Source organism: Thunnus maccoyii, chromosome 13 (assembly GCF_910596095.1).
Source record: "Thunnus maccoyii chromosome 13, fThuMac1.1, whole genome shotgun sequence".
Lineage (NCBI taxonomy): Eukaryota > Metazoa > Chordata > Actinopteri > Scombriformes > Scombridae > Thunnus > Thunnus maccoyii.
In genome coordinates, this window is record NC_056545.1 from 13355 (window position 1) to 157203 (window position 143849).

General features: G+C 42.8%; 9 protein-coding genes and 2 long non-coding RNA genes across 17 annotated transcripts in view; 6 read left to right on the top strand and 5 right to left on the bottom strand.

Annotated features, from left to right (window-relative positions):
* The first annotated feature begins 6796 nt into the window (after positions 1–6796).
* Positions 6797–12256, top strand: pwwp2a (PWWP domain containing 2A). Its single transcript, XM_042430425.1, has 2 exons — positions 6797–7641; positions 9813–12256. Exons 1-2 carry the CDS (start codon positions 6887–6889, stop codon positions 11752–11754), a joined length of 2697 nt encoding a protein of 898 aa, XP_042286359.1. The 5' UTR covers positions 6797–6886; the 3' UTR covers positions 11755–12256.
* Positions 12257–12430: 174 nt separating this feature from the next.
* On the top strand, positions 12431–14557 carry LOC121909762. Its single transcript, XR_006099511.1, has 2 exons — positions 12431–14298; positions 14396–14557. It is a non-coding gene; the product is annotated as an uncharacterized LOC121909762 (long non-coding RNA).
* A 7431-nt stretch (positions 14558–21988) lies between these two features.
* On the top strand, positions 21989–57062 carry slc23a1 (solute carrier family 23 member 1). Of its 3 annotated transcripts, XM_042430426.1 has the most exons (16): positions 22397–22426; positions 22550–22609; positions 29298–29471; positions 30096–30253; positions 31148–31236; positions 31504–31571; positions 31772–31953; positions 32111–32231; positions 32469–32625; positions 33000–33147; positions 34198–34303; positions 34544–34673; positions 35647–35790; positions 37414–37509; positions 44295–44557; positions 56624–57062. In XM_042430426.1, exons 2-16 carry the CDS (start codon positions 22592–22594, stop codon positions 56834–56836), a joined length of 2067 nt encoding a protein of 688 aa, XP_042286360.1. In that variant the 5' UTR covers positions 22397–22426; positions 22550–22591; the 3' UTR covers positions 56837–57062. The 3 variants fall into 3 exon arrangements, with proteins under 3 accessions (XP_042286361.1, XP_042286362.1, XP_042286360.1); XM_042430427.1 differs by lacking the exon at positions 56624–57062 and adding an exon at positions 46180–46487 and having other exon boundaries at positions 21989–22609; XM_042430428.1 differs by lacking the exon at positions 44295–44557 and having other exon boundaries at positions 21989–22609; positions 56624–56835.
* On the bottom strand, positions 46569–56671 carry prob1 (proline-rich basic protein 1). Its single transcript, XM_042430424.1, has 5 exons — positions 56565–56671; positions 52761–53181; positions 50541–50645; positions 49492–49699; positions 46569–49240 (listed from the first exon to the last, which is right to left on the bottom strand). Exons 2-5 carry the CDS (start codon positions 53130–53132, stop codon positions 47583–47585), a joined length of 2343 nt encoding a protein of 780 aa, XP_042286358.1. The 5' UTR covers positions 53133–53181; positions 56565–56671; the 3' UTR covers positions 46569–47582.
* Positions 57063–61026: 3964 nt separating the features above from the next.
* Positions 61027–72012, top strand: mat2b (methionine adenosyltransferase II, beta). 3 transcript variants are annotated; one of them, XM_042432176.1, is made up of 8 exons: positions 61285–61583; positions 65801–65995; positions 67276–67390; positions 67656–67808; positions 70092–70285; positions 70377–70490; positions 71499–71702; positions 71741–72012. In XM_042432176.1, exons 1-7 carry the CDS (start codon positions 61527–61529, stop codon positions 71670–71672), a joined length of 1002 nt encoding a protein of 333 aa, XP_042288110.1. In that variant the 5' UTR covers positions 61285–61526; the 3' UTR covers positions 71673–71702; positions 71741–72012. The 3 variants fall into 3 exon arrangements, with proteins under 3 accessions (XP_042288111.1, XP_042288110.1, XP_042288109.1); XM_042432177.1 differs by lacking the exon at positions 61285–61583 and adding an exon at positions 61027–61244 and having other exon boundaries at positions 71499–72012; XM_042432175.1 differs by having other exon boundaries at positions 61287–61583; positions 71499–72012.
* A 1464-nt stretch (positions 72013–73476) lies between these two features.
* On the bottom strand, positions 73477–91948 carry oatx (organic anion transporter X). The gene is made up of 15 exons (XM_042430172.1): positions 91809–91948; positions 90256–90420; positions 87492–87565; positions 87275–87404; positions 82378–82481; positions 82042–82196; positions 81114–81282; positions 80889–81012; positions 80685–80800; positions 76420–76474; positions 76174–76333; positions 75992–76100; positions 75746–75824; positions 74104–74231; positions 73477–73999 (listed from the first exon to the last, which is right to left on the bottom strand). Exons 1-15 carry the CDS (start codon positions 91833–91835, stop codon positions 73852–73854), a joined length of 1743 nt encoding a protein of 580 aa, XP_042286106.1. The 5' UTR covers positions 91836–91948; the 3' UTR covers positions 73477–73851.
* A 12754-nt stretch (positions 91949–104702) lies between these two features.
* zgc:110540 (deoxynucleoside kinase) lies at positions 104703–113759 on the bottom strand. Its single transcript, XM_042430774.1, has 8 exons — positions 113528–113759; positions 110176–110294; positions 110010–110093; positions 107522–107631; positions 107293–107440; positions 105287–105402; positions 104944–105043; positions 104703–104852 (listed from the first exon to the last, which is right to left on the bottom strand). Exons 1-8 carry the CDS (start codon positions 113610–113612, stop codon positions 104826–104828), a joined length of 789 nt encoding a protein of 262 aa, XP_042286708.1. The 5' UTR covers positions 113613–113759; the 3' UTR covers positions 104703–104825.
* Positions 113760–115526: 1767 nt separating this feature from the next.
* pfdn1 (prefoldin subunit 1) lies at positions 115527–121841 on the top strand. 2 transcript variants are annotated; one of them, XM_042430779.1, is made up of 4 exons: positions 115527–115633; positions 117103–117269; positions 118010–118094; positions 121700–121841. In XM_042430779.1, the coding sequence occupies exons 1-4, from the start codon at positions 115601–115603 to the stop codon at positions 121781–121783; spliced, it is 369 nt and encodes a 122-aa protein (XP_042286713.1). In that variant the 5' UTR covers positions 115527–115600; the 3' UTR covers positions 121784–121841. The 2 variants fall into 2 exon arrangements, with proteins under 2 accessions (XP_042286713.1, XP_042286714.1); XM_042430780.1 differs by lacking the exon at positions 115527–115633 and adding an exon at positions 115691–115840.
* Positions 121842–122221: 380 nt separating this feature from the next.
* Positions 122222–129927, bottom strand: ttc1 (tetratricopeptide repeat domain 1). The gene is made up of 7 exons (XM_042431644.1): positions 129841–129927; positions 129502–129562; positions 128199–128311; positions 124376–124412; positions 124140–124288; positions 122466–122520; positions 122222–122358 (listed from the first exon to the last, which is right to left on the bottom strand). The coding sequence occupies exons 1-7, from the start codon at positions 129925–129927 to the stop codon at positions 122222–122224; spliced, it is 639 nt and encodes a 212-aa protein (XP_042287578.1).
* Positions 129928–130371: 444 nt separating this feature from the next.
* Positions 130372–133070, bottom strand: LOC121909920. Its single transcript, XR_006099553.1, has 3 exons — positions 133056–133070; positions 132677–132961; positions 130372–130553 (listed from the first exon to the last, which is right to left on the bottom strand). It is a non-coding gene; the product is annotated as an uncharacterized LOC121909920 (long non-coding RNA).
* A 7464-nt stretch (positions 133071–140534) lies between these two features.
* Positions 140535–143849, top strand: part of LOC121909918 — a 5933-nt gene continuing 2618 nt past the window's right edge. Inside the window, exons 1-3 of one of the 2 annotated variants that reach the window (XM_042430776.1) lie at positions 140535–140735; positions 143027–143153; positions 143547–143843. In XM_042430776.1, the coding sequence (XP_042286710.1) occupies positions 143081–143153; positions 143547–143843 (370 nt within the window). In that variant the 5' untranslated portion in view covers positions 140535–140735; positions 143027–143080. Of the gene's footprint in view, positions 140736–141634; positions 141933–143026; positions 143154–143546; positions 143844–143849 lie in introns of those variants that run through there. The other variant, XM_042430775.1, reaches the window with a different exon arrangement.

Below are 143849 nucleotides of genomic sequence, written 5' to 3' on the forward strand. Positions count from 1 at the left end.
AACACTACCTAATTTCCCCTTCTCTCTCTCTCTTTTCTCCTCTCTTCCCTTTTTGGAGGGAGGAGGGGGAGGCAGAGCATCCAGCGTGGTCCGGCGGGGGAGGATGTAGTCAGGTCAGATGCTCCTCCCTAGCTCTGTCTCCTCCACCTTTCTATCTTGCTAAGACTCTATCCTAACCTAAGAACTTACCTAGTACTAACCTTAGATCCAGCCTGAATTCCAACCTTAGGTCTGACCCTAAGCCAAAGCTCAACCCCTACTCTAACCATCTTCCACCCTTATATCTTGCTGAAATGTTACCCTTAACTCAACACTTAATCTAACCCTAATCCTAACCCCCCAGCATCTCTCTGCCAGCCAGTTTAGAGAATCTGTTTATTTCTTTTCAGTTGTGCCTTTGCCTGAAGACCCAGAAAGGTCGAAACATTGTGCATATAGGCACATGTTATAGAAGTATAATAATTTAAGTTGATTTTTTATTTTTCATATTTTTTGTCCTTGTTTCATTTTATTTCATTTGCTTACAGCCCTGAGCCACAAGTTAGAAACTTAAGGCACAAGAGCTCTAGAGTTCGCTTCTCACAACTCTAGACAGCAGCACAGTCCACCCCTGTACTGACAATAAGACAGATACCAGTGCCTTACTTTTCCTGCAGTTACATAGATACACTTGGGTTTGATAGCAACAGTAGCAACCTCAGTTATTCTAAACTCAGTAATAGCCAGACAGCCTGCTATTAGTTGAGGAAAGCCTAAATTCTGATTCAGCTCAGACACAACTGTCCTACTTTGCAAGAACAATTGGATCAACTCCTTGGTAGTATTTTGTCAATAGGATCACTTTGCAAAACACTAGCTCAGGACACTTGATTAGGTACTTTCAGAAGTAGTCATACACATGTCCTCACCCACCACAAGTTTAGGACATAGTGCCAAACAAACAATGATACAGCCATTAGGACTTTGGGATTTTTGGAAATATGATGACATCCTTCTGCAGCTACACTTGCCTGAAAGACAAAATTGTAAAGTCTGCCAAGATCAGACTGAGTACTACATTGAGTAGTCAGTATTGTCATCAGATCCAATGAGTGAAACAACAAACACTCTTGGACACTCCAGAAATGGCTTTATCATTTTAGGTGCCACTCTCTCTGCATCTCACCTTAACAAAGTTATTCCACTAACATTCCTGTTCTCACTGACCCAAAGAGTAATGAGAAACCCAGGTTATGTTATTTAGGACTATGCCTTTGTTGTTGTCTATCATGCTTTTGTTTTGAAAATGACTGTTCTTGCTTAGCCAAGATAGATAGTGTTAACCACTGCCCAGATGTTACAAACTTGAATGAACTGACAAATGAACTCTTGAACTCAACCATGGACCATACAGTACATGTATGTTTGTGCTCCCAGGATCACACATCAGGTGCAATCCTAGGACCAAAGGGGGGATGTTGGGACTACATGTGGACCACAGTTTACCACATGTTTCAAGACTCCAAGAAACCTGAGCCCTGGGGGTTCACAACCAAAGTGTGAAGCTCCACCCATGGATCCAGGTCATCAAAACTAGAGATTCCCCTCTTATCTCTCTCTCTTTTCTCCACGAGCTGCAGCAGGAGCAGCTCCTTGCTCTCTTTCACACCTCCAGCAGCTGCTGGAGCAGCTCTCTGCTCTCTTGTGTGGCCTGCTCACAGCAGACACACACAGTCTTTACGGCAGAAGACGCGAGAGCCTGCCTAAGACTCAGAAACTAAGTTTCCTTGTGCCAGCAGCTAACACACAAGTCTGCTGGCCAGTTTAACAAGTACAGAAGCCGTGAAATGGAGTTAGCTTGCCGCTAACTCTACACCAAGGAGTGACCTGGGCCCTCTGCACGACTGGAGTGCTGTCTGCCCAGCAACGCCTGCATCTTTCAGCTTCAGAGCCAAAGCCTTCTCAGCCTGACTCACCCACGGATTCACCGGCTACAAAGCAGGACACCACAAAGCATCTCTTCCTTCATGGACTGGTAACAACTGGGCATAGCCTAGCAACACAGTGAAGCATAGTACGGCTAAGCAAGAATGTTTAACTCAAACAATGTACTGTACGTGTATTGATTTGGTTAAGGTTATTCATTGAACTGTTGTTGTGATGTCCTTGTTGCTTATAGTCAGGTTACTGCATAGCCACACCGCTAGGTTAATGTTAGCATGCTTAACACATGTTACATCCAGTAACTAGGCCTTGCATGCAACTAACCTCGTTTTAACCTGGCACCTTTAGCATACACCAATTGGCCTTGAATAGAGAACCACACAGTTAAGAGGTTAAAACCTAGTTTGGCAAACTTTGGTTCAGGCAGCACATGTGGTTCAAGACACCACATGGTCTGGCCTTTTATCCCTGTAGTTCCCTTTATCAGCCAACGTGTCGGCATGCCATGTGCTCAGTCACCAGGTGACTGCAGCCATCTTGCTATTGTCTTCCCTACACACTCACACACACACACACACACACACACACACACACTCTCACACTTGTATATAGATACACTTAGCTAGATTAGTATTGTGTGTTGCTTTTACCCTTTTGTTAAATAAATGCTTTTGGATATACCTGTTGTCTGTTTTAATGTTGCACAAGAATGAGTTTTGCCAACTTCTGCTCTGTAAAGAACTCCAAATCCTTCAACCTGAACTAGCTATTGATATGGTGATTTTGTTTATAGTTATTAAATTAATTATTAATCAAAGTCACAAATTCATAGATTAGTACACTTTGAGACTGAACTGGCTCTTTTTCCCCTGAGTCCAGGGTGGAGCCCCGTTATTATTAATTCTGATTAATGATTTTATTGATGTAGCCACGGCCCGACAGCTTTCACATTTCAGTTTATAAATAGTAACATAAAAATCACACAAAAATACACAAACATCACACAAAAATATGGAAAAATAATTCCAACTCATAATCATGAGTACAGCTCATGAATCCACCCCCCCCCCCATAACTGCTTCCAATGTGTACATCTGTACCATGTATTTTGTCTTTTTATGTTGTGTATTTCTATATTTCTATATGTGTTTTTATGACCCAGCTCTCAGGCCATGACAAAAAAATCAATCAATTATAGTTATTTTTAAAGAAATTGCAACAAAATAATAATGTAATGTGTGAAGTGATCAATCAGCAGATCAGTAGTGTTGGTGAGTGGATGTGTGAATGTGTAGTGTTGTAGGGTATAAACTAAAGACAAACGCAACAAAACCAAACAAGAGAAACATGTCGTACCAGGAGGAGAGCCAGCGATGAAATGAGAAACCAAGGAATGGAATGGCTGATCCTAAATGCATTCTGGATGGACTGGCCAGGTGCACTAATTGAGTCTCCGCCTACCTGGACCTGAAGGGAGAAACACAAATACACAGCAGCCCAGGGCAAGACACAAACCTGAGGGCAAAGCCAAAGCACCATCACAGCGTGTTATTTAGAGTGTTTCTGTTTTTGTAACCTGCCGAGGGACTATGGATGTAAATTAGCATGTTTACATCTTGTATTATATACTGATGTTCATTAATGAGCTCTGTCCCTATCAAATAAACAAATAAAATAAAATAAAGATAAATAAATAAAATATATATTCCACAAATATCTTAACAAAAAAGACTGGATAAGGAATTATTGCAACTCCTGGAAATAAATCTCACGAGAAATTACTTTAGAGTCAGTGGTGATATTTTCCTGCAGACTAAGGGCACTGCCGTGGCAACCTGCCTATGCAAACATATCATGGCAGGGTGGGAAACTGTGGCCCTTGCCTCTTGCCAAAAGAAGCCTCTACACCAGTGATAATTCAGACATCACCACATACAAAGGAAAAAACTTCAGACAGAGTCACAAATTGGACATTAAAGCATTTTTGAAAAAGACAAATATGCATACTCTTTTCTACAAAACCAGCTTCCACACAAAACACACTTATGCAAATCTCAGAAGATTTCACAGAATATGTTCACAACACAAGGAATTCATCACGGCCATGAAATTGTTGTTCTCTGCATTGAGGAGGAGAGGCTACTGTAGGTCTTCCCTTACAAAGTCCTTTAAAACCCCAAACCTCAATGGGACACAAAAATGTTACTTTTTGTGACAACAAATGTATCACCGTTGTACTGTGAGGAACCAAAATCATAAAAAACTACCGAGTTGTTGCAGCCGTCTGGAGAAACAGGAATCTGCAAGACTATTTGGTCAAGACCAAATTACAACCACTGCAGACCCCAAAACCCAAAGTTCATGGGGTATTGTTTCAGCACTGAATCTGGGTGTGAAATAAATAATAACAATATTTATCAGGGACGGGGTCCACACACCAAAAACTGTGTTTATTTGATCAGAATACCTGTGAACAACGAAGTGTGTAGTACGTAGAGAAAACAGCAAACATCATTGTCAGTTTTACACAGCATAGATACAATGTTTGAAAGAAGAAGGAGACCCACACTCCATTAGTTCAACAATTTCTGCAACATTGGTGGGACTCAGTTCAGGCAACTGTACTGCAATGTAAACTAAGGTGGACTCACCCACGATGGCAAAGAGCAGAGAACCTTTGAATCCATAGACTGTGACAGATGGTGCTGACCGGGACAGGAATGTTGATGGCCTCTGCATTCTGTGAAATTTTGATTTCCTAACCCTGTATATATATTTTATTATCATTATTACCTTGAAACTGATATGTTGTTAAGACATAACATGCATCCGGGTCGGACCACGATATCAGCTGGCGTATATATTTATAAAGAGACACTTATTTAAGAGTTTTTATAACCTTTATTGAACAAAATATCGACCATGATGACAGTGACATGGCTTCTGTTGTGACCCCTCAGATTTGAGCTTTCTGTACAGATGCAGTACCAGCAGTCGGCCGGCAGGTGTCACTATTTAAACAAACATGAAACCTGAACTCTTCAGACAGGATCATTTCTAACCTTTGGTGTATTATCAGATTATTTTGATTAAAAACAGCTTTATTAACACACACCATGTGATCCTAAAGTCTACCTGTCTGCTGACACCGGGTCGTAATACCAGATGTCCGTCTGTCCCACTGAGTTTTTAATTCTTCATGTAGAATAACAGAAGAAGAAGATTGACACAGCTGTGTGCTGGAGTCTGTTTGTTCAGATGAATGTTACCTGCAGATATTTAATTATTGTTCCTCCTGATGACTCTTCTTTCTACCTGCGATGAGAGGATGCAGGACTTCATCAGTTTATCACCACACAGTGTCACAGATAGACTACATCCTGTACACTCAAGTGTAACAGGGTCAACTGTGCAGCATATGTATTAGAATTACACAAAATCTGTAAATAGTTAAATCCTGATGTGCTATTCCTCCAGAGTCCACAGGTGGAACATTTAAGGCTCAGTTCATTGTACCCCTACGTTCACTGTTGTAGGTCCCCCCCCCCTATAAATGATGCCTTTACCTCCCCCCTTTTGTCGTCATACTTCATGGGAGAGGTAAGCGACGTCGTGCACTCCTTTCTGAAGTTTGTTTATCAGTTTGGACTCATTGTACAGTATGGTAACAAAGTTCTGTTATTTAATTTGTGTAGGAACTTGAGTTAGCGTCACAACTGACCGGAGGACGTTTTCTTTTCATTTACTTCTGTCAGTAGCCGGAGGAAGTGGTCGCCTCCAACGAAACTCTCGTCTGAGCCTTTTCCTTACGACACAATGCAAGAGTCAACCGGTTACACATGTACTGTTTGATATTGTACTATAGATCGAGAGAGTACTTTATTAATCCCAAACGGAAGTTGCAGTGATACAGTAGTCACTTACATACAAAACAGAAAATTCACTATTATACTACAAGATATACTCCATTCAAGTAAAAGTTCTGCATTCAGAAATACACTTCAGCACACAAATACTGGCAGTAAAATATACTTAAAGTATGAAAAGTTAAAGTTCTCATCATGCAGAGTGAGCTCTTGTGGAAGTTTATATTACATCATATTATTGGATTATGTTTTACTTTAATTTTGCAGCTGGATAGGGTTAGGGTTATCTTTCACAGTTTGTCATATTTTACTTTATATGTAACGTTATCTGTTAGATAAACATGCAGGTAAATGTACAATATTTCTCTCTGACATGCAGAAGTGCAGTGCTGCAGTAAATAAAGATCATATAAATAATAATCAATAAGTGTCTGATTGATACTCTGCTCTGATTGGCTGATGGTCACTGATTATCAATATGTGCTCTCATTTAGTATAAATAACAAATGACATCACATTAATACTATCTAATCCCACTACGATTCTTAAGGTCACAGATCAGAAGTCTTATTGATCACTAATCAATCCGTTCATCTGAGGGGATTCATAGTTATCAAAGGGTTTATTATTGTTTATTTGTGATTTCTCTTTCTATCTGATCAGGCCTTTCATATATTATTTATTATTATATATCAGGTTTTGGGTACACAGACAATAACTGTGATCAGATCAATTCATTTTGTTTTGGAGCTTCATGTCCAGCAGAGTGATAGTATAGTTATATGTTTCTGTTATCAGTTTGAGAAGCTCAATAATCAGCTAGTATATAATCAGATAGTACTTTAAATTTTTAGACCAGTAGTTTATTGATGTTTTTATTGATCACATATAATTTTATTGTGTGTCTTGTAAAGACGTAGCACCCTCTGGCGGCGGCCCGACGATTCATAGGCAGATAGAATCAGCCAATCAGAGGCGACGCTCAGCCTCGCATTATGTGAGTGACAGAGACTTCGACCAATAGCAGTGCGTCTGCGCAGCTGGCAGCGCTCAGTGAGGGCGGGGCGAGGCGCCGCTCGGCAGCACAGCGGAAGAAAATGGCGGCCGTGGCTGCAGAGCCAGGAGCTGCAGCTCCGACAACAACAACAACCGCGGCGACGGACGACGAGGGCCCCCCAGAACCGAGCCCGGTCGGCCCGGGACAGCCGGGAGCATCGCCGGAGAGCGACGGGACACGGGAGCGCGGCCCTGCTGCGGAGGTGGCTGTACCCCGTGAGGAGGACGGGGGGGACGGGGAGCAGCACCGCCATGTCAGGCCGGAGCTGCAGCCCGCGGCGGGAACAGACGAGCTGATCAATAACTTCCCGGGGGACCGGACCAGCACGGACCGGTTCTCTCCCGGGGTGCCGGGGGACCCAGAAGGCGGCGGGACTGTGTACCGTAGCATCCTGGCGGACCCGCAGCCCTCCGCCGTATTCCTACACTCCCTCCCGGCCGCCCCGCCCGTCCCAGAGGCCGGCCTGTCTCTGGCGGAACCGGCGGAACCGACGGACCGAGACCGGGGCTACACGGCTCTGGTCCAGCCGGAGCTGATGCCCGGTCCCGCGGAGGACGCCATGCCTGACGACCCGGACTCGGCGGGCTCAGAGGAGCCGCGGGAGTCCCCCCCCGGAGAGGGGGCCTCCCGGCCGGAGCCCGCAGGAACGGAACCCGGTCCCGCCTGTGTGCAGGATCTGAGTCTCGGGTCCGAGGTCCGGGTCTGCCTGGATCACGTCATTGATGACGCGCTGGTGGTGTCCTTCCGGCTGGGCGAGAAGGTGTTCTCAGGTGTGCTGATGGACGTCACCAGGAGGTATGACGTCACAGCGTTATAGATAATTGATCATAATAATTTGGTATTGATTATCACTGATCAGTATAACGTGATTATTGATGATAACTGATCAGTACAACATGATATTGATTATTATTGATCAGGGTTGTGTTCAGTGTCGCTGTGAGAAATGAAACAGCAGCCAAGTGTCCTATCAAACTTGTCAATTATATAACATACTGTACTTAAATTAACACGGTTTAAATAACTATATACCATACTGTACTTAAATAAACATGGTTTAAATAACTATATACCATACTGTACTTAAATAAACACGGTTTAAATAACTATATACCATACTGTACTTAAATAAACACAGTTTAAATAACTATATACCATACTGTACCTAAATAAACACGGTTTAAATAACTATATACCATACTGTACTTAAATAAACATGGTTTAAATAACTATATACCATACTGTACTTAAATAAACACAGTTTAAATAACTATATACCATACTGTACTTAAATAAACATGGTTTAAATAACTATATACCATACTGTACTTAAATAAACACGGTTTAAATAACTATATACCATACTGTACTTAAATAAACACAGTTTAAATAACTATATACCATACTGTACTTAAATAAACATGGTTTAAATAACTATATACCATACTGTACCTAAATAAACACGGTTTAAATAACTATATACCATACTGTACTTAAATAAACACGGTTTAAATAACTATATACCATACTGTACTTAAATAAACACGGTTTAAATAACTATATACCATACTGTACTTAAATAAACATGGTTTAAATAACTATATACCATACTGTACTTAAATAAACACGGTTTAAATAACTATATACCATACTGTACTTAAATAAACACGGTTTAAATAACTATATACCATACTGTACTTAAATAAACATGGTTTAAATAACTATATACCATACTGTACCTAAATAAACACAGTTTAAATGTATAGAAGAAACATACGGATCAATTCAAAACGCTGTGTTGAGTTTGACAGGTTTTATCTGCAGTATGATGCGTTCAAGTGTTTACTGATTCTGGGCAGAACTATTAAATAAACATATAATGACGTTTAGTAAACAGTTGATTCACAAATTCACTTAAACACATAAATACACAGAAAGTAAACATGTCTTCTTACTGTTCATATAGTTTTACTAACTTACTTCTCTGCGTTGCTTTAATGTCTGACATTAATAAGACGAAGACGACGTCCCTGCTGACTGTCGTCACTGCAGAAACTCAGATTCACGGAGCTGACATTGAACGCACCTCAGTGGCTGCTTGTTACAGGAGGAAAACGTCTTTAAATGCATCATATCGTCGTTATCTTGTAACTCTTTTCCCGACTTTATAATGAACTTGGATTATTCATTTGCACGTGACGAGTTCCATGAACACACATTTATATACATTGAATTGTTTGATGACAAAATACCGTCTGTATGGTTACCATGGTTACCTCTATCTGATCATTATAATATGATTTTTACACTGTTGAAGTTTAACGTCTCTTTTAAAGAAGAAGAAGTTTTTACTTTTATTCTGTTTGTTGGATAAAAACAACACGAAGCAAGAAAACTGGTTTATTATTTTATAGGTTTGTCATTAATAAAGATACATGGACTCATTTATTTATGACTCCTGCATTACTTATTATTGATAAATCAGCCCGTTGTTTTCTTGATTAATCAATTAATTGTTTGATGTGTAGATCAGAGTCCAGAGACACGTCTTCCAAATGTCTAAAGATATTCAGAGATATTCTAACCCTTTACTTTCATAAAAGACTAAATTTATTTGTTTTGGTTTTAGTCCTTTAACAGATTTACAGCTAAATTAACACGATTAGTGATAAACAGCCTCGTTTTTAACACCACTAACCCAGTTAACCCAGTTAACCCAGTCACACAGAACTAAATTAATATTTATTATTATAAATCCTGGAAACAGATTTCAGGTTCATGAAGGAGATTTTACAGGTTTGATTTTGACGTTTTCGTTACACTGAAGCCGTTTAGTTTTATTTTGAAGCTTTGATCCATTTCCTGGTGAATCAACTGGTGTATTTGAGTCTTTAAGGTTCTCATCAGTGTGTGTGTGTGTGTGTGTGTGTGTGTGTGTGTGTGTGTGTGTGTGTGTGTGTGTTCAGGTTCGGGCCGTACGGTATTCCCATCACAGTGTTTCCCAGACGGGACAACCGGAGTCTGCCTCAGATGTCTCTTCAGTCGGACGCCATCGACGACCCGTCCCTCAAACAGGAAGAGGTCACCATCGGCCCTCCCCCCCCTCCTCACCCTTGGATGTCCAAACCACCGCCGCTATTCCAGGAGGGGGCTCCGTACCCCCCTCCTCTGTTCATCAGGGACACCTACAACCAGGCCTTACCTCAGCCGCCGCCACGTAAGATCAAACGGCCAAAGCGGCGCTACCGCTGCGAGGAACCCACCTCCATCATGAACGCCATCAAGCTCCGCCCCCGCCAAGTGCTCTGTGACAAGTGCAAAGGTGTGGTAGCGTCAGGCGGGCACAGGGAGGCGCGGCGGGGCCCCGTGGATCTAAGGGGCGAGGAGGCGTCCCGGCGGCGGAGGCCAGCCGACGGACCGATCTCCTCTGAAGTCAAACGACTGAGGAGCGACGACAAGGGAGGGCGCGGCGCCGCCGACAGACGTGCGTCATCAGGGATACGCGTGTCATCGACATCATCTTCTTCTTCATCTCACCGTGTCCTGAGGGGCGTGGCTTCATCTTCATCCTCGTCGTCATCCTCATCCAGCCGCATGCGTCTGAAGCTGAACTCCAAGAAGGTTCTGGCCAAAGGTTCTGCGGTGGATCGCTCCAAAGCACGGCAGGTTCTGAAGAAGCTGGCGAGGAGCTCGCAGCCGCCGCCGCATCGCCGACCCAAAGACCAGAGCCAGAACCAGAACCAGAACCAGAGCCAGGGCCAGAGCCAAGACCGCACCAAGGCTGTAACCCGAGCCGCCGCCCTGCAGAACCACAACCAGAAGGTCCACTTCACCCGCCGCCTGCAGCACCTCAGTGCGGCGGCCGTCGGCTTGAACACGGCGCTTCCTCCCAGAATGCGCCTCAAACCTCAAAGGTATCGTACTGATGACAGCCAGGTGCCCTCCTCCTCCTCCTCCTCCTCCTCCTCTTCCTCTTCCTCCTCTTCCTCCCCGCCCAAACAGAGTGCTCGCACGTCGCCTCACAAACCTGCCTCAAGTCCCGCCTCCACATTAAACACAGCCCAAGCCACGCCCCTTCCCCCCGCCACAACTCCCCCCCCTCTCCTACCGCCTCCCCCCTCCTGTGCAGCCAGTGTTGCCATGGAAACTCAGGAGGTACAATCCGCTGAGGAGGAGGGGGCGGAGCAGGAGGGGGGAGGAGGTAACGAGCAGGTAGTGGCACCTCCTCCCCCCCCCTCCTCCTCCTCCTGCTCCTCCTCCCTGGACTCCTCCCACTCACAGTGCAGCTCAACAGAGACCTTTGACCCCCCCCCTCCCGGAGACCCGCTCTCCTCCTCCTCTCTCCCCGCCCCCCCGCCCTCCTCTTCCACCTCATTAGCACCTCTGTGTCCCTCCTCTTCCTCCCCTGTGACCCCTCCCCCCAGAGCCGACGGCGAGGAGCCTCAGGTCGGCCGCGATGAGGAGGAAGAGGAGGGAGGTGAACTGAAGAGGCGTCGTAAGTCTTCCACGTCCTCGTCCTCCTCCTCGTCTTCGTCGTCGTCCTCCGTCTTCTCCAAGTCGGTGTCGAAGTGTTCGCTTCCTGATGGTCGGACGGTGTGCGTCGGCGACATCGTCTGGGCGAAGATCTATGGCTTCCCCTGGTGGCCGGCGCGCGTGCTCGGCATCACGGTGGCGCGGCGCGGGGACACGGGGCTGGCGGTGCGGCAGGAGGCGCGTGTCTCCTGGTTCGGCTCGCCCACCACCTCCTTCCTGCCGCTCTCCCAGCTGTCGCCCTTCCTGGAGAGCTTCCAGTCGCGCTTCGACCGGAAGAGGAAGGGGCCGTACCGCCGCGCCATCGCCGAGGCCGCCAGCGCCGCCAAGCAGCTGACACCTGAAGTCCGGGCGCTGCTCACGCAGTTCGAGACGTAGCATCAGCTAACGCTACGCTTCCCTTCCTACCCCGCCCCCTACAGCTCGGCCACGCCCACTACAGGAAGGAGTCCGTCTGTCAGAGACTGATACAGACAGACGGACCACATTCACGTTTCTTTTTCCTGGAGGAGGCGGAGCTTCTGAGTTACCTGTCAGTGTTCAGCGCAGCAGGGGGCGGGGCTTCAGTTTCAGCAGGTGTTAGTCAGCGGCAGGTTTCGTCTCGTCCCGGCGTCCCAGCGTCTCTCTCAGTTCCTTAAAGGGTCAAACACCAAATTTACATCTCACAGGTTCACTGTCACTGTTATGATGTCATAGTGATGTCATCAGCCGTGGAAAGTTTCCCAGAAAGCAGGTTTAGTGAAAACTCTGAGTTTGTTCAATCTGAGACGAGAGACCATGGCAACTTAAACTCTGGGTGAGTTACCATGGTAACGGACTCTGCTGCCGGCAGCAGGTTAGCTTCACAGTTACCATGGTAACCGTGAAGCTAACCTGCTGCCGGCAGGTTTCTGAGTTTCTTACAGAGTTTGACGTCTCGGTTCGTTCGGTCGGGTCAGAGTTCTCTGGGTAAGTTACCATGGTAACTTAAACTCTGGGTAGGTTACCATGGTAACTTAAACTCTGGGTGAGTTACCATGGTAACTTAAACTCTGGGTCAGAGTTACCATGGTAACTTAAACTCTGGGTCAGAGTTACCATGGTAACTTAAACTCTGGGTCAGAGTTACCATGGTAACTTAAACTCTGGGTCAGAGTTACCATGGTAATGTAACCTCTGGGTCAGAGTCGGTATGGAAGCTCGTCCGTTAGTGGAGCTTTACTGTCAGAATCTGAATCCTGGTCGGATGTTAGTTTGTTTCTCAGGACTTTGTAAAGTTTTTATGTTTCAGTCGTTTCTTTGATCAGCGGTTCAAATATCAATCAGTGTGAATTGATCTTCAGCTCAGAATCAAAGCTCTTCACGTCCTTCTGTTATAACTCTGAGACTCTGTCAGTCTGTCAGAGCAGCTGCTGACCTCTGATCTTTATTACACATCATGTTTCATCTCAGTTTAAATTTAAATGATCAGAACGAAGCTTCAGACACGTCGGATCAATGAATAATGATCTCTGATCGGTCCACTGATGTAATATTGGAGATTATATGTTAATGTTTCTGAGTGAGCAGCATCACTGAATGATGTTGAGCTGAGATACAAACAGACGTCTGAACATTTAACATCTGCTGTATTTTAATAATCATCAATCACATTATTATTGATCAGCCTGTGAGCTACAGTCACGTCTCTGTGTCTTTGATCTATTTATGTTTTAAATCTTCAGCTGCTGCTTCCTGTGTTTCCTCCGTCAGATTCAAACTGAACACATATATTTAAATGTAATGTAGCTGCAGCCTGATACACAGATTCCACTTTATCATCAATAAGCAAATGTGAGTCTGATAAACGATCAATTCAGATTAATCTGATTAATTTCCCGCTCTGATTCAGGCTCTTTGTTTAAAGATAAATGTGCATCGTCTGCATACACATGCATTAATATCTCTGGAGGCTCTGCCTTTTATTAACCTGTTACCATGGTGACTCGTAGTATCAGAGCTCCATTGATCATTGATCAGCTGATCAGTCAGAGTTTGTTAAACCTGCTTTCTGAGAAACAGAAAACTTTAAAACATTAGCTGCTGGTGGAACTGGAGGCTCAAATGAAAGACACGTCTAGATGCATCATGGGAAATGTAGGATATAGTGGAGTCTTCTGGAGTCTTAATTACTGAATCTTTGATTTACACTAATCAATAATAAATCAACAAATAAAGATTCAGTCTTGTAAAAATAAAAGGATCCAGACGCCTTCTCGTTTTTGTGCTAAGCTAAGCTAAGCTAGCCAGGCAAACACGTGATTGATAATTGGTTGATTAGAATGATCAGTGTTCTGATTGGACGCTAGGACGAGTTTCAGTCCGACGTGATTGGCTGCGGCAGCATGTGAAACCCAAATGCTCACTTCCTGTTGGGTTGGGTCTGTCCAAACTGAGGCCAGGGGCCCAAACAGGGTCAAGATCTGAGTCAGTGCGGTCCGGGCTCTACGGGGGGTCCAGGCCGAAGAATTGATCTCCAATGGAAACGCACTACAGTTGCCATGGAAACAATGTTCCTACATATCAGGTCCCTGTAGTCTGGGATCAGGCCTTCATTCAGACTTTCTTTCAGTGTTTGATCGGTCACTCTGATCAGGTATTAAACATATTGATCACATATTGATCACATTCAGCCGTCGGTTTGATCGTTTCTGATCAGCTGACATCTGAATAAGGTTTCTCATCGTCTCGTGTTTTGATTGGTCGTTTTTAACGTGATAGATTCACAGCTGCTGGGTGTGGTCATGTGACTGTGTTAAGCCAATCGGAGCGAGTTTTCTTTATTCAGACTTTGAGACGTGTGAAGCTCAGAGATGTTTAGTGGTGACGGCGTTCCCGACGTCTCACTCGCTCCCTGTTTTCAGCCTCAGACCTCAGTCCATCAACAGCAGACAGGTGAGACAGGTGAGACACACTGACCTGACAGGACAGCTGCTCTGCTCCCATGATGATGATGATGATGATGATGATGAAGGTGTATTTTCCCTCTCTGCTGTTGTAGTTCTCGGCTGTCGGACTCTTTTTACCGTCTGTTTGCAGATCAGAGATTCTGAACTAAAACTGTTTGGACAAAATAACGGAAACACGGACAGAAGAAAAGAGTCGACCTGTGTACATGTTTTTTTTCTGATGTTTTAAATCTATTAATAAACTGTCAAACTTCTCTTTGAATCGTCGTCGTTGTCATTTGAACTTTTCCTTCTTCTTCTGTGGTGATTTTACTGGAGGACTGGTGGCGGTGCCTTGCTCAGCGGCACAGCGGCCGCAGGCCTCACGGTCAGATTTTCTCACCTGCAAACAGATGTTTGGTAAATGAGTCTCCAGAGCTGTTTTACCCAAAATATCAGCAACAACAACATAATAAAATCATGTTTCTGTGGAGTTTTACTTCTGACATTTGAAATAAAACATGTTGCTGATTTTAGGAAAAACACCTCTGATAACCAGAGTGGGAAAATACCAGCAGGTACTGACTAAATACTGCAAAACAATCAAGTCCTGAGAAAATATGAGCAAAGACTGTTTAAACATGGTCAGGTTCAGGGTAAATACTGGATAAATCCCAGAAGATGCTGGGTGGATACTGGGAAACTGCCTGTAAGTCGTGTTGAAACACTGGGAACAGCTATTGGCCTGTTAGAGGATCAATTAGAGGATCATTATTTAATTATTTAATCCTTTATTTAAACTGGAAGTCTCACTGAGATCAAGTCTTCTTCCAAAGAGACCTGAGAACAAGAACTAACATGAAGGGTTTAAACAGGCAGATTACAGGTTGGATTGCAAATACGTAAGCAAAGCAAAACTTTATGTATACATTTGATTCCAGGTGGAAGAACAGCGCTTCACAGAGCGAAGAGAAAACCAGTTAAAACCAGTAAAGAAAGTCAGAATAAAGTAATTAAGAGCAGTGACCTCGACTTCTTCGAAGCACCGCTGAAAGGTTTTCAGTTTAGTTTTAAAAGAGGACAGTGTTGGAGCAGCCTTTGGAGGACGATCTGTTTCAGACCTGAACCAGTTAGACCTGCAGAGTCTTACTGGTTCATCACTGGTCAGAGAGATACTGTGGAGTCAGACATTTACAGGAAGCCTCAGCGCAGGTTTCTATCAGCTCCTACGTCTTTCTTCTAGTTGAAACTGGAGCAGCTTCAGTCTGGAGAAGCTGCAGCTGGTCCAGATGCTTTTCTGGTTTTCCTGTGAGCAGCGTTACAGTCGTCCAGCCGACTGGAAACGAAAGCATGGACGAGTTCTTCAGCGTCCTCCTGAGATAAAAAGCTCCTTACCTTCACCATATTTCTTAAATGATAAAATCTGGTTTTAATTATGCTGCTAATGCGTCTCTGGAAAGTAAGACGACATCAAGGTGGTTCACGAATAATAAAAACCGAGATACGTCTTGGTCTACCACGTCTCTCCACCTAACCCTAACCCTCTCCACTATAAAGGGACAAACGCTGCACTTAGATCCAATAACACTAAAATAGAAACTCTACTGTTGTCACTATTTATCCTGAAGTCACTAATAACTTTGACTGAAGCTGTTTCTGGACTACAGTTAGCTTGAAAACCAGATCGGTAGAGTTCCTGTATTTTGTTGGTTTTTTTGGTCGATTAACTGCTTGTGGACGACTTTTTCACTAATTTTTCTTAGAAACGGGAGGTTAGAGATCGATCCGTAGTTATTAATAATAGAGCTTGTAAAGAGGTTTTTACAACCACAAATATCTTCAGATAAACAGTTAAAAGGACACGTGGGTCTGGGATCAGTGGAAGAAGTTAAGACTCGGAACCAACGGTCCCAAACTTTGCTACAGGAGGAGCGCAAGGGATTATGGGAATATTTGCCCTAATAGTCATCATTTTGTTGTGAAAGGAGGCTGTAAAAGTGCAGCGGTTTAAATAAGTGAAACTAGTGAGTGAGTGTAACTTTGTTTGCAGCAGAGTGTTTGAACCAGATGTTTGAACCAGATGTTATAAGTTCTGTATTGAACCAGAGAGCGGCGGGAACGAGCCGGCCTTATAAACACAAACACACACTGATGCTCACTGGACAATAACAGCAGGATGAAGGACAGATAGTGAATAAAGTTTGGTGTTGTGTCTTTAATAAAATCATTATTAAAGACAGTGAAACACAAGCAGGTCTGAGTGAGTCCTGGTCCCAGTCTTTGTGGATTTAATGATGGTTTGATTATCACAATTTAATTCATGTTACTTATTAAATAATTTATATCTGTTAGAAAATGACAAACAATCGTAGAGCAGGAAACATGACGGTGACCCCTGACCCCTGACCCCTGACCCGGTGAGGATTTATCTTATTCAGAGTTCAGGAGCAGCGTTCTGACCGCTCGGTGTCTTCCTGACCTTGAAACCTGCTTCGAGTGTTTGTGTGGTGTTTTAGTGACCAGCAGAGCGCACCGTGCTCAGGTGGGAGGTTCATTCACAGGAAGCAGCCAGATGTTTCTAACATCAGTCTGCTGCTTTGGTGGTTTCACCAACAAGAGCAAACTACTGCCTGCAAATATAGATAGATAGTAAAATAGTAGATTAATGAAATATAAATAAGTTATTTCAGTGAAACACTCCGATCACAATCAGCACAGAAAATAACATTTAATGTAGTTAAAGCAGGAAAGTCAGTGAATCGATCTGCAGTGATCAATAAATGACTGTGAGTGATTCTGACAGAATCTGTTTCTACTGCAGGACTGACATGTTGGTGAATCTGCAGCCTCTGAGAAGCCGTTCATTAAACCAGCAGACTGCAGCTCGTTATAACTTAACATTCTGTCTTTTTATGATTAACACGTCGGGTTAGCAGAGTTCAACCAACGTGAGTTCCAACCGGTGTCGCCTGTGTGTCGTCAGTGAGCAGAAACAAACAGACAGCTGCCTCACACACAAGTCTGTTGCATTAGCTCCGCCCACCCTCTCTGGTAGACCAATCACTGCTGGGTGATGGAAAACGTATCGCACCCAGTTAGTAATAATCATGATCCTGCAAGTGGCCGCCGTCGTGTCGTCATTCTGCGATCAATAGTGACGCAACAGACTTTTATTTAAATGAAAATCTTCTAGAAGATTAAATAATAAACTATGAGACCATTTACGAGGCGACATGTTGGAGTGATGGATGAAATAGCATCAATCTGATGTCATCATATAAACGCTTCACCAAATTAATGTCTTTATTTTTATTTCCATCGTTACTATAGTAACTAACTGAAGAACAGACCTGCTCCGTCTGTCTGCAGGCTGCTGGTTTCTGCTGACGTGTGTTCGTGTCGTGACTCTGAACCTTCCAGACGTTTCGTTATCACGCTTCACTGTGATTGGCTCAGTTTAAGAGCTATGAGAGCAGTGATGTGATTGGCTGAGAGAGGATTTAATAATCTATACAGTCACTGCTGCACACACATGAACCAGAACAGCATGAGACGGATCAATCAGGCTCATCAATTAACTTCACATGAACCACGAACTTCAATATAAAATCTCATGAAGGAATTATTGTTACACTGAGGATCATCAATAGTGTTTATTATTGATGATGTTAAAGATCTGCTTTCATATTGGAAACAATCAATCAATCAATCAACAGCACAGATTTACTCAAAATATATAAATATAGATACAAACAGAAACTCTCTGATGACATCATCAGTAACACCTGTCTCTCTGTGATGACATCATCAGTAACACCTGTCTCTCTCTCTCTCTGATGACATCATCAGTAATACCTGTCTCTCTCTCTCTCTCTGTGATGACATCATCAGTAACACCTGTCTCTCTCTCTCTCTGATGACATCATCAGTAACACCTGTCTCTCTCTCTCTGATGACATCATCAGTAATACCTGTCTCTCTCTCTGTGATGACATCATCAGTAACACCTGTCTCTCTCTCTCTGTGATGACATCATCAGTAATACCTGTCTCTCTCTGTGTGATGACATCATCAGTAACACCTGTCTCTCTCTCTCTGATGACATCATCAGTAACACCTGTCTCTCTCTCTCTCTCTGTGATGACATCATCAGTAACACCTGTCTCTCTCTCTCTGTGATGACATCATCAGTAATACCTGTCTCTCTCTCTGTGATGACATCATCAGTAACACCTGTCTCTCTCTCTCTGTGATGACATCATCAGTAACACCTGTCTCTCTCTCTCTCTGTGATGACATCATCAGTAACACCTGTCTCTCTCTCTCTGTGATGACATCATCAGTAATACCTGTCTCTCTCTCTGTGATGACATCATCAGTAATACCTGTCTCTCTCTCTGTGATGACATCATCAGTAACACCTGTCTCTCTCTCTCTGTGATGACATCATCAGTAACACCTGTCTCTCTCTCTGTGATGACATCATCAGTAACACCTGTCTCTCTCTCTCTCTGTGATGACATCATCAGTAATACCTGTCTCTCTCTCTGTGATGACATCATCAGTAATACCTGTCTCTCTCTCTGTGATGACATCATCAGTAACACCTGTCTCTCTCTCTGTGATGACATCATCAGTAACACCTGTCTCTCTCTCTCTCTGATGACATCATCAGTAACACCTGTCTCTCTCTCTGTGATGACATCATCAGTAATACCTGTCTCTCTCTCTGTGATGACATCATCAGTAACACCTGTCTCTCTCTCTCTGTGATGACATCATCAGTAACACCTGTCTCTCTCTCTGTGATGACATCATCAGTAACACCTGTCTCTCTCTCTCTGATGACATCATCAGTAACACCTGTCTCTCTCTCTGTGATGACATCATCAGTAATACCTGTCTCTCTCTCTCTGTGATGACATCATCAGTAACACCTGTCTCTCTCTCTCTGTGATGACATCATCAGTAACACCTGTCTCTCTCTCTGTGATGACATCATCAGTAACACCTGTCTCTCTCTCTCTGTGATGACATCATCAGTAACACCTGTCTCTCTCTCTCTCTGTGATGACATCATCAGTACCTGTCTCTCTCTCTCTCTCTGTGTGATGACATCATCAGTAACACCTGTCTCTCTCTCTCTGTGATGACATCATCAGTAACACCTGTCTCTCTCTCTCTGTGATGACATCATCAGTAACACCTGTCTCTCTCTCTGTGATGACATCATCAGTAACACCTCTCTCTCCCTCTCTGTGATGACATCATCAGTAACACCTGTCTCTCTCTCTCTGTGATGACATCATCAGTAACACCTGTCTCTCTCTCTCTCTGTGATGACATCATCAGTAACACCTGTCTCTCTCTCTGTGATGACATCATCAGTAACACCTGTCTCTCTCTCTCTGTGATGACATCATCAGTAATACCTGTCTCTCTCTCTGTGATGACATCATCAGTAACACCTGTCTCTCTCTCTCTCTGTGATGACATCATCAGTAACACCTGTCTCTCTCTCTGTGATGACATCATCAGTAATACCTGTCTCTCTCTCTGTGATGACATCATCAGTAATACCTGTCTCTCTCTCTGTGATGACATCATCAGTAACACCTGTCTCTCTCTCTCTGTGATGACATCATCAGTAATACCTGTCTCTCTCTCTGTGATGACATCATCAGTAACACCTGTCTCTCTCTCTGTGATGACATCATCAGTAACACCTGTCTCTCTCTCTCTGATGACATCATCAGTAACACCTGTCTCTCTCTCTGTGATGACATCATCAGTAACACCTGTCTCTCTCTCTCTCTGATGAAATCATCAGTAACACCTGTCTCTCTCTCTCTGATGACATCATCAGTAACACCTGTCTCTCTCTCTCTCTGTGTGATGACATCATCAGTAACACCTGTCTCTCTCTCTCTCTGTGATGACATCATCAGTAACACCTGTCTCTCTCTCTCTCTGATGACATCATCAGTAACACCTGTCTCTCTCTCTCTGATGACATCATCAGTAACACCTGTCTCTCTCTCTCTCTCTGTGATGACATCATCAGTAACACCTGTCTCTCTCTCTCTCTCTGATGACATCATCAGTAACACCTGTCTCTCTCTCTCTGTGATGACATCATCAGTAACACCTGTCTCTCTCTCTCTGTGATGACATCATCAGTAACACCTCTCTCTCTCTCTGTGATGACATCATCAGTAACACCTGTCTCTCTCTCTCTCTGTGATGACATCATCAGTAATACCTGTCTCTCTCTCTGTGATGACATCATCAGTAACACCTGTCTCTCTCTCTCTGTGATGACATCATCAGTAACACCTGTCTCTCTCTCTGTGATGACATCATCAGTAATACCTGTCTCTCTCTCTGTGATGACATCATCAGTAACACCTGTCTCTCTCTCTCTGTGATGACATCATCAGTAATACCTGTCTCTCTCTCTGTGATGACATCATCAGTAACACCTGTCTCTCTCTCTGTGATGACATCATCAGTAACACCTGTCTCTCTCTCTCTGTGATGACATCATCAGTAACACCTGTCTCTCTCTCTGTGATGACATCATCAGTAACACCTGTCTCTCTGTCTCTCTGATGACATCATCAGTAACGCCTGTCTCTCTCTCTCTGATGACATCATCAGTAACACCTGTCTCTCTCTCTCTCTCTGTGATGACATCATCAGTAACACCTGTCTCTCTCTCTGTGATGACATCATCAGTAACACCTGTCTCTCTCTCTCTCTGATGACATCATCAGTAACACCTGTCTCTCTCTCTGTGATGACATCATCAGTAACACCTGTCTCTCTCTCTCTGTGATGACATCATCAGTAACACCTGTCTCTCTCTCTCTCTGATGACATCATCAGTAACACCTGTCTCTCTCTCTGTGATGACATCATCAGTAACACCTGTCTCTCTCTCTCTCTGATGACATCATCAGTAACACCTGTCTCTCTCTCTCTCTGATGACATCATCAGTAACACCTGTCTCTCTCTCTCTGCAGCACCACCTCTCTGAAGAGCTGCTGATGCTGAGAATCCTGCACTGTCATTGGCCGAGTCTGTGGGCGGAGTCAGAGCGACTGATGATCAATCAACGATTAATAATTATTTAAGTGAAGAGTTTATATTTATAAAGAGAAACATATTGATCAGTATTGATCTGTCCTCTGTCAGAGGCTCAGCATTTCCATGAATACCAGTTCAGATCAATCACAGGTTTAATTTGCGTCCTCCAATCAACGCACCGATTGATCATTTATCAGCAATCGTTGACCAATCAGTGCGCAGATTCACATTTTATTTTTTTATGTTCACGGTGAATTTTCCCATTTTTACTGCTACACCTGAACACACGTGAACACGATGGAGTGAAGACAGACACGTGGCTCCGCCCCCATCGACACACCTGTCAGGTGCAGTTTGGATCAGAGTTTCTGCAAACTGTCGCTCAGAATCACAGCAGAGTGACACATCAGTGCAGAGACATGTTAGCCTAGCTTAGCACAAAGACTGGCAGCAGGGGGAAACTGTTAATGGTCTTAACTGGTCTGAACTGGTTTAAACTGGTCTGAACTGAAGGTTTTTTATTTGTCTGAATCAGCTGTTCGTCATCCCACAGTTTTATTTTCTTTGATGTGAAAATGATGCAAATATGTGAAGACAAACAATAATCTTATTATTATTATTATTATTATTATTATTAATATTATTATTATTAATGTAATTATTGTAATATTCTGTACAAACTGCAGATGATAAATGCAATAAAAATGTTGCATGTGTGAAACCAGTTTGCTTGTTTTATTGATAATCAGTCGACTAGAACTCTTGATTTCCTTCATTTACCGACTTAAGTGTGAAAGTTGAGTTGTGACATCACGACGATGTGAAGATGAGACGATGAAGTCGAGGATTTATTTCCTGTGAGGTTTCAGTAGAAACTGCTCGCAGCTGTTTGAAGTGAGTTTCTTCATGAAGCTTTTGATGAGCTGCACGTGTTCAGCAGATTGTTGGAGGAACACAGATAAGTTTTTATCTCTTTCCTGTTACTGTTTTACACGTTATAATCAATAATCAGTGATAATTTCTCTCTGCTACATCAGCTTACACACCTGAACAGGTGAGAAGTCCCTCCGTGTGTGTGTGTGTGTGTGAGTGTGTAATGGTTAATGAACTTGTTAATCTCTGTGGACTTTCACCTGAAGCACTTTAACACACTCAAACACACACTCTCTCTCTTCAGTTGCTGCTCAGTCATTCAGGACATCAGACAGCCGGAGCTGAAATGGAAGACAACTGTGAGGTAAACTGATTATTGATTATTATTATTATTACTGTCTCTGAATGATCCAGTTGTATGATAGGTGGACAGGTGTGAGACAGTTACTTCAGTTTTGTCTTTGTTTAACTGAATACAGTTCAGGCACAATCAATCATTGATTTGTTCAAATTGATGGTTGTGTAAAATGGTGTGTCATCTGAGTAACCATGGTAACATATGTTGTTGTTTCCATAATCTGAGCTAGTTGGAGCACTCAGATGTTGAACAGAAGAGGCCCCAGAACGGAGCCCTGGGGGACTCCACGTCATTTTATTTTTGTCCGCTCAGATGTGTAATTATCTATGGACACAAAGTCACACTCAGTTTTCTAGTCGGCCCAGTAAGATGTTGTAGTCGACTGTGTTGAATGCAGCACTGAGATCCAGTGGACACGAGCCTTTGATGTCTTAATGCTGAAAATGTTTATTGAAGGAGTTGTTCTCAAGGAGAACTTGAAACAGCAAACATCGAAGTGTTCTGCTCCGATGCTGTCTCTTTCTGTTCTGCCCTCTGAAAGTCTGACCCTTAGTCTTTACCCTCAACAGATCAACCTACAATATGAAAAATTAGTCAAACTGGTTCACTGGTTTCTAAACAAGAAACTCTACCTGTGTGAGTTCAGGTCACGTTGCAGGGGACTGCAGGTCACTGTCAGCACATTCTGGGTTTGAATGTCTGATTGTGTCTGTGTTGTCTAGGAAAGCCCCCTCCGACCTTGGTAACCATGGCAATGCTGATATACCCTTTATCGGAGAGGCCTCTGCTTCCCCAAAACATCACAGAGGGTTCTGGAGTCTGAATGTCTCCTTGCTGCTTAAGAATTACAGTGTGACCTCGAGGCCCAGGCTTGACCCCATGTAACCCCTTAAAGATGGAAAATTCCAAAACAACACTAAGACTGAAACTCTGCCACTGTCAGTGTTTCAGTGGATGTTATTGAAGATCTTAATAAAAGCAGCCTCAGTGCTGTGGTGTGGTCGAAATCCTGACTGGAAGATATCAAAACAGTTTTTTTAGTGCCAAGAAGTTGATCTTATGTTGAAAAACAGCGTTTTGGCCGGACCAGCCACAGACCAGCCTCACAACCCCAAATGTCTGTCCGTCACTGACTTATTGAGTGATGAAGTTACACCATTGGTTGGCCGACCTATTATTGGAGTTTCCCCATTGGTCGTTGCTTTTTCAAAACTAATTGGCACAAACAGTTTCTATTACATCCTCAGGGGGTGTTTACAGTGGAGCGAGTGCAGCTCGCTGTCAACAGGACTAAGAGTGAGCGAATTCCCAAAATAAGTTTTAAAAACAAACATTTACCGACATGGAGGCTCCGACACTGACAGGAGCACAAACCCACGGATACAAAGAGACACGACTGATTCATTTTACCAGCCTGCAAGGTGTCTAGCAGCTAGTTAGCATGGCTAGCATCATTAGCAAAGCCATGTGGTGCTGTGTTTAGCCTATGGACTGTATAAAAATAAGATGTAGCCGCAGTGTTTCTGGTTTAACAGCACTGCGCTGGGCAGGTGACAGGTGTGTTTATGGGTGAGTCTCTTTGCTCTGAAAGATATCATGTCAGATATATGGTCACAAAGCTGACAGACTGTTAGCCTAGCATGCTAATCCTACATAAACATATGGATGAGACCATATGCAGGGGGAGTTAACAGATAATTAGAACAGTTATCATTAAAATTAAAATAAGCTCTCTTTCAAATCAAACATCAAATGAGTGGAAAGTATTGTTCTTGCAACTGCATTTATACCCTTTTTTAACTCAAACATCATGTGATGCTACTTCAGCACACTTTAACAACAAATATTACTGGGTCCACTACAGACCAGATCCAATATCCAGGTGACCACTGACTATCAACTGTAACTGTAACAAACTGGCCACAATTACACACACTGACCATACTCGGTCCAGCCATATACTAGGTTTTGACCTGATGTTGTTCAGTGATTTTACTTAAAAACAGGAGATTTGCCTGTAATTGTTCAGTAGTGAAGTGTCTTTAGTGGCTTGATGACGGCAGTTTTCAGGGCCTGTGGGAAACACCTGAGAGAAGAGATGTGATGAGAAAGATCTATGCAGTTAGGAAAAGTTTTGAAGAAGCCTGTCGGCAGAATACAGGCAGCAAGAGAAGGATTCAATTGGTCAATCAGATAAAATTGTATCATGCTATTGGAATTGATTTTAAATGGACACAGGAACAACACATATCCTGCACCTGCTATGGAAGCACTGACTGTCAGTGAAGAAGGCAAATTCATTGCAGGCCTTGATGGATTTAAGTTCAGAGGCTACTGACACAGGACGGTTTGTTAGCCCGTCGACAGCAGCAAATAAGGCACCTGCATTATTATTATTTTTGGCGATGATGTCAGAGAAGAAGGACGTCCTTGCATTTTTTCAGTTCCAAATTATATATGTAAAGTCGCTCTTCATAGATGTCATAATGAACCTGGAGATTTAGTTTTTCCGTTCTGACCAGCGTGGCGTTTCTCCATCTTTTCTTACCAGAGACAACGTTCACCTTAGTGGTGCAACGACATCAATAACATTTGTAATTTTAGAACTGAAATTATCTACAAGCTCATTGACTGAGACCCCAGAGAGGGCGGATGTGGAGGAGAAAGCCTGAATAAATGTTTCACTGGTGTTTTCAGTGATAAACCATTAAGTGATTACCTCTGTTTGAACATTTGTGTGCATGGAGATAAAACTCTCAATGAAAACACAGCAATGATCAGAGAGAGCAACATCAGTCACCACAACCTTAGAAATGTTCAGACCCTTAGAGATGATTCAGTCCAGATTGTGCCCCTTGTTGTGTGTGGTCACATGCTGAGTCAGTCCATAGTTATCAAGAACATAACACAGTTCTTTAGTCCCTCTGTGCTGGGGGGTTAAAATCACCAAAAATACACAGTCAAAGTCAATACAGACAATAGACAGCAGTTCATTAAGGTCATCAAAAAAGGTTGCACAGTATTTAGGTGGCCTGCAGATATTTAGAAATAAAGCTCTAGAGCCACATATTCAAAAGTTTCCATAAGACATCTGTCTGCATTGGAGGGAATCATTAAACAAAATGTTAACTCCGCCTCCTTTCTTCTGCTTCACTCATAAACCTGAAGTCGGGAGGGGTTGACTCGATAAGAACAGCTGCTCTGTTATCTTTGTCCAACCAAGTTTCAGTTAAAAACATAAAGTCAAGGTTGTGCTCGACAATAAAATCATTGATTAAAAATGTTTTTCCTGACAAAGACCCGACATTTAATAAAGCTAAATTTAATGTGTTAAAAACATCATCTGACCAGTTTTTTCTGACAAGCTGCAGCTGACGAGGAACGGAAGCTAAATTTGATAAATTTGCAGAATCGTTTGAGTGCTTCCTGTTTCTTAACAGTTTCACCTATCGAGACAGGAACTGAACAAGCTACCGGCAGACCGGGCCCCGGCAGACTGGGCCCCGGCAGACCGGGCCCCGGCAGACCTGGGAAGAGTCATGAGTGCCATCAGTCTTGCAGCCTGGACCTGCATAACCAGCACATATCAGTTATCAAATAACTGGAGGTGCTTTTATCAGGCTGGAGAGAGAGAGGATGACTCTGAAGCCATCATGTGGGGGGGGGGGGGGGAGGTTTAGGGGAAGAAGGTGAATCCTCACAGGTGGTAGTTAGTGACGGGGGTGGAGACTCCTCTGCTGGGCTCTGATGACTGTCATGTTGAAAGCTTCAGGTGAAGGATGAGGCAGTTCTCTGGTCTCTTGTTCTCTGGTCTCTTGTTCTCTGGTCTCTTGTTCTTGGCAGAGGGAACAGACGGGTGAGATGAACAGTTCTACTCCTGACTTGTTAAGGAAAAGTCCGTTAGGGGCCCAAATCCAAACGCGTTATTCAGCAAAGCACAGATACTGGGGTTTTTTTATGGACATTTATTTCATACAAATATTTAAAAAGTTATTTGTTTTTGAGAAGAAAACAAACATGTCAAATACCAGCGCGCAGGTCGGTTACATCACTATCTCAGTGTCTCTCCTCTGCTCCGCTGTGACGTCTGTCAGCAGGTCTCAACAAGGGGAGTCACATCCACCTGCTGCATGACGCACATTTCCTTATTTGGACATCAGTCCTGGAGTCGGGGGTGTTCCCCAGAGATAAAGCTGAACTACTGACACATGCCAAGTGCTCTCAGGAGACTCTCCATAACCTGTTGCTCCCCTTCTCCTTTAGTTAGTTTAGTTAGTTTAGTTACTTTAGTTACTTTAGTTACTTTAGTTAGTTTAGTTAGTTTAGTTACTTTAGTTTAGTTAGTTTAGTTTAGTTTAGTTTAGTTTAGTTTAGTTTAGTTTAGTTAGTTTAGTTAGTTTAGTTACTTTAGTTTAGTTTAGTTTAGTTAGTTTAGTTAGTTTAGTTAGTTTAGTTAGTTTAGTTACTTTAGTTTAGTTAGTTTAGTTAGTTTAGTTTAGTTTAGTTAGTTTAGTTAGTTAAATTAGTTTAGTTACTTTAGTTAGTTTAGTTTAGTTTAGTTTAGTTAGTTTAGTTAGTTAAATTAGTTTAGTTACTTTAGTTAGTTTAGTTAGTTTAGTTAGTTAAGTTACTTTAGTTAGTTTAGTTAGTTTAGTTTAGTTAGTTTAGTTTAGTTTAGTTACTTTAGTTAGTTAAGTTAGTTTAGTTAGTTAAATTAGTTTAGTTACTTTAGTTACTTTAGTTTAGTTTAGTTAGTTTAGTTTAGTTTAGTTTAGTTTAGTTTAGTTAATTTAGTTAGTTAAATTAGTTTAGTTACTTTAGTTAGTTAAGTTAGTTTAGTTAGTTTAGTTAGTTAAGTTACTTTAGTTAGTTTAGTTAGTTTAGTTAGTTTAGTTAGTTAAGTTAGTTTAGTTACTTTAGTTAGTTTAGTTACTTTAGTTAGTTTAGTTAGTTTAGTTAGTTTAGTTAGTTAAGTTAGTTTAGTTTAGTTACTTTAGTTAGTTTAGTTAGTTTAGTTACTTTAGTTAGTTTAGTTACTTTAGTTACTTTAGTTAGTTTAGTTAGTTAAGTTAGTTTAGTTAGTTAAATTAGTTTAGTTAGTTTAGTTTAGTTAGTTTAGTTAGTTTAGTTAGTTAAATTAGTTTAGTTAGTTTAGTTTAGTTTAGTTTAGTTTAGTTTAGTTAATTTAGTTAATTTAGTTTAGTTTAGTTAGTTTAGTTTAGTTAGTTTAGTTTAGTTTAGTTTAGTTTAGTTTAGTTAGTTTAGTTAGTTTAGTTTAGTTTAGTTTAGTTTAGTTAGTTTAGTTTAGTTAGTTTAGTTTAGTTAGTTTAGTTTAGTTAGTTTAGTTAATTTAGTTAGTTTAGTTTAGTTTAGTTTAGTTAGTTTAGTTTAGTTTAGTTTAGTTTAGTTTAGTTTAGTTTAGTTTAGTTTAGTTTAGTTAGTTTAGTTTAGTTTAGTTAGTTTAGTTTAGTTAGTTTAGTTAGTTAAATTAGTTTAGTTAGTTTAGTTTAGTTAGTTTAGTTTAGTTTAGTTTAGTTTAGTTTAGTTAATTTAGTTAAGTTAGTTTAGTTTAGTTTAGTTTAGTTTAGTTTAGTTTAGTTTAGTTTAGTTAGTTTAGTTTAGTTAATTTAGTTAGTTTAGTTAGTTTAGTTTAGTTTAGTTTAGTTTAGTTTAGTTAGTTTAGTTTAGTTAGTTTAGTTAATTTAGTTAGTTTAGTTAGTTTAGTTTAGTTTAGTTTAGTTTAGTTTAGTTTAGTTTAGTTAATTTAGTTAATTTAGTTTAGTTAGTTTAGTTTAGTTTAGTTTAGTTTAGTTTAGTTAGTTTAGTTTAGTTAGTTTAGTTAATTTAGTTAGTTTAGTTAGTTTAGTTAGTTTAGTTTAGTTTAGTTTAGTACTAAGTTTAGTACTAAGCTCCTCACCATGGGGCCCCCGGTGCTAAGCTCCTCACCATGGGGCCCCCGGTGCTAAGCTCCTCACCATGGGGCCCCCGGTACTAAGCTCCTCACCATGGGGCCCCCAGTACTAAGCTCCTCACCATGGGGCCCCCAGTACTAAGCTCCTCACCATGGGGCCCCCGGTACTAAGCTCCTCACCATGGGGCCCCCGGTACTAAGCTCCTCAACATGGGGCCCCCAGTGCTAAGCTCCTCACCATGGGGCCCCCAGTGCTAAGCTCCTCACCATGGGGCCCCCAGTACTAAGCTCCTCAACATGGGGCCCCCGGTACTAAGCTCCTCACCATGGGGCCCCCAGTACTAAGCTCCTCAACATGGGGCCCCCGGTACTAAGCTCCTCACCATGGGGCCCCCGGTACTAAGCTCCTCACCATGGGGCCCCCAGTACTAAGCTCCTGACCATGGGGCCCCCGGTACTAAGCTCCTCACCATGGGGCCCCCGGTGCTAAGCTCCTCACCATGGGGCCCCCAGTACTAAGCTCCTCAACATGGGGCCCCCAGTACTAAGCTCCTCATCATGGGGCCCCCAGTACTAAGCTCCTCAACATGGGGCCCCCAGTACCAAGCTCCTCACCACACTTGACTACATTTTATAACTGAAACATTAAAACAACACGACTACAGTTTAATATTTTAAGACAAAATCACAGATTAAAATAAAATGAAACAAGACAGTTTTAATATTGTTTATATTGTGGTTTATTAACGAGTGTTAACGAGTGTCGTCTCTCTGTCCAATCAGAGTCATGATTACCTGGGAGATCAGCAGAGCCAGAAGGTGGTCAGGATTAATGGACCAATGGGAGAAGACAAAAAGACTGAACAGCCAAAAGCACCGCCGAAGGCGGGGTCAGACATGATTTACACCATAGAGGACGTCCCACCATGGTACCTGTGTATCCTACTGGGACTACAGGTAAGACTGGACTCAGACTGGGTTCATACTGATTCAGTTTAGACTGGAATGACTGGGTTTAGACTGAGTTTAGAACTAACTAACCCTCGATCCCCGCTCCTTAAATTGCTCCCAACGGTCAGAACAGCACCCTGCATGGTAGCTCACTGCCATGTGTGTGTGTGTGAATGAGAAGCAAATTGTAAAGCACTTTGGATAAATGCACTATATAAATACATTTATATTATATATTATATTATACATTTATATGACTTTAGTGTAAATTGTTTAGACTCTACATGGATTGTTTAAACTCAGCAGCTGCAGGTTTGATGGACAGTTAAGATGAAATTGGAAAACATTACTAGAACAGCTGCAATGTTTTCTTGAGTTTGAACATCAGAAGCTACAACCAGTATCAGACCAGTAAGTCACGTGTTGTCCAATCACGTGATGGAAGGGTTGAGGTCCATGTCACCGGTCACCTGTTTTGGGTTTTTTTTAGGGCATTTCATGCCTTTATTATGGTGACAGTGGAGAGAGTTGAAAGGAAACAAAGGTCCGCTGCAGGAGTCATGCATCTTAACCAGTAGGCTACTGGTGCGCGCCACCTGTCACCTGTTTTAACCTCTCACCTGTCCTCAGCACTACCTGACATGCTTCAGCGGCACTGTAGCGGTACCGTTCCTCCTGGCTGAAGCCATGTGTGTGGGTCAAGACCAGAACACCGTCAGTCAGCTGATCGGAACCATTTTCACCACCGTGGGAGTCACCACCCTGATCCAGACCACCGTGGGAGTCAGGTGAGACAGTACGGAATCAAACAAGGGTCAATAAAATTTTAGATTGTGAAATGTTTGTGAATGTGTAAAAATGTTTGCAGTGTAGAAATGTTTTGTGCATTATGCACACAGATATTTGCATGTTTAAAAGGTTTTTGTAGCTGTAGAAATATTTTTTCATGTGTAATTAAAATGTGTGCAGGAATATTTTCATAACAAGACGTTGGATGTGACGCCCTGCGATGAGAACATATATGTGAGCCTCCATAGCAGCAGCGTTGGGATTGTCAGTGGTCATTGGTTGTAGCATTTCCTCTCCACAGCTGTTGGTATTTCCCTGCATTAATAGTAATAATAATAATATCTTTATTCATATAGCACCTTTAAAAACAGAGTTTACAAAGACAAAGCAAAAGCAGCACAATGCAAAGCAAAGACACGACACAGAAAACAATAACAGGTCTGACAAAGAAAGATAAACAATAAGGAGATGATAAAAAGATTAAAGATGATCGAAAGACAACATTACATAAAAGCAAGTCGTTATGACCAACACACTGAGCAGGATCCTCAGGACCCTAACCCAGGATCATCAACACTCTGCTCACACTTCCACCAGAAGCATGAAGGGATGAATTCACCATCAGCTGTACCTGTGCCAAGAAACAGAATAAGATTAAAATGCGAACCAATCACAGCACAGAAAATAGAATCAACTTCCTGCTGATTTACTGGTTTACTGGTTTACTGGTTTACTGTTACCATAAATCTTAACTAAGCTAACTTTATCTTAGTAAGCAAGTCAGTATGAACCTGATACTATCTGAAATTTACAATGAAGCTTCTGTAATCACATCATTCACACAGGTGTGTGTGTGTGTGTGTGTGTGTGTGTGTGTGTGTGTGTGTGTGTAGGTTGCCTCTGTTTCAGGCCTCTGCGTTTGCATTCCTGATTCCTGCACAAGCAATTCTCGGTCTGGACCGCTGGAGATGTCCCAGTGAGGGTGAGACTGTCTGTCTGTCTACCTGTCTGTCTGTCTGTCTGTCTGCCTGTCTGTCTGTCTGTCTGTCTGTCTGCCTGTCTGTCTGTCTGTCTGCCTGTCTGTCTGCCTGTCTGTCTGTCTGTCTGTCTGCCTGTCTGCCTGTCTGTCTGTCTGCCTGTCTGTCTGTCTGCCTGCCTGCCTGTCTGTCTGTCTGCCTGTCTGTCTGCCTGTCTGTCTGCCTGTCTGTCTGACACTAAAGATGTGATTGACTGTTTGTTTTCTCTGCAGAGGAGATTTATGGGAACTGGAGTCTTCCACTCAACACCTCACACATCTGGCACCCCCGCATCAGAGAGGTACTTCATAATAATAATAATAATTATTATTATTATTATTATTATTATTATTATTATTGTAGTATGGTTTTATATTGGTCTTTCCAGGTGACTTGTGGAGCAGCAGACAGGTACCAGTCTGACCAGTGGGGGGGTTAACCCAGAAGGATGTTGGTATCCTGTATATAGAAGTATATTTGTTTGTTTGTTTGTTTTTTCAGATCCAGGGGGCCATCATCGTGTCCAGTGTGGTGGAGCTCGTGGTCGGTCTGTGCGGGTTGCCGGGTTTGCTGCTGGAATACATCGGCCCGCTCACCATCACTCCGACCGTGTCACTGATCGGCCTGTCAGTGTTCAGCACAGCTGCAGACAGAGCCGGGACTCACTGGGGCCTCTCAGCACTGTGAGACACCTGTCTGTCTGTCTACCTGTCTGTCTGTCTACCTGTGTGTCTGTCTACCTGTCTGTCTGTCTACCTGTGTGTCTGTCTACCTGTCTACCTGTCTGTCTCTTCCCAAATACACGCACTGACAGCTGTCTCTCCCTCCGTATCTCTGCAGGTGTATGTTGCTCATTGTGCTTTTCGCTCAGTACCTGAGGGCGACATCAGTTCCTGTTCCTGTTTACAGGAAGAAGAAAGGACTGACCTCCACCCGAGTCCAGATCTTCAAGATGTTTCCCGTAAAAAACACGCACACACATACAGTACATACAAAAAACCAAACCAGTTGAAGTGTCACATGAAGTGTGAGGTGTAGTGTGAGGTTTATATTGATTAATTGATTGATTATTATATTATATTATAATATTATATACATTCATTATATAGTTACAAAGTTATTCCCTCCGTTCTCAAAAGTTTTAGAAAATAAAGTTATTTTGAGGTTTCTAATATCTTTCCTCTGATTTTTGTCTCAGATCATCCTCGCCATCATGTTGGTCTGGCTGGTTTGCTACATCCTCACCCTGACCGACATGTTGCCAAGCAACCCTGAACGCTACGGACACAAGGCCCGGACCGACGCCCGTGGTAACATCATGGCTTCATCACCCTGGTTCAGGATACCCTATCCCTGTAAGACACCTGAAGTCATCCAATCACAGGCTTCACAACTGTCACTGAAACCATCCAATCACAGGCTTCACAACTGTCACTGAAACCATCCAATCACAGGCTTCACAACTGTCACTGAAACCATCCAATCACAGGCTTCACAGCTGTCACTGAAACCATCCAATCACAGGCTGTGCTCACAGTTTGTCAGAACATCTGGTTAAAAAAATGATACATGAGGAAGCTGTATGTATGTTGTGGAAGGTCACAGACACCAGACAAGTTAAAACTGTGAGGTCACAGATGATGATGATGATGATAGAATGAAGATCAACCAGAAAAAAGTTTTATGATAAAACTGACTTCCTGTTTCCTCTGCCTCTGGTATCTTATAGGCCAGTGGGGGTTGCCGGTGGTAACGGTTGCTGGGGTGTTGGGGATGCTGAGTGCCACTCTGGCAGGCATCGTGGAGTCAATTGGTGATTATTACGCCTGTGCCCGTCTGTCTGGAGCCACACCCCCTCCGGTCCACGCGATCAACAGGTGAGACAGGAAGTAAACAGGATGAGATGTTATCTTACCTGACAGACTCCGCCCCCACTGGTAATGTGATCTTACCTGACAGACTCCGCCCCTACAGGTAATGTGATCTTACCTGACAGACTCCGCCCCTACAGGTAATGTGATCTTACCTGTCAGACTCCGCCCCTACAGGTAATGTGATCTTACCTGTCAGACTCCGCCCCCACATGTGTTAATATCTTACCTGACAGACTCCGCCCCTACATGTGTTAATATCTTACCTGACAGACTCCGCCCCTACAGGTAATGTGATCTTACCTGACAGACTCCGCCCCTACAGGTAATGTGATCTTACCTGACAGACTCCGCCCCTACAGGTAATGTGATCTTACCTGTCAGACTCCGCCCCCACATGTGTTAATATCTTACCTGACAGACTCCGCCCCTACATGTGTTAATATCTTACCTGACAGACTCCGCCCCTACAGGTAATGTGATCTTACCTGACAGACTCCGCCCCTACAGGTAATGTGATCTTACCTGACAGACTCCGCCCCTACAGGTAATGTGATCTTACCTGACAGACTCCGCCCCCACATGTGTTAATATCTTACCTGACAGACTCCGCCCCTACATGTAATGTGATCTTACCTGTCAGACTCCGCCCCTACATGTGTTAATATCTTACCTGACAGACTCCGCCCCTACAGGTAATGTGATCTTACCTGTCAGACTCCGCCCCTACAGGTGTTAATATCTTACCTGACAGACTCCGCCCCTACAGGTAATGTGATCTTACCTGTCAGACTCCGCCCCTACAGGTGATGTGATCTTACCTGACAGACTCCGCCCCTACAGGTGTTAATATCTTACCTGACAGACTCCGCCCCTACAGGTAATGTGATCTTACCTGTCAGACTCCGCCCCTACAGGTAATGTGATCTTACCTGTCAGACTCCGCCCCTACAGGTAATGTGATCTTACCTGACAGACTCCGCCCCTACAGGTGTTAATATCTTACCTGACAGACTCCGCCCCTACAGGTGTTAGATAGTGTTTTGTCTTTTTCAGGGGAATCTTCACTGAGGGCTTCTGCTGCATCATCGCTGGCCTTTTAGGGACAGGAAACGGCTCCACCTCCTCCAGCCCAAATATCGGTGTTCTGGGCATCACAAAGGTAATCTAAGGCCACGCCCACCTGTCTGATGTTCTTCTCTTTGGTAGACACTTCTAAAACTGGTTCTAGAGGTGATTTATTAACTTTATTAATTAACTAAGAGGCTGGATATTTCTGATGTTCCTGAATATGGTGAATCAGGATAAAGAAATAAAATTTAAACCTGAGTGAAGGCATCAGTCATGTGACCTTGGACTGTCACCTGGCTGTGGATGTTTGAATTGTTGACCCTGTGTGTAGGTGGGCAGCAGGCGGGTGGTGCAGTACGGAGCAGGCATCATGTTCCTGTTGGGATCAGTAGGAAAGTTCACGGCTTTGTTCGCCTCGCTGCCAGATCCGATCCTCGGAGCGCTGTTCTGCACGCTGTTTGGTGAGTTACAGTTAACGTGTTTCTCAGGTGTGATCAGGTGTGTGTGTGTGATGTAATAATAATCCAGGTGTGTTATGTTTCTCAGGTGTGATCAGGTGTGTGTGTGTGTGATGTAATAATAATCCAGGTGTGTCGTGTTTCTCAGGTGTGATCAGGTGTGTGTGTGTGATGTAATAATAATCCAGGTGTGTTATGTTTCTCAGGTGTGATCAGGTGTGTGTGTGTGTGATGTAATAATAATCCAGGTGTGTCGTGTTTCTCAGGTGTGATCAGGTGTGTGTGTGTGATGTAATAATAATCCAGGTGTGTCGTGTTTCTCAGGTGTGATCAGGTGTGTGTGTGTGTGATGTAATAATAATCCAGGTGTGTCGTGTTTCTCAGGTGTGATCAGGTGTGTGTATGTGTGATGTAATAATAATCCAGGTGTGTCGTGTTTCTCAGGTGTGATCAGGTGTGTGTGTGTGATGTAATAATAATCCAGGTGTGTCGTGTTTCTCAGGTGTGATCAGGTGTGTGTGTGTGTGATGTAATAATAATCCAGGTGTGTTATGTTTCTCAGGTGTGATCAGGTGTGTGTGTGTGTGATGTAATAATAATCCAGGTGTGTTATGTTTCTCAGGTGTGATCAGGTGTGTGTGTGTGTGATGTAATAATAATCCAGGTGTGTCGTGTTTCTCAGGTGTGATCAGGTGTGTGTGTGTGTGATGTAATAATAATCCAGGTGTGTTATGTTTCTCAGGTGTGATCAGGTGTGTGTGTGTGTGATGTAATAATAATCCAGGTGTGTCGTGTTTCTCAGGTGTGATCAGGTGTGTGTGTGTGATGTAATAATAATCCAGGTGTGTCGTGTTTCTCAGGTGTGATCAGGTGTGTGTGTGTGATGTAATAATAATCCAGGTGTGTCGTGTTTCTCAGGTGTGATCAGGTGTGTGTGTGTGATGTAATAATAATCCAGGTGTGTTATGTTTCTCAGGTATGATCACAGCCGTCGGTCTGTCCAACCTGCAGCTGGTGGATTTGAATTCGTCCAGAAACCTTTTTGTTCTCGGGTTCTCGATGTTCTTTGGTCTGACTCTGCCCTCGTACCTGGACACACACCCGAAGTCCATCAGCACAGGTGTGTGTGGTCGTAGATCAGTATAGATCTGATAGATGTAGATCAGCTCTATATAGATCTGATAGATGTAGATCAGCTCTATATAGATCTGATAGATGTAGATCAGCTCTGTATAGATCTGTTAAATGTAGATCAGCTCTGTATAGATCTGTAGATGTAGATCAGCTCTATATAGATCTGATAGATGTAGATCAGCTCTGTATAGATCTGTTAAATGTAGATCTGCTCTGTATAGATCTGATAGATGTAGATCTGCTCTGTATAGATCTGTAGATGTAGATCAGCTCTGTATAGATCTGTTAAATGTAGATCAGCTCTGTATAGATCTGTTAAATGTAGATCAGCTCTGTATAGATCTGTAGATGTAGATCAGCTCTGTATAGATCTGTTAAATGTAGATCAGCTCTGTATAGATCTGATAGATGTAGATCAGCTCTGTATAGATCTGAAATGTAGATCAGCTCTGTATAGATCTGTTAAATGTAGATCAGCTCTATATAGATCTGATAGATGTAGATCAGCTCTATATAGATCTGTAGATGTAGATCAGCTCTGTATAGATCTGTTAAATGTAGATCAGCTCTGTATAGATCTGTTAAATGTAGATCAGCTCTGTATAGATCTGTTAAATGTAGATCAGCTCTGTATAGATCTGTTAAATGTAGATCAGCTCTATATAGATCTGATAGATGTAGATCAGCTCTGTATAGATCTGTTAAATGTAGATCTGCTCTGTATAGATCTGATAGATGTAGATCAGCTCTGTATAGATCTGTTAAATGTAGATCTGCTCTGTATAGATCTGTTAAATGTAGATCAGCTCTGTTTAGATCTGTTAAATGTAGATCAGCTCTGTATAGATCTGATAGATGTAGATCAGCTCTGTATAGATCTGTTAAATGTAGATCAGCTCTGTATAGATCTGTTAAATGTAGATCAGCTCTGTATAGATCTGATAGATGTAGATCAGCTCTGTATAGATCTGTTAAATGTAGATCTGCTCTGTATAGATCTGATAGATGTAGATCAGCTCTGTATAGATCTGTTAAATGTAGATCAGCTCTGTATAGATCTGATAGATGTAGATCAGCTCTGTATAGATCTGTTAAATGTAGATCAGCTCTGTATAGATCTGATAGATGTAGATCTGCTCTGTATAGATCTGATAGATGTAGATCTGCTCTATATAGATCTGATAGATGTAGATCAGCTCTATATAGATCTGATAGATGTAGATCTGCTCTATATAGATCTGATAGATGTAGATCAGCTCTATATAGATCTGATAGATGTAGATCTGCTCTGTATAGATCTGTTAAATGTAGATCAGCTCTATATAGATCTGATAGATGTAGATCAGCTCTATATAGATCTGATAGATGTAGATCTGCTCTATATAGATCTGATAGATGTAGATCTGCTCTATATAGATCTGATAGATGTAGATCAGCTCTATATAGATCTGATAGATGTAGATCTGCTCTGTATAGATCTGTTAAATGTAGATCAGCTCTATATAGATCTGATAGATGTAGATCTGCTCTGTATAGATCTGTTAAATGTAGATCAGCTCTGTATAGATCTGTTAAATGTAGATCCGACAGATCGGTTCTTTTTTTGCAGGTGTTGCAGAACTGGATCAGATCCTGACGGTTCTTCTGTCCACTGAGATGTTCGTTGGAGGTTTTATAGCTTTCTGCCTTGACAACACAATACCAGGTAACGCACACAGACTTGCTGGCAACAGTTTCACTCACTGCACTCAGCTGTGTTATATCCATCTGAGCACTTAACTCAGAGAGAAAATTATTTCCACAATATTGAATCTTCTTTTAAGAGATAGACTGAATGTTGACTATGTGGGAATCAGAGTCAGACAAACACACACACACACACACACACACACAAACACACACACACACACACAGTGTTTATGGAGCTCTGCCTCTGTCACTATGAGACATATTCCTCTCACTCAACACTGCCGCCCACAACAACAGCTGACTCTGTGTGTGTGTGTTTTCCTGTTCTAATGATTCATAGTAGTTTCAGTTACAACTGTGATACAAGGCAAAGTTTATTTATACAGCAACAAGGCAATTCAAGGTGTTTTGCGTAAAACATTTAAGGCATCGAGACAAAGTGAAAAAGAAACAATAAAAGTTCATTTAAATACAATTAAAACAGTCATTAAAGAGCTGAGAGTAGAAAACAAAAATAAGCTAAAAATGAATGAGAGGTAAGAAAAACAAGAATAAAGTTTCAGTTCGGTGTAAGAAATGAATAATTATTTGATTTAATCAAAGGCAAACAGAAGTCTTCAGTCTTCCAGATATGTGGAGCATAAAAACTGAGCGCTGCTTCTCCAGGTTTAGTTTGGACTCTGGGGACAGAAAGTAGACCTGATCCAGACCACCTAGGAGGTCTGGATGAGTCATAACGTTGCAGCAGATCAGAAATGTATTTTGGCCTGAAACCATTCAGTGCTTTATAAACCAACAGCAGTATTCTAAAATCAAGCCAGTGTAAAGATCCGAGAAGTAAAGTTATATGATCCACTGTCTTGGTCTTAGTGAGGACTCGAGCAGCAGCGTCTGGATCAGCTGCAGCTGTCTGATCCATGTTTTTAGGGAGACCTGTGAAGACAGCGCTACAGTAGTCGAGTCTACTGAAGATAAATGCAGGAAGTTTTTCCAAATCCTGCTGAGACATAAGTCTTTTAATCCTTGATATATTCTTCAGGTGATAGTCGGCTGACTTTGTAATTGTCTTAATGTAGCTGTTGAAATTCAGCTCTGAGTCCATGACGACACCAAGATTTGGCTTGGTGTGTAGTTTTTAACATTATCAATTGAAGCTGAGAGCTGACTGACTCAGCTCCAACAACAATTACTTCAGTTTTATCTTCGTTTCATTGAAGAATATTCTGGCACATCCAATCGTTGATTTGTTCAATGCTCTTACTCAGTGCTTGTATTGGACCACAGTCCCCTGGTGATGTAATTGTGTGTCGTCTGCATAATTATGGTAACATATTTTGTTGTTTTCCATAATCTGAGCCAGTGGGAGCATGTAAATGTTGAACAGAAGACGCCCTAGAATAGAGCCTTAGGGGAACTCAGAGTGACATGTGCTGTTCTGGGCTGGCTGAAGACCAGACGCACCTCTGCGTTCTGGATCATCTGCAGAGGTTTGAATGTACATGCAGGGAGGCCTGCCAGTAAGGAGTTGCAGTAGTCAATGCGTGATATTAGGAGAGCCTGAACCAGGAGTTGTGCTGCACGCTCAGACAGGAAGGATCTGATCTTCCTGATGTTGTACAGGACGAATCGCCACGACGGAGCCACTGAGGCCACGTGAACCTTAAAGGTTAGTTGGTCATCGATCATGACACCCAAGCGTCAGGCAGACTTTGTGGGCATGAGTTGGGTTGATTCGAGCTGGATGCTGATGTTTTGTTGTATGGAAGGACTGGCTGGATGACAAGGAGCTTAGTCTTAGAGAGGTTAAGCTGAAGGTGGCGTTCTTTCATCCATGCTGATATATCAGCAAGACACAATGAGATCCATGCTGAGACTATGTGGTCTTCCAGCGGGAATGACAGGAAGAGTTGGGTATCATCAGCATATCAATGATATGAGAAACCATGGGAGCGGATGATTGCGCCAAGTGAGGTGGTGTATAATGAGAAGAGAAGGGGACCGAGCACCGACCCTTGAGGAACCCCTGTGGATAAGCTGTGTGGTTTGGACACTTCTCCCCTCCAAGATACTTTAAAATATCTCCCTGAGAGGTAGGACATGAACCAGCGGAGGGCGGATCCTGAGATGCCAAAGCCAGTGAGGGATGGAGAGGAGGATTTGGTGGTTAACTGTGTCAAAGGCAGCTGACAGATCCGGTAGCAGTAGAGCTGAGGACTGACCAGCAGCTCTAACTGAGCGTAGTGATTCCATAACCAACAGGAGTTCAGTCTTGGTAGAGTGACCCCAGTCAGTGAAGAAGAAGGCAAATTCATTGCAGGCCTTGATGGATTGAAGTTCAGAGGCTACTGACACAGAAGGGTTTGTTAGCCTGTCGACAGCAGCAAACATGGCATGTGCATTATTATTGTTTTTGGTAATGATGTCGGAGAAAAAGGACCACGTTGTGTTTGTCGGTTCCAAATTAAAAATGCAAAGAATGCTTTTATCGATGTCATAATGAACCTGGAGATTTATTTTTCGCCACCTGCGTGCAGCTTTTTGACACTTGCTTTTTTCTGTTCTGACCAGCGCGGCATTTCTCCATCTTTTCTTACAGAGACCACCTTCACCTTAGTGGGTGCAACGGCATCAATGACATTTGTAATTTTAGAATTTAAATGATCTACAAGCTCATTGACACCTGCCCAAGAGAGGGCGGTGTGGAGGAGAAAGCCTGAATAAATGTTTCACTGGTGTTTTCATTGATAAACTGTTTTGTGATTACTTCTGTTTGAACATTTGTGTGCATGGAGATAAATGCATGGGAATGATCAGAGAGAGCAACATCAGCCACCACAACCTTATTAATGTTCAGACCCTTGGAAGAATCAATCATTTATAGCAAATGTTTCTACAGTTATATGTGGTGGAAAATGCTCTGCCGAGTTGAATCAACAACATGAAACACCACATGAGGAGGAGGTGGAAGTGGTGGAGGAGCTGCAGCAGGAAACAGTGTTAGCAGAGTCAACATTAGCTAAACATATCACATTACATGCTGAAGGGGCTGCATGGTAAACTGGAGCCAGATACATATCACTTACAGACGTGAATGTGAACCATCAACACAAAAAGATCAGAACTAATCATTAAGGCCTGTAATGTCAACATAGCCAATGACAGCTTTTAATGCCTATGCTGTACATCTGCATGAATGTGATTGGCTGTGAATCAGCCAATGATTGTGAAGCATATTAGAAACAGCTGATGACTGCAGTACTCTGCCCGAAGGAACACTAAGCTTGAGTTCTGGAAATTTTACTTTTCAACAATCAGTCCGATTAAAATATTTAATCGCGTATAATTTGAAATTAAGTGCACATTTTTTATCTGTTCAATATTTAAAATAAAGGGACATTTTTCAAATGTTAATACTCTTATCAAGATAGGAGTGGACAAGATATGCTTGCTTTATGTAAGTGTATGCATTTATTGTTGGAAATCAATTAACAACACAAAACAATGACAATAATTGTCAGAAACCGTCACAGGTGGCCTATATATACATATATATATATATATATATAATATGCAGAGAGCCAAACACACAGAGGCTTTTAAAAGCAGCTTTCTCTCTGGTCTTCAGCACAGACATGAGTTGAGTCTCACAACACAGCTTCCTCTAGTTTGAGGGGGAGAAGCAGGAGAAGGGGGGTCGTCACAGGTTGGCCGCGGTCGGCAAGACCATCATCACTACAACCTGCTTGGAAGCAGGTCGGGCACACTTTGGCCCGACTCCAGAGATGGTCGGTTTTGGGTGTGACATGGCTTAAACTGGTAATGGAGATGCAAATCAGTGCAATATGGTTTGATTCAGAGCAGCCAAAAGTACCAATGGAAAAACTGTCACAATGTAGCAGGGATGAGTGGACCCAAATGCAGAAAGCAGGGCTGAAGAAAACTGTCTTTATTTCAATCAATCAATCAATCAATTTTTATTTATATAGCGCCAAATCACAACAAAAGTCATCTCAAGGCACTTTTCACATAGAGCAGGTCAAGACTCTTTAATTTACAGAGACCCAACATTCCTCCATGAGCAGCAGCAGGAAAAACTCCCCTTTAACGGGTAGAAACCTGCAGAACCCGACTCTTGGTGGCAGCAGCAGCCAGGGAAGGATGCCATCAGGACTGTGAAGGACCGCGAAGGTTCGGCCCAGAACCCAGGTTTTCCTGTGAGATGAGAAAGCACAAAAAAACTCCGGGGAAGAAGCAAAGTTATTGACATGCATTGATGTTACATGAATGCATACAGATGGAGAGGAGGAGGAGGAGAGAGGAGCTCAGTGCATCATGGGAAGTCCCCCAGCAGTCTAGGCCTATAGCAGCATAACTAAGGGCTGATCCAAGGCGAGCCTGGTCGGCCCTAACTATAAGCTTTATCAAAAAGGAAAGTTTTAAGCCTACTCTTAAACATAGAGAGGGTGTCTGCACCCCGGACCCAATCTGGAAGATGGTTCCATAGAAGAGGAGCCTGATAACTGAAGGCTCTGCCTCCCATTCTACTTTTAAAGACTGTAGGGACCACCAGTAAGCTGCATACTGGGAGCGCAGTGTTCTAGTGGGATAATACGGTATTATGAGCTCTTCAAGATATGATGGTGTCTGACCATTAAGGGCTTTGTAAGTTAGGAGAAGGATTTTAAATTCTATTCTAGATTTTACAGGAAGCCGTTATATTTAGTACACATAGAACTGGCTGTAAAGTTTTCCAGGTTGGCTGAGAGACTAAGAACAAGACTTTCTAATGAGTTATAATGAAGTTCAGGTCTAGAGTTGATAATGAGGCTGCGACTCCTCCTCCTTGGCCAGTGTCTGGAGGAATGTGAGTATTAATATGACTGGGAGGACTGGATTCATTTAGACTGACATGTTCTTCATGACACAGCCAGGTTTCAGTAAGACAATCAATCAATATGATGATCTGAGATTAGATCGTTTACTAATACGGCTTCAGATGACAGAGATCTAATGTTCAAGAGTCCACCAGGTCTTCCCCAGAAAGTCTGCCAGTTATCTATGAAGCCACATCGTTTGCTGGACGCCACCTCGACAGCCAGCGGTTGAATGATGACATGTGACTACACATGACATCACTGGTCAGATCAGGCAGCGGTCCAGAGGAAACTACAGAGTCCCACATTGTTTCTGCATATTAACAAACCGACTCAGCATTGATCTTAGTGACTTCTGATTGGTGTAATCAGGAGTCGTTCCCGCCGACTTGAATAACAATCGTCTCATATTTACGCTTATTCTTAGCCAGCAGTTTTAAATTTGACTCAATGTCGCCCGCTCTGGCCCCAGGAATACATTTAACTATAGCTGCTGGTGTCGCTAACTTCACGTTTCTGACTATGGAGCTGCCAATAATCAGAGTTTGTTTCTCAGCAGGTGTGTTACTGAGGGGGGAGAACCAGTTAGAAACATGAACTGGTTGGTGGTGAACCGTGGGCTTCTGCTTAGGGCTATGCTTCCTTCGGACAGTCACCCAGCCGCCCTGGCTTCCCGGCTGCTCGGGAGCTGCCGGGGGAGTGGGAGCTACGCTAGGTCGGCCCGCACCGGATACTGGGGGCTGGCTAACTATATTAGCTGCTGATTGTTTTTCCATGGTGCAGAGCCGCACTTCCAATTCACTGAACCTCACCTCCAACACTGCAAATAAACTACACTTATTACTCGTACCATTTTCACTAAAGGAGGCAGAGGAATAACTAAACATTTGACACACCGAGCAAGAGAGAGCAGGAGAACGAGAGGGAGAGAGAGAAGCCATCGCTAACTGTTTCGCTAAGTTTAGCTATGAGCTAACTGCTGAGCTGAAGATAACTAACAACTGTTGGATTAGCGAGAAAAGTCAGTAAAAGGAGAGAGCTAAGAGTGCTTGAGCAAAACTAACTTACATTTAAATATACAGCAGGTATTTATCCACAGTAGTGAGAAATATAGCAAAGTTAACTGAGCTGGGAGCAAAAACACCATCAGTAACCACGGTCAGCAACCGGAAATGACACAATACGCTTACCGTAGCACGTCAGCCACACTTTAATATCCTAACTCTGCCCAGACTTAAGCATCTTACTTGTGTCACTTAAGGAAATGAGTAAGGTGTGTTTTAGTCCATCTTTCGGGTCCGGCTTGGTTCCTCCGCTCAGATGCTGACGGAGCCGTCCTCACGCTCTGTCTGTGAGTTTTCATGGCAGTTGATCCTTGGCGGCGTTGCAGAGAAAACAGAGGAGTCGACTCAGTTAAAGGCGAACAGGGCATAGACGTTATCCTTCACCTTTCTTCTGCAGGAAAGAGTGAAAGCACTGGGTTGCACAGCGGTCTTCTTTGGATCTGGTAACATGCTCGGTTGAACACAAAGAAATATCCACTCGTCCAGCGAGGCTGAGATTGTTTGGCCTAGTTACAGTTACTTCCTTACGTTAGCTGGTGAGCAGCTAGGTCTCAGTGACATCACGGCTAGAAAGGGAAACCCCGGTACGAGAGTTTGGATCTGCCGGATTTCAAACCTAGGTGTTAGTTAATCAGAGCATGATGGGAACTGAAGTCTGTTTGGAGTCCTTTTGTTTGACTCGGCACCTTTCTTTGTTATCAGGCGTTGTGGCTGCATGCAGGCCTGCCTTTATCTCATGGGTTAGGGTCGTATGAGGCTCACCACTGTAAGAACAGATCAATCAGGATGTTGTTTGTTCTCGTTGTGGTTGTAATGATGTCTGCAGAAGTATTTACTAGATATTTCTTCTCCGTTTGTCTCAGGTTCCCGACAGGAGCGGGGTCTGGTCGAGTGGAGATCTTCATCCTCATCTTCCTCCTCCTATGACCTTCCTCTGGGGATGGGCGTGATCAGGCGGACTCGCTGGCTGCAACGGTTTCCCATCAGCCCCTCCTTCAGGGGTTGGCGGGCGTCTGACAACCTGCCCCCACCTGTGGAGGAGGACGAGGTGGATGAGGGAGGAAGAGTAGGAGGGGAGGACGTAGAGGGAAAGGAAGCTGCTGACATCAACCTGCCCAGTACCAAGGTGTGACTGTGATGTCATCAGTCAGACATCCTGTTAAAGTCTTTGCTGTTTTAAAGCCACACTGTGATGTTTACTGACGTGGAATCAAACCTGTGAGGTCAAGAACCACATCAGGCCAGCAGGAAGCTGTTCATATCATAATCTGAAGCATTAACTGGACGTTTCATCGTTTCTTATGCACAAACTTTAGAATTTGATCAAATTAAATGCGCAGTCCTGACAGAGATGGAATAAGTTTCACTGATGATTCATCACTAAGTTGTGATTCTGACAGCGACGGCTCGGTGTAAAGAACTGTGTCAGCAAACTGCTCAGCCTTAAGAGCCAATCAGGACTGGTCTTCACTGTGATGTCACACCTTAACAATGATGTCTAATCAAACACCTTCATTCAATCCATTCATTATAATCTTCACATAGGAGTGATTTATTGCACAGCTGTTTTATTGGATTGTATTATTTCAGTGTAGTTTTGCGGTTTTGCCTCTGTTACCATGGAAACATAAAAACATTTATACGTTTAACAGGGCTGACTGCTGTAAACTACTCAGGAAACAGTTTAAGAAGCTGTGATGAAACAAGTTCTTACTTTTTATTTATTTTTATTGGAGTATCACAAGACAGCATTTTTATTAGTCAATTGTAAGAGGAGACATTTTAGAAATGTCACAAAATTTCATTTTAAAACACTCGTGTGTCAGAAAATTGTGCAAAAGTGTACAAAACAAACCTGACTGACAACAACACATTTTAATATAATATCACATGTTTCATTCTGTTCATCATTTAAACTCTTCAAGTGAGGCTGAAAACCTTTAGTTATATATGGACACAATTAAAAGCAATATAATGATTATAATAATTATGCATTTATATATGATTAATGAGGTGAAGTCAAGGTGTTTTACACTGAAACAGAAGACACATTCATTATATCAAAGGTTCAGATGCATAAAACTGTAGATTCATGACTAAAACTGTGTGAACACACAAAGCCAGAAATATGCAGACACATGCGTACACATGGTTCTGTTTTATGAATCTCAGTTATTGTGGAAGTGGGCGCATGTGCACGAGCCTCATTTCCACTCCCACAATTCACCATCAGTTCACTGTCTGCTCCACCAGTCTGTACAGCTGTCAATGAAACTAACAGGAAAGAAGAAGAAGAAGAAGTGCCGTCTCAGGTTCTCCATCAGCCAGAATAGCTGTCATTACACGTGTGACCGTTACACACGGCTGTGCACGGCTCTTTGTAATCAGTTAATCAGTGTTATGCTTATAAATGTGCCTTTGATTGGCATTTTACAAATCTGTGTAAATGCAAAAAAAAAAAAATCACACGATCAGTGCAGCTGGTTGTCAACCTGAACAATGTTTCACTGACAGATTCTCAGCTTATATTTCATCACCAGTGTGCAGGAAATGGCATATGTGTGGTTTTTGTACATCTGGCCGTAGGTGTCAATACCTTCTAACAGTAAATGTTAAAACGCTGATGGTGAGTCAATAGTGTTTCTGTCATGTATAATAATATATCATCTACATAACAAGAGAATGAAACATCATTATTGTGACAGGTGAAATGTTCAAGTACTGAAAATAAACTGGGACCCATTACAGATCCCTGTGGCACGCCAGACCTCTGCAGAGCAGTTACATCAACAGGAAATGATTTTAATGATGACCACATGAATGTAAATCTATTGTACAATATTTAGTATTTATCACATTTTTATATTTGTGCAGTTTGTGCTAAATGTTTAAACTTATAGAACTTAATTTTGTATCAATATTTTGTATTTTGAAAAGCTGTAATTATATTCATCATTTAATGTTATGATGTGATTATATTGTGTTCTTAGACCAAACTGGCAGTTTCTCTTATGAAAGACAAAAAACAAACAAAATAAAGTAAATTTCACTCTTTATCTGCTCGGGATGATTTTATGGTTTAAGGTTGTAAACGTTCAGAGAGGAAAGCAGCGCTGTACGTAAAAAAAACTATGTACAAAATCAAAAGACAAGCAAAAACAAGGTGAACTCATGTCGTCATTGTGAAAATTGGATCTTTTCTTAGTGTGCAAACAACATTTCAGTAAACAAAGAGAAAGTGACAACAGGCAGACTTTAGTACACTGATATTTAAATCTGTTAATGGCTGTGATCAAACCTTCACTGTGTGTATCTGGTTCAGATTAGCATCATCTATCATTACTACTCTTACAGCTGATACGAGTGGGTGGATCAATATGTGCCTGACAGAATGAGTCTTTGTGAAATATCACTGAACCGAACTTGTTTTGATGCATTGAATAAGACTTCCAGTCTGCACCGGGACCATTTAGTGGTCCAGAATGCTGCCGTACAGCTTTTGACTGGGTCTCTTTACACTGGGCTCCTCATCAAGTTCAGAATCCACTTTAAGATGATTGTGATCACTTTTAGAGTTGTATAGTCAGACAGCTTTATTACAGATCCACAGCAGCAGGTCTCTGAGGTCTGATCAGGCTTTGCTGGTTGTTCCTCACTTTAGAATCAAAACTAAAGGAGGTTGTGCCTTTAAGGATTGTAATTAATGATGTGTGGACAAAGCAGCTCAACACCTACTTATTACTTATTTTACCTCTATTTGTGTTTCTATTGATAAGGTGATACAAGGTGATACATATATATTAATTTTACTTACATACTTACTTACTTGCACCTCCTCCTTCCAAAGTTTTTTTGTACATTTGTGCAGTTAAAATCTTTTGATGATGTGTTGGGTCTTGGTGTACCGTCAGAGCTGCGGTTCCTCTAACATCCACTAGAAGCTGCTGTGATCAAACTGACTAAATATACGGAGTCACAACAGTTTTTACACAAGTTGAGCTCTCAGCAGATTCAATGAACTTCTTCTATGATTGACTGAGGGCAGACTTTTATGATAAAAGTCTTATTATAGAGACATTGAGAATGAAAGTGGAGGATGTTTCAGGTTTGGTTTATTGTTTGTTCGTCTGATGTGACTTCATGTGATGTCATCATGGTGCAGTATGAGTGTAGTTAACTGATGGCGTGCGCAGGGTGAAGGGCAGGCAGGGCGGGGCATACAGGGAGGACATGGCCAGCGGCGGCTGGAACTGCATCACCGGGAGGACAGCGGGGGCGGGATTAGCGCCGCACACTGCAATGACGCCGGCGTTGGGAGCGGAGCTGGCTGCAGGTAGGAAGACCTCGATGTACTGACCGGTTTCTGGATCCAGCAGCATCTTCCTCTGTGGCTGTGGGGGCGTATCCACATAGAAGCATCGCCCACTTTTAGGATCTAACATCATATGATATGAGGGGGCGGGGCCACTGAACAGGGCTCCAGGTGCTGCAGCAGAACCAGTAATGTCAACAAGGAAGTCGCTACCTACCTGTGCAGGTAGGAAACCCTGAACGTTACACAGAAACTGCTGCTGCTGCTGCTGTTGCTGCTGCTGAAGGTGTTGTTGTTGCTGCTGCTCTTGTGTTGCAGATACAGTCACTGGGTTGCAGTTGCTCTCCTGGTTGCCTGCAGTGCTGCTGGGAGGGGGGCAGCACTTGATGAGACCTTTATATCCCTCCAGTTGGTAGGATGTGTTTCCAGTTGGCCTGCTGTTGTCCTCAGACTGGGACCTCTGCAGCAGGTGGAGGGTGGGACCTTGTGGGGGAACACTCTGGAGCTGCAGCTGAGAGAAGTTCAGAGGGTTCTGGACGTAGCTGACTCTCCCCAGGTGAGGGTGCAGGGTGGCGGGGAAGGCAGGCAGGGCGTGGAAGCAGGAGTGGAGGATGGGCTGGGACTGAGAGGATACACCCATGATGGAGCTCTGTCCCTGGGCAGAGAGCGGCAGCTGGGTCCCCTGAGCGAGGCTGGGGGTGGAGGAGGGTGGAGGAGGCTTGCTGTGACTCACACCTGCAGCTCTCTCTGATTGGCTGGGCTCTGATAGCCTGCTGCTAGCAGGTGGTTTGGTGGGTGGGTCTAACAACACGGCAGACCAGGTGTCATCATCCACTTTGTTTCTGCTTATGATTGGCTCGCTGCCTCGTCTGTGCTGTGTGATTGGACGATTGAATCTGTCGCTCTCTTTCCTGTCCTGTGATTGGCTGAGAGATGCAGCGACCTTGGCCACAAATCCTCTGGAGGTGCTGCTGTAAACTGAGGCAATTTTTGTTTGATGGTGACCTTTAACCCCTACAGCCTGCTGGTAGCTGGGAGGGGGACTGTCCTCCTGACCGATCACCTTGAAGGTTGCTGGCTTGTCGTTGGTCTCAGGTTGTGTTGTTGGAGCTGAGCTGTTGTTCCTGAACGAGAGGCTGTAGGTGTTTTTAACTAAACTCCTCATGTCTCTCACCACATGAACTGGAGCCTTAAACACACCAGCAGCCTTACCTCCTCCTCCCCCGTCCCTCTCCCCCTCCTGCTCCGCAGGCTGGAGGCTGGGGAGGACCGGAGCTTTGTGGTTCTGCTGTACGGTATTCTGCACATGAGAGGTTTTTGTGTTGCAGTTTGTAGAGTTGTTGTGATTCTCTGAGTTGGAGGTGCTCTGCTCTACCTGCATCTTCTTGGACAGGACACTCTTGATGATGCATGATGCCATCTTGGTTTTAGTTTCATCCAAAGAGAAGGACTTTTGGAGTCGTTGTCTTGGTGCAGAGTTTCCTCCCATATGAAACCCTTGAAACAAGACAACAAGCAGAAGACAGACTGATGGGAAGTGTGGACAGGATGTATTTATGCTAAACTAAATTTCCACTTTAGTAAGACTTGACTTCCTGCTGATCCTTCAACATGAAAGCCTTTGAAATGGCAATGGAGAGCTTTTGTGTTGAAGGAGAAGAAGAGGATTATCTGTGATGTCATGCTGGGATTAGAGACTGAGCCGGACACTACAGGTGAGAACGTGAAGTGGTACAGGTGTTAGTTACCTTGGCCGGCTGCAGCAACCCGACCTCTGTAGACACTGTAGCTGTCGACGTTACTGCTGGTCGTCGAGTGTGGATGGAAGGAAGCAGGCATGCTGTGTTGGCGTAGCAACAGATCAGGGCGGTGTCGGATAGTGGGACAGAGCAGCTCATTGGCTGAGACCTCACTGTTAGCTCCTCCCCCTTCAGCAGGTCCATCCTTCAGTATCATCTTGAGAGGTAGACAGGTAGACAGACAGGTAAACAGACAGGTAGACAGACAGGTAGACAGACAGGTAAACAGACAGGTAGACAGACAGGTAGACAGACAGGTAGACAGACAGGTAAACAGACAGGTAGACAGACAGGTAGACAGACAGGTAGACAGAGAGGTAGACAGACAAGTAAACAGACAGGTAGACAGACAGGTAAACAGACAGGTAGACAGACAGGTAGACAGACAGGTAGACAGAGAGGTAGACAGACAGGTAAACAGACAGGTAGATGGACTGGTAGACAGACAGGTAGACAGACAGGTAAACAGACAGGTAGACGGACTGGTAGACAGACAGGTAGACAGACAGGTAAACAGACAGGTAGACGGACTGGTAGACAGACAGGTAAACGGACTGGTAGACAGACTGGTAGACGGACTGGTAGACGGACTGGTAGACGGACTGGTAGACGGACTGGTAGACAGACAGGTAAACAGACAGGTAGACGGACTGGTAGACAGACAGGTAAACGGACTGGTAGACAGACTGGTAGACAGACTGGTAAACAGACAGGTAGACGGACTGGTAGACAGACTGGTAGACAGACTGGTAGACGGACTGGTAGACAGACTGGTAGACAGACAGGTAAACGGACTGGTAGACAGACTGGTAGACAGACTGGTAGACAGACTGGTAGACGGACTGGTAGACAGACAGGTAAACAGACAGGTAAACAGACAGGTAGACGGACTGGTAGACGGACTGGTAGACAGGTAGACAGACAGGTAGACAGACAGGTAGACAGACAGGTAGATGGACTGGTAGACAGGTAGACAGGTAGACAGGTGGAGGAGGTACCTGTTGTTTGTCTGTATCAATGTTCTCGGCATCTCTCTTCTTCAGTTGGATCTGACGTTTGGGAACCATCTTTATCTTTAACCCCTCCACCTGCTGACCTTTGACCTGCAGGACAGATAACAAGTGAAACAGATCAGGTGACAGGTGAAACAGATCAGGTGACAGGTGAAACTGATCAGGTGACAGTTGAAACTGATCAGGTGACAGGTGAAACTGATCAGGTGACAGGTGAAACTGATCAGGTGAGTAGTAAGTAGACATAACTTTACATCTACTGCAATAAAGTAGACATAACTTTACATCTAATGCAATAAAGTAGACATAACTTTACATCTAATGTAATAAAGTAGACATAACTTTACATCTAATGTAATAAAATAGAGATAACTTTACATCTAATGTAATAAAATAGAGATAACTTTACATCTAATGTAATAAAGTAGACATAACTTTACATCTAATGTAATAAAGTGGACATAACTTTACATCTAATGTAATAAAGTAGACATAACTTTACATCGAATGTAATAAATTGGACATAACTTTACATCTAATGTAATAAAGTAGACATAACTTTACATCTAATGTAATAAAGTAGACATAACTTTACATCTAATGTAATAAAGTAGACATAACTTTACATCGAATGTAATAAATTGGACATAACTTTACATCTAATGTAATAAAGTAGACATAACTTTACATCTAATGTAATAAAGTAGACATAACTTTACATCTAATGTAATAAAGTAGACATAACTTTACATCTAATGCAATTAAGTAGACATAACTTTACATCTAATGTAATAAAGTGGACATAACTTTACATCTAATGCAATTAAGTAGACATAACTTTACATCTAATGTAATAAAGTGGACATAACTTTACATCTAATGTAATAAAGTAGACATAACTTTACATCTAATGTAATAAAGTAGACATAACTTTACATCTAATGTAATAAAGTGGACATAACTTTACATCTAATGTAATAAAGTAGACATAACTTTACATCTAATGTAATAAAGTGGACATAACTTTACATCTAATGTAATTAAGTAGACATAACTTTACATCTAATGTAATAAAGTAGACATAACTTTACATCCAATGTAATAAAGTAGACATAACTTTACATCTAATGTAATAAAGTGGACATAACTTTACATCTAATGTAATAAAGTGGACATAACTTTACATCTAATGTAATTAAGTAGACATAACTTTACATCTAATGTAATTAAGTAGACATAACTTTACATCTAATGTAATAAAGTGGACATAACTTTACATCTAATGTAATTAAGTAGACATAACTTTACATCTAATGTAATAAAGTGGACATAACTTTACATCTAATGTAATTAAGTAGACATAACTTTACATCTAATGTAATAAAGTAGACATAACTTTACATCTAATGTAATTAAGTAGACATAACTTTACATCTAATGTAATAAAGTAGACATAACTTTACATCTAATGTAATAAAGTGGACATAACTTTACATCTAATGTAATAAAGTAAACATAACTTTACATCTAATGTAATAAAGTAGACATAACTTTACATCGAATGTAATAAAGTGGACATAACTTTACATCTAATGTAATAAAGTAGACATAACTTTACATCTAATGTAATAAAGTAGACATAACTTTACATCTAATGTAATAAAGTAGACATAACTTTACATCTAATGTAATAAAGTGGACATAACTTTACATCTAATGTAATTAAGTAGACATAACTTTACATCTAATGTAATAAAGTGGACATAACTTTACATCTAATGTAATAAAGTAGACATAACTTTACATCTAATGTAATAAAGTGGACATAACTTTACATCCAATGTAATAAAGTAGACATAACTTTACATCTAATGTAATAAAGTGGACATAACTTTACATCTAATGTAATAAAGTAGACATAACTTTACATCTAATGTAATAAAGTGGACATAACTTTACATCTAATGTAATAAAGTGGACATAACTTTACATCTAATGTAATAAAGTAGACATAACTTTACATCTAATGTAATAAAGTGGACATAACTTTACATCTAATGTAATAAAGTGGACATAACTTTACATCTAATGTAATTAAGTGGACTTTACAAAGAAACACTGAGAAACAGAGCTGAAGATGTGGCCAGTATCATATTAAAATAAAGTAAAAAAATAAATGGAAGGAAAAACTACAGACTGTCTCACCTGAGTCTCCATGGTAACATCAACACATTCGAAGTCACTCTCCAAATCAAAGTCTTCGTCGTCTGATGGGAGGATGACAGATGGAGAGAAGTGGAGAGAGAGATCCTCCTCCGACCAGTCGCTGATGCTCTCCTCTTCTTCCTCCTCCTTCTCCTCATCCTCGGAGTGATGGCAGGAGGAGACGTCCAGGTAATCGGCCTCAGACTGACCTGTACAGGTGAGCTCAGAGTTTATCACAGCAGGAACTACTGAACAAGGCGGAGGGTTTTGTGTCTCAGTGATGTGATGCGGCAGCAGGTCGACTTCAGGGCAGCGGTGAGCACTGAGGAAGAACTCCCGCCCTCGTTCTCCTCCATCCTGCCTGCTGCTCATAGTTTCTCTTCGATCACAGTATTTTGGTTCCAGTTGTTCGTCCGAGTTTCTGGAGACAAACATTGAAAACAGATTGTTTGATTGTATGAACATCAGCTGTTGACAGATCTGCAGTAAACAACAACACAAGCTGAGTGTTTCTTATTAGTTCTACATGTTGTGACAGAAAGTTTCACTATCACATATATTTATATATAGATATACGGTAGATGTGTGTGTATATTTAATTTAGGAGGAGATTCACGTACAAATGATCAAGGCTAAAGGGCCGTCTACACCAAGACGATAAGTATGAATATATAGTTTTAGTGGAAGATGGAGAACACACCACAACTATAACCACAACAACAGTGGCGAATGATATTGCTGGGATTCACGTTCAGAGCGATTTGATGAACGATAGAAACATTGACAGCCAATCAAAATCCATCCCATAAACCATACAGCACGATAAAATCTCCATCTAGCCTGAAATTTCCAGTAAAACTTCAAAACCTGCACATCATCTTAATTCTGGAAACTGACTGATGACTTTATATATTAACATTTATTTATTTTAATACAGTTTTGCTCCTTTCTCACCACAGACTGACACACTGTAGACAGCCAGAGGTGATTTCTTTAGGTTTGTCTCTCTTTATTATACAATGATGCTGGAACTTTGTTCTCCATTATAATATTAAAAAATGACGTTAGCGCCCCCTTCAGGCTTCAGATCTGAGCTCATACTGTGTGTCCTGCCACAGTGTAATAAAAGCTACTCGTCTGTTACCATCAGTCGTTGCAGTTTTGTCATTAAAAACTTGAACATCACAGCAACTAACGTCCCAAAATACCTCTGAGCAACACATTGAATCACCAGCCGCCTGTGAATCAGCTGCTCGGCGCCGCCGTTTACAGAATGTTATCGTTCATCAGTCTGGACGATCACATCGTTATCTGACCCTTAACCCTTAACAGTCCAAGTTCAATGTCTTTCCAAGGTCTTTAATCTTGTCTAGGCCAGACGTTATCAACACAGAGCCAATGCTGAGACCACTCTAAAAGTTATGTCAAAGTCAGTAATGTCATGAGATATCCATCAGGACTTCTGTGTTTTATGACTGTCTTGCCAGACTAAGATTCTTCTAGTTTGGTGGAACGCCAAATCCTTTCCAATTTTCATGATGTTTGCTTTAATTTGCGGGTTTGGGAGTTAAACCATGGAGCAACTATCACTATTCCATTTCAATTTAACTTTAATACCACTTTGTTTATTTCATTAGTATTATTATTATTATTATTACCTGACTTTTATCTGTTTTTATTCTGTGTTGTGTTTTTGGGAGCAAACACCAAGACTCATTCTCTGTATGTTTGCATTTGCTAATAAACAGATTCTGATTGAATGAGCTGCTGTTTGTCATGTTGACATAAAAACCGAGAATCATAAAGGTAGAAAACATCTGCAGGTTGTGTGAATAGTAACCTGCTCTAACTCCAACCCAAACCTGCAGTAATGCACTAGACTGTCAGCAGGATTATAATCTCTGAACGTGACTCAGTTTGGTCACTATTTACACCAAAAAAAGAACAAACAAACAAACAAAAATCTTAATTTTATATTTTGGTCCTTCAAAGTTGTCTCTGGAACCAGGTCTGGGAGGCTTTGTGTCAATGAAATGAGAAAATTAAAACTTTGTCGTAGAGTTAAACCAAACACATGGTTGGAAAGGTCTCGACCTGGAGAGTAACATATGTCAGTATGAAGCTTCCACATGGCTCCTGCTGTGAAATACTGACCTCTGAACCTTGACCTCGGTGCATGTTTGAAGGCTTATAATTCAGCAACAAAAGAGCTTTTTGACCTCAACTGTCATGTGAGTAGAGTCAACAACTCAGATTTTAGATTAGATGTTTAAAATCTGATCTCACAGATGTGTTTACCATCTCCTTAAACTCCTCATTGTTCTCTCAAACGAGTATTTATAACTTCCAATTCTTGGAAAAACACTAATATTCTTTTTTAAAACTATAATTCCCTGAAGCCGCACCATGCAGCTTGATACAAATCAGCATCAAATCTACTAAATATATTGTTAGTATGACTTTTATCTGACCCCATGTATTTCACTGATTTTGGATGTTGGACATGGGACCTAAATATCCCATAATTTGCATGTCATTTTAGGTAATATGATATAGCCCTTCTTGGGGGGACCTTTAAATACAAATAATGGGTTTATGGTCAAGTTTGGAGCTGTTCCAGATGTGGTATGTTGTGACACATAATATGTTGTGAGGTAGCTGTTAATCACTTGATTGGATGGCTCCCAACTGACCGAGTGCCCATTGAAAACCTATGTTGTTCATGTGATAAGATACAGATGTGTAACCCCATATAAGTTATGCACCGACAGGGGTACGGTGCCCAGACCATCTTTATACATGGAATGGACCCGATGGCCATCGTCTAATGAACGCCTACAAAATAAGAACTTCGTCAGCTCTTCCTTTGAACGATATCATCACACATCCTTCCTTTCATATATCAAATATCCAGAACAGCCAAACCAGTAATTACACTGCATCTAGATGATCTGTGTGAAGAAAATGTAAAAATGTTGGTTTATTTCAGATATTTTAGCCAGAATCCTAGAAACAGGGTTTTGGTTTCGTAGTTTTTCTGATTTCCGGTTCAATAAAAAAAACTTTATTTCTTAGAATCAAAGGAGAATTAATTAAAACTGGTGGCCTTGACATTAACCATCATACTGATGAGTTATCAAGGACACTGGTTTGTTATTGTGTTGAGAACGTTAACACGATGTCAGCCTCTAATATCTACGTTTTCACAAATAACATCTCAGATAACGACGCAACGCAAACACAATGATTCAAACAACATGCAACGGCATGGTTTCTTGCCAGCAGGGTCCATAGCAACCACCATAGCAACGACAGAAAGCCTGAATATCTCTGTAATAAATGACAAACATCATATAAAATAAAACATTTCTCACTAGAAATCATCAAACTGCATTTTAATGCTGATCTTTAAATATCGCGTTTTCCACTTGGAATAAAAGGAATGGCGGCCATTTTGTTTGTTTTCGCAGACAGAAACTCGACAGTCATGTGACGGCGTGTGACCGTTAACAGGCTTTCTGGGCCTGCTGGGCTCCAGCAGCTCCGTCTTACTGGAATAAACGAACCTACTGGCCGATATATGTGGGACACGTGTGATGATAACATCCGTTCAGCAGGCTGATAACAGTCGAATCAGGCGGTTGGATACAAAACACACGACTCTCGCTGCGTTTTACTGTTTATAGTGATCATAAAGAGAAACCAGCAGTTCACCAGAGTTCACAAATATCCCACAAAACACTTTTAAAATAAACCAACGAACGATCAACAAGTGAACGACTGAAGGAAACGTGATGATTTTACCTCTGATGTGTTTGTGTCACATCACAGTTCTGCTCCAGTCTGATTCTGTTCTGTTACAGATCCTGGTTCTGGTTCTGGTTCAGGCTGGAGTTCAGGACCCGGTCCGGGGTTCAGACGGGAACGTTTACCATCGGAGCAGGTCTGGAGGAAGTTCTGTTCCCGGAGCAGCGTGTTGGCGTCGGTCAGCTGAGGAGGGTCGAGAGACACCGACACTCAGAGGCGGAGAGAGAGTCGGTGTCGGACTGCAGGTTTCTATTCTGGGAGGTGATTGACAGACGAGGCTGCAGCTCTGCAGTGTGACTATCAGTCCCTCCAGGGTCCAGGATTAGGGTAGACCCTGACCCCTTACTGTGGCCAAAACATGTTTCATACAGTTTATCATCTGTTATATATCTGTTATATCTGTTATATCTGTTACATCTGTTATATTTCTGTCTGAAGAAAAACTGCAGGAAACGGAGAAAATAACGTGATTAAAAACTGCTACCGAATAAAAGTCATAACCAGTTTACTGATCCCGATACTGATGTCGATACTGATGCCGATACTGATCCCGATACCGATACTGATCCTGATACTGAGACTGATACTGATGCCGATACTGATGCCGATACTGATACTGATGCCGATACTGATCCCGATACGATACTGATACTGATCCCGATACGATACTGATACTGATGCCGATACTGATCCTGATACTGATGCCAATACTGATCCCGATACTGAGCCCGATACTGATGCCGATAGTGATACTGAGCCCGATACTGATACTGAGGCTGATACTCATACCGACCCCGATACTGATGCCGATACTGAGGCTGATACTGAGGCTGATACTGAGCCTGATACTGAGCCCAATACCGAGCCTGATACTGATACTGAGGCTGATACTGAGCCTGATACTGAGCCCAATACCGAGCCTGATACTGATACTGAGCCTGATACTGAGCCTGATACTGATACTGATACTGAGCCTGAGCCTGATACTGATACTGATACTGATACTGAGCCTGATACTGATACTGATACTGAGCCAGATACTGATACTGATACTGAGCCTATTGCATCATTTTTGTCTTGTTGTGAGGCTTTATGAGGCTCTAAACATATTTAATTGATTCAGTTTATCTGTGATTGTTAGCTGCTGTCATGGTGATGGACATTGTTGATGTTGTTGCCATGGTACCCACATGTTTGTTCACTAGTGTCTGTTGAATGAAAGTTTAGTTTATATTTAGATCACTGATAACTGAGTGTGTTTAATCTCACACTCACAGGAATGTTTGCATAGATAATGCAGCGCATGTTTGAACCCTCTGACCCCACACACACACACACACACACACACACACACACATACACACACACACACACACACACACACACATACACACACACACACACACACACACTCACACACACATACACACACACACACACACACACATACACACACACACACAGACACACACACACACATACACACACACACACACAGACACACACACACAGACACACACACACACACACAGACACACACGCACAGACACACGCACACACAGACACACACACACACACATACACACACACATAGACACACACACACAAACACACACACACACACACACACACAAACACACATATATATACACACACACATAGACACACACACACAAACACACATACACACACACACACACATACACAGACAAACACATACACACACACAAACACACACACACACACACACACATATACACACACACAAACACACACACACACACATATACACACACACAAATACACACACACACACATATATACACACACACACACACTGGGGGGGACTGGGATATAACTGGGGGACCGGGGCTGAGGGGGACTGGGATATAACTGGGGGACCGGGGCTGGGGGCTACTGGGATATAACTGGGGGACCGGGGCTGGGGGCTACTGGGATATAACTGGGGGACTGGGGCTGGGGGCTACTGGGATATAACTGGGGGACTGGGGCTGGGGGGGACTGGGGTATAACTGGGGGACCGGGGCTGAGGGGGACTGGGGTATAACTGGGGGACCGGGGCTGGGGGCTACTGGGATATAACTGGGGGACCGGGGCTGGGGGGGACTGGGGTATAACTGGGGGACCGGGGCTGGGGGGCACTGGGGTATAACTGGGGGACCGGGGCTGGGGGCTACTGGGATATAACTGGGGGACCGGGGCTGGGGGCTACTGGGATATAACTGGGGGACCGGGGCTGGGGGGGACTGGGGTATAACTGGGGGACCGGGGCTGGGGGCTACTGGGATATAACTGGGGGACCGGGGCTGGGGGGGACTGGGGTATAACTGGGGGACTGGGGTATAACTGGGGGACCGGGGCTGGGGGCGACCGGGATATAACTGGGGGACCGGGGCTGGGGGGCACTGGGGTATAACTGGGGGACCGGGGCTGGGGGCTACTGGGATATAACTGGGGGACCGGGGCTGGGGGCTACTGGGATATAACTGGGGGACCGGGGCTGGGGGGGACTGGGGTATAACTGGGGGACCGGGGCTGGGGGCTACTGGGATATAACTGGGGGACCGGGGCTGGGGGGGACTGGGGTATAACTGGGGGACCGGGGCTGGGGGCTACTGGGATATAACTGGGGGACCGGGGCTGGGGGGGACTGGGGTATAACTGGGGGACCGGGGTATAACTGGGGGACCGGGGCTGGGGGCGACCGGGATATAACTGGGGGACCGGGGCTGGGGGGGACTGGGGTATAACTGGGGGACCGGGGCTGGGGGCGACTGGGGTATAACTGGGGGACCGGGGCTGGGGGGGACTGGGGTATAACTGGGGGACCGGGGCTGGGGGCGACTGGGATATAACTGGGGGACCGGGGCTGGGGGGGACTGGGATATAACTGGGGGACCGGGGCTGGGGGGGACTGGGGTATAACTGGGGGACCGGGGTATAACTGGGGGACCGGGGCTGGGGGCGACCGGGATATAACTGGGGGACCGGGGCTGGGGGGGACTGGGGTATAACTGGGGGACCGGGGCTGGGGGCGACTGGGGTATAACTGGGGGACCGGGGCTGGGGGGGACTGGGGTATAACTGGGGGACCGGGGCTGGGGGCGACTGGGATATAACTGGGGGACCGGGGCTGGGGGGGACTGGGATATAACTGGGGGACCGGGGCTGGGGGCGACTGGGATATATGGTCTCAATCACTAGTTTCAAGGCTTCATCATGATGTTCATTTTGTAAATTATGGTCCTATTCAGAGTAAAATAGATGATAAAGTAGCGTATGCTTTAGGGCGGGGCTACATTGAGATTGAGAAGTTGTTACCACGGCGACAACGTTGATTCCATAACGTAACCATGACATAACCACTAGATTCAGAGTATCGCTGTCGCTATTTCATGAAAGTTAATTGTAACATTTTGGTCCTAAAAAAGTCTTGTTCATGTTTGTTTGAACTGAAAGATCCTCTGAGGAGTTCTGGTAAGTACATTCTGGTTTAATGGTTTCAGGTCTGTTTTTCGCTAGCAGAAATTAGCATTAGTATTATCACTGTTAACCATAGATTGTAAATGCATCGTGCTAACCGAGCTAGCAGTTAGTGCTAAGGTCAGCTCCACCCTGTCATCCAAATATGGTCACTTCCAGCTACAAAAACCATGGCGACGGTCAAATCGCAAAACTCATGAGTGACGTCACGGTGAATACGTCCGTATTGTTTTACAGTCTGGTGGCAGCTAAACCCTCAGGAACAGTGTAGGGGTCTGAAGTTAATCTGACACAGTGGACAAACTGTGTAATTACAACTTCTGCGTCGATCACGTGACGCTATTGGCCCTAAAAAGACTGTTTCCATAGACTTACATTGTTAAAAATGTCTCTGATTTAGTAAACTGGTGAGTATTGATACATGCAGTCAGATGTAAGACGAGACAAATAATATTCAGAATTAAGGGAGCAGGAATAGAAATTAACTTGTGGATTCCTGCACATATAGATGTGGATGGAAATGAGCTGGCAGATAAACATGCAAGAGGATCAACAAGAATTAAGTATGATCATAAAATATAGCAAGGCTGAGGTTTAAAGTATAATAGAAATGGCAGGAAGAGCAGGAGAGAGGAAATAAGGGCATTCAAAGAAAAGTAGGAGAACTGAGAGGAAGCGATAGAAGTAGAAAAGAGGAGGACATTATATGAAGGAGGTTTGGTCACTACTATAAACATCATGAATAAGCAGATGTGAACATTGTGCAACATGTATTTTTATACTGTGTTAGATGTCAGTAAGAGAGACTAGAATCACATCAGCTATTTTACATTATTTATTAGAGAAACGTTGCAGAGGAGTTCAGGTTGCTGTTAAATACAGGACTTAACGAGAGGATTAACCCTGTGGGTCAGGGTCAGGGGTTAGTCCCCCTAACCCTGACTCTGATGTTCTAGTCCACAGTCCAGTCCAGTCCAGACGGTGGCGCTAACGCACCAGAAAGCTGTTTGACAACCGCCATTAAACAACAGGAGGAGGAGGAGTGACGTACTTCCTGTCGCTCTACTGCACCGGAGGTCTGTGCTGGTCTGTGCGGGACTGTGGAGAAGGGTCTAGACGGGTCTGTGCGGGTCTGTGCGGTTCTGGGATCAGATGCCTGGGTTCGGGTTGGAGGTAAAGTCTCAGTTTGATCCGTCAAACCGGGTCTCTGTGGAGTTATTTCCCATTATTGTTGTTATTGTTTCCTCTGAAGTGTGTGTGTGCTAGCCTGCATGCTAACAGCTAGCATCACCGCAACAGCTGCTTTACGGCAGACAGCTGCTTTACGGCAGACAGCTGACCACTGTGAAGGCGGAAGCAGAGAAACAAAGTGCGCATCAGACAGTCGGAGCCGCGCTGACGGATCGATATCTATCAATAATAAATATCAGAAATACCTGATTAGAGAGAGGAGACATGAGCCGCGCAGAACTGAGGATTAACTTCAGTCCGGGCCGCGTGCAGCTGGTTCAGGTAAACTCTCACCTGCAGACCTGCAACACGGCTGTGAAAATACCGGAGCTTTTCCGGGATTATGTACAAGATGAAAAGTGTTTCCTCTCTGATCCCCAGATACTGTTATTATCACTGTTATTATCACTGTTATTATCACTGTTATTATTACTGCTATTATTACTGTTGTTATTATTATTATTATTGTTATTATTATTATTATTTTGATTGTTATTTACTGCCTGCCTGGCTGTGATCAAACAGACAGTGCCTTTATTATTATTATTATTATTATTATTATTATTATTATTGTTATTATTATGTACTGCCTGTGCTGAGAGGTTTCCATCAGTACAGCTAATGAAAGCTGAGCTTATTTGAAAAAGTCCGGCTTGAATGAACATCGACTGACATCGAGGTTCAGCAGCGTCTAGTCAACGTTAACTCTGACCAGGCTGCAATAATTCTGCATAGTTCGCCTGCACGGACGACATAAACAGACCAGAATAGTGTTGGAAAGACAATAATGTGTCACGACAAGAAGCAAAAACTAGAGCGGCGTTCTTCTCAGCAGCAGAACAAACCTGCTGATGAAACTATATGAAGGATGTGAAGACGGACCGGCTGAAGGGCTCAGTCCTCCAGACCAGCAGGATGAATCTGTCCCTACTTATTGTTTGAGCTTTATTTGTTAATAAATTAACATTCAGATCAGTGACAGTGGCTGTTTTATCAGTAGACTAGATAACATCAGATATATGTTTAAAATTATGCTGTAGGAAACTGAAGAGAACCAAATTACCAAATTACCAACTGCCTAATCAGTTACACAATCAATTGCCTAATCAGTTACACAATCAATTGCCTAATCAGTTACACAATCAATTGCCTAATCAGCTGCACGTTGACACATTTTCTCTTTCACTGTTAGATTTACAGCTGGAGATAAAGAAACTCTGTCTCTCTTCATTGGCTTCATACAACATTGCTAAAGCATATTTACATCTATCATGGCAGCTGCTACAGATCTTGCTGCCAGTCTACAGCAGTCCCCCCTCTCTCCCAGCAGGACTGGAAGTCTCTCCCAGTCACTTACACAGAGGAATTCTGGGAATATTTGTATTATTTTTACTTTGATATTGGTTCCAGTGAGTTAAGAAGTGCAGCTCTCTGGTCACAGTAAGAACACAACGTCTCCTCTCTGGGCAGCAGGTCTGTCTGTGTCTTCTTCCACTGCCAGGTTGTGTTCAGTCAGTCTGTGCTTAGACGCTGTGGTCCGGTAGGTTTCCTCAGTGTTCTCCCTGTTCAGGGTTACGTATGTTTCCATTTTGTTCTGGGATTCTGTTAATTCTGTCCAATAATTTCTGTATTTTTCTTTTTCTTTCATCATAATTTGGTTTGGTCTAATTTTCTGGGTGCGTGTGTCCTGAAGCTGAGGTGGTCCTGGTGTAAAGACCTGAGTGGTTGATGGTTCGTTCAGCTTCAGGACCAGTAGGCAGAGGGGACTCGTTTTAGGGCTGGTTTTTGAATGTTTAATAGTAGAGGATATTGGCCTGATTCAGCACCTGGAGGACACTTTTGCAGAACTCTGTATGTAGGATTTCAGTTGGATGTTTGTCCCAGTTTGTCCAGTCTTGTTGAGTTTGCGTTCCCCACACCTCGCTGCTATATAAAGCAACGGGTTCAATGATTGATTTGAATATTTTGAACCAAGTTCTATTCTGTCTTTCAGTGTTTATTGATCTCTTGATGGCATAGAAAGCTCTTTTTGCTTTGTCTTTTGGTTCATTCACAGCGATGGTGATTTGTATGTTCGACAGGGTTGTTTCCGCTTGTGAAACTGGTGTTTCTCTCTAGTCTGGACCTTTTCTGAAAAATGAGCACTCAGGTTTTGGGCTGGTTGACTGTCAGGGTCCAGGTTTGACAGTATTTTTCCAGTTCTAATAAGTGTAAACAGTCTAAATCTGTTACTGCATAATCTACTGTGCTACTGCCAAGAGAAGAGCTGTAGGTGTAACGGCCAAAGGAGTCCCCTCTGAACTGACCATTGACGATGTACAGACTGAGGGAAATGACGACGTCATCAATAATCTCAGAGTTATTACTTTGTAGCCCAAAAGCTGATGATGCAACCCTCGAACGTTCCATTGGCTGGTTAGAAAAGATTCATATTGTTTCACGCTGCGATGTTAGATATTGAATTTGTTGTTGTTTTCATTCAAAGTTTAAACGCGTCCTTTAAACTGTGGATTACATCCCAAGAATCGTTTATACAGACAGTATTAATATTCATATAACAGTATTGATGAACAGTTTACAACAATAATAATGTGTGCGTGTGTGTACGTGCACTAGTGTGTGTTCAGCAGGGCTCCTGGCCGCTACGGCGAGTGCAGATGAGGGTGAGCGTGTGTCTGATGAGGTCATGTGACTGCAGTCTGGAGCTCCATGTAGCTGCGGTCTGTGCAGCTGTGATGGTGGTGCTGAGCGGAGGTCTTTCCATGTTTGTGGTGGTCCTGCTGTGTCCACGGTGGCACTCCTGGGAGGGGGTGGGGGTCCATGGTAGGGTAGGGTAGGCATGGCAGTGGTAGTCGGGGTTGGGTGGGGGTGGGGGTCTGGGGGGTCTGGGGTGATGTGGGGGAAGAAATTCAGGAGTTCCTTGGCGGCACTCTGTGGACTCTCCAGTTGTTCCGTGGCCGGGGTTCTGTGGGTGCTGGTTTGGTGGTCTTGGTGGACCTCTCCTTTCTTGTCTCCGGTTTGCTGGTCCCTGTGTCCTGGTCGGCGCTGTCTGTGTTCTGTCCTGTCTTCTGCTGTTTTGGTGGTTCAATGTGGGGATGATGGTTTAAAAAACAGTTTTAAATGGTTTAACGTTGCATCATCGGATGTTTAGTGACCATCACAACTCTGACGCATCATCAGCTTCCAGCTGATATGTTGAACTTGTTAGCAAACAGTTTATTTCCACATCCAGCAGTTACGGATCAACATTAGTTACTACAGAACAGTTAACATATTTATTACTGAGCGTGCTCAGTATGGATCTGTACAGTTACATCACAAGATTATGATGCAACAACTGATCAGTAACCAGAGGCGCTTGTCAATACCAGGTATGCCAAGTTTAGACCTTGGAAGTTCGACCCGGGAATACAAACTCTGGGACGAGAGGACGCAGTAGATCATTCTGCAGCTGGAACAGCAGCAGCTCAGCTTCAACACACCTACCTGACTGTACTGTGACAAAATAATCTCAACTCAAAGCTCCACTAACACTTTTTATCTCACAAAACAAAAACCTCACTGACAGAGAGATGCAGTAAATGATGTTATTCAGTCTGTAATGTAGCTATAATAAAAATCTAAACTGTTATGTAGCTTAATAAAATAAATGAAATGAATCTGTTCATTTGAATCCATGTATATGTGTGTAAATGTGGTGATATGTGTACATGTGGAGCTCCAGAGGCAGCGCTGCTGTTCTGTCCAGTAAAAACATGAAGCTTCACTTTACATTCAGACAAACTAATGTTGCAGCTACAATTGTTAGATTTCATGTGTGAGACCAACATTTATCTTCCAGAAGGAATTATATCATATATCTAAATGCTGCGGACACATTAGAGCCAGCGGTGAATCAGCAAAGAGCTGCAGATCAGTTCATGGATCATGTTCTCCCCGGGATGACCACATGTTGACCGGCCGATCATCTCAGGAGTCGGGCTGCTAGCAGCTGAGATGAGCGGCTGGTCCAAACATCTCCCAACACATCCCAGCAGGTTTACAGACTGGAGTTACTGGGATAAACTGGCTACATGTTGGAATCTACATGTTACTTTCTCTCCTGAAAACATTAAAAATTAATAAAGTCACATATTAATAATCCTACAACGATAATTACAAAAGCTTTTAGCCTCAAAATCTCCAACATCACTGCCTGTTGGTGTGAAATGCATGCTGGGATACTTGGCTGTCAGCTGCTGATGCATCTCTGATAAAACAGGCGGAGCAAGAACACATCCGGGTGTTTGGACTGGACTTGGCTAGATGTGGACTTTGAATTGGAACAGTACTTGGGCTGCGACTGATGACGTTTCACAAGTACAGACAAGAACACTGATTGAGAAACGACTCAGGACCGATCATTGATCATTGATCATGTGATAATAGTTTCTGAGACACGTCTTTCCTGTTGGTTAGTTGTGAATCTTTGAACTTTGACCTCTGTATGTTTATTTCAGGAGGAGGTGCTGGTCCCGACTCTCAGGGTCCTGGTTACTGGGGCAACGGGTCTCCTGGGTCGGGCCGTGTGCAGAGAGTTCGAGAACAACGGCTGGTTCGTTATTGGGACGGGATACAGGAGGGCAAGGCCCCGCCTCCTCCGCTGTGACCTCACAGATGAGGATGCCATCAGAGGATTGCTGCACGAATACAAGGTACAGGACTACAGAGGGTCGGTACTGGACCACAGACGGTCGGTACAGGACTACAGGCGGTACAGGGCTACAGACGGTACAGGACTACAATCGGTCAGTACTGGACCACAGGCAGTTGATACAGGACTACAGGCGGTACAGGGCTACAGACGGTACAGGACTACAATCGGTCAGTACTGGACCACAGACAGTAGGAACAGGACTACAGACGGTCGGTACAGGACTACAGACGGTCGGTACTGGACCACAGACGGTCGATACAGGACTACAGATGGTACAGGCTTGCAGGCAGTACAGGACTGCAGGTGGTACAGGACTACAGACGGTACAGGACTACAGACGGTACTGGACTACAGACGGTACTGGACTACAGACAGTACTGGACCACAGACGGTCGGTACTGGACCACAGACAGTAGGTACAAGACCACAGACGGTTGATACAGAACTACAGATGGTCGGTACAGGACCACAGATGGACGGTACTGGACCACAGACGGTCAGTACTGGACCACAGACGGTCGATACAGGACTACAGACGGTCGGCACAGGACTACAGACAGTCGGCACAGGACTACAGACAGTCGGCACAGGACTACAGACAGTAGATACAGGACTACAGACGGTCGGTACAGGACCACAGACAGTAGGTACAAGACCACAGACAGTAGATACAGAACTACAGACGTCGGTACAGGACTACAGACGGTCGGTACAGGACTACAGTCGGCACAGGACTACAGTTGGTACAGAACTACAGACAGTTGGTACAGGACTACAAATGGTCGGTACTGGACCACAGACAGTCGATGCAGGACTACAGATGGTCAGTACAGGACTACAGACAGTCGACACTAGACCACAGACGGTCGGTATTGGACCACAGACAGTAGGTACAGGAACATAGACAGTCGAAACAGGACTACAGACAGTCGGTCTAGGACTACCGAAGGTCAGTACAGGACTACAGTTGGTTGGTACAGGACTACAGACAGTCGATACAGGACTACAGTCGGTCGGTACAGGACTACAGTCGGTGGTACAGGACTACAGACAGTCAGTACAGGACTACAGTCGGTCGGTACAGGACTACAGTTGGTGGTACAGGACTACAGACAGTCAGTACAGAACTACAGTCGGTCGGTACAGGACTACAGACAGTCAGTACAGAACTACAGGCGGTCGGTACAGGACTACAGGCGGTCGGTACAGGACTACAGTCGGTCAGTACAGGACTACAGTTGGTACAGTGATGTTAAAGGTGATGTCTGTCTTTGGCAGCCTGATGTGATCGTCCACTGTGCAGCAGAGAGACGTCCAGATGTGGTGGAGAGACACACTGAGGCAGCTGTCAATCTCAATGTGCACGCCACGAGCACGCTCGCCAAGGAAGCAGGTAGGTGACCTCTGACCCTTGACCTTCACTCACCTCAATCTGTAAAAATTGTTGACTGAGAAACTTTCAAAACAACCTGCACATACAACGTTGTGCACCGAGGACACGGCTTTCATCCTGGAGGGACCTCGTTAATGCTGATTAGTGTGTAAAGTGTGTGTTGTATGTTGCAGCCGTGTGCGGAGCGTTCTTCCTCTACATGTGTGTTGTATGTTGCAGCCGTGTGCGGAGCGTTCTTCCTCTACATGTGTGTTGTATGTTGCAGCCGTGTGCGGAGCGTTCTTCCTCTACATCAGCACCGACTACGTGTTTGATGGCAGGAATCCTCCGTACGGAGAAGACGACACTCCGAATCCTCTGAACCTGTACGGACGCAGCAAGCTGGAGGGAGAGAGAGAGACACTCCGACACTGTCCAGGTATCTGTCTCACCTGTCTACATACCTGTCTGTCTCACCTGTCTACATACCTGTATGTCTCACCTGTCTACATACCTGTATGTCTCACCTGTCTACATACCTGTCTGTCTCACCTGTCTACATACCTGTATGTCTCACCTGTCTACATACCTGTCTGTCTCACCTGTTTACATACCTGTCTGTCTCATCTGTTTACATACCTGTCTGTCTCACCTGTCTACATACCTGTCTGTCTCACCTGTTTACATACCTGTCTGTCTCACCCGTTTACATACCTGTCTGTCTCACTCGTTTACATACCTGTCTGTCTCACCTGTTTACATACCTGTCTGTCTCACCTGTTTACATACCTGTCTGTCTCACCTGTCTACATACCTGTCTGTCTCACCTGTTTACATACCTGTCTGTCTCACCTGTCTACATACCTGTCTGTCTCACCTGTCTACATACCTGTCTGTCTCACCTGTCTACATACCTGTCTGTCTCACCTGTTTACATACCTGTCTGTCTCACCCGTTTACATACCTGTCTGTCTCACCCGTTTACATACCTGTCTGTCTCACCCGTTTACATACCTGTCTGTCTCACCTGTCTACATACCTGTCTGTCTCACTTGTTTACATACCTGTCTGTCTCACCTGTCTACATACCTGTATGTCTCACCTGTCTACATACCTGTCTGTCTCACCTGTTTACATACCTGTCTGTCTCACCTGTTTACACACCTGTCTGTCTCACCTGTTTACATACCTGTCTGTCTCGCCCGTTTACATACCTGTCTGTCTCACCCGTTTACATACCTGTCTGTCTCACCTGTCTACATACCTGTCTGTCTCACTCGTTTACATACCTGTCTGTCTCATCTGTTTACACACTGTCTGTCTCACTCGTTTACATACCTGTCTGTCTCACCTGTTTACATACCTGTCTGTCTCACCCGTTTACATACCTGTCTGTCTCACCCGTTTACATACCTGTCTGTCTCACCTGTCTACATACCTGTCTGTCTCACCTGTTTACATACCTGTCTGTCTCATCTGTTTACATACCTGTCTGTCTCACCTGTCTACATACCTGTCTGTCTCACCCGTTTACATACCTGTCTGTCTCACCTGTCTACATACCTGTCTGTCTCACCTGTTTACATACCTCTCTGTCTCACCCGTTTACACACCTGTCTGTCTCACCCGTTTACATACCTGTCTGTCTCACCTGTCTACATACCTGTCTGTCTCACCTGTTTACATACCTGTCTGTCTCACCCGTTTACATACCTGTCTGTCTCACCTGTCTACATACCTGTATGTCTCACCTGTCTACATACCTGTCTGTCTCACCCGTTTACACACCTGTCTGTCTCACCTGTTTACATACCTGTCTGTCTCGCCCGTTTACATACCTGTCTGTCTCACCTGTCTACATACCTGTCTGTCTCACCAGTTTACACACCTGTCTGTCTCACCTGTCTACATACCTGTCTGTCTCACCTGTTTACATACCTGTCTGTCTCGCCCGTTTACATACCTGTCTGTCTCACCTGTCTACATACCTGTCTGTCTCACCTGTTTACATACCTGTCTGTCTCGCCCGTTTACATACCTGTCTGTCTCACCAGTTTACACACCTGTCTGTCTCACCAGTTTACACACCTGTCTGTCTCACCAGTTTACATACCTGTCTGTCTCGCCCGTTTACATACCTGTCTGTCTCACCTGTCTACATACCTGTCTGTCTCACCTGTCTACATACCTGTCTGTCTCACCTGTTTACATACCTGTCTGTCTCGCCCGTTTACATACCTGTCTGTCTCACCAGTTTACACACCTGTCTGTCTCACCTGTTTACATACCTGTCTGTCTCGCCCGTTTACATACCTGTCTGTCTCACCTGTCTACATACCTGTCTGTCTCACCAGTTTACACACCTGTCTGTCTCACCTGTCTACATACCTGTCTGTCTCACCTGTTTACATACCTGTCTGTCTCGCCCGTTTACATACCTGTCTGTCTCACCTGTTTACATACCTGTCTGTCTCACCTGTTTACATACCTGTCTGTCTCACCTGTCTACATACCTGTCTGTCTCACCTGTCTACATACCTGTCTGTCTCACCTGTCTACATACCTGTCTGTCTCACCTGTCTACATACCTGTCTGTCTCACCTGTTTACATACCTGTCTGTCTCACCTGTCTACATACCTGTCTGTCTCACCTGTCTACATACCTGTCTGTCTCACCTGTCTACATACCTGTCTGTCTGGTGTGTGTGTTTCCTGTGCCCAGGTGCGGTGGTGCTGCGGGTTCCGGTGCTGTTCGGGGAAGTGGAGTCGGTGTCAGAGAGCGCCGTGACGTCGCTGTGGCTCAAAGTTCAGGAGGCGACAGAAAGCTGTACGCTGGATCACTGCCAGCAGAGATTCCCCACCGACGCCCGAGACGTCGCCACCGTCTGCAGGAAGCTGTCCGAGAGAGGGAGACAGGTACCTACCAGTCTGTCTGACTGTCTGTCCATTCGAGAGAGGGAGACAGGTACTAGTCTCACTCCCTGTCCGTCTGCCTGTTTCTCCTCAGGACCCATCCATCAGAGGAATCTTCCATTTCTCGGGTAAAGAGCAGATGACTAAATATGAGACGGCCGTCGCCATTGCTCAGGCCTTCAACCTGCCGTCCAACCACCTCATACCTGTACGTACACATCAATACGGCTCAATCAATATACCTATCAGCATGGATCAATTAATATACCTATCAGCATGGATCAATTAATACACCTCTCAGCATGGCTCAATTAATACACCTATCAGCATGGCTCAATTAATACACCTATCAGCATGGATCAATTAATATACCTATCAGCATGGATCAATTAATACACCTATCAGCATGGATCAATTAATACACCTCTCAGCATGGATCAATTAATATACCTATCAGCATGGATCAATACACCTATCAGCATGGATCAATTAATACACCTATCAATATATTGACTGATACCAGCCAGTATTGATCAATCAATATATTGACTGATACCTGTCGGTATGGATCGATCAATATATTGACTGATACCTGTCGGTATGGATCGATCAATATATTGACTGATATACTGTCAGTATGGATCGATCAGTATATTGACTGATATACTGTCAGTATGGATCGATCAGTATATTGACTGATACCTGTCAGTATGGATCGATCAGTATATTGATTGATACCTGTCAGTATGGATCAATCAGTATATTGATTGATACCTGTCAGTATGGATCAATCAGTATATTGACTGATACCTGTCAGTATGGATCAATCAATATATTGACTGATACCTGTCAGTATGGATCAATCAATATATTGACTGGTACCTGTCAGTATGGATCAATCAGTATATTGATTGATACCTGTCAGTATGGATCAATCAATATATTGACTGATACCTGTTAGTATGGATCAATCAGTATATTGATTGATACCTGTCAGTATGGATCAATCAATATATTGACTGATACCTGTCAGTATGGATCAATCAATATATTGACTGATACCTGTCAGTATGGATCAATCAGTATATTGATTGATACCTGTTAGCAGCAGATATCAGTGATTAAACTGTGTTGATGATGTTATTGATGATTATTATGGTGATGTTATTGATGATCTTATGGATCAGGTTATTGATCGCCTCCTGTCTGTCTGCAGCTCACCGAGCAGCCGGCAGCTGCGGCTCTTCGTCCAATCAACAGTCAGTTAAACTGTTCCCGCCTGGAGCTGCTGAACCTGAGCGTCTCGCCACGACCTTTCACCTCCGCCATCACTGACTGTCTGTGGCCCTTCACCCCCGACAAACGCTGGAGACAGACAGTCTTCCACTGAGAGAGAGACGGGTGGCGGAGAGAGAGACGGGTGGCGGAGAGACAGACGGGTGGCTGAGAGAGAGACGGGTGGCGGAGAGACAGACGGGTGTATATATACTCTGTGTCCTGTGAATATATAGAAGTGTTTATTATATGAATGAGTTGTTTGTATGTTTTCAGTCTTCGGTTTGAACGTCGTTTATGTTGTAAAAAGTGTTTTAGTGATTTCTTGTTGATTCAGTAAATAAAGAGAAGTTGAGCTACGGTGTCCTGCAGAGGACAAACCTCAGCTGCTGTTTCATGGTTTTATGTTTATGTGTCAGCTGTTCACAATAAACCTCAGAAATGCTGAATCTCAACTGTGAGTTTTGTTCTACAGTTTGGGTCTAAAACCGGATCCTGTTGTGGTCTCAGGGTCAGGGGTCAAACAATATAATCTGGTGTGGTTCACTCCTCTTATCAGGGTCTTTGTTTGTCTTTGGTACCTTGTAAAACAGCCTCCGCTCAAAGCTACAAACGAAAAACTCAGAAAAGAAACAAATATAAAATAAAGCTGCGAGCAGCATGGACGGGGTCCGAGCAGCGTCGACGGGGTCCGAGCAGCATGGACGGGGTCCGAGCAGCGTCGACGGGGTCGGAGCAGCATGGACGGGGTCCGAGCAGCGTCGACGGGGTCGGAGCAGCGTCGACTGGGTCGGAGCAGCGTCGACGGGGTCCGAGCAGCGTCGACTGGGTCCGAGCAGCGTCGACGGGGTCGGAGCAGCGTCGACGGGGTCCGAGCAGCGTCGACGGGGTCCGAGCAGCGTCGACGGGGTCCGAGCAGCGTCGACTGGGTCCGAGCAGCGTCGACGGGGTCGGAGCAGCGTCGACTGGGTCGGAGCAGCGTCGACGGGGTCCGAGCAGCGTCGACTGGGTCCGAGCAGCGTCGACTGGGTCGGAGCAGCATGGACGGGGTCCGAGCAGCGTCGACGGGGTCCGAGCAGCGTCGACTGGGTCCGAGCAGACTGCGTTTCATCACTAAACGCTGACGCTCTGTTGACGGGTATAAATCTACTTTCAGAAACAGATCATGTAGTTTACGACCGTCAGTGAAGACGTGTGTCACATGACTACATCTGTTGCTATTTTAATGATTGATTGATTGGCTCGTATAATTGAAACAGATCGATGTATCGAAATGTTTTTAACAACTTAAGATCAGTGAAGTCTGTAGATGATCCTGACCCGGTTCTGGGACAACCGGTCCAGCAAGTCCTGATGTTGAAAAATAGATTTTGAGAAAATTGAGAAAAAATTGCAAAATGTGAGATTTGTAGAGCAGAAGATCAGGATGACCTCTGACTCCAGGCCGTCGTGTTCGAGATCATTATTACGGCGCCACCTTGAGGTCAATGAGAGTCGTTATATGTTCCTGAATAGAAGGTGGAATTTGCAACACATCTGCCAATTCGTGGTGTTTCTATAAGAATAATAAGAATAATAATGTGAACAAGAACAATAAGGTTCCATCAGCGAAGCTTCGCTGCTTAGATATATATATATATATATATTATTGTCATGTTAATATTGAGTTTATTATAAAGTGCAGTCTCATACATACCGACGGGCATCATTTTAAATTTAAAGAACAGGTATATGTGTTCAATTATGACATAAAAATGTTCTTTATAAAAACATTGTGACTTTGTAATCTGATGATACACCAACAGTGTGTTTATATGATCAGCTGATTAATGCAGCTCGTGTCCGTTTAGATGTGTCGCACTATAAAAAGCATCAAATCAACACAAACACAATCTGATATTAATCACATGTTTATTAGCTTTTACCCCCGTTATTGATTATTCATTCATCATTATTAATGACAGTCATTCTAATATGTTTGTACACCTTTCGGACTGTAACATGTTATATTTCTACCTCTTAGTCTGTCAGCTGCTGCAGTTTCATTTATATCTAATAAGTCAATTGATAATCATCTGAGTTTATTGATTTAGACTCATGTTATAAATCGTGTCAGTAAAATGAGTTTTCTCTGCTGGAACAGATGATTTTACTCAAATCTGTGATACTTCAGGTTCATCTGATTCTCATTTACTCTTTTTTTAGTAAATTAATGATTCTGACCATCTGATTGGTCAAGTTTCAGTCCAGCACGTCATTGGCTCTAACTGTCTGAAGTGGCGTCATCTGATTGGTCAGAGGGCATTGAGGCCGGTCCCTTCTGCTTCCTTGAGCTCTTTTAAAGCCACGCCTTCCTTTAAGACCACCTGGTCATCTTCAGAAGCCACGCCCTCTTTCAAGGCCACGCCCTCCTTTTGTAGGTGGGCAGGGCTTCTCCCAGACCTTCAGACAGACAGATAATAGTTATTGATCAGGTATGTAATGCTTGTTAACATTAGCATCACTGTGGAACTAATGCTGCTAATGAAGCTAACTGGTTTGCTCACCATTTCTCCTCCACGTCCTCGATGGTGTCAGGCAGCGGCACATTTAGCGTCTCCGGCAGGAAGCAGGCAAAGCCTCCGGCGAGCACGGCCGCCCCCCCGTACACTACGCTGGGCAGAGCAGGGAATACCTGGGAAATGGAGTCCATCATTAGTCAAATAGACAGATGTTTGCAGGAACATCTGTGTGTCACACAAAGATTTATGACTCTTTATGCTGATGATGTCATGTTATATATCCTACCAGCTCATCGATAAAAAATATTGTTGTGTCCATGATAATTCAGCGTGTATCTGTTCTGGTGTTTAAACCATGAGTGGAAATGGGATCAAAGCATTTGGGAATAACTTCCAGAAGTCAGTCTGCTGTGTTTAGAGCAACACAGATGGACTCATGTCACCGTATAAACTGCTTTAAACTGGTTTAACAGTTGAACCTCCAAAGGTAAAATTTACCTGTGGCAGTTTTTCAATCGTACATTAATAAGTCTTAATTAAATATTTGACCCCCAGTATTTGACTTTTCCTAAAATAATGTCGTGTAGCGCCCACTATTGTTAAAAACAGTGAAGCTAAATCCAGATTAAAAACATTTATGACTATAAGAGCCACAGGGGAAAATTTACTCCGATATGAAATGCATCTGTTTTCGTGTGGTTTATGTTTAAACTATTAGTTGCTAGGCAACAGCGTTCATTAGTGTGTGATTAAGTCATAATTGATTATTCATTCATTTTTGTTTTGCATGTTACCATTTATTGTTTTCAGACTTTTTAGCCTAATTTGCCCGTTTGCTTCCTCTGTTTTCAGCTTTAATGGTTACCTCTTTCTTCTTCACACATCGTTGAAATACTGAAACTGATCAGGTGAAATTGTGCGCTTGACTTTGTCATGTGGATTTTGTTGCGACATTAAATCAAGTGTGATGGTTGTTCATTGTAACTATTATGGTTCATTATTTTTTGGGGGGTATTTAGGCTACTTTGGTCATTTAAATAACATTATTATCTTATTATGTGATGAATGTGAATGTGTAATATCACACCATCCGTATATGCAAATGTTTTCTTCTAATGCCCATTTTAAGCAGCATTTTAGACTGATTCATACTGACAGCCATTCAAAGTGGTTATAAAAACACTGCTGATGATTAAACAAATTAATTTAATGAGTTTAGACATTCCTTTGTGAAGAAGAGGCCTAAAATGACAGAGTGAGATACATTTGACCTGTTGGCTGTTGTAGGTATAGAGCGACCCCTGGTGGTTCTGGTCTTAAACACTGATGGACTCATATCACCGTTCATATGAATGTTTACCTGCTGCTGTACAGAACTGTGCATCAGAACAGACGTATTAAAATAATGAGAACTGCGACTGGAGATCACTTCACATGCATCTCTACAACTTTACTAACTTTCCAGGAACAAAGCAGCTGGTTTTTGCTGGATGATATGAATTATATAAAGAGTATAACAATAAAGAGTATAACAATAAAGAGTATTAACAGTAATAAAGAGTATTAACAGTAATAAAGAGTATTAACAGTAATAAAGAGTATTAACAGTAATAAAGAGTATAACAGTAATAAAGAGTATTAACAGTGAGTTATTTTGGTTGCTTGATGGGAGAAGCAGTGATGTCACCTCGTCCAGGATGAGGACCGCGGGGGCCGCCATGCTGCCGATTCGGGCCATGGTGGACACGAGGCCCATTCCTGTCTGCCTGAAGACACAACACACAGGTACGAGGGGTCAAAGGTTAAAGGTGCTGATTAGCTGTAACGTTTGCTGTCGGCTGTCTGAGAAAATCCCCAAAATACTGAATATCAAAATGTCAACAACAACAAACTAAAGACAAAGGTTGTTGGATTAGAACCAGGTGAGTCTCACCTGATGATAGTGGGGTAGAGCTCTCCGGTGTACAGGTAGACTGTGGTGAAGGATGCTGAGGTGAAACCTTTACCGAGACACGCCAATGTGGTCCTGATGGTCTGCATGTCTGAGGGGGGGGCGAGGGTTTCAGTGAGGACAGTTTTTGACAGTGAGGACATTTATGGGTCAGTGTGTGTTACCTGCAGGGACGAAGATGTTAGCGAAGATGATGAGGGCCGATAGGAAGAGGCAGGCCGCCTGAGACACTCTCCTCCCCAGGTAACTGAGCATGCCCAGAGCCAGAAGTTTGGCAGGAAAATCAACAGCTCCAAAGATGATCTGCATCAGGTAAATACTCACCTGGGACAGTCGGACAAGTAGACAAGTGGGCAGTTAGACAGCTGTAAGCTAACATGTAGCATTGATGCTAATCATTGTGAGCTAACCCCAAACTTCTGCAGGTCCATCGCCAGGCCGTAGTACGCAAAGCTGGTGGAGAACCTGCAAAAGAAATACAGGTGGTAAACATGTGGACAGGTAGACAGGTGATATCACACATCCAGCCAGACTTTGTGGACCTGCAGCCTCTTCAGTCAGGTGGACCCATGGATGTTTTATAAGAACTGGATACAGACTCAAACATGGCGCCGTTCATTTAAAGTTGCTCAGTGGCAAATGAAGGTAAAGAAATTGGCTTCCCGCTGTGAAGAGATAACCTGGATGATGCTCACTACATGCATACTGAGCATGCTCCATGGCGCTGTGGTCCATAGAGCATGCTCAGCAGAGACTTCTGCTGGCCAAGCTGGTTGACTTCCAGTTGGCTCTCTGCTAACTTGAACGGGGATAAAATGATTTAATGGCGTGGCTCTTTTAGACTTTCCAAATGTTACGGAGCGGCTGTGGCCCAGGATGTAGAGCGGGTCATCCACTAATCAGAAGATTGGTGGTTCGATTCCCGGCTCCTCCAGTCTGTATGTCAAAGTGTCCTGGGGCAGGATACCGAACCCCAGATGGCTCCTGATGCGTGGTAGCTTGCTGCCATCAGTGTGTGAGGCCAAAACTGACCAGCTCTCCTCAACATGCATCCCTCTGTCCACACTGTGTTTCGTCATGTCCAGGCTACGACAGTGTAACGCAGTCACTTGAGGAAAAAAAATCCCTGTTTTTCTAAATTAACAAGATTCTCAAAATCCTGACTGCGGTAACAGCGCCGTCTGAATTTTGTTGCGCCTAAAGTAGTGTAATTATGGTAAGGACAGCTCCTGAAAGATATATATACACGTTTTCTTTCATCTTCCTTCTGTGTTCTTATATAAACATAATGCATTGTACTTTTTTCTCATGTTTGAGCTGTTGTAAGTTTAATTCTGCAGGTCCAGATGTTCTCTAACAGCGTTAAAGTTCAGTCATCACACTCTACCTGTTTGTGGGATCTATTTTGGGTCCCCTCTTATTCACTGTATACATGTTACCCCTGAGGCAAATCATATGTAGACATGTTATCATTTTCATTGCTACACGGATGACACCCAGTTGTATGTCCCTTTAAAGCCTGGTACCATCAATGTCCTGCCTTGCTGAAATTAATAATTGGATGTCCAAAAATTTCCTGCAATTGAATTACTCCAAATCAGAAATGATTATAATTACCCCTTCTGGCTCCAGCACTAGCAGCAATCTCTCTAGTCTGGGTTCCTTATCCAGTAATGTTTGTAAAAAGGCTCACAACCGAGGGGTTAATTTTGACTCTGTTGTCTTTTGATACTCAGGTGATCGAAGTGCTTCAGTCCGACTTTGCCCAACTGAGACAGTTAACCAAGATCAGGTCATTCCTTTCCTCTGCAGACTTACAAAAGGTCATCCATGCTTTTATCTCCTCCAGACTTAACTATTAACTATAATGCACTTTATTCTGGCATCAGCAGCCATAACATCCAAAGGCTGCAGTTGGTACAAAACGCTGCTGCCAGGCTTTTAACATGTGACCACATTACACCAATCCTTGCTGCCCTTCACTGGTAACCTGTGAGTTTTAGAATTGAGTTTAAGATGTTATTGCTTGTTTTAAAGGCTTGAATAGTCAGGCTCCTACCTTAATCTGATATTTGCTAACTCCCTATGAGCCATATTGCTGCTTGAGATCCTCCATCAGGGCCCTACTGATTGCTCCAAGATCTGAATTTGTCACTAGAGGGGCCTTTGCTGTTCAGGCCCCTCAGCTGTGGACCTCTGCCTGGAGATAAACTCAGAATCCACTTTTAACACTATTAAACTATTGACACTATTTAAATTATTTTAACTGGTTTATATCTTGTGTTATTTATTTTCTGTTTTTATTGTCCTGAACCTTTTAATGAACCTGTCTCTTAGATCCCATCCCAACTAGGCTGCTTAAGGAAGCCTTACCCTTAGTGAGCACTTCTTTACTAGACATGATCAATCTGTCTTTAGTAACAGGCTATGTACCACAGTCCTTTAAAGTAGCTGTAATTAAACCTCTTCTTAAGAAGCCTACTCTTGATTCAGGTGTTTTAGCCAATTATAGACCTATATCTAACCTTCCATTTCTATCCAAGATCCTTGAGAAAGCAGTCTCTAATCAGTTATGTGACTTTCTACATAACAATAGTTTATTTGAGGATTTTCAGTCAGGATTTAGAGGCATCATAGCACAGAAACAGCACTGGTGAAAGTCACAAATGACCTCCTAACTGCATCAGACAAAGGATTTGTCTCTATACTTGTCCTGTTAGATCTTAGTGCTGCATTTGACACAATTGACCATCAAATCCTTTTGCAGAGACTGGAACATTTAATTGGCATTAAAGGAACTGCATTAAGCTGGTTTAAGTCCTATTTATCAGACCGATTTCAGTTTGTACATGTTAATGATGAATCCTCCGTGAAGGCAAAAGTTAGACACGGAGTTCCACAAGGTTCTGTACTTGGACCAATTCTATTCACCTTATATATGCTTCCTTTAGGTAATATTATTAGGAATCACTCCATAAATTTTCATTGTTACGCAGATGACACCCAATTATATTTATCAATGAAGCCAGATGAAACCAATCAGTTAAACAAACTCCAAACATGCCTTAACGACATAAAGACCTGGATGACCTGCAATTTTCTACTACTAAATTCAGATAAAACTGAAGTTATTGTGCTTGGCCCTAAACACCTTAGAAACACATTATCTAATGATAAAGCTACTCTGGATGGCATTACCCTGGCCTCCAGCACCACCGTAAGGAATCTGGGAGTTATCTTTGATCAGGATATGTCCTTTAACTCCCACATAAATCAAATTTCAAGGACTGCCTTTTTTCACTTACGTAATATCACAAAAATCACATCCTGTCCCTAAAAGATGCAGAAAAACTAGTTCACGCATTTGTTACTTCTAGGCTGGATTATTGCAATTCCTTATTATCAGGCTGCCCTAACAAGTCTCTAAAGACTCTCCAGCTGGTCCAGAACGCAGCTGCACGTGTTCTGACTAAAACTAGAAAAAGAGATCACGTTTCTCCCATTTTAGCTTCGCTGCATTGGCTTCCTGTAAAATCTAGAATAGAATTTAAAATCCTTCTCCTAACTTACAAAGCCCTTAATGGTCAGGCACCATCATATCTTAAAGAGCTCATAATACCGTATTATCCCACTAGAACACTGTGCTCCCAGTATGCAGGCTTACTGGTGGTCCCTACAGTCTTTAAAAGTAGAATGGGAGGCAGAGCCTTCAGCTATCAGGCTCCTCTTCTATGGAACCATCTACCGGATTCAGTCCGGGGTGCAGACACCCTCTCTATGTTTAAGAGTAGGCTTAAAACTGATAAAGCTTATAGTTAGGGCCGACCAGGCTCGCCTTGGATCAGCCCTTATTTATGCTGCTATAGGCCTAGACTGCTGGGAGACTTCCCATGATGCACTGAGCTCCTCTCTCCTCCTCCTCCTCTCCATCTGTATGCATTCATGTAACATCAATGCATGTTACTAACTTTGCTTCTTCCCCGGAGTTTTTTGTGCTTTCTCATCTCACAGAAAAACCTGACTCCCGGGCCGAACCTTCGCGGTCCTTCACAGTCCTGATGGCATCCTTCCCTGGCTGTTGCTGCTTGTGCTTGTTGTTGTTTGTTGTTGTCGTTGTTTTTCTTCTGTCCCCCCTCCCCCTTTCCCTCTCTCTTTCTCTCTCTCAACCCAACCGGTCAAAGCAGATGGCCGCCCACCAAGAGCCGGGGTCTGCTTGAGGTTTCTACCCGTTAAAGGGGAGTTTTTCCTTACCGCTGTCGCCAAGTGCTGCTCATGGGGGAACTGTTGGGTCTCTGTAAATTAAAGAGTACGGTCTTGACCTGCTCTATGTGAAAAGTGCCTTGAGATGACTTCTGTTGTGATATGGCGCTATATAAATAAAGATTGATTGATTGATTGATTGTGAAGCACTTTATAACATTGTTTTTGAAAGGTGCAATATAAATAAAGTTATTATTATTATTATTATTATTACAATTATTATTAATTACACAGTTTGCCCACTTTCTCAGACTGGCTGCACAGTCCAGCGCTGCTCCTGGGGGGTTCAGTGGATCCACAGCCTGTATATAAGATCACACTTTTATATAAAGACGTCTCCACTTCCTGCTGCTGAAGGTTTGACCTTCACCTGTCAGAATAAATGAATGAATGTGCAGCAGGTGTGTTTTCTCACCAGACGGCGATGAGGCAGATGGAGATGCGTCTCATCCCCGGAGTCCTCAGCAGGTCATACGCTGTGAACGTCGAACGACTCAATTCAATCTCTTTATTCATGTGAGAGTGGAGAACCTGCGGGTCACATGGTACTGATCTCAACATCAGACAAAGTTAAATACAGCATGTGACAGACAGACAGGCAGGCAGGCAGACAGGTTACCTCCAGAGTCAACTTGTCAATCATCTCTGGTTTCCCGTTGACCCGAGCAACTCGATGAAGAGCCTTTAACGCGTCCTCAGACCTTTGCTTCAGAACCAACCAACGGGCCGACTCCGAGTACCACCTGACCAATCGGAGAGAAGAAAGATTAGAACCATTAAGCATGTGACCAATTAGAGAGCAGACAGTTCAGAACCACCTGACCAGTTACTGAATAATACGTACCAGCTATAGGCAAAGAACAGGAAGTGGGGGGCACAGACAATCAGCTGCAGCTTCCGCCAATCCCTCAACCAATAGGCAAGCCCCGCCAGGATCATCTGACCAAAGGTGAAGAAAAAGGAGGTGAGCGTGCCCACTAATGTCCTGGCTTTGGTCGGGATCCACTCCACCTCTGAGGACAGACAAGTAGACAAAAAGACAGGTTGATCCACCTCTGAGAACATGTCATCATTTTGTTCCTCAGAGAATCAAACAGGTAGACGGATACATTGGCTGCATCCCAATTCCCTTAAATTGCATCCGTGTTTTCCCTCACTTGCATCTTTTCCTTCCACCAAACATGTGAAGAGAGAGGAAATGAGGAAATATGTTTTTAGAGAAATGATACGTCCTCTCCCCCGAAGGGTCACGTGACGGCTGATCAGCTGTCAGTCAGCTTTAACAGCTGTAGAGACTTTTGAAGGAGTTTGTGTCTGCATACATGTGCACTGTGTTGACACTAATAAAGCTACACAGTTATCACTGCCAGCAGCTGTTTCCTCTCTGCAGCTTGTTACATGTTTAATAAACACCTGCATATGAATAAAAACCTGCATTCACTATTTATACTGTGTACTGTGTCCTGCTCAGAGGCACAGGAACCATTTCTACTGGCAGAATATGTTTATATTATTTATTGATATTCTGAATGTGAATAATAAGCCTGAATATGATCAGAGTGTCTTTTGAACACTGGAAATTATTGGTTAGCTTGAACGTTTCAGGGAAAACTGAAATGATGTAACTCATATCAAACCCGACAGTCAGGATTGTTTTACAATAGTCCTCGACCTCCTGATTGAGCAAGGACTGATCAAATAAGGGAACTGAGATGCATCTGCTGACACACAGACAGACAGACAGACAGACAGACAGATAGGTAGACAGGTACTCAGTGAGACTCCGTTCAGGATGACTCCGGACACCGCCATCCCACTCAGAAACCTGAAAATGCAGTAGGTAGAATAAGATGGAGAGAGCGCGGAGCTACAGCCAAGCACAGCCAGCTGCAGGTACGACCAAATGAGAACAGATCGCCTCCCAAACCTGAGAGAGAAACAGAGAGACACATTCTGATTGGCTGGATTTCACTTTAGACGACACACAGGTAACAAGAACAGAGACAATGTCACTAAAACATGAACACGGAGAGGCTGTTCCAAAACTTCACAGGTTTACAGTTTTAATGTTTATATGAATATTTGTCATTTGAACAGATGAGTCTCACCTGTCTGACAGCCCACCGTAGATGATGGCTCCTGTTAAAACTCCGCCCATATAAATGGTCTGAATCATCTGTTTCAGAGGACGCAGAGAACAAACCAGGTCCCACTGAAAGCCAGACAGATGTAGACAGAGGGGGAGACAGATCAGACGGAGAGACAGACAGAGCGTACAACTTTCTACAGAGTCACTATAACCTCCTAGAGGATCACTACAACCTCCCACAGGATCACTACAACCTCCTAGAGGATCACTACAGCCTTCTACAGAATCACTACAACCTCCCACAGGATCACTACAGCCTTCTACAGGATCACTACAACCTTCTATAGAATCACTACAACCTTCTACAGAATCGCTACAACCTTCTATAGAATCACTACAACCTCCTAGAGGATCACTACAACCTCCCACAGGATCACTACAGCCTTCTATAGAATCACTACAACCTTCTACAGAATCACTACAACCTCCTACAGGATCACTACAACCTTCTATAGAATCACTACAACCTTCTACAGAATCACTACAACCTTCTATAGAATCACTACAACCTTCTATAGAATCACTACAACCTCCTACAGGATCACTACAACCTTCTATAGAATCACTACAACCTTCTACAGAATCACTACAACCTTCTATAGAATCACTACAACCTTCTATAGAATCACTACAACCTCCTAGAGGATCACTACAACCTCCTAGAGGATCACTACAGCCTTCTACAGAATCACTACAACCTTCTACAGAATCACTACAACCTCCTACAGGATCACTAAAACCTTCTATAGAATCACTACAACCTCCCACAGGATCACTACAGCCTTCTACAGGATCACTAAAACCTTCTATAGAATCACTACAACCTCCTAGAGGATCACTACAACCTCCCACAGGATCACTACAACCTTCTACAGGATCACTACAACCTCCCACAGGATCACTACAACCTCCCACAGGATCACTACAACCTCCCTAGAGGATCACTACAACCTCCCACAGGATCACTACAGCCTTCTACAGGATCACTACAACCTTCTATAGAATCACTACAACCTTCTACAGAATCACTACAACCTTCTATAGAATCACTACAACCTCCTAGAGGATCACTACAACCTCCCACAGGATCACTACAGCCTTCTATAGAATCACTACAACCTTCTACAGAATCACTACAACCTCCTACAGGATCACTACAACCTTCTATAGAATCACTACAACCTTCTACAGAATCACTACAACCTTCTATAGAATCACTACAACCTTCTATAGAATCACTACAATCTCCTAGAGGATCACTACAACCTCCTAGAGGATCACTACAGCCTTCTACAGAATCACTACAACCTTCTACAGAATCACTACAACCTCCTAGAGGATCACTACAACCTTCTATAGAATCACTACAACCTCCCACAGGATCACTACAGCCTTCTACAGGATCACTAAAACCTTCTATAGAATCACTACAACCTCCTAGAGGATCACTACAACCTCCCACAGGATCACTACAACCTTCTACAGGATCACTACAACCTCCCACAGGATCACTACAACCTCCTAGAGGATCACTACAACCTCCCACAGGATCACTACAGCCTTCTACAGGATCACTACAACCTCCCACAGGATCACTACAACCTCCTAGAGGATCACTACAACCTCCCACAGGATCACTACAACCTCCCACAGGATCACTACAGCCTTCTACAGGATCATTACAACCTTCTATAGAATCACTACAACCTCCTAGAGGATCACTACAACCTCCCACAGGATCACTACAGCCTTCTACAGGATCACTACAACCTTCTATAGAATCACTACAACCTTCTACAGAATCACTACAACCTTCTATAGAATCACTACAACCTCCTAGAGGATCACTACAACCTCCCACAGGATCACTACAGCCTTCTATAGAATCACTACAACCTTCTACAGAATCACTACAACCTCCTACAGGATCACTACAACCTTCTATAGAATCACTACAACCTTCTACAGAATCACTACAACCTTCTATAGAATCACTACAACCTTCTATAGAATCACTACAACCTCCTAGAGGATCACTACAACCTTCTATAGAATCACTACAACCTTCTACAGAATCACTACAACCTTCTACAGGATCACTACAACCTCCCACAGGATCACTACAACCTCCTAGAGGATCACTACAACCTCCCACAGGATCACTACAGCCTTCTACAGGATCACTACAACCTCCCACAGGATCACTACAACCTCCTAGAGGATCACTACAACCTCCCACAGGATCACTACAACCTCCCACAGGATCACTACAGCCTTCTACAGGATCATTACAACCTTCTATAGAATCACTACAACCTCCTAGAGGATCACTACAACCTCCCACAGGATCACTACAGCCTTCTACAGGATCATTACAACCTTCTATAGAATCACTACAACCTCCTAGAGGATCACTACAACCTCCCACAGGATCACTACAACCTTCTACAGGATCACTACAACCTTCTACAGAATCACTACAACCTTCTACAGAATCACTACAACCTTCTACAGGATCACTACAACCTTCTACAGAATCACTACAACCTCCCACAGGATCACTACAACCTTCTACAGGATCACTACAACCTTCTATAGAATCACTACAACCTTCTACAGAATCACTACAACCTTCTACAGGATCACTACAACCTTCTACAGAATCACTACAACTTTCTACAGAATCACTACAACCTCCTAGAGGATCACTACAACCTCCCACAGGATCACTACAGCCTTCTACAGGATCATTACAACCCTCTATAGAATCACTACAGCCTTCTATAGAATCACTACAACCTTCTACAGAATCACTACAACCTTCTATAGAATCACTACAACCTTCTACAGAATCACTAAAACCCTCTATAGAATCACTACAACTTTCTACAGAATCACGACAACCTCCTACAGGATCACTACAGCCTTCTATAGAATCACTACAACCTTCTACAGAATCACTACAACCTCCTAGAGGATCACTACAACCTCCCACAGGATCACTACAGCCTTCTACAGGATCACTACAACCTCCCACAGGATCACTACAACCTCCTAGAGGATCACTACAACCTCCCACAGGATCACTACAGCCTTCTACAGGATCATTACAACCTTCTATAGAATCACTACAACCTCCTAGAGAATCACTACAACCTTCTACAGAATCACTACAACTTTCTACAGAATCACTACAACCTCCTAGAGGATCACTACAACCTTCTATAGAATCACTACAACCTTCTACAGAATCACTACAACCTTCTACAGAATCACTACAACCTCCGAGAGGATCACTTCAACCTCCTAGAGAATCACTACAACCTTTTACAGGATCACTACACCCTTCTACAGGATCACTACACCCTTCTACAGGATCACTATAACCTTTTACAGGATCACTACATTCTTCTAGAGAATCACTACAACCTACAGGATCACTACACCCTTCTACAGGATCACTAAAACCTTTTACAGGATCACTACACCCTTCTACAGGATCACTAAAACCTTTTACAGGATCAATACAACCTTTTACAGGATCACTACAACCTCATACAGGATCACTACAACCTTCTACAGGACCACTACAACGTACAGGATCACTACAACCTTCTACAGAATCACTACAACCCTCTATAGAATCACTACAACTTTCTACAGAATCACGACAACCTCCTACAGGATCACTACAGCCTTCTATAGAATCACTACAACCTTCTACAGAATCACTACAACCTCCTAGAGGATCACTACAACCTCCCACAGGATCACTACAGCCTTCTACAGGATCACTACAACCTCCCACAGGATCACTACAACCTCCTAGAGGATCACTACAACCTCCCACAGGATCACTACAGCCTTCTACAGGATCATTACAACCTTCTATAGAATCACTACAACCTCCTAGAGAATCACTACAACCTTCTACAGAATCACTACAACTTTCTACAGAATCACTACAACCTCCTAGAGGATCACTACAACCTTCTATAGAATCACTACAACCTTCTACAGAATCACTACAACCTTCTACAGAATCACTACAACCTCCGAGAGGATCACTTCAACCTCCTAGAGAATCACTACAACCTTTTACAGGATCACTACACCCTTCTACAGGATCACTACACCCTTCTACAGGATCACTATAACCTTTTACAGGATCACTACATTCTTCTACAGAATCACTACAACCTACAGGATCACTACACCCTTCTACAGGATCACTAAAACCTTTTACAGGATCACTACACCCTTCTACAGGATCACTAAAACCTTTTACAGGATCAATACAACCTTTTACAGGATCACTACAACCTCATACAGGATCACTACAACCTTCTACAGGACCACTACAACGTACAGGATCACTACAACCTTCTACAGAATCACTACAACCTCCGAGAGGATCACTTCAACCTCCTAGAGAATCACTACAACCTTTTACAGGATCACTACATTCTTCTACAGGATCACTATAACCTTTTACAGGATCACTACATTCTTCTACAGGATCACTACAACCTACAGGATCACTACAACCTACAGGATCACTACACCCTTCTTCAGGATCACTACAACCTCCTACTGGATCATTACAACCTCCTACTGGATCACTACAACCTCCTACAGGATCCCTTTAAAAAAAATTAGCTGATAGCTGCCGATGTTGGAAACACTGAGACTGAAGCAGAGAGGCAATGTTCAGCAACACAGAAAGGAGCTAGATGAGGCTAAAAAGAGTTGGTAATAATTCTGTGAGTTGATCACTACCAGAAACACGTTAAAGTCACACAAAGAAGTCTGAGCCAGCGTTCATAAATATCAGAGAGAAGATTTCTTCTCATTACCTCTGAGACGGTGGTGGCGTGGAACTCAGAGCGGTCAAACGTCCATCCATCCGCACATCCTTCAGTCTGCAGCTGGCTAACGTTGGCAGAGATGTTAGCAGCTAACAGCTGCCACTGAGGCTCCACGTACCTGAATAACAGGTGAGCGTTTACTCATTGATACAACTCACCACAGAGTGTAACTCTCAATTAAACCAAAAGAAAAAGGCAATGATACCTCCTGCAGCGGTCCAGTCTATTTCCTGAAGAATCAGGAGGGATGAAAGCTTTCAGCAGCTGCTTCTCATCCACCTGAAACAGCCAATTATATTCATCCAGCCAATCAATAAGCCAATCATATACAGTTAGCTAATCAATGAGACTTCATTCATTCAAACCTCTATTTATACAGGGTAGGCCATTAAGAGCAAGCTCTCTTTTACAAGGACACCCTGATTATAATACTAATATAAAATATAAGAAACAATAAATATAATTGGCAAATATAAAAAGCAAATATGAACAGATAAGCATTATAATATATAAAATATAAGAAACAATAAAAGCAATATATTAAAAAAAGGTAAGGGTAAAGGTACTTTATTTGTCACACATATAGTTGTACAGGGAAATTGGATCTCTGCATTTAACCCATTCTAAGTATTAGGAGCAGCAAATAAAACATATATTATGAAAACATACAGACGGGTGACAAATTAAAGAAAAAACTGGTCCAGGTCTGGATGCTTGACCCCTACAGTGATCTGGTGGCTCTGCTATGCTTTGGGGGGCATTCTTCAAAAAGATGTTCCGTCATGTGGTGGTGTGATGATGATGATGATGAAGAGCGCTGTCTAACACGTCAGCTGGGTTGAGATCTGGTGACTGTGAAGGTCGTAACATGTGATTCACATCATTTAATCCTCATCAAACCATCTTGGAAGAGACCACTCCCATCAGGATAGACATGTTTCATCACAGGATAAAGTTGATCACTCACAACAACTTTGTATTGATTAGCAGTGACCCTTCCCTCTAAGGGGACAAGTGGACCCAAACCATGCCAGCATAACAGAGCCCCCAGACCCCCTCACTGCAGGGGTCCAGCATTCAGACCTGGACCAGTTTTTCCTTTAATATGTCATCCGTCTGTATTAAGGCAATAAAAGCAATATATGTACATAACAGTTAAAGCTCAATAAATCACACATATTCAGCCTGCCCTTTGTCAGCTAAGAAAAATTTAAAATGATTCAAAGGAATTAGCTCATCTAATTTTACTATCTTCTGCAAGTTGTTCCAGTTGTGTGGAGTTTAATATGTAAAAGCCAGTTTCCCAGTCTCAGTGCTAACACGTTGATTTTCAAGGGCAAAATAGTGTTGGGACCGAGTGCAGTGTGAAACTGACTTTAAGTGGCGACTGCCATCCAACTTTCTCATAAAGAACACACTGATGGTTCTAAAGCATCCCAGTTATGATCCTGAGGACAGAATGATAGACTGCATCAAGAGGTTTAAGAGTAGAAGCAGGAGAGTCACCATAGTCCATAATGGATAAAAAGGTTGAACAATTTGCTCTCTATAATTCTGGGTGATATATGCCGTATATTTCTATTAAAGACTTAGTCATTTCATCAATATGTTTTTTGAAGCACAGCCTGTCATCTATCCACAAACCAAGGTATTTATAAGAGGATGCTCTTTCTATTGGTGTCCCACTAAGAGTAGTAATATTCACTTCCATGGTATAGTTAGTCAGTTTTCTAGAAAACAGCATACATTTTATTTTATCTGAGTTTAACAGTAATTAAAGATCAATCAATGTTTGCTGTATCGCACAGAAATCAATATGCAAATTTTGAACCGCCTGGGCAACAAAGGGTACTATTGTATAGATAATAGTGTTATCTTCATACAGATCAATGGTGCCGTTTGTCACTTTTTCACCTAATTCATTTATAAAAATTGTAAATAGTGTAAATAAAATGGAACTCTGTTGAAATGGAAACTCATACCCTTATGTAATACTGCCTTTATAGTCAAAAACACATTGTAAGACTTTGTGCTCTATGCTTCCTGCGTAAAAAATGTTCCCAATAGTCATCATCAAAGGTGAGCTGTGGGAGAGACAGAGAGGGAAAGTCCTTAAGGAGGAAAGGCAGATAAGGATTCCCCTTTTAACTCTTAATTCTCAGAAGATTGAAAGAAACTTCTTAGAGAGATGGTGAATTAATTAAAAGAAACCTATTAGGGTGACAAATATGAGATGATTGTGATGCATGCAGTTGAATGTACAAATACTGACAGGGAACTTCATACAGTATCTCTCTTTCAGCCTAGCAAACTGGGAGATCTGCATTTGCAAATGTGAACTTTGTTTACTGCAACATTTATGTAAAGATAAAACGAAGGCTGTCCAAATGTAGGGATGCTTCTTGTTACCACAATCAGATTAAAATATAGGTTAAGCATTCAACTAAAAATGGAGCTGCCAATGATAACAGTGGTTCTAAAGGATCCACCCCAGGGGACATTTTTTGGATCAATAGAACAAAGAGCGTTCAACCCCACAAGATTTGTTAAAGTCTTCAATGAAAAGGTTTGGATGCCCATATTGTCTGTCCAGCAATGTGCATTATGACCAGAGACAGGGAGAAGTCCAGCAGTTTCTAATAAATAACCTGATGCTATAAAATGTTCATTGAATGCATCACATATTAATTTTCCAACTGAGATAGTGGTGGAACCTTGAACTGTGTCACTGGGTGAGGATGAAGGAGGACTATGTGGTAATGATTAACCGTTTTCCAAAAATATGCTGGGTTTCTTTACTTTCAGATAGTGCTGAGACACACAATGAAGATTTAGCATTTTGAATAATCCATCCAGCCAAACGACCTGTTCATCGATAGAGCCAATCACGTGCAACCATCACAACCATGAGCTGATTCATTTAGTAATCTGATCGGACAGACAGGTTGCCTGGTGGTGAGACAGGTTACCTGGTAGTGCGACAGGTTGTAGAGGCTCTGATTGGCCGGCAGGCTGCAGTGGTGGGCGGGGATTCCTGAGACAAAGTTGTTCAGCAGGTTTTGACTCGCCATCATTAAACCAGGTAGACTGATCAGGGTCACATGGAGCCACTGGTACCTGCCAAACCCGCCCACCTCGTCATGGTAACAGGAGAGAGAGACAGGTTACGCACCTGCATCACACCTGATCTACACACACCTGGTCTATAACACCTGCATCATACCTGGTCTACCCACACCTGGTCTATAACACCTGCATTCCACCTGGTCTACACACACCTGGTCTATAACACCTGCATCACACCTGGTCTACCCACACCTGGTCTATAACACCTGCATCATACCTGGTCTACCCACACCTGGTCTATAACACCTGCATCATACCTGGTCTACCCACACCTGGTCTATAACACCTGCATTCCACCTGGTCTACACACACCTGGTCTATAACACCTGCATCATACCTGGTCTACCCACACCTGGTCTATAACACCTGCATTCCACCTGGTCTACACACACCTGGTCTATAACACCTGCATTACACCTGGTCTACACACACCTGGTCTATAACACCTGCATTACACCTGGTCTTCCCACACCTGGTCTATAACACCTGCATCTCACCTGATCTACCCACACCTGGTCTATAACACCTGCATCTCACCTGGTCTTCCCACACCTGGTCCTCCCACACCTGGTCTATAACACCTGCTTTACACCTGGTCCACCAACACCTGGTCTAAACACACCTGGTCTACCTGGACAAGTGTGTTTAGCCCAAACTGACTTCTCCTCTTGTAATCAGATTATGTGATACAGTACAGATTATATGACATAACGACTTAGTAATCAGAACACATGATGTAGTCAGATTATGCTACAGAGTAAACAGATCATGACATAATAAAACTAATCAAACATGAATCTGACTACAGGGCAGACTAATGAGATTATATTACAGTAATCAGATTAAACACATTAAACAGATTCTCACATCTGTTATCAGATTACACCACACAATAATGATTACACACAGTAATCAGTCCATCTGTAATCAGATTACACCACACAATGATTACACACAGTAATCAGTCCATCTGTAATCAGATTACACCACACAATAATGATTACACACAGTAATCAGTCCATCTGTAATCAGATTACACCACACAATAATGATTACACACAGTAATCAGTCCATCTGTAATCAGATTACACCTTAGAGTAATCAGGTTACATACAGTAATCAGGTTACATCAGTAATCAGTCCATCTGTAATCAGATTACACCTTAGAGTAATCAGGTTACATACAGTAATCAGGTTACATAAGTAATCAGTCCATCTGTAATCAGATTACACCTTAGAGTAATCAGGTTACATACAGTAATCAGGTTACATAAGTAATCAGTCCATCTGTAATCAGATTACACCTTAGAGTAATCAGGTTACATACAGTAATCAGGTTACATCAGTAATTAAATTACACCCAAAGTAATCAGATTACATAGCGGAGGTAACTCACCTCGTCCAGCAGGTCAGCGAAGCCCATCTCTCCGTCTTCAGTTCAACGTTTTTACAATCTTAAAATCAATAAAAGTATTTCCTAATACTGATGGTTCATGTTTTACCTCCTCAGCTGTTAGTGTTCACGTGTTATTATTAATAATAATAATAATCAGAAGTTTTATTTCCTCTCAGTTGTTACAGGGTTCACTTAATAAAAATAATAATAATAAGTTTTATCTCCACTCAGCTGTTACAGTGTTAACTTATTAATAATAATAATAATGATAATTATTATTATTAGAGGTGTCTTCGGGCTTTGAGCTTCTGTTCCATCAGAATGAACCTGAGAACAAAAACAAACATTACTTTTGTATTAATTGTTTTTTAAACATGTACTTACTTTAAAACTCCAGAAAAGTGTTTGAATGTTTCGGGTCAAAGGTCAAACTGTCTCCTGAGGAGATGTCAACGCTGCTCACTGTGAAACTCCAAAACTATCAAAAACATCCTCCAAAACTTTCCCAACCTTCTCCAGACTATTCCAGACCTTAGTCATTTCATTGGCTGTACTGGTGAGTGAAATCTTTACATATCATGACACGAGTCCCGTAGCAACTGTAGTGTTTTTACAGTGAACTCTAAACAGGTGAATATTTATATGGAGTCTGGTGAGAGTTCTTAAAGGATTAGTGCGGCTGCAGCTGAACAAAGAAACAATCAAAAGAGGATTTTCTCCGTAAATCAGTGGAAACATACTTACAGTCTACGGAGGGACGACTGGATGGACGGAAGTCATAAGCAGCAGAAAAGAGACAACTGAACATTTAGTGACTTTACAAGGAAAAGTCAAGTCTTCCTCTGCCTGTCTGTCGTCTTCTGTCCGGTTCACTGGTCGACAGACCCTTGTAACATGGGTGACTTCTCTCTCTCTCCCTCTCTCTCTCTCTGCTTTTCTTGGCTTATAATCATTTGTTTTTCAGTTAATGGTTGAGCGAGTCGAATCCCTCTCTCACTTTAGAGGGAAAAGCTTCAGTGATCAATAAACCAGTCCATCGATCAATAGGAAAATATGTTGATGGATGTAAACAGATCATTTGCTTTTTCAGAAGAAAGCAGCTGAAACAATCAGTTTTATAACTTATTAATCATTAAAGTCATTTTTCTGGTTCCAGCTTCTTTTAGTCCTGATAGTAAAGTGAGTTCAGTGAAAAACGTTGAAAGTTCAAATGTTGGTGAAAATAAGTGTGTTCATGTGACCTTTCATGAAATAGTTTTTATATCTGTTGGTTTGGTTGGTGAAACCACAAATAAACCTCTGACCTGAAATAAAAACTGTAACTCACAGTTCACTGGGAAGCAGCAACAGGAAGTGCCCAAGTGCTTCAATCCTTTCCAAACTTCTCCAGGTTTCCTCCAAATCTTTCCTAACGTTTCCCAGAGCTCCCAAAAACATCCTCTAAACACAACTCCTCTACACATCGTTACACTTTTCTCTACACCTTTCCAAACTGCTCCAAACCTTTCCAAACCTTTCCTTATGTCCCCCAGAGTTCCCAGAAACTCTCCATACCTTTCAAAACCTTTCCAGAACTCCTCCAAACCTTTCCAGACCTCTCCCGCCAGCCTCGGCTCTGTCCGGCAGACGGTCGGGTGACTCGTCGTTTGTTTTCTGTCCTCGCTCCTCGCTGAGCGCTCTTAAGTTTTTCTGCGCTGGAATTCATCCGACTGAGTTTGAGTCAACAAACGTCTCAGCAGGTTTCAGATCAGACAACACAAAGGACATGGACAGAGAAAAACACGCTAAACACGTGTATGAAACACACCAACATGCATGTAAAACACAGAGAAACATGCTAAACACGTGTATGAAACACACCAACATGCATGTAAAACACAGAGAAACATGCTAAACACGTGTATGAAACACACCAACATGCATGTAAAACACAGAAACACACTAAACACGTGTATGAAACACACCAACATGCATGTAAAACACAGAGAAACATGCTAAACACGTGTATGAAACACACCAACATGCATGTAAAACACAGAGAAACATGCTAAACACGTGTATGAAACACACCAACATGCATGTAAAACACAGAAACACACTAAACACGTGTATGAAACACACCAACATGCATGTAAAACACAGAGAAACATGCTAAACACGTGTATGAAACACACCAACATGCATGTAAAACACAGAAACACACTAAACACATGTATGAAAAACACCAACATGCATGTAAAACACAGAGAAACATGCTAAACACGTGTATGAAACACACCAACATGCATGTAAAACACAGAAACACACTAAACACGTGTATGAAACACACCAACATGCATGTAAAACACAGAAACACACTAAACACGTGTATGAAACACACCAACATGCATGTAAAACACAGAGAAACACGCTAAACATGTGTATGAAACACACCAACATGCATGTAAAACACAGAGAAACACACTAAACACGTGTATGAAACACATCAACATGTATGTAAAACACAGAGAAACACACTAAACATGTGTATGAAACACACCAACATGCATGTAAAACACAGAGAAACACACTAAACACGTGTATGAAACACATCAACATGTATGTAAAACACAGAGAAACACGCTAAACACGTGTATGAAACACACCAACATGCATGTAAAACACAGAGAAACACGCTAAACACGTGTATGAAACACATCAACATGCATGTAAAACACAGAGAAACACGCTAAACACGTGTATGAAACACATCAACATGTATGTAAAACACAGAGAAACACATAACACATGACCACATATGTAATAACACAATAAACAGGATGTTGTGTTTCTGTCAGTCTGTTTTGTGTGAACTGAGCCTTTAATCACTGATTAGTGTTTTACACGTGTTCCTGACAACTGAGCATGTGTGTGTGTTTAAGTGACACAGTTTCTGTGTTGAAATGTTGAATATTAACAGAACAAAGTTAAACTCGGTAATCATTCTGTGTTCAACTGAGGAACTGCTGACACCTCTGTTATTATCGTTTACTGCAGGATCACTGCAGTAACTGTATTACTGCAGGAGTACTGCAGTAACTGTATTACTGCAGGAGTACTGCAGTAACTGTATTACTGCAGGATCACTGCAGTAACTGTATTACTGGAGTACTGCAGTAACTGTATTACTGCAGGATCACTGCAGTAACTGTATTACTGGAGTACTGCAGTAACTGTATTACTGGAGTACTGCAGTAACTGTATTACTGCAGGAGTACTGCAGTAACTGTATTACTGCAGGATCACTGCAGTAACTGTATTACTGGAGTACTGCAGTAACTGTATTACTGCAGGATCACTGCAGTAACTGTATTACTGGAGTACTGCAGTAACTGTATTACTGCAGGATCACTGCAGTAACTGTATTACTGGAGTACTGCAGTAACTGTATTACTGCAGGAGTACTGCAGTAACTGTATTACTGCAGGATCACTGCAGTAACTGTATTACTGGAGTACTGCAGTAACTGTATTACTGGAGTACTGCAGTAACTGTATTACTGCAGGAGTACTGCAGTAACTGTATTACTGCAGGATCACTGCAGTAACTGTATTACTGGAGTACTGCAGTAATACAGTTACTGGAGTACTGCAGTAATACAGTATTGATACATACAATACAGATGCAGAACTCTCGAATTCATCAACCCAAAAACACCAATAAAAATAAAGTTCCAAAATAAAAACATCAAATACGTAAAGGAGAATTCCTGACGAGGAGTCTGTTATCAGGAGGAGTCTGTTATCAGGTGTCTGTTATCAGGAGGAGTCTGTTATCAGGAGGTGTCTGTTATCAGGAGTCTGTTATCAGGTGTCTGTTATCAGGAGTCTGTTATCAGGAGGTGTCTGTTATCAGGAGTCTGTTATCAGGAGTCTGTTATCAGGTGTCTGTTATCAGGAGTCTGTTATCAGGAGTCTGTTATCAGGTGTCTGTTATCAGGAGTCTGTTATCAGGTGTCTGTTATCAGGAGTCTGTTATCAGGAGGAGTCTGTTATCAGGAGGTGTCTGTTATCAGGAGTCTGTTATCAGGTGTCTGTTATCAGGAGTCTGTTATCAGGAGGAGTCTGTTATCAGGAGGTGTCTGTTATCAGGAGTCTGTTATCAGGTGTCTGTTATCAGGAGGAGTCTGTTATCAGGAGGTGTCTGTTATCAGGAGTCTGTTATCAGGTGTCTCTTATCAGGAGTCTGTTATCAGGAGGCGTCTGTTATCAGGAGGTGTCTGTTATCAGGAGTCTGTTATCAGGAGGAGTCTGTTATCAGGAGGTGTCTGTTATCAGGAGTCTGTTATCAGGAGTCTGTTATCAGGAGGTGTCTGTTATCAGGAGTCTGTTATCAGGAGGTGTCTGTTATCAGGAGTCTGTTATCAGGAGTCTGTTATCAGGTGTCTGTTATCAGGAGTCTGTTATCAAGTGTCTGTTATCAGGAGTCTGTTATCAGGTGTCTGTTATCAGGAGTCTGTTATCAAGTGTCTGTTATCAGGAGTCTGTTATCAGGTGTCTGTTATCAGGAGTCTGTTATCAGGTGTCTGTTATCAGGAGTCTGTTATCAGGAGGTGTCTGTTATCAGGAGTCTGTTATCAGGTGTCTGTTATCAGGAGTCTGTTATCAGGTGTCTGTTATCAGGAGGTGTCTGTTATCAGGAGTCTGTTATCAGGTGTCTGTTATCAGGAGTCTGTTATCAGGTGTCTGTTATCAGGAGTCTGTTATCAGGAGTCTGTTATCAAGTGTCTGTTATCAGGAGTCTGTTATCAGGTGTCTGTTATCAGGAGTCTGTTATCAGGAGTCTGTTATCAGGAGGTGTCTGTTATCAGGAGTCTGTTATCAGGTGTCTGTTATCAGGAGTCTGTTATCAGGAGGTGTCTGTTATCAGGAGTCTGTTATCAGGTGTCTGTTATCAGGAGGTGTCTGTTATCAGGTGTCTGTTATCAGGAGTCTGTTATCAGGAGGTGTCTGTTATCAGGTGTCTGTTATCAGTAGGTGTCTGTTATCAGGTGTCTGTTATCAGGAGTCTGTTATCAGGAGGTGTCTGTTATCAGGAGTCTGTTATCAGGAGTCTGTTATCAGGAGGTGTCTGTTATCAGGAGTCTGTTATCAGGTGTCTGTTATCAGGTGGTGTCTGTTATCAGGTGTCTGTTATCAGGAGTCTGTTATCAGGAGGTGTCTGTTATCAGGAGGTGTCTGTTATCAGGAGTCTGTTATCAGGAGTCTGTTATCAGGTGGTGTCTGTTATCAGGAGTCTGTTATCAGGAGGTGTCTGTTATCAGGAGTCTGTTATCAGGTGTCTGTTATCAGGAGTCTGTTATCAGGAGGAGTCTGTTATCAGGAGTCTGTTATCAGGAGTCTGTTATCAGGAGGAGTCTGTTATCAGGAGTCTGTTATCAGGAGTCTGTTATCAGGAGGAGTCTGTTATCAGGAGTCTGTTATCAGGTGTCTGTTATCAGGAGTCTGTTATCAGGAGGAGTCTGTTATCAGGAGGAGTCTGTTATCAGGTGTCTGTTATCAGGAGTCTGTTATCAGGAGTCTGTTATCAGGTGTCTGTTATCAGGAGTCTGTTATCAGGAGGAGTCTGTTATCAGGAGTCTGTTATCAGGTGTCTGTTATCAGGAGTCTGTTATCAGGAGGAGTCTGTTATCAGGTGTCTGTTATCAGGAGTCTGTTATCAGGTGTCTGTTATCAGGAGTCTGTTATCAGGTGTCTGTTATCAGGAGTCTGTTATCAGGAGGAGTCTGTTATCAGGAGTCTGTTATCAGGTGTCTGTTATCAGTAGGTGTCTGTTATCAGGAGTCTGTTATCAGGTGTCTGTTATCAGGAGTCTGTTATCAGGAGGAGTCTGTTATCAGGAGTCTGTTATCAGGTGTCTGTTATCAGGAGTCTGTTATCAGGAGGAGTCTGTTATCAGGAGTCTGTTATCAGGTGTCTGTTATCAGGAGTCTGTTATCAGGAGGAGTCTGTTATCAGGTGTCTGTTATCAGGAGTCTGTTATCAGGAGTCTGTTATCAGGTGTCTGTTATCAGGAGTCTGTTATCAGGAGGAGTCTGTTATCAGGAGTCTGTTATCAGGTGTCTGTTATCAGGAGTCTGTTATCAGGAGGAGTCTGTTATCAGGTGTCTGTTATCAGGAGTCTGTTATCAGGAGTCTGTTATCAGGTGTCTGTTATCAGGAGTCTGTTATCAGGTGTCTGTTATCAGGAGTCTGTTATCAGGAGGAGTCTGTTATCAGGAGTCTGTTATCAGGTGTCTGTTATCAGTAGGTGTCTGTTATCAGGAGTCTGTTATCAGGTGTCTGTTATCAGGTGTCTGTTATCAGGAGTCTGTTATCAGGAGGAGTCTGTTATCAGGAGTCTGTTATCAGGTGTCTGTTATCAGGAGTCTGTTATCAGGAGGAGTCTGTTATCAGGAGTCTGTTATCAGGTGTCTGTTATCAGGAGGAGTCTGTTATCAGGAGTCTGTTATCAGGTGTCTGTTATCAGGAGGAGTCTGTTATCAGGAGTCTGTTATCAGGTGTCTGTTATCAGGAGTCTGTTATCAGGAGGAGTCTGTTATCAGGAGTCTGTTATCAGGTGTCTGTTATCAGGAGTCTGTTATCAGGTGTCTGTTATCAGGAGGAGTCTGTTATCAGGAGGAGTCTGTTATCAGGTGTCTGTTATCATGAGTCTGTTATCAGGAGGAGTCTGTTATCAGGAGTCTGTTATCAGGTGTCTGTTATCAGGAGGAGTCTGTTATCAGGAGTCTGTTATCAGGTGTCTGTTATCAGGAGGAGTCTGTTATCAGGAGTCTGTTATCAGGTGTCTGTTATCAGGAGTCTGTTATCAGGAGTCTGTTATCAGGTGTCTGTTATCAGGAGTCTGTTATCAGGTGTCTGTTATCAGGAGTCTGTTATCAGGAGGAGTCTGTTATCACGTGTCTGTTATCAGGAGTCTGTTATCAGGTGTCTGTTATCAGGAGTCTGTTATCAGGAGGAGTCTGTTATCAGGAGTCTGTTATCAGGAGGAGTCTGTTATCAGGTGTCTGTTATCAGGAGTCTGTTATCAGGTGTCTGTTATCAGGAGTCTGTTATCAGGAGGAGTCTGTTATCAGGAGTCTGTTATCAGGTGTCTGTTATCAGTAGGTGTCTGTTATCAGGAGTCTGTTATCAGGTGTCTGTTATCAGGAGTCTGTTATCAGGTGTCTGTTATCAGGTGTCTGTTATCAGGAGGAGTCTGTTATCAGGAGTCTGTTATCAGGAGGAGTCTGTTATCAGGTGTCTGTTATCAGGAGTCTGTTATCAGGAGGAGTCTGTTATCAGGAGTCTGTTATCAGGAGGAGTCTGTTATCAGGAGTCTGTTATCAGGAGGAGTCTGTTATCAGGTGTCTGTTATCAGGAGTCTGTTATCAGGAGTCTGTTATCAGGTGTCTGTTATCAGGAGTCTGTTATCAGGAGGAGTCTGTTATCAGGAGTCTGTTATCAGGTGTCTGTTATCAGTAGGTGTCTGTTATCAGGAGTCTGTTATCAGGTGTCTGTTATCAGTAGGTGTCTGTTATCAGGTGTCTGTTATCAGGAGTCTGTTATCAGGAGGAGTCTGTTATCAGGTGTCTGTTATCAGGAGGAGTCTGTTATCAGGAGTCTGTTATCAGGAGTCTGTTATCAGGAGGAGTCTGTTATCAGGAGTCTGTTATCAGGTGTCTGTTATCAGGAGGAGTCTGTTATCAGGAGTCTGTTATCAGGTGTCTGTTATCAGGAGTCTGTTATCAGGAGTCTGTTATCAGGAGGAGTCTGTTATCAGGAGTCTGTTATCAGGTGTCTGTTATCAGGAGTCTGTTATCAGGTGTCTGTTATCAGGAGGAGTCTGTTATCAGGAGTCTGTTATCAGGAGGAGTCTGTTATCAGGAGTCTGTTATCAGGAGTCTGTTATCAGGTGTCTGTTATCAGGAGTCTGTTATCGATCAATCAATCAATCAATTTTTATTTATATAGCGCCAAATCACAACAAAAGTCATCTCAAGGCACTTTTCACATAGAGCAGGTCAAGAATCTTTAATATACAGAGACCCAACAATTCCCCCATGAGCAGCACTTGGCGACAGCGGTAAGGAAAAACTCCCCTTTAACGGGTAGAAACCTCAAGCAGACCCCGGCTCTTGGTGGGCGGCCATCTGCTTTGACCGGTTGGGTTGAGAGAGAGAAAGAAAGAGGAAAGTGGAGGGGGGGGGCAGAATAACAACAATCATAACAACAATGACAATGACACAGCAGCAGCCAGGGAAGGATGCCAACAGGACTGTGAAGGACCGCAAAGGCTTGGTCCAGAACCCAGGGTTTCCTGCGAGATGAGAAAGCACAAAAAACTCCGGGGAAGAAGCAAAGTTAGTGACATGCATTGATGTTACATGAATGCATACAGATGGAGAGGAGGAGGAGGAGAGAGGAGCTCAGTGCATCATGGGAAGTCCCCCAGCAGTCTAGGCCTATAGCAGCATAACTAAGGGCTGATCCAAGGCGAGCCTGGTCGGCCCTAACTATAAGCTTTATCAAAAAGGAAAGTTTTAAGCCTACTCTTAAACATAGAGAGGGTGTCTGCACCCCGGACCCAATCTGGAAGATGGTTCCATAGAAGAGGAGCCTGATAGCTGAAGGCTCTGCCTCCCATTCTACTTTTAAAGACTGTAGGAACCACCAGTAAGCCTGCATACTGGGAGCACAGTGTTCTAGTGGGATAATACGGTATTATGAGCTCTTCAAGATATGATGGTGTCTGACCATTAAGGGCTTTGTAAGTTAGGAGAAGGATTTTAAATTCTATTCTAAACTTAACAGGAAGCCAATGCAGCGAAGCTAAAATGGGAGAAACGTGGTCTCTTTTTCTAGTTTTAGTCAGAACACGTGCAGCTGCATTCTGGACCAGCTGGAGAGTCTTTAGAGACTTGTTAGAGCAGCCTGATAATAAGGAATTACAATAATCCAGCCTAGAAGTAACAAATGCGTGAACTAGTTTTTCTGCATCTTTTAGGGACAGGATGTGATTTTTGTGATATTACGTAAGTGAAAAAAGGCAGTCCTTGAAATTTGATTTATGTGGGAGTTAAAGGACATATCCTGATCAAAGATAACTCCCAGATTCCTTACGGTGGTGCTGGAGGCCAGGGTAATGCCATCCAGAGTAGCTTTATCATTAGATAATGTGTTTCTAAGGTGTTTAGGGCCAAGCACAATAACTTCAGTTTTATCTGAGTTTAGTAGCAGAAAATTGCAGGTCATCCAGGTCTTTATGTCGTTAAGGCATGTTTGGAGTTTGTTTAACTGATTGGGTTCATCAGGCTTCATTGATAAATATAATTGGGTATCATCTGCATAACAATGAACATTTATGGAGTGTTTCCTAATAATATTACCTAAAGGAAGCATATACAAGGTGAATAGAATTGGTCCAAGTACAGAACCTTGTGGAACTCCGTGTCTAACTTTTGCCTTCATGGAGGATTCATCATTAACATGTACAAACTGAAATCTGATAAATAGGACTTAAACCAGCTTAATGCAGTTCCTTTAATGCCAATTAAATGTTCCAGTCTCTGTAAAAGGATTTGATGGTCAATGGTGTCGAATGCAGCACTAAGATCTAACAGGACAAGTATAGAGACAAATCCTTTGTCCGATGCAGTTAGGAGGTCATTAGTGACTTTCACCAGTGCTGTCTCTGTGCTATGATGCCTCTAAATCCTGACTGAAAATCCTCAAATAAACTATTGTTATGTAGAAAGTCACATAACTGATTAGAGACTGCTTTCTCAAGGATCTTAGAGAGAAATGGAAGGTTAGATATAGGTCTATAATTGGCTAAAACACCTGAATCAAGAGTAGGCTTCTTAAGAAGAGGTTTAATTACAGCTACTTTAAAGGACTGTGGTACATAGCCTGTTACTAAAGACAGATTGATCATATCTAGTAAAGAAGTGCTCACTAAGGGTAAGGCTTCCTTACGCAGCCTAGTTGGGATGGGGTCTAAGAGACAGGTTGATGGTTTAGCTGAACAGATCATTGAAGTTAGTTCAGACAAGTCTACTGGAGACAAACAGTCCAAATATATGTCAGGATTTACAGCTGTTTCTAAGGTTCCTGTGTTTGGGGAGAGAACGGTGCCTGTTGAGGGCAGGAGGTGGTTAATTTTGTCTCTAATAGTTAGAATTTTATCATTAAAGAAGCTCATAAAGTCGTTACTACTGAGAGCTATAGGAATACATGGATCAGTAGAGTTATGACTCTTTGTCAGCCAAAGTGCTGAAAAGGAACCTAGGGCAGTTTTTATTCTCTTCTATTAATACTGAGTAATAGGCGGCTCTGGCATTACAGAGGGCCTTCCTATATGTTTTAACACTATCTTGCCAGACTAAGTGAGATTCTTCTACTTTGGTGGAACGCCAAATCCTTTCATATTTTCACGATGTTTGCTTTAATTTGCAGGTTTGGGAGTTATACCATGGAGCTAACCTCTTATGTTTTATTATCTTCCTTTTTAAGGGGTTGATGGAGTCGAGTGTTATTCGTAATGAGCCTGCAGCACTATCAATAAGATTATCAGTTTGGGAGGAACTAAAGTTAACAGGAGGATTCTGTTATGAGGATCAGAGGCAGAGGATGTCTGAAATGGTCATAATATGTCACTAAATCTCGAGTCTGAGTCGAGTTCCAAGATGGACGCCAGTGCTCCACTCTGAAACAGTCAAAGAGCTGACATATTAATATTAATGATGCACTGATTGCAAAATTGAAAATTTGACCCGCAAAAAATATTACTTCTTTATCAGTTAACAAGTCCGAGTCCTTGTCTTCCACTTCTGAGTCCGAATGCAGTCAATGCTCGAGTCCGAGTCCTAAAAATCAGGACTCCAGTACTACAACACTGGAATGTTTTATGTGCATTAATATTCTAATAATAATAATAATAATAATAATAATAATAATGATAAGGCTAAAACATAACTCAATAGGCTACACTCTTCTATTTTGCAGAACCTTTATGGTCCAGTATGTTAACATTAACAATGACAAATAAATAAAACCTTTTTCTGAGCTCATTTAGAAAAGTTAAAGCTATTAAGTAGTTAAATGTTCTAAACAAACCACCATCCAAAATACATTATGCAACCCCTGGGTTCTGTCTCTATATATATAATAATAATAATAAGACAATTAGCCTGGATTTCTTTGGATGACGAATAAAAAAAGGTTCTGACCATATTTAAGGCCGTTTACATCACAGACTTTGTTCTGCAGGTTTTAGGTAATCCCTGCCATATGACACCAACATACCAGTTTAGTTTTAATCTGAGGAGACTGGTGACTGGATAATTAACATGCACCACTACAGAGTCAGTGTGAATATGAGTTTTGGACAAACCAACAATTACTGTCTCATGTTTTACCAACTTCAGGTTGGTTTATTACAATAAATAATGCTCTGACCTGTAATAAACCTGTACACGTATTAGTGGATCTATAACAAGCCATTCAAAGAGCTGAAGAGGCCTTTTATCAAAACCATGGAGTAACCCCAGATTCACAGAGTATAGCCGTAGCCGTTGCTATTTCACAGTGTGTTTTCAGTTCATGAACGTTGAATTTAACATTTTGGTCGCCTAAAAAAGTCTCTTTCAGTGTTTGGTTGTGATAAAAGATCCTCTAAGGAGTCGGATGTTCAGTTTTTCCGGCAAGTACATTTTGTTTTAATGGTTTTAGGCCTTTATTCCGCTAGTGAACATTTTCATTGGCATTAGCAATATCACTGACTGTAAATACACCGAGCAAACCAATCTAGCAGCTAGCGCTTTGGTCAGCTCCACCCTCTCATCCAAATATGGTCACTTCTGGCTCCAAAAATCAAAAATAGTGACGGTCAAATCACTAACTTCAAAACAGCAGTCCACAAAGCAACGGGTGACGTCACAGTGACTACGTCCATGGTTTTTAGTCTACGGTAGAAACAAACAAGTCGAACAGCCGCCCCACAGTGAGAGGGTGGCCAATCAGATTGTAGGAGTGACTGTAAAGGTGTCACCCCTTTAAAACTACGCACGACCAGAACCGTCCTCCGCTGCGGGTCGGACGGTTGCCTCCCAGTCGTCCATTAATTCCTGATTAAGGATAATTCCTCGAAGTACATTGTCCCGCTTATACCATGGTCACTTGCCAAAGAAAAAAACATTAAGACAATTAATTTATATTTTCATGTGTTTTGCAACCAAAATCTAAAGTTTTTCATAAGCAATAACTCAGTTTCCCTGGTAACACCTGAGGGTTTGACTAATACCTGGAGCAATCATTACCATCCCATAAGGTTCCTATGCAATGGAAACGTTGCGTTCAGTAGCAGTACTGCGTACAGTAGCAGTACTGTGTACAGTAGCAGTACTGCAGTCAGTACACACAGTACTGTGTACAGTAGCAGTACTGCGTTCAGTAGCAGTACTCTGTAGTACAGGTTTGGTGTGACGTTTGCAGTTTGACTGAAAAGACAAAAATCTTGAAGCGTTTAAATAAAGTTTCAGACAATTTAAATCAGTCCGAGTGTTAATTTATTCAAACTGACAGATTCATACAGAAACCTGAAGGCATCGTGGTGCGTTCACAGACGGCTCATTATTAGCTCCCAGAAGATAAAATGATTCAGACTGAAGCATAAATATGAAACTAATTCAAGTAAATACGTGTTTCTAACACACACACACACACACACACACACACACACACTAACACACACACACACACACACACACACACACACACACACACACACACTCACAGCTTTACTGACTGACATTTTAACATTTGATTACAAAATAAAAATATACAAGTGAAGAGACTAAAAGTCTGAATCTTTACACTGAAGTTCTGCTTTAAAAGAATCCGACAGCTTCAGCAGAAAACACGAAACATTTACAAAGTGTGACGCGGTCGTCCAATCAGAAGAGCCCGCTGCTCGCATCACAAGCTGGTCGGTGAAGATCTACAGCGTGGCGAGGAACTCTCGTACCTGAAAACAGACGATAGATGAAAAAAAAACAACAACATACAAATCATCTGAAACGTTGAATCAAAGACAGAAAATAAAGAAGAATTCTCACTTTGTCAACGATCGCCGCCTGTTTGATGCGGTCGCTCTTAAAGTCGTCATCAACGTCCAAGACGAGGACGGGAAGCTCGTTCAGGTACTCAAAGTCCAACCTGCACACACACACACACACACACACACACACACACACACACACACACACACACACACACACACACACACACAGTAATGTAATGTCAGTTTCCTGAGTCTGACCCTGAATGCACCACAAAAACAGCTTTAAATCAAACATAACTTTTAATGTACAGACTCTAAAGGGATGCTCTGAGCGCGCTCAGTGCGCCGTGTTGTGAGCGCGCTCAGTGCGCCGTGTTGTGAGCGCGCTCAGTGCGTACCTGAGGTTCCTGTGGAAGAGCCAGGACTCGTGTTTGAAGTGAAGCTGTTCCAGGTACTCCAGAGGGATCCCCTGTTCCTCCTCCCTGCCGCGGTGCAGCAGCCGCTGCATACAGCGCTGAAACACACAGACACTCACCGTGAGCCTGAATGCACCACTGACATATAATATGTTCAGGTGTAACTCTGTGACAGGTGTACTGCGGCAGTAGTACCGTCTCATCTCCGGTTGCTGAAGTTAATTTTGCTTTATTCTTCATTTCTGCAGATAATTACCAGCTGTTCGTTAAACCTTCACTAGTTCTGCTCAAACACTCGTTGCCGGGAAGCCGGGAGGCCGGGGCGGCCCTAAGCAGAAGCCCACGGTACACCACCAACCAGTTCATGTTTCTAACTGGTTCTCCCCCCTCAGTAACACACCTGCTTGTGCTCTCTGATTATCGGCAGCTCCATAGTCAGAAACGTGAAGTTATCGACAGCAGCAGCTATAGTTAAATGTATTCCTGGGACCAGAGCGGACGACACTGAATCACATTTAAACTGCTGGCTGAGAATAAACGTAAATATGAGACGATTGTTATTCACGTCGGTGGGAACGACTCCTGATTACACCAATCAGAGGTCACTAAGATCAATGCTGAGTCGGTTTGTTAATATGCAGAAACAATGTGGGACTCTGTAGTTTCCTCTGGACCGCTGCCTGATCTGACCAGTGATGTCATGTATAGTCACATGTCATCATTCAACCGCTGGCTGTCGAGGTGGTGTCCAGCAAACGATGTGGGCTTCATAGATAACTGGCAGACTTTCTGGGGAAGACCTGGTGGACTCTTGAACATTAGATCTCTGTCATCTGAAGCCGTATTAGTAAACGATCTAATCTCATATCATCATATTGATTGATTGTCTTACTGAAACCTGGCTGTGTCATGAAGAACATGTCAGTCTAAATGAATCCAGTCCTCCCAGTCATATTAATACTCACATTCCTCCAGACACTGGCCGAGGAGGAGGAGTCGCAGCCTCATTATCAACTCTAGACCTGAACTTCATTATAACTCATTAGAAAGTCTTCAATCTCAGGACTCTTCCCACAGAGAGCAGGTCTGAACTCTTTCATCTACAGAGACCCAACGTTCCTCCATCAGCAGGAAAAACAGGAAGAAACCTCAAGCAGAACCGGACTCTAGGTGGCGCCGTCTGCCTCGACCGGATGGGTTGAGACAGAAAGAAGGAGAGAGACACAGAGAAGCACAACAACAACAACAACAACAACAACAATAATAGTAGCTGAAGGTTTCCTGCGAGACCAGAAAGCACAAAAAACTCCGGGGAAGAAGCAAAGTTAGTGACATGCATTGATGTTACATGAATGCATACAGATGGAGAGGAGGAGGAGGAGAGAGGAGCTCAGTGCATCATGGGAAGTCCACCAGTAGTCTAGGCCTATAGCAGCATAACTAAGGGCTGATCCAAGGCGAGCCTGGTCGGCCCTAACTATAAGCTTTATCAAAAAGGAAAGTTTTAAGCCTACTCTTAAACATAGAGAGGGTGTCTGCACCCCGGACTGAATCCGGTAGATGGTTCCATAGAAGAGGAGCCTGATAGCTGAAGGCTCTGCCTCCCATTCTACTTTTAAAGACTGTAGGAACCACCAGTAAGCTGCATACTGGGAGCACAGTGTTCTAGTGGGATAATACGGTATTATGAGCTCTTCAAGATATGATGAAGAGGTTTAATTACAGCTACTTTAAAGGACTGTGGTACATAAGACAGACTGATCATATCTAACTAAGGGTAAGACCTCCTCCAGCAGCCTAGTTGGGATGGGGTCTTAGAGACAGATTGATGGTTCAATGAAGAAATCGTTGAAGTTAGTTCAGGAAGGTCGATTAGAGGAAAATCTTAAACGTAGAGCGTCAGCCTCGTGGAGGGACGTTGGGTCTCTGTAGATTAAAGAGTTCAGTCTAGACCTGCTCTGAGAGACCGGCAGCAGCAGCTTTATTACCTGTGGTTGTGCTCTCAGGTAGATGATGGCGTCCAGGGCGATGTCGCTCTCAAACTGGTTCAGTAACCAGGTGTGCCAGTCTTGATAAACGCTCCACTCCGTGTCTGTGAGGTTACCACACTCAAACAGGTTGGACGCAAACACGTACCTGCACACACACAGTACACAGCGTTACTGCAGTACCGTCCGCTGTACCGCCTGTACTCACCTGTCTCAGGTGTGTCTTTACCTGTCGGAGTAGACGGAGCGCTCGTAGAACTGAACAGGTTTCTCTGCCTGCTGGACTTTGACTGACGGACACTGAAGCTGAGAACGAACTCTGCTGAGACACGCATAGCTCTGAGAGACAGACAGGTAGAGAGAGACAGACAGGTAGAGAGACAGACAGGTAGAGAGAGACAGACAGGTGGAGAGACAGACAGGTGGAGACAGACAGGTAGAGAGACAGACAGGTAGAGAGAGACAGACAGGTAGAGAGAGACAGACAGGTAGAGAGAGACAGACAGGTAGAGACACAGACAGGTAGAGAGACAGACAGGTAGAGAGAGACAGACAGGTAGAGAGAGACAGACAGGTAGAGAGAGACAGACAGGTAGAGAGACAGACAGGTAGAGAGAGACAGACAGGTAGAGAGAGACAGACAGGTAGAGAGACAGACAGGTAGAGAGAGACAGACAGGTAGAGAGAGACAGACAGGTAGAGAGAGACAGACAGGTAGAGAGACAGACAGGTAGAGAGAGACAGACAGGTAGAGAGACAGACAGGTAGAGAGAGACAGACAGGTAGAGAGAGACAGACAGGTAGAGAGAGACAGACAGGTGGAGAGACAGACAGGTAGAGAGACAGACAGGTAGAGAGAGACAGACAGGTGGAGAGACAGACAGGTGGAGACAGACAGGTAGAGAGAGACAGACAGGTGGAGAGACAGACAGGTAGAGAGACAGACAGGTAGAGAGACAGACAGGTAGACACAGACAGGTAGCGAGAGACAGACAGGTAGAGAGAGACAGGTAGACACAGACAGGTAGAGAGAGACAGGTAGAGAGAGACAGACAGGTGGAGACAGACAGGTAGAGAGAGACAGGTAGACACAGACAGGTAGAGAGAGACAGGTAGAGAGACAGACAGGTAGACACAGGCAGGTAGAGAGACAGACAGGTAGAGAGAGACAGACAGGTAGAGACAGACAGGTAGAGAGAGACAGGTAGAGAGACAGACAGTTAGTTGTGGTGAAACAGCTCCATCTGTTGATCTCATCACCACCTGAGATGTTTAGTAGGAGGAGTCATGTGGATCAGGGGGAGGGTCATGTGGATCAGGGGGAGGGGTCATGTGGATCAGGGGGAGGGTCATGTGGATCAGGGGGAGGGGTCATGTGGATCAGGGGGAGGGGTCATGTGGATCAGGGGGAGGAGTCAGCATGTAGTCAGGGGGAGGAGTCATGTGGATCAGGGGGAGGGGTCATGTGGATCGGGGGGGTCATGTGGATCGGGGGGGGTCATGTGGATCAGGGGGAGGGGTCAGCATGTAGTCAGGGGGAGGAGTCATGTGGATCAGGGGGAGGGTCATGTGGATCAGGGGGAGGGGTCATGTGGGTCAGGGGGAGGGGTCAGCATGTAGTCAGGGGGAGGAGTCATGTGGATCAGGGGGAGGGGTCATGTGGATCGGGGGGGTCATGTGGATCAGGGAGAGGGGTCAGCATGTAGTCAGGGGGAGGAGTCATGTGGATCAGGGGGAGGGTCATGTGGATCAGGGGGAGGGGTCATGTGGATCAGGGGGAGGGTCATGTGGATCAGGGGGAGGGGTCATGTGGGTCAGGGGGAGGGGTCATGTGGATCAGGGGGAGGAGTCAGCATGTAGTCAGGGGGAGGAGTCATGTGGATCAGGGGGAGGGGTCATGTGGATCGGGGGGGTCATGTGGATCGGGGGGGGTCATGTGGATCAGGGGGAGGGTCATGTGGATCAGGGGGAGGGTCATGTGGATCAGGGGGAGGGGTCATGTGGGTCAGGGGGAGGGGTCAGCATGTAGTCAGGGGGAGGAGTCATGTGGATCAGGGGGAGGGGTCATGTGGATCGGGGGGGTCATGTGGATCAGGGAGAGGGGTCAGCATGTAGTCAGGGGGAGGAGTCATGTGGATCAGGGGGAGGGTCATGTGGATCAGGGGGAGGGGTCATGTGGATCAGGGGGAGGGGTCATGTGGGTCAGGGGGAGGGGTCAGCATGTAGTCAGGGGGAGGGGTCAGCATGTAGTCAGGGGGAGGAGTCATGTGGGTCAGGGGGAGGGGTCATGTGGATCGGGGGAGGGGTCATGTGGATCGGGGGAGGGGTCAGCATGTAGTCAGGGGGAGGGGTCAGCATGTAGTCAGGGGGAGGAGTCATGTGGATCAGGGGGAGGGGTCATGTGGATCAGGGGGAGGGGTCAGCATGTAGTCAGGGGGAGGGTCATGTGGATCAGGGGGAGGAGTCATGTGGGTCAGGGGGAGGGGTCATGTGGGTCAGGGGGAGGGGTCATGTGGGTCAGGGGGAGGGGCCAGCATGTAGTCAGGGGGAGGGTCATGTGGATCAGGGGGAGGAGTCATGTGGGTCAGGGGGAGGGGTCATGTGGATCAGGGGAGGAGTCATGTGGGTCAGGGGGAGGGGTCAGCATGTAGTCAGGGGGAGGGTCATGTGGATCGGGGGGAGGGGTCATGTGGATCAGGGGGAGGGGTCAGGCGTACCTGGAAGGTGTAGGACCAGCGGCTGGGTTTGTCATAGAGCATGTGCAGCAGGTTTCCTCCGCTCTTCTGAGACGAACTCAACTCCTGCAGACAGTTTAACATCAGCACTTTATTCTGAAAGGACAGTGATGTCATTGTGTGACATCATCAGGTGTGACATATTCACCTGGTAAACGTCGTCGCTGTCGTTCTGGACGTTGCACCATTTCCCGATGGGCTCAGGTATCACCTCCCAGTCCTCCGACGCTGCCTGCAGGAGGCGCACAAACGTAGACTTACCTGCAGCTGAGAGACAGACAGGTGAGTCAGAGAGAGACAGACAGGTGAGTCAGAGACAGACAGGTGAGTCAGAGAGAGACAGACAGGTGAGTCACAGACAGACAGGTGAGTCAGAGAGAGACAGGTGAGTCAGAGACAGACAGACAGGTGAGTCAGAGACAGAGAGACAGGTGAGTCAGAGACAGACAGACAGGTGAGTCAGAGACAGAGAGACAGGTGAGTCAGAGACAGACAGACAGGTGAGTCAGAGAGAGACAGACAGGTGAGTCAGAGACAGACAGACAGGTGAGTCAGAGACAGACAGACAGCTGAGTCAGAGACAGACAGACAGCTGAGTCAGAGACAGACAGACAGCTGAGTCAGAGACAGACAGACAGGTGTGGTTTGTGATGATGATTTGTGTTTAGAAACAGTCAAAATTCAGTAACTCTGTATTCATGTAGGCTAATAAAGTTTATGGTAGTAAAGTTTATAGATTATAAATATGATGTATTTTACAGTTTATAGATTATAAATATGATGTATTTTACAGTTTATAGATTATAAATATGATGTATGTTACAGTTTATAGATTATAAATATGATGTATGTTACAGTTCATAGATTATAAATATGATGTATGTTACAGTTCATAGATTATAAATATGATGTATTTTACAGTTTATAGATTATAAATATGATGTATTTTACAGTTTATAGATTATAAATATGATGTATGTTACAGTTTATAGATTATAAATATGATGTATGTTACAGTTCATAGATTATAAATATGATGTATTTTACAGTTTATAGATTATAAATATGATGTATTTTACAGTTTATAGATTATAAATTTGATGTATTTTACAGTTTATAGATTATAAATTTGATGTATGTTACAGTTCATAGATTATAAATATGATGTATTTTACAGTGTATAGATTATAAATATGATGTATGTTAGTGTATAGATTATAAATATGATGTATTTTACAATTTATAGATTATAAATATGATGTATTTTACAATTTATAGATTATAAATATGATGTATTTTACAGTGTATAGATTATAAATATGATGTATTTTACAGTTTATACATTATAAATATGATGTATGTTACAGTTCACAGATTATAAATATGATGTATGTTACAGTTCATAGATTATAAATATGATGTATGTTACAGTTCATAGATTATAAATATGATGTATTTTACAGTTTATAGATTATAAATATGATGTATGTTACAGTTTATAGATTATAAATATTATGTATGTTACAGTTCATAGATTATAAATATGATGTATTTTACAGTTTATAGATTATAAATATGATGTATTTTACAGTTTATAGATTATAAATATGATGTATGTTACAGTTTATAGATTATAAATATGATGTATTTTACAGTTCATAGATTATAAATATGATGTATTTTACAGTTTATAGATTATAAATATGATGTATGTTACAGTTTATAGATTATAAATATGATGTATTTTACAGTTTATAGATTATAAATATGATGTATGTTACAGTTTATAGATTATAAATATGATGTATGTTACAGTTTATAGATTATAAATATGATGTATTTTACAGTTTATAGATTATAAATATGATGTATGTTACAGTTCATAGATTATAAATATGATGTATTTTACAGTTTATAGATTATAAATATGATGTATGTTACAGTTTATAGATTATAAATATGATGTATTTTACAGTTCATAGATTATAAATATGATGTATTTTACAGTTTATAGATTATAAATATGATGTATGTTACAGTTTATAGATTATAAATATGATGTATTTTACAGTTTATAGATTATAAATATGATGTATGTTACAGTTTATAGATTATAAATATGATGTATTTTACAGTTTATAGATTATAAATATGATGTATGTTACAGTTTATAGATTATAAATATGATGTATGTTACAGTTTATAGATTATAAATATGATGTATGTTACAGTTTATAGATTATAAATATTATGTATGTTACAGTTCATAGATTATAAATATGATGTATTTTACAGTTTATAGATTATAAATATGATGTATTTTACAGTTTATAGATTATAAATATGATGTATGTTACAGTTTATAGATTATAAATATGATGCATTTTACAGTTCATAGATTATAAATATGATGTATTTTACAGTTTATAGATTATAAATATGATGTATGTTACAGTTTATAGATTATAAATATGATGTATTTTACAGTTTATAGATTATAAATATGATGTATGTTACAGTTTATAGATTATAAATATGATGTATGTTACAGTTTATAGATTATAAATATGATGTATTTTACAGTTTATAGATTATAAATATGATGTATGTTACAGTTTATAGATTATAAATATGTATGTTACAGTTCATAGATTATAAATATGATGTATGTTACAGTTTATAGATTATAAATATGATGTATTTTACAGTTTACAGATTATAAATATGATGTATGTTACAGTTTATAGATTATAAATATGTATGTTACAGTTTATAGATTATAAATATGATGTATGTTACAGTTTATAGATTATAAATATGATGTATTTTACAGTTTACAGATTATAAATATGATGTATGTTACAGTTTATAGATTATAAATATGTATGTTACAGTTTATAGATTATAAATATGATGTATGTTACAGTTTATAGATTATAAATATGATGTATGTTACAGTTTATAGATTATATTTAGATATACTGTGTATAATAGTTAATATAAGTAAGTACATTATATAATATTAACTGTGTTTGATTATGAACGCACTACTTTGTTTATCTGATGGGTTTCTTGGCGCCAATCCGCTACGTGACGGCGGGACAGAGAACCGACAGAGCTGACCGGCCTCCATCTTACTGCCCGCGCATCAGCACAGCCAAACAAAATGGACACAAAGTCATGAACCTGAAATACATCAAACTGCACCGTTTACCGGAGTTTAACGGGAAGAACCGGGACTGAACTCACAGTTTACCGGAGTTTAACGAGAAGAACCGGGACTGAACTCACAGTTTACCGGAGTTTAACGGGAAGAACCGGGACTGAACTCACAGTTTACCGGAGTTTAACGGGAAGAACCGGGACTGAACTCACAGTTTACCGGAGTTTAACGGGAAGAACCGGGACTGAACTCACAGTTTACCGGAGTTTAACGGGAAGAACCGGGACTGAACTCACAGTTTACCGGAGTTTAACGAGAAAACCGGGACTGAACTCACCGATGTTTCCCTCGATGGAGATCTTCTTCTCTCTGCGGGAGAAACCGGCGGGAACACCGCGCGCTCTCTTCGGTGGAGTCGCCATGTTTAGATCAGGGTCCTGTCGGTTATTTATCTCTGCGGTTTGTTTGTTTGTTTGTTTTTTGTTCTCCGCTCGGAGGGAAACCGACTGAGCTCGAGCTGCCGCCGCGCGCTGCTTCTAAAGTTAAATCCCGCGCGCAGATATAATTCCGTTTCCGGGGGCGGGAATAACTGGGAGCTGAGATATTCTCTTACAACACAGAGGAGAAGATGTCTCACTCTGCTGCTGTTTGTCGGTGTTCAAACAAAGATGTTTCACTCTGCTGCTGTTTGTCAGTGTTCAAACAAAGATGTTTCACTCTGCTGCTGTTTGTCGGTGTTCAAACAAAGATGTTTCACTCTGCTGCTGTTTGTCAATGTTCAAACAAAGATGTTTCACTCTGCTGCTGTTTGTCGGTGTTCAAACAAAGATGTTTCACTCTGCTGCTGTTTGTCGGTGTTCAAACAAAGATGTTTCACTCTGCTGCTGTTTGTCAGTGTTCAAACAAAGATGTTTCACTCTGCTGCTGTTTGTCAGTGTTCAAACAAAGAAATTATACATCATACATCCATTTAAAAATGGATCTTTTCAATGGCATGTCTGAAAAATGGCTCATCTACACTTGTACTAAAGGGTCACTATGCAAGGAGTGTACTGATGTGGTTTATACCCAAGAAATGTATTTTTTGTATTTTTGATAATAAAAAGATTGAAACCTAACCATCCAAACCGACGGAGGCAACGAGTACTAACCAATAAGAGGCAGAGTACGGCAGGTCATGACTTCACCATCCTGGGAAAAAAAATGGCTTGAGGTTAGGAGGTGTGTTGGTGCTGGTGAATAATTCAATTGTTCTCTTCTAGACTTTGGGATAATACAGGAGTTCTGGTTGGATGGCTCGCTGAGCAGTCACATCCCTCCGAGTTCTGCAAAAGGAGTCCAAACGTAACAGTTATTGAAACATGATAAAAAATAAGAAGTCTTCAGTATCTAAAACCGTCCAGTTCAAAGACGGAGCAGAACACAGTTGAGCCTCAGCTTGAGAAACTTCCAGCTCCAACAAACGGGACAGAGGTAACGAGACGCCGACAAAGTCCACATGGAGAAGAAAGCAAAGGTTTGTCTTCAGAAGACACAACGAACAAATCAGTGGAAACTAAACTGAAAACTATCGACTCACTTGTTAAACGTGTGGACGGCCACATGGAGGACGTTAGCATAGCAACGTGCTAGCTGCAAGAGCTAAAACAGTGCAGTTCAGAGGAGCTAAAAGAGTGCAAGGTGAGAGTCAAACAGTTAGAAAAACAGATAATTAAAAAGGTGACAGAAAACAGTGAGTCATAATCCTCTTTGCTGACGGCTGCTGTGGCTGAGAATCAAGCAGGCAGAACTTCAGGGACCCTTTAACGTTCAACTTCAACTGGACACAAACAGTGGAAAAGTTCTGATTATGGGACTCAAAGCTTCACTCCACCTCCTTCAAACTTTCATAACATCAGTTTCATCTGTGTTCCAGCTGAAAACTCATATTTCCTTCTTGTCTTTTCATACAAAGGGACTTAAAGACTATAAAACACAAACTGTTTTCTTATTTTGTAAATAAGATGAACTGCATATTTCCTGAGGAAACACTGATGTATCAGATGTTTGGATCTCTGTGCAGGAGTCTCCTGCTTAAATCTTCATGGATGTGTTCTTGAGATTTATAGCCTTCTTATTAATATGTATTAATGTATATCAATATGTTCTATAGGTTTTAGAAGTTCTATGGGTTCTAGAGGTTCTACAGGTTCTGCATGTTCTATATGTTCAATATATTCTATAGGTTCTGTATGTTCTGTATGTTCTATAGGTTCTACAGGTTCTGTATGTTCTGACATACATACATCTGACGTCACTACACCTGTGGGAGGCAGCAGCGCGCTAAACCTGCCCAGTCTGCCGGACACACGAAGAAGAAAGTCGTCTTTGCACATGCGCACTGTGTAACAGGGATCCAGCGTTAGAGAAGATGGCAGCGCCCATAGATCTGGAGTTGAAGAAGGTACCGCGCGTTAAACTCCCCTGCTCTTACCTGTCTGTCTGCTCTTACCTGTCTGTCTGCTCTTACCTGTCTGTCTGCCGCTACCTGTCTGTCTGCCGCTACCTGTCTGTGTTTAATGAAGAGCCGACACACTAACAGCTAACAGCCGAGCTAACTGCAGCACGAGGAGCTAACCCTGATTCATTACACTCACGCGAGCAGTATCAAGTACCTGATGTCCACGTGCAGCTGATTATCAGTAACTGTTCTCAGTGTTCAGAGTTAAACTGAGTGTCTGTGAGTCACAGAAACCTGCAGCTCAGCCCGGTCAGTGAACGCATCAGTACAGATGTGTGTGTGTCAGTGAACGCATCAGTACAGGTGTGTGTGTGTGTCAGTGAACGCATCAGTACAGATGTGTGTGTGTCAGTGAACGCATCAGTACAGATGTTTGTGTGTCAGTGAATGCATCAGTACAGATGTGTGTGTGTCAGTGAATGCATCAGTACAGATGTTTGTGTGTCAGTGAACGCATCAGTACAGATGTGTGTGTGTCAGTGAACGCATCAGTACAGATGTTTGTGTGTCAGTGAATGCATCAGTACAGATGTGTGTGTGTCAGTGAACGCATCAGTACAGATGTTGTGTGTTGTATTCTGTCCTTTATTTTATGAAACACCAGAACAGGAAATGAAGTTTTTAAAGGGCTTTTTTTTTGCCCTGATGAAATGTTTCAAATGATGGAATGGATGAAGGTTGTCCAGGTGTTTTTAATCAGAGCGAGACCTCCTGCAGGTGAAAGCTGTCCAGGTGTTTTTAATCAGAGCGAGACCTCCTGCAGGTGAAAGCTGTCCAGGTGTATTTAATCAGAGCGAGACCTCCTGCAGGTGAAAGCTGTCCAGGTGTATTTAATCAGAGCGAGACCTCCTGCACGTGAAAGCTGTTCAGGTGTATTTAATCAGAGCGAGACCTCCTGCACGTGAAAGCTGTTCAGGTGTATTTAATCAGAGCGAGACCTCCTGCACGTGAAAGCTGTTCAGGTGTATTTAATCAGAGCGAGACCTCCTGCACGTGAAAGCTGTTCAGGTGTATTTAATCAGAGCGAGACCTCCTGCAGGTGAAAGCTGTTCAGGTGTATTTAATCAGAGCGAGACCTCCTGCACGTGAAAGCTGTTCAGGTGTATTTAATCAGAGCGAGACCTCCTGCAGGTGAAAGCTGTCCAGGTGTTTTTAATCAGAGCGAGACCTCCTGCAGGTGAAAGCTGTCCAGGTGTTTTTAATCAGAGCGAGACCTCCTGCAGGTGAAAGCTGTCCAGGTGTTTTTAATCAGAGCGAGACCTCCTGCAGGTGAAAGCTGTTCAGGTGTATTTAATCAGAGCGAGACCTCCTGCAGGTGAAAGCTGTTCAGGTGTATTTAATCAGAGCGAGACCTCCTGCAGGTGAAAGCTGTTCAGGTGTTTTTAATCAGAGTGAGACCTCTCTCTCCGCAGGCGTTCTCGGAGCTGCAGGTGAAGATGATCGATACGCAGCAGAAAGTGAAGCTGGCCGACCTGCAGATCGATCAGCTGACTCGTGTTCAGAAACATGCTAAGCTAACTCACGCTGAGATCACCACGCTGCCTGACAACACACGGCTGTATGAGGGCGTCGGACGCATGTGAGTCTCCATGGCAACGGCCAGGTTACCTGTGACACACACACACACAAACCTAATGATCATATTATTGATTAAAGTTGGCGTGTGTAGAAGTCACAGCTTTGTTCCACCTATAAGTTTACAGTGATTACACTTCATTCTGTCCCTGAGATACTACATTACCCATGAGCCTCGGCTGCTGCTGCTGCTATGGAGAAGAAGCCAGTCATAGGTGTGAATCCAAACGCTTGGTTACTGAAGTTGTAAACAAAACGTGTCGCCATGGTTACTGAAGTCACTCAAAGTGAACTGATTTAATCTGCATAATCTTCAACTTCTGATCACTGCCAGCGGTGCATGTGATCAAATTCTAAGCTCTGTGATTGGTTGTTTCTGGCTGAAATGCACCTTGGGAGTCGTAGTTAACTTTTTACTGAAGAATCAGAGATTTATTAACAGCTGTTGTTTTGTTGAGTTTAATGCTGATCAGAAAATTGAAACATCTGCTGCCGTCGCACATCTGCACATCTGTACATCTACACATCTGTACATCTGCACATCTGTACGGCACAAACAGAGAAAATCAGAGTCTCCTTTAAGAATGCACGTCTGTGATTGGACGTCTGTTTATTGATAAAATTCCCAGTTACCATAAATCCTCTAAAAGTGTGCAGGACCTTTATTCACCTGAGTGCTCTTCATCAGACACACACCTGGATTTCTAAAGGTCACCTGTGTGTGTGTGTGTGTGTGTGTTTCAGGTTCATCCTGCAGTCGAAGGAGGAGATCAATAATCAGCTGACGGACAAACAGAAAACAGCTGATGAGAAGATCAAAGAACTTGAGGTACAAATAGACAAATACACACAATGAGTCAGGTATTGATCAGCGATCAGCTGGCTGAGCAGTTCATGTTATTTCAGTGGGTTTTTTTAAACGGCTGATCGGTGGTTCGATTCTCGACTCGTCCAGACGACACGTTCTGAAACGTGAGTCAACGTCTGTGTCGTTGTCATGGAAACTGCAGGTAGCGTAGCGTAGCTCCTTTTAAGAAACAGGGCAGAGCGTAAGCGAGTGAGTGTCATAAAAATGTTCAGTACAGACTACAGTGTCAGTAAATATACAGTACAGACTACAGTGTCAGTAAATATACAGTACAGACTACAGTGTCAGTAAATGTTCAGTACAGACTACAGTGTCAGTAAATATACAGTACAGACTACAGTGTCAGTAAATGTTCAGTACAGACTACAGTGTCAGTAAATATACAGTACAGACTACAGTGTCAGTAAATGTTCAGTACAGACTACAGTGTCAGTAAATATATAATACAGACTACAGTGTCAGTAAATATACAGTACAGACTACAGTGTCAGTAAATATACAGTACAGACTACAGTGTCAGTAAATGTTCAGTACAGACTACAGTGTCAGTAAATATACAGTACAGACTACAGTGTCAGTAAATGTTCAGTACAGACTACAGCGTCAGTAAATATACAGTACAGACTACAGTGTCAGTAAATGTTCAGTACAGACTACAGCGTCAGTAAATATACAGTACAGACTACAGTGTGTCAGTAAATATACAGTACAGACTACAGTGTCAGTAAGTGTTCAGTACAGACTACAGTGTCAGTAAGTGTTCAGTACAGACTACAGTGTGTCAGTAAATATACAGTACAGACTACAGTGTCAGTAAGTGTTCAGTACAGACTACAGCGTGTCGGTAAATATACAGTACAGACTACAGTGTGTCAGTTAATGTACAGTACAGACTACAGTGTCAGTAAGTGTTCAGTACAGACTACAGTGTGTCAGTAAATATACAGTACAGACTACAGTGTCAGTAAGTGTTCAGTACAGACTACAGCGTGTCAGTAAATATACAGTACAGACTACAGTGTGTCAGTTAATGTACAGTACAGACTACAGTGTCAGTAAGTGTTCAGTACAGACTACAGTGTCAGTAAGTGTTCAGTACAGACTACAGTGTGTCAGTAAATATACAGTACAGACTACAGTGTCAGTAAATATACAGTACAGACTACAGTGTCAGTAAGTGTCCAGTACAGACTACAGTGTCAGTAAGTGTCCAGTACAGACTACAGTGTCAGTAAATATACAGTACAGACTACAGTGTCAGTAAGTGTTCAGTACAGACTACAGTGTCAGTAAATATACAGTACAGACTACAGTGTCAGTAAGTGTCCAGTACAGACTACAGTTGTCAGTAAATATACAGTACAGACTACAGTGTCAGTAAGTGTTCAGTACAGACTACAGTGTCAGTAAGTGTTCAGTATAGACTACAGTGTGTCAGTAAATGTTCAGTACAGACTACAGTGTCAGTAAGTGTCCAGTACAGACTACAGTTGTCAGTAAATATACAGTATAGACTACAGTGTGTCAGTAAATGTTCAGTACAGACTACAGTGTCAGTAAGTGTCCAGTACAGACTACAGTTGTCAGTAAATATACAGTATAGACTATAGTGTGTCAGTAAATGTTCAGTACAGACTACAGTGTCAGTAAGTGTCCAGTACAGACTACAGTTGTCAGTAAATATACAGTACAGACTACAGTGTGTCAGTAAATGTTCAGTACAGACTACAGGGTCAGTAAATGTTCAGTACAGACTACAGTGTGTCAGTTTATAAATGTTGCAGCTTCTCAAGACCAAGAAAATTCACGTCTGTTGTTTCCTCAACTGCTGGAAAAGTGAAGGGGGTTAGCTCCAAAGTTAGCAACAATAAGTTAGCCCAACCTGAAGACACTGAACAGAGAAATGTGGCTGCTGACCCCCCGACCCGCCCGCCAGGCCGAACCAGTCAACTCGGGAAACACTGGACAGAACCTAATAGCCTAACCCAGTTCACCATTTAAACAGCTTTACTGTTTCTTACAAACTCAGATTTTTTTATGTAAAAATCAGACGACACACACAAACACCTACAGTGTGGCCCAATCCCAGTGGCCCCCAAACCCTAAATCCTGAACCCTAATCCTAAAACCTAAACTCTGAACTCTAACCCTAAAACCTGAACCCTAACCCTAAACTCTAAATCCTGAACCCTAACCCTAAAACCTAAACTCTGAACCCTAACCCTAAACTCTAACCCTAAAAGCCTAAATCCTAAACCCTGAACCCTAAATCCTGAACCCTAATCCTAAAACCTAAACTCTAAACCCTAACCCTAAAACCTGAATCCTAAACCCTGAACCCTAAAACCTAACCCTAAACTCTAAATCCTGAACCCTGACGCTAAAACCTCAACTCTAACTCTAAAACCTGAACCCCAAACCCTAATACCTGAACCCTAAAACCTAACCCTGAACCCTAACTCTAAACTCTAAATCCTGAACCCTAACCCTAAAACCTAAACTCTGAACCCTAACCCTAAACTCTGAACTCTAACCCTAAAAGCCTAAATCCTAAACCCTGAACCCTAAATCCTGAACCCTAATCCTAAAACCTAAACTCTAAACCCTAACCCTAAAACCTGAATCCTAAACCCTGAACCCTAAAACCTAACCCTAAACTCTAAATCCTGAACCCTAACCCTAAAACCTCAACTCTAACCCCAAACCCTAATACCTGAACCCTAAATCCTGAACCCTAACTCTAAAACTTGAACCCTAAACCCTAACCCTAATCCTAAAACCTGAACCCTAACCCTAAAACCTGAACCCCGAACCCTAAAACCTAAACCCTAACCCTAAAACCTAAACTCTGAACCCTAAAACCTAACCCTGAACCCTAACCCTAAAACCTGAACCCTAACCCTAAAACCTAAACCCTCACAGACGTAACTGCCGTCACCTGGTAAGTGATTGTGATTGGCTGCGAGGGCTTGAAATGGTTTAAACAGGAACAGGGATAGAAAGCAATAAATCACTGTACGTATTACATATTATTGTGGTTTTGGGACTTTTATTCAGTATTTTATATGAACATGTCTGACTGGCTCAGTGAAATCACTGAAACAAAAGCAGAAAAACTACTCAGTCATAAAGTACACGATACATTTAAGTATAAAACAGATAAACATTAAATAATCACGTGCACGACAGTAACGTCAGAGACCGACGGATCTGAACGTCTCCTCACAGAGGACGACAGTTACAGCCACCACCTACCAGTTTGTTTACTGGTTTTTTAACGCTTCTGGGCTTCCCCTGGTATCCCCGTATTTAACGCTGATTTAACGTCACAACGCTATGAACTGTGGGTAATTCCCTCAGGCAAAGTGTGAATAAAAGACTCAAAACGTCTGCCGGAGAACCGTCACACACCTGCTGACAGGTGGACAGAACCAAACCCTCGCAGGCTGAGCCGACACAAAGTCTGTAAGACGCTGGGATTCGGTCTGTGTCCAGGTGTGTTACCTGCAGTGTGTGTTCAGGTGTGTGTTACCTGTCTAACTGTGTGTGTGTTTTGTTATTTCCAGCAGAAGAAGGTGTACCTTGAACGCAGCGTGAAGGAGGCAGAAGACAACATCAGAGAGATGCTTCTGTCCAGGAGAGCTCAGTGATCAATAATCAATAACGTGTATATGTCAGTAACTGTTCATATTAAAGTGTTGAACCTTCCTCTGCGTCTTTCTTTTAAATGATCAGAAACTTGAACGGTTTATTCAGCAGCTCACCACTAATCAATAAATAAACTGATATTTGAGATTTTAGTGATTTTGTCTTCTGATCAATAAAAAGTTCTGAGGAGCAGAGATGAATCTGAAACGTTTATTGATCAGGTGAAATATCATCACTGAAGCTGATCAATAAAAACATCTATTGATCTTTTAACTCATGTTTCTAGTGATCTGATCACGGTCGGGCTGCTGATCCTGAGGTTACCATGGTGATGGAGAACACGCTGACACACAGGAAACAAACTCAGCAGCTTTTTATTTGGTTGAACACACACACACACACACACGCGCGCACACGTTGCAGTGATGTCATCGGTGATGTCATCTGTTGTTGTTGTTGGGGTTCTGGACGAAGTTGACGGAGTACGAACCCGTCTCGCTGTCCTGGTTCACCTGGAAGTTGTTGGTAGAAAGACCGAAAGGTCTCAGGATCATGTTCCCGAGGTCCTTCAGCTTACCTGCAGGGGTCAAAGGTCACAGAGGCACCATCAAGAACTAATCAATACATCTGATTAATTACACTTTGTAGTTAATGAGTCATGTTGTGTTCAGGTGCAGCTCGTACTCATCATTTCCTCCTTCAGCTTCTCATTTCTCTCCTGAATCTGCTGAGGCAGCCTCTGAGAGACAGACAGGTGGAGAGAGACAGACAGGTGGAGAGAAACAGACAGGTGGAGAGAGAGACAGGTAGAGAGAGACAGACAGGTGGAGAGAGAGAGACAGGTGGAGACAGACAGACAGGTGGAGAGAGAGACAGGTAGAGAGAGAGACAGGTGGAGATAGAGAGAGAGACAGGTGGAGATAGAGAGACAGGTAGAGAGAGAGAGAGACAAGTAGAGATAGAGAGACAGACAGGTGGAGATAGAGAGAGAGACAGGTGGAGATAGAGAGACAGACAGGTGGAGAGAGACAGACAGGTGGAGATAGAGACAGACAGGTAGAGAGAGACAGACAGGTGGAGAGAGACAGACAAGTGGAGAGAGACAGACAGGTGGAGAGAGACAGACAGGTGGAGAGAGACAGACAGGTGGAGAGAGACAGACAGGTGGAGATAGAGAGAGACAGGTGGAGATAGAGAGAGAGACAGGTAGAGAGAGACAGACAGGTGGAGATAGAGAGACAGGTGGAGATAGACAGACAGGTGGAGAGAGAGACAGGTAGAGAGAGACAGACAGGTAGAGATAGAGAGAGACAGGTGGAGATAGAGAGAGAGACAGGTGGAGATAGAGAGAGAGACAGGTAGAGAGAGACAGACAGGTGGAGATAGAGAGACAGGTGGAGATAGACAGACAGGTGGAGAGAGAGACAGGTAGAGAGAGACAGACAGGTTAACAGCAGCTTATTCTTCCTAAAACTAAAACCCAAACAAGAGGAAACCAGAATAAGAAGACCAGAACATCAGCAGCTGCGTTTTCACCGTGGTGACTCTCAAACAATATAAACAGACACAAAAACCAGAAAAACTTAGAAGAATCAATAAACTCAAACAGTTTCTGGGACCAAAAATATTAATAATAATAATATTAATAACAATAATAATGATGATAATAATCTGGCCATTCAAGATGGAGACATACGGATAAAACACGCAACACACCCGAACGAGACCAAATACGAGAAACAATCATTAAGAACCAAAACCCAATCAATCACCAAATTACCGAAAACGAATTAGACCAAAAACTGAAAACCCTAAAATGTAGCGAAGCTTGTGGACCTGACGGCATCCTCAATGAGACTCTAAATCCAGATCAGCCGTTCTGAAACTTTTCAGTTTAGTACTCAAAGTTACTGAGATACAGCCGAGTGAAGGACTAATCAGACCCATATTTAAAAGTGGGGACAAAACAGACCCTCAGAATTACCGTGGCATCTGCATAAATTCATGTCTGGGAAAAGTTTTATATATTTATATCATGAACTTCATTATAGAACATCATTTAGTAACTAAAAGCCAAACTGGATTCCTTTTTACATTGAACCGGCACATTGGCGCCTGATGAGTGATGAACCTGCTACATTGAGTGCTGGTCAGTGTCACCTGACCCCCGGGTCATGCACTACGTCGCTGAAGCCACGCCCCCTACAGTCCCCAGCGAGGCAGCTAGCAGAATTAGCATGTAGCTAATCTTTAACCAAGTTATCAATTTACAGTTAATTTTAAAAGAAACTTTAGCTTCCATTTGTCATATCGTCCCAGATATATATGTGTATTGATCCGGTATATAACCCATCTCACCATGCAGGCCCGCCTGGCGCTGGCGTGGTTCGGGTCTTGGTCCAGAACCTTCTTGTAGTCCTCCAGAGCCTCGTCCAGCTTGTCTGTCTGCTCATAAAGCTCCGCCCTCCTCAGCAGCGCCCGCACATAGTCCGGATTCAGCTCTATCGCTATGACAACCACACAGCCAATCAATCAATACGTGGAGTGATCAGTGACCTACTGATGAAAGGGTGTAGCATGATGTCATCACTCACCTCTGGAGCAGTCTGAGATCGCTTGATCCTTCAGATCCTGAGAGACAGACAGGCAGCGTTAGCATGTGGCTAATCTGTGTGTTAGCATGTGGCTAACCTGTGTGTTAGCATGTGGCTAACCTGTGTCAGCATATCGCTAACCTGTGTCAGCATATGGCTAACCTGTGTGTTAGCATGTGGCTAACCTGTGTCAGCATATGGCTAACCCGTGTGTTCGCATGTGGCTAACCTGTGTGTTAGCATGTGGCTAACCTGTGTCAGCATATGGCTAACCTGTGTCAGCATATGGCTAACCTGTGTGTTAGCATGTGGCTAACCTGTGTCAGCATATGGCTAACCTGTGTGTTAGCATGTGGCTAACCCGTGTTAGCATATGTCCAACCTGTGTGTTAGCATGTGGCTAACCCATATATAATTAATATATTTTAAATATATAGTATATAATTAAAATAGTAACAATATTTAGTATTTCATTAATATAATTATATATTCCTGCCTGTGACCATCAAACTCTCCATCTCCTCCCTCAGAGTGTCAGATATACTAGTTTATCTACTGGTTATACTAGTTTATCTACTGTTATACTAGTTTATCTACTGGTTATACTAGTTTATCTACTGTTATACTAGTTTATCTATTGGTTATACTAGTTTATCTATTGGTTATACTAGTTTATCTACCATTATACTAGTTTATCTACTGGTTATACTAGTTTATCTACTGTTATACTAGTTTATATACTGGTTATACTAGTTGATCTACTGTTATACTAGTTTATATACTTGTTATACTAGTTTATCTACTGGTTATACTACTTTATATACTTGTTATACTAGTTTATCTACTGGTTATACTAGTTTATCTACTGGTTATACTAGTTTCTCTATTGTTATACTAGTTTATCTACTGTTATACTAGTTTATCTACTGGTTATACCAGTTTATCTACTGGTTATACCAGTTTATCTACTGTTATGCTAGTTTATCTACTGGTTATACTAGTTTATCTATTGGTTATACTAGTTTATCTATTGGTTATACTAGTTTATCTACTGTTATACTAGTTTATCTACTGGTTATACTAGTTTATCTATTGGTTATACTAGTTTATCTACTGTTATACCAGTTTATCTACTGGTTATACTAGTTTCTCTACTGTTATACTAGTTTATCTACTGTTATACTAGTTTATCTACTGGTTATACTAGTTTATCTACTGTTATACTAGTTTATCTACTGGTTTTACCAGTTTATCTACTGGTTATACCAGTTTATCTACTGTTATGCTAGTTTATCTACTGGTTATACTAGTTTATCTATTGGTTATACTAGTTTATCTATTGTTTATACTAGTTTATCTACTGTTATACTAGTTTATCTACTGGTTATACTAGTTTATCTACTGGTTATACTAGTTTATCTATTGGTTATACTAGTTTATCTACTGTTATACCAGTTTATCTACTGGTTATACTAGTTTATCTACTGTTATACTAGTTTATATACTGGTTATACTAGTTTATCTACTGTTATACTAGTTTATATACTTATTATACTAGTTTATCTACTGGTTATACTACTTTATATACTGGTTATACTAGTTTATCTACTGTTATACTAGTTTATCTACTGTTATACTAGTTTATCTACTGGTTATACTAGTTTATCTACTGTTATACTAGTTTATCTACTGGTTATACCAGTTTATCTACTGTTGTGCTAGTTTATCTACTGGTTATACTAGTTTATCTATTGGTTATACTAGTTTATCTATTGGTTATACTAGTTTATCTACTGTTATACTAGTTTATCTATTGGTTATACTAGTTTATCTACTGTTATACCAGTTTATCTACTGGTTATACCAGTTTATCTACTGTTATGCTAGTTTATCTACTGGTTATACTAGTTTATCTACTGGTTATACTAGTTTATCTATTGGTTATACTAGTTTATCTACTGGTTATACTAGTTTATCTACTGGTTATACTAGTTTATCTATTGGTTATACTAGTTTATCTACTGTTATACTAGTTTATCTATTGGTTATACTAGTTTATCTACTGTTATACCAGTTTATCTACTGGTTATACTAGTTTATCTACTGGTTATACTAGTTTATCTACTGGTTATACTAGTTTATCTATTGGTATACTAGTTTATCTACTGGTTATACTAGTTTATCCACTATTATACTAGTTTATTTACTGGTTATACTAGTTTATCTATTGGTTATACTAGTTTATCTACCATTACACTAGTTTATATACTGGTTATACTAGTTGATCTACTGTTATACTAGTTTATATACTTGTTATACTAGTTTATCTACTGGTTATACTACTTTATATACTTGTTATACTAGTTTATCTACTGGTTATACTAGTTTATCTACTGGTTATACTAGTTTATCTATTGGTTATACTAGTTTATCTACTGGTTATACTAGTTATCTATTGGTTATACTAGTTTATCTACTGGTTATACTAGTTATCTATTGGTTATACTAGTTTATCTACTGGTTATACTAGTTTATCTACTGGTTATACTAGTTTATCTATTGGTTATACTAGTTTATCTACTGGTTATACTAGTTTATCTACTGGTTATACTAGTTTATCTATTGGTTATACTAGTTTATCTACTGTTATACTAGTTTATCTATTGGTTATACTAGTTTATCTACTGTTATACCAGTTTATCTACTGGTTATACCAGTTTATCTACTGTTATGCTAGTTTATCTACTGGTTATACTAGTTTATCTATTGGTTATACTAGTTTATCTATTGGGTATACTAGTTTATCTACTGGCTATACTAGTGTATCTACTGGTTATACTAGTTTATCTATTGGTCATACTAGTTTATCTACTGGTTATACTAGTTTATCCACTGTTATACTAGTTTATCTACTGGTTATACTAGTTTATCTATTGGTTATCTAGTTTATCTACCGTTAAACTAGTTTATCTACTGTTATACTACTTTATCTACTGGTTATACTAGTTTATCTACTGTTATACTAGTTTATCTACTGTTATACTAGTTTATATACTTGTTATACTTGTTTATCTACTGGTTATACTACTTTATATACTTGTTATACTAGTTTATCTACTGGTTATACTAGTTTATCTATTGGTTATACTACTTTATCTACTGGTTATACTAGTTTTTCTATTGGTTATACTAGTTTATCTACTGGTTATACTAGTTTATCTACTGGTTATACTAGTTTATCTATTGGTTATACTAGTTTATCTACTGGTTATACTACTTTATATACTTGTTATACTAGTTTATCTACTGTTATACTAGTTTATCTACTGGTTATACTAGTTTATCTACTTTTATACTAGTTTATCTACTGGTTATACTAGTTTATCTACTGTTATACCAGTTTATCTACTGTTATACTAGTTTATCTACTGGTTATACTAGTTTATCTACTGTTATACTGGTTTATCTACTGTTATACCAGTTTATCTACTGTTATACTAGTTTATCTACTGGTTATACTGGCTTATCTACTGGTTATACTAGTTTATCTACTGTTATACTAGTTTATCTACTGGTTATACTAGTTTATCTATTGGTTATAGTAGTTTATCTATTGGTTATACTAGTTAATCTACTGTTATACTAGTTTATCTACTGGTTATACTAGTTTATCTACTGGTTATACTAGTTTATCTACTGTTATACTAGTTTATCTACTGGTTATACTAGTTTATCTACTGTTATACTAGTTTATCCACTGGTTATACTAGTTTATATGCTGATGATATTATTCTATATATTATTATATTTGTGATCGTGTTACCATGTGCAGTCTTGCAGCAGCTCTGTTGGAGAACAGCACGGCTCGCTCTCTGCTGAAACACACTGGACATAAAACCAGCGACTCCGTGTAGCTTCGCTCCGCCTCCAACCAGCCTGAAGAGAGGACAGATACTGGTTATACTGGTTTATATACTGTTTATACAGGTCTATACGGGGGGGGGGGGGGGGGGGGGGGGGGCTCAAAAACATGTAATTAGTCTGAGGATGCAGAAACATTTAAAAACAGAAGTTATGATGTGTAAACTGCACTACTGACCAACAAAGATCAGGTTTCACTGAGCTGAGTTTCTAGTCTCTTCTAATACTCCACCAGGGCTGCCAGGCTTGCCATACACTGCTAGAAACACCGTTATATACTGGTTATACTGGTTTATATACTGGTTTTACATACTGTTATACTGATTATTCTATTTTATAAGTCAGTGGGTTTTACCTTCCATCTCATGATATGCATTGTATGTGTTCTAGTTTCACTTGATTTTATTTAGGTTTGAACACAGAGACGGAGGTGTTTTTAACCACACAGCAGCACTGAGGGGGTATTTTCAGGGCAGCTTCGACCCAGATCAGACCCACAGTGAGGTTAAAGCTGTGTGAAAACATTCTGGGTTCAACTGAAAGAGGCTTATTTCAGTGAAACGAGACCAACGGCGAGTCTGTGTCTGTTGGGAAAGCTTCTGTTATGCTTATCAGAGACCCAGACGCTGATTTATAGATTGTATGTCTGAGTTTTCACTTATTAAATGTCAACTTACCACTGAAGTAAGCATCCTATGTTGCATTTTCACTTTATGTTTAGTGATATTATCAAGTTATTTTCCATCCGATGTACATTTACATGTTTTTATGTTCATTTTATCTTTGATGTGAAGCACTTTTATTGCTCCCTTCTTGTCTACTGATTTTTGCTTTTATCATAATTATTTTCTCTTCTCATTCAGACTATTTTTCTTATTTTCCACAAACGAATTGTTCTCACCAGATGACGCACAGAAGGGTTGATATCAAAGTAGAAAATTAAGATATAAAAATAAACTTCAATAAAACGTGTGGCCACAAACTAAAGAACAGCTGAGAGCTGATGAACCAGCTGATTCAATCACTAGTTGCTGCTTCAGTGTCGCTTCATGTTCTAACATCAACACAACTCCAGTAGTTCATAATGAATCTATTTCACATCATCATATTGCATTACATTTATGCATAATTACTCAAAATCAAACTTGGTAACAAAATCATGAATTTGGCTGGTTATACTGGTTTATATACTGGTTTGTACTTACTTCCAGCTTTAAACTGACTGTTGCCTTTTTCCTTCAGTGTTAAACTCTGCTGCCGTCGACTCTGAAACACAAAACAGAAAATAAACTGGAGCTCAGAAACCTGCAAATGTGACCAAAACTCTGATTTACAGCATCAGACCTGACACCTGAACGCCTCTTTACAGAGCTAAAAGACAAGCTGAGAGCAAGAGTCCTGGTCTGAGGACGTCGCTCTGGTTTGTTAGGACGTCGCTCTGGTTTGTGAGGACGTCGCTCTGGTTTGTGAGGACGTCGCTCTGGTTCTTGAGGACGTCGCTCTGGTTTGTGAGGTAAATACAGATAAACAGCTGAGAGTTTTACCTCTTTCTCCTCCTCTGTCAGCTCCTTCTCCACCTCCCTCAGGTATTCATCGTCAAACTCAACTCCCCGTTCGTCCTCCTTCTTCATCTCTGAATCTGAGTCCTCCAGCAGCCTGTCGCTCTGCTCTTCCTCCTGCAGCCTGTCGCCCTGCAGCCTGTCGCCCTGCTCCTCCTCCTGCAGCCTGTCGCCCTGCAGCCTGTCGCCCTGCTCCTCCTCTTTCAGCCTGTCGCCCTGCAGCCTGTCGCCCTGCTCCTCCTCCTGCAGCCTGTCGCCCTGCTCCTCCTCTTTCAGCCTGTCGCCCTGCAGCCTTTCGCCCTGCTCCTCCTCCTGCAGCCTGTCGCCCTGCTCCTCCTCCTTCAGCCTGTCGCCCTGCTCCTCCTCCTGCAGCCTGTCGCCCTGCTCCTCCTCCTGCAGCCTGTCGCCCTGCAGCCTGTCGCCCTGCTCCTCCTCCTTCAGCCTGTCGCCCTGCTCCTCCTCCTGCAGCCTGTCGCCCTGCTCCTCCTCCTTCAGCCTGTCGCCCTGCTCCTCCTCCTGCAGCCTGTCGCCCTGCTCCTCCTCCTGCAGCCTGTCGCCCTGCTCCTCCTCCTGTCGTCCTGTCTCACTCTCTGCGTCCTGTCTTCGGTCTGGAGGCTCCAGAGTCTCCTGGCAGTCGTAGAAGTCGTCCTCGTCGTCCTGCTCTCTGGGTTTCAAAGCTACTCGGCTCATGTTGAAGGCTGAAAACATAAAATCAATAACAGTGATCAGAAGCTGCTGCTGTCGTCTGTTTTCATCTTCAGGCTTCATAAAACTGCAGAGTCACTCAACTTTTATCATGTTTGTGCTGCAGCCGTTTAAATATTAATAAACCAGAACTTTAAGGAAACAGAGCAGAACTTTAGTGTGTTACACACACACACGCGCGCACGCACGCACGCACACACGCACACATGCACACACACAAACACACACACACACATGCACACACACAAACACACACACACACACATGCACACACACAAACACACACACACACATGCACACTCACAAACACACACACACACACATGCACACACACACCAGCTGCCATATTTACTTTTCTACTGTTTCAGATTCAATATTTATTGATAAAGTTTAAAATCACAACAAGTCATCAGATCCAGACTGAACTCTTTCATTGATCTGTTATGTTACATATTGATTAATGTCTGAATCTCATCAATAATCAGAGTATCGATACTGATTTCCTGACGATATATTGATCCTGTTGGAAATATTTTGGTTACAATAACAACATGAAAGAGATTTTTCAGAGAACTAATGCTGCAAATTGAAGGAATCGTCAACCTGCATTATTATTATTATTATTATTATTATTAATTTCCTTTATTTTAATTGTTGGGATCATGTGCGGTTATTAAACATGAATGTTGTCATTCGATGCAGCAGAGTTAGCTTTTAGCTTTTAGCTTATCTGCAGAACCTCACAATTAAAACACATAAACACAATAAACACAAAGGATGTAAAATAATACAGAATAAATATTACAAAGTTACACAACAGCTCATCACTCACAACCAGAACAGTTCATCAATACTTTTCAATTAAAATCAAGAATATTTGTGTTCATCAGAACCATCAGTGTTTACAGAGCTGAGCTCAGCTGCAGCTCTTCATCATCATCATCATCAGGACGATGAAGAGCTGCAGCTCATCATCATCATCATCAGCAGCAGCAGCAGGACGATGAAGAGCTGCAGCTCATCATCATCATCATCATCATCATCATCAGCAGTATCTGCAGGACGCAGTGGTTCCTTTAATATTTCACATCCATACACTTAATGCTTCTTGATTGTTTAAGAGGTTTTCTGGTTGTTTCTCCAACATGTGATCAATAACACATCTGAGAAACAATCATAGCTGCATAAATATCAATCAATATAATCAATATCAATCAATATCTGCAGTGTTCAGACACACAGTTTCTCTAACGAGGTTCAAACTTCATGTTCACAGGAAAACACATTTATTAGAAGATCAATCTCTATGAATCGATATCTGATCATTTGGATGAAGAATCATTCCAATCAGAAGATTATCAATAATGTTGATCAGGTGTCATATTAACTCTTCACTTTTCCTGCTTATCTTTTATGATTTATTAAAAACTTTTACAAACAATAAAACTATTAAAAATGAGAAATTAAAATAAATAAACTGTAAATATATAAAATATATAAAAAACAACAATGAACACAGTTAAAGAGGATCAATTAACAGATCTGGTCTTCAATTTAAATTAAAGGTTAATAAATTAATATAAAACATTAAATATTAACATTAAATATTCAGGTCGTTTAACTGTCCCAGTGTGACGTCACAGCAGTGACGTCACAGCGCGCAGCAGCCTTTAATCAGCTTTTTTTAATCATTATTTCTTCTTGTAGTTATTGTTTGAATGTGAGCTCGTGGAGCTGCTGTTTGCTAGTGTGCTGCTAATCAATAATACTTATTAATCATTATTATTATTATTATTATTATTGTTATTATTATGGGCTGGATGGGGGGGGGGGGGGGTAGAAATGTCTCATAACTTTGCTGCTGTGACACAAATATTAATAAATATGTTGAGTTCATCAATAACCTGACACATTGATCTGGTCAGCAGTTTAAACGCAGCTAACAAGCTGCTAACTGCTAAGCTAACAGCTAACAGCTAAGCTAACACGCAGCCGCGGACTGTAAGAATGTTGTCAGCCGCCTGTTACGTCACAGATGGGTGTGATGTCATCGGTCTGACGGTTAACCGGAGATTAACGTAATAAAAACGTTAAAACAACCGGTTTGGCTTCTTACCTGCTAACAGCGGTTAACCTGCCGAGGACTGACCACTTCCGGGACGATGACCCGCTTCTTCTTCTTCTTCTTCTTCCGTTGTTACCGCTGACCCGGCTCCGCTCCGGGTCCGCTCCAGGTCCGGGTCTCTGTCAGAACCAGCTGCTGTTTGGACTTCAACACAATCAAAGGCAAACGTGTTTCCAGAGCTTTCACCGGGAGAGTCAGGCTTCTTCTTCTTCTGCTGCTGCTGCTTCTTCTTCTTCTTCTGGTGATATTTGCGGCAGTGACGCAGCGGCGGCGCCTCTACAGGTCATTTATAGAATCACACTGAATGAGTTGCGTTTTTTCTGTCCTTTATTTATTCAGTCATCATAAAGCAGACCTTTTAGATACTCACCAGTCCGTCCAGTGGTTCATTTCATTCTTAAACTGGTGGATACTGGGTTTCCTGTCAGACCAGTTGTATTTATGAATAGAAAAAGATTTAAAGTAAAGGCAGATCTTCATCGTAAAGAACACACACGAATCACAAAGATCGTTTCTATACTTTCATAGAAAGTGTTTTTTTTTGGATAAATTACATCTATAATTTTAAAATACACATCACTAACTTCACTGTTGTAAATATTTATTATAGTTTGTCCAGTTAATGTTTATAAAGTGTTTATTCCAACAGTGTTGAAGCTGCAGCGTATCATCAACTGATCACATTTGTTCCTTTATATTGATGCCATTTAATATTAATTTATAATTAACTTTAGTCTCTGATCAAAGATGTGGGCCGATAATTATACATCATTATTAATTAATGAAGGTTATTGGCCTCCAGTTATCAACCAATAACTGATCTTTACTGGGTTAAACTTTAACTTCCCTAAAAACGTACAATAAGACTCAGAAATATGATCTGTTGATAAATACCTGCAGATTTATTATCTTTCATATGACAAACGTTCACTGGTTCACCTGACGAGTCTTTATGGTGTCCATTGTTTTCTTTCCTAGCTGACTTCAGTGTTTGTGTCTCGTCTCACCTGACTGAGCGTCACTCATCATCATCATCATCACCATCATCACCATCATCATCATCATCATCATCATCATCACCATCATCATCATCATCATCATCACCATCATCATCACCATCATCATCATCATCGTCACCATCATCATCACCATCATCATCATAATCATCACCATCATCATCACCATCATCACTATCATCATCACCATCATCATCACCATCATCATCATCATCGTCACCATCATCATCACCATCATCATCATAATCATCACCATCATCATCACCATCATCACTATCATCATCACCATCATCATCACCATCATCACCATCATCGTCACCATCATCATCATCATCGTCACCATCATCATCATCATCATCACCATCATCATCACCATCATCATCATCATCGTCACCATCATCATCATCATCATCACCATCATCACTATCATCATCACCATCATCATCACCATCATCATCATCATCATCATCGTCATTGTCAACTCTGCAGCTGCATGAGTCTGTTGGCCCCGCCCCCTCAGCTGTCAATCACTCTGAGGAGGAAACACACACTTTCAGTGGTCACAGTGTGTGTGTCTGTGTGTGTGTGTGTGTGTGTGTGTGTGTGTGTGTGTGTGTGTGTGTGTAACACACTAAAGTTCTGGTTTATTAATATTTAAACGGCTGCAGCACAAACATGATAAAAGTTGAGTGACTCTGCAGTTTGATGAAGCCTGAAGATGAAAACAGACGACAGCAGCAGCTTCTGATCACTGTTATTGATTTTATGTTTTCAGCCTTCAACATGAGCAGAGTAGCTTTGAAACCCAGAGAGCAGGACGACGAGGACGACTTCTACGACTGCCAGGAGACTCTGGAGCCTCCAGACCGAAGACAGGACGCAGAGAGTGAGACAGGACGACAGGAGGAGGAGCAGGGCGACAGGCTGAAGGAGGAGGAGCAGGGCGACAGGCTGAAGGAGGAGGAGCAGGGCGACAGGCTGCAGGAGGAGGAGCAGAGCAACATCCTCACAAACCAGAGCGACGTCCTCATCAACCAGAGCGACGTCCTCACAAACCAGAGTGACGTCCTCATGAACCAGAGTGACGTCCTCACAAACCAGAGAGACGTCCTCACAAACCAGAGCGACGTCCTCACAAACCAGAGTGACGTCCTCATGAACCAGAGCTACGTCCTCATGAACCAGAGTGACGTCCTCACAAACCAGAGCAACGTCCTCACAAACCAGAGCGACGTCCTCATGAACCAGAGCGACGTCCTCACAAACCAGAGCGACGTCCTCATGAACCAGAGTGACATCCTCACAAAGCAGAGAGACGTCCTCACAAACCAGAGTGACGTCCTCATGAACCAGAGTGACATCCTCACAAACCAGAGAGACGTCCTCACAAACCAGAGCGACGTCCTCACAAACCAGAGCGACGTCCTCACAAACCAGAGTGACGTCCTCATGAACCAGAGTGACATCCTCACAAACCAGAGAGACGTCCTCACAAACCAGAGAGACGTCCTCACAAACCAGAGCGACGTCCTAACAAACCAGAGTGACGTCCTCACAAACCAGAGTGACGTCCTCATGAACCAGAGCTACGTCCTAACAAACCAGAGTGACATCCTCATGAACCAGAGTGACGTCCTCACGAACCAGAGAGACGTCCTCACAGACCAGAGTGACGTCCTCACAAACCAGAGAGACGTCCTCGCAAACCAGAGTGACGTCCTAACAAACCAGAGCGACGTCCTCATGAACCAGAGCGACGTCCTCACAAACCAGAGTGACGTCCTAACAAACCAGAGCGACGTCCTCACGAACCAGAGCGACGTCCTAACAAACCAGAGCGACGTCCTCACAAACCAGAGTGACGTCCTCACAAACCAGAGCGCCGTCCTCACAAACCAGAGTGACGTCCTCATGAACCAGAGCGACGTCCTAACAAACCAGAGTGACGTCCTCACAAACCAGAGCGACGTCCTAACAAACCAGAGCGACATCCTAACAAACCAGAGTGACGTCCTCATGAACCAGAGCGACGTCCTAACAAACCAGAGCGACGTCCTAACAAACCAGAGCGACGTCCTCATGAACCAGAGTGACGTCCTCACAAACCAGAGCGACGTCCTCACAAACCAGAGCGACGTCCTAACAAACCAGAGTGATGTCCTAACAAACCAGACTGATGTCCTAACAAACCAGAGTGACGTCCTCACAAACCAGAGCGACGTCCTCATGAACCAGAGCGACGTCCTCATGAACCAGAGTGACGTCCTCACAAACCAGAGTGATGTCCTCATGAACCAGAGTGACGTCCTCATGAACCAGAGTGACGTCCTCACAAACCAGAGCGACGTCCTCATGAACCAGAGTGACGTCCTCACAAACCAGAGCGACGTCCTCACAAACCAGAGCGACGTCCTCACAAACCAGACTGATGTCCTAACAAACCAGAGTGATGTCCTAACAAACCAGAGTGACGTCCTCATGAACCAGAGCGACGTCCTAACAAACCAGAGCGACGTCCTCACGAACCAGAGCGACGTCCTCATGAACCAGAGTGACGTCCTCATGAACCAGAGTGACGTCCTCATGAACCAGAGTGACGTCCTCACAAACCAGAGTGACGTCCTCACAAACCAGAGCGACGTCCTCACAAACCAGAGCGACGTCCTCATGAACCAGAGTGACGTCCTTACAAACCAGAGCGACGTCCTCACAAACCAGAGTGACGTCCTCATGAACCAGAGTGACGTCCTCACAAACCAGAGTGACGTCCTCACAAACCAGGGAGACGTCCTCATGAACCAGAGTGATGTCCTAACAAACCAGAGCGACGTCCTAACAAACCAGAGCGACGTCCTCACAAACCAGAGCGACGTCCTCACAACCCAGAGTGATGTCCTAACAAACCAGAGTGATGTCCTAACAAACCAGAGTGATGTCCTAACAAACCAGAGTGACGTCCTCACAAACCAGAGCGACGTCCTCACAAACCAGGGAGACGTCCTCATGAACCAGAGTGATGTCCTAACAAACCAGAGCGACGTCCTCACAAACCAGAGCGACGTCCTCATGAACCAGAGCGACGTCCTCACAAACCAGAGTGATGTCCTAACAAACCAGAGCGACGTCCTAACAAACCAGAGCGACGTCCTCATGAACCAGAGTGACCTCCTAACAAACCAGAGCGACGTCCTAACAAACCAGAGTGACGTCCTCATGAACCAGAGTGACGTCCTCACAAACCAGAGTGACGTCCTCACAAACCAGAGAGACGTCCTCATGAACCAGAGAGACGTCCTCACAAACCAGAGCGACGTCCTCATGAACCAGAGTGACTTCCTCACAAACCAGAGTGACGTCCTCACAAACCAGAGCGACGTCCTCATGAACCAGAGTGACGTCCTCACAAACCAGAGTGACATCCTCAAGAACCAGAGTGACGTCCTCACAAACCAGAGTGACGTCCTCACAAACCAGAGAGACGTCCTCAGGAACCAGAGTGATGTCCTCACAAACCAGAGCGACATCCTCAAGAACCAGAGTGATGTCCTCACAAACCAGAGTGACGTCCTCACAAACCAGAGAGACGTCCTCATGAACCAGAGTGACATCCTCACGAACCAGAGAGACGTCCTCACAAACCAGAGCGACGTCCTCACAAACCAGAGTGATGTCCTAACAAACCAGAGCGACGTCCTCACAAACCAGAGCGACGTCCTAACAAACCAGAGTGACGTCCTCACAAACCAGAGTGACGTCCTCAAGAACCAGAGTGACGTCCTCACAAACCAGAGTGACGTCCTCACAAACCAGAGAGACGTCCTCATGAACCAGAGTGACGTCCTCACAAACCAGAGTGACGTCCTCACAAACCAGAGCGATGTCCTCATGAACCAGAGCAACGTCCTAACAAACCAGAGTGACGTCCTAACAAACCAGAGTGATGTCCTAACAAACCAGAGCGACGTCCTCATGAACCAGAGCGACGTCCTCACAAACCAGAGTGATGTCCTAACAAACCAGAGCGACGTCCTAACAAACCAGAGCGACGTCCTCATGAACCAGAGCGAACTCCTAACAAACCAGAGTGATGTCCTCATGAACCAGAGCGACCTCCTCACAAACCAGAGCGACGTCCTCATGAACCAGAGTGACCTCCTCACAAACCAGAGCGACGTCCTCATGAACCAGAGTGACCTCCTAACAAACCAGAGTGATGTCCTCATGAACCAGAGCGACCTCCTAACAAACCAGAGCGACGTCCTCATGAACCAGAGCGACCTCCTCACAAACCAGAGCGACGTCCTCATGAACCAGAGTGACGTCCTCACAAACCAGAGTGACGTCCTCACAAACCAGAGCGACGTCCTAACAAACCAGAGTGACGTCCTAACAAACCAGAGTGATGTCCTAACAAACCAGAGTGATGTCCTAACAAACCAGAGCGACGTCCTCATGAACCAGAGCGACGTCCTAACAAACCAGAGCGACGTCCTCATGAACCAGAGTGACCTCCTCACAAACCAGAGCGACGTCCTCATGAACCAGAGCGATGTCCTCATGAACCAGAGTGACCTCCTCACAAACCAGAGCGACGTCCTCATGAACCAGAGTGACCTCCTCACAAACCAGAGCGACGTCCTCATGAATCAGAGCGACCTCCTAACAAACCAGAGCGACGTCCTCATGAACCAGAGCGACCTCCTCACAAACCAGAGCGACGTCCTCATGAACCAGAGTGACGTCCTCACAAACCAGAGTGACGTCCTCACAAACCAGAGTGACGTCCTCACAAACCAGAGCGACGTCCTCATGAACCAGTTACGTCCTCACAAACCAGAGCGACGTCCTCACAAACCAGAGTGACGTCCTCACAAACCAGAGCGACGTCCTCACAAACCAGAGCAATGTCCTCATGAACCAGTTACGTCCTCACAAACCAGAGCGACGTCCTCATGAACCAGTTACGTCCTCACAAACCAGAGCGACGTCCTCATGAACCAGTTACGTCCTCACAAACCAGAGCGACGTCCTCATGAACCAGTTACGTCCTCACAAACCAGAGCGACATCCTCATGAACCAGTTACGTCCTCACAAACCAGAGCAACGTCCTCATGAACCAGTTACGTCCTCACAAACCAGAGCGACGTCCTCATGAACCAGTTACATCCTAACAAACCAGAGCGACGTCCTCATGAACCAGAGTGACCTCCTCACAAACCAGAGCGACGTCCTCATGAACCAGAGCGATGTCCTCATGAACCAGAGCGACGTCCTCACAAACCAGAGCGACGTCCTCATGAACCAGAGTGACCTCCTCACAAACCAGAGCGACGTCCTCATGAACCAGTTACATCCTAACAAACCAGAGCGACGTCCTCATGAACCAGAGTGACCTCCTCACAAACCAGAGCGACGTCCTCATGAACCAGAGTGACCTCCTCACAAACCAGAGCGACGTCCTCATGAACCAGAGCGACCTCCTAACAAACCAGAGCGACGTCCTCATGAACCAGAGCGACCTCCTCACAAACCAGAGCGACGTCCTCATGAACCAGAGTGACGTCCTCACAAACCAGAGTGACGTCCTCACAAACCAGAGTGACGTCCTCACAAACCAGAGCGACGTCCTCATGAACCAGTTACGTCCTCACAAACCAGAGCGACGTCCTCACAAACCAGAGTGACGTCCTCACAAACCAGAGCGACGTCCTCACAAACCAGAGCAACGTCCTCATGAACCAGTTACGTCCTCACAAACCAGAGCGACGTCCTCATGAACCAGTTACGTCCTCACAAACCAGAGCGACGTCCTCATGAACCAGTTACATCCTCACAAACCAGAGCGACGTCCTCATGAACCAGTTACGTCCTCACAAACCAGAGCGACGTCCTCATGAACCAGTTACGTCCTCACAAACCAGAGCAACGTCCTCATGAACCAGTTACGTCCTCACAAACCAGAGCGACGTCCTCATGAACCAGTTACATCCTAACAAACCAGAGCGACGTCCTCATGAACCAGAGTGACCTCCTCACAAACCAGAGCGACGTCCTCATGAACCAGAGCGATGTCCTCATGAACCAGAGTGACCTCCTCACAAACCAGAGCGACGTCCTCATGAACCAGAGTGACCTCCTCACAAACCAGAGCGACGTCCTCATGAACCAGAGCGACCTCCTAACAAACCAGAGCGACGTCCTCATGAACCAGAGCGACCTCCTCACAAACCAGAGCGACGTCCTCATGAACCAGAGTGACGTCCTCACAAACCAGAGTGACGTCCTCACAAACCAGAGTGACGTCCTCACAAACCAGAGCGACGTCCTCATGAACCAGTTACGTCCTCACAAACCAGAGCGACGTCCTCACAAACCAGAGTGACGTCCTCACAAACCAGAGCGACGTCCTCACAAACCAGAGCAACGTCCTCATGAACAAGTTACGTCCTCACAAACCAGAGCGACGTCCTCATGAACCAGTTACGTCCTCACAAACCAGAGCGACGTCCTCATGAACCAGTTACATCCTCACAAACCAGAGCGACGTCCTCATGAACCAGTTACGTCCTCACAAACCAGAGCGACGTCCTCATGAACCAGTTACATCCTCACAAACCAGAGCGACGTCCTCATGAACCAGTTACGTCCTCACAAACCAGAGCGACGTCCTCATGAACCAGTTACGTCCTCACAAACCAGAGCAACGTCCTCATGAACCAGTTACGTCCTCACAAACCAGAGCGACGTCCTCATGAACCAGTTACATCCTCACAAACCAGAGCGACATCCTCATAAACCAGAGCGACGTCCTCAAGAACCAGAGCGACGTCCTCAGACCAGGACTCTTGCTCTCAGCTTGTCTTTTAGCTCTGTAAAGAGACGTTCAGGTGTCAGGTCTGATGCTGTAAATCAGAGTTTTGGTCACATTTGCAGGTTTCTGAGCTCCAGTTTATTTTCTGTTTTGTGTTTCAGAGTCGACGGCAGCAGAGTTTAACACTGATGGAAAAAGGCAACAGTCAGTTTAAAGCTGGAAGTAAGTACAAACCAGTATATAAACCAGTATAACCAGCCAAATTCATGATTTTGTTACCAAGTTTGATTTTGAGTAATTATGCATAAATGTAATGCAATATGATGATGTGAAATAGATTCATTATGAACTACTGGAGTTGTGTTGATGTTAGAACATGAAGCGACACTGAAGCAGCAACTAGTGATTGAATCAGCTGGTTCATCAGCTCTCAGCTGTTCTTTAGTTTGTGGCCACACGTTTTATTGAAGTTTATTTTTATATCTTAATTTTCTACTTTGATATCAACCCTTCTGTGCGTCATCTGGTGAGAACAATTCGTTTGTGGAAAATAAGAAAAATAGTCTGAATGAGAAGAGAAAATAATTATGATAAAAGCAAAAATCAGTAGACAAGAAGGGAGCAATAAAAGTGCTTCACATCAAAGATAAAATGAACATAAAAACATGTAAATGTACATCGGATGGAAAATAACTTGATAATATTACTAAACATAAAGTGAAAATGCAACATAGGATGCTTACTTCAGTGGTAAGTTGACATTTAATAAGTGAAAACTCAGACATACAATCTATAAATCAGCGTCTGGGTCTCTGATAAGCATAACAGAAGCTTTCCCAACAGACACAGACTCGCCGTTGGTCTCGTTTCACTGAAATAAGCCTCTTTCAGTTGAACCCAGAATGTTTTCACACAGCTTTAACCTCACTGTGGGTCTGATCTGTGTCGAAGCTGCCCTGAAAATACCCCCTCAGTGCTGCCGTGTGGTTATATGGTTATTATTTATAATAACCGTATGATGTGTCGATACGTTACTGGAAACTGTGACGTGAACATCTGAATGATTGATAATCCTGCACCTTTACAACCATCTAATATCTAATGATCAATATTCTAAGTTTGTTTTATGACATATTGATACAGTGATTGATGTAAACATGTTGTAATGTGATTGTTGTGCAGCATCAGTGATCAGATGCTGGTGTGAATGACGCAGTTTGGTTTAAACTGGTTAAAAGTGTTTCCTGTCTGTGTTTCGGTCTCAGTTTGCTTCCCTGTGAAACATCGTGTGGTCTGATGGTCTCGTTTCCTTCTTCTTCTTCTCTGTTTCATCGTGTTTGTTTCATTCAATTCTAGTTTGTTGTCTTTGTCTCCGGCTGAATCCGTGTTTATCCTGGTTATTGTTGCGTCAGCAGACAGGTAGGTGGTGTGAGGGATTTATTGTGTCTAAGTATAACTTAATAGACAGCTGACGGTCGTCTGTACAGAGACGCCTGGTCGTAGAATCGACTGTCACTCTGTCAGGAGGTCATGAAGAGTTTGTTGATTGGTTCGGCTACGTGCTTTATTATTTTATTACCGTCTCTCTGTGTCTAATTCCTGCTAGGACATACTGTATTTAAGCTGAGACTGGTTGTCCGGCTGTACGAGTAGAGAAAGATTCATCACTCTGTGTTTTCATTCTTCAGACAACTTCAGATAAACACATTACTGCAGCTGCTGCAGGTCTTCTCTCTCTGTTTCTGTTTATTAGCAGCAGTAACCAGCGATCAGCAGCTTACACACAAACAGGAAGATAAACAACACATCACAGCAAAATAATAAACAACGATGTTTCAGAGGAAGAAACATCAGAATTAACGAGTTTGTGATGTGAATCTGATCTGAAACTGTAGATACTGATGTTAGATCAACAGATCATGAAACAAATTAAACTATAATTATTATATTGTTATTATGATTATTACTGTACTACTGCGTTAAAACCAAATGAAAACATCTACTAAACACCAATCAGCTGTGTGATCGATGAGTCTAAACTCCATCTATGGTCGTCTCGTTAGCGCAGGTAGTCGTTGTGTGTGTGTGTGTGTGATGTGCTGTTGTGTGTTTCGATTGTGGATGTAAATTAGCATCAAGCTAACTCTGATGTCCCGATCAATAAATACAATCAAAGCAGGTCTGAGGTTCAGTTCATCTGTTCGTCTTATTATGTTTTTAGTCAACGATGCTGTTAAAGTGTTTTATATCAACATTTTAACTTTTATAAAGTGTCTTTGAGAACCATGAAAACCGCTCAATAAATACAATGTTTAATTATTATTATTATTATTATTATTATTATTATTATTATTATTATTGTTATTATTATTGTTATTATTATTATTGTTATTATTATGTCCTGGTTAGATAATTCAGAATGGAAGATAAAGATTTATAAAGTAGCAGAGTTACAGAAACACACACACACACACACACACTGTAACCACTGAAAGTGTGTGTTTCCTCCTCAGAGTGATTGACAGCTGAGGGGGCGGGGCCAACAGACTCATGCAGCTGCAGAGTTGATGATGACGATGATGATGATGATGATGATGATGATGGTGATGGTGATGATGATGAAGAGTGACGCTCAGTCAGGTGAGACGAGACACAAACACTGAAGTCAGCTAGGACTCCCAGGATGCATTTCACTAACTATCATCCAATCACAGAGCTTTAAAGGTTACTAACCAGTTGACAGTCGTTGTTGTTGTTAGATGCAGCAGCTGAGCATCATGGGTAATGTAGTATTTACAGGCAGAACATCAACCTCCATGTTGTCATCACGACCTTCAATGAAATGTTTTATGGATCAGAAGATGAATTGATCAGTTAACTGAGAAAATGATCAGTGGATGGATGTTTATCGGAAACTCTCACTTCACTGCTCTTTTTACTGTCTTTGTTTCCGTGGTAACAGTGAGGGAGGTCATGTGATGAGTTAACTGATGTGTGTGTATGTGTGTGTGTGTGTGTGACCTTTGACCCCAGCTGCCTCTGCAGAGGTGCTGCCAGTGTCTGCAGTCAGCGGGAAGGAGGTGGTGCTGACCTCTGACCTGCAGAAGGGAAAGATAGAGGCCATAAGTCACGTCAACTGGGACCACAACAACGAGCGGCTGCTGAAGAAAAACAAAACCACATGTGACCACGGACGCTGCGACCTGCAGAAGGACGGCTCGCTGAGGTTCAACCGCGTTCAGGCTGAAGACGCAGGAAACTATAGCGTGGAGGCGTTTGACAACACAGGGCAGTGTCTGCTGAAGAAACGCTTCCTGCTCACTGTGGAAGGTCAGA

What these genes read in the sequence shown, in the direction of transcription:
- pwwp2a (XM_042430425.1), top strand. Translation starts at nt 6,887, where the DNA reads ATGGCGGCCGTGGCTGCAGAGCCAGGAGCTGCAGCTCCGACAACAACA. An exon ending in CTGATGGACGTCACCAGGAG is followed by an intron (nt 7,642 to 9,812) that starts GTATGACGTCAC and finishes GTGTGTGTTCAG; the next exon opens with GTTCGGGCCGTACGGTATTC.
- slc23a1 (XM_042430426.1), top strand. An exon ending in CTGGAGATGTCCCAGTGAGG is followed by an intron (nt 31,237 to 31,503) that starts GTGAGACTGTCT and finishes TTTTCTCTGCAG; the next exon opens with AGGAGATTTATGGGAACTGG. An exon ending in CACTGGGGCCTCTCAGCACT is followed by an intron (nt 31,954 to 32,110) that starts GTGAGACACCTG and finishes GTATCTCTGCAG; the next exon opens with GTGTATGTTGCTCATTGTGC.
- prob1 (XM_042430424.1), bottom strand. Translation starts at nt 53,132, where the DNA reads ATGAGCAGCAGGCAGGATGGAGGAGAACGAGGGCGGGAGTTCTTCCTC. An exon ending in ATGTTACCATGGAGACTCAG is followed by an intron (nt 50,646 to 52,760) that starts GTGAGACAGTCT and finishes TCTGTCCTGCAG; the next exon opens with GTCAAAGGTCAGCAGGTGGA. An exon ending in TTGATACAGACAAACAACAG is followed by an intron (nt 49,700 to 50,540) that starts GTACCTCCTCCA and finishes CTACCTCTCAAG; the next exon opens with ATGATACTGAAGGATGGACC.
- mat2b (XM_042432176.1), top strand. Translation starts at nt 61,527, where the DNA reads ATGAGCCGCGCAGAACTGAGGATTAACTTCAGTCCGGGCCGCGTGCAG. An exon ending in CACGCTCGCCAAGGAAGCAG is followed by an intron (nt 67,391 to 67,655) that starts GTAGGTGACCTC and finishes TGTATGTTGCAG; the next exon opens with CCGTGTGCGGAGCGTTCTTC. An exon ending in TGTCCGAGAGAGGGAGACAG is followed by an intron (nt 70,286 to 70,376) that starts GTACCTACCAGT and finishes GTTTCTCCTCAG; the next exon opens with GACCCATCCATCAGAGGAAT.
- oatx (XM_042430172.1), bottom strand. Translation starts at nt 91,835, where the DNA reads ATGGGCTTCGCTGACCTGCTGGACGAG. An exon ending in TACGGTGGGCTGTCAGACAG is followed by an intron (nt 82,197 to 82,377) that starts GTGAGACTCATC and finishes TTTCTCTCTCAG; the next exon opens with GTTTGGGAGGCGATCTGTTC. An exon ending in GAGGACGTGGAGGAGAAATG is followed by an intron (nt 74,000 to 74,103) that starts GTGAGCAAACCA and finishes GTCTGTCTGAAG; the next exon opens with GTCTGGGAGAAGCCCTGCCC.
- zgc:110540 (XM_042430774.1), bottom strand. Translation starts at nt 113,612, where the DNA reads ATGGCGACTCCACCGAAGAGAGCGCGCGGTGTTCCCGCCGGTTTCTCC. An exon ending in CTCCATCGAGGGAAACATCG is followed by an intron (nt 110,295 to 113,527) that starts GTGAGTTCAGTC and finishes TCTGTCTCTCAG; the next exon opens with CTGCAGGTAAGTCTACGTTT. An exon ending in GCTGGTCCTACACCTTCCAG is followed by an intron (nt 107,632 to 110,009) that starts GTACGCCTGACC and finishes TCTGTCTCTCAG; the next exon opens with AGCTATGCGTGTCTCAGCAG.
- pfdn1 (XM_042430779.1), top strand. Translation starts at nt 115,601, where the DNA reads ATGGCAGCGCCCATAGATCTGGAGTTGAAGAAG. An exon ending in TATGAGGGCGTCGGACGCAT is followed by an intron (nt 117,270 to 118,009) that starts GTGAGTCTCCAT and finishes TGTGTGTTTCAG; the next exon opens with GTTCATCCTGCAGTCGAAGG. An exon ending in AGAAGATCAAAGAACTTGAG is followed by an intron (nt 118,095 to 121,699) that starts GTACAAATAGAC and finishes TGTTATTTCCAG; the next exon opens with CAGAAGAAGGTGTACCTTGA.
- ttc1 (XM_042431644.1), bottom strand. Translation starts at nt 129,927, where the DNA reads ATGAAGAAGGAGGACGAACGGGGAGTTGAGTTTGACGATGAATACCTG. An exon ending in TGACAGAGGAGGAGAAAGAG is followed by an intron (nt 129,563 to 129,840) that starts GTAAAACTCTCA and finishes TTTGTGTTTCAG; the next exon opens with AGTCGACGGCAGCAGAGTTT. An exon ending in GCTGAAGGAGGAAATGATGA is followed by an intron (nt 122,359 to 122,465) that starts GTACGAGCTGCA and finishes TGACCCCTGCAG; the next exon opens with GTAAGCTGAAGGACCTCGGG.